The sequence below is a fragment of the Sciurus vulgaris genome (genome assembly GCF_902686455.1).
Source record: "Sciurus vulgaris genome assembly, chromosome: 6".
NCBI classification, from domain to species: domain Eukaryota; kingdom Metazoa; phylum Chordata; class Mammalia; order Rodentia; family Sciuridae; genus Sciurus; species Sciurus vulgaris.
In genome coordinates this window covers 8,560,599-8,699,522 of record NC_136466.1, presented here as the reverse complement: position 1 = coordinate 8,699,522, position 138,924 = coordinate 8,560,599, and the positions used below count along the sequence as shown (strand labels likewise).

Genomic DNA, 138,924 nt, shown 5'->3' with positions numbered 1-138,924 from the left:
ATAACTTGAATTTTTGTAAACTCAAATGTGTAATTTTGGTAGCCAAGAGGAAAAGGAAAAAAATATTAAAAGGTGACCAGCGCTGCCACCACCTGACCAGTGACGCTCACGGGCGTGGGCCGGTCTGCACCTGGCACCTGGGTAGATGGGGGACCAGGGAAGGGTCCGGGACAGGCTAACGCAGGACAGGGACATCTGGTGGCAATGCGTGTGAGCGGTGGGCCTCCGTCACCCCTCGCCTCCTTCCTGGGGGCCTCGGTTTCCTCCCCTGTGACCTGGGAGCAGGGACAGCCCTGAGGGCCCCGTGCTGAACCTGGAGACTCCCTGCGGGGAACAGGCCCTGCCCGCGTGCTTCTCCCTCCGACCTGGGAGCAGGGACGGGTTTTCTGCCTCCTGGTCCCCAGCAAGGACCTCAAAGCAAGGTTTGCTGGACAAACGCGGAGGCAGCACAGGAGCCGAAGAGCCGAGCCAGGACAGGGCCTGGTGACTCACAGGCTGCCCTCCTGAACCGAGGACGCCCCTGCCTGCCAGGCCTGGCCACACCCCTGCTGCCGCTGGGGGGCCGCTGGCTGGGGGCTGCTGCTGGGCGGGGAGTAACAGCCTCTGGGGCTCTTCTCTTTTTTTAAATGGAGTATGAATTGAGATATAATTTCCCTTTCATAATTAAATCACTTAGTAATTAATGCCGTCAGGAGCCAATGAGGTCATACTTCATTCCAGACTCCTCCCTGGGGAGAGAGGAAAAGGTCCCTGCAGTGTGTTCAGGATCAGGGGCGAGGACTCCGAAATTGTGAGCACCAACTTGGCCTTTTTGGGTAAGTTGTTTGGGGGCACTTCCTCTGAAGAGGGGTGCCGTGGACCGGGCTCCACCAGGTGTTCCTCCTGTGATCCAGGGAGCAGCCCTTCCCGCCCGCCCCGTTGTGAAGCGTGGGGGAAGCGAGGCCCAGGAGGTTAAGAAGCTTGTCTGAAGGCGCACAGTGAGTGCACTCTCCCTGCCCGCTAAGTCCTTGTCCTTATCTGGCCACAGCATGCAGCAGGCGTGGTGCGAGGGAGGAGCGTCGGGCCTTCTCGCTCTTTATTTCTTGGGGTGATAACTTGTAGGGGGCTGCTTCCAGGTTCCAAAGGAAAGGGGGAAGGAAATATCGCCCGAACTCGAGCTTTCTGCCTGGCCTCCCTGACTCACTGAGCCACAGTGGACAAGTGATTCATGCGCTGGCCTGGGCCTCAGTGGGTTTGGCCACCCATGAGTGAGGTCACACCTCCAGCGCCTCCTTCTTCCAACTGCAGAGCAGGCGAGGAACCAGCCTGGGGACCTGCTGGGGTCAGGGACAGGAAAGCACAAGTGTTGGGGTGTCCTCGAGCTGCGGCTGGGCTCACTCTGGCCTGAGGGGCCTGTGTCAGTCTGCCAGGGCAGCCACAGGAAGTGCTGCGGACGGGGCGCTCCAACTACGGAGGCTCAGAGTCCTGGAGGCCAGAAGTCTGAGATCAAGAGGATGGCGGGTTGTCTCCTTCCTAGGGCCGAGGGACACCCTGATGCCTGCTTGCGGCAGGCTTCTGGTAGCCTGCTGGTCATCTCTGGCATTCCTTGCAGCTTGCAGGCATGCCACCCCACCTCTGCCTTCAGGGATTGAACCCAGAAGTGCTCAGCCACTGAGCCACATTCTCAGTCCTTTTTATTTTTTTATTTTGAGACAGGGTCTTGCAAAGTTGCTGAGGCTGGGCTTAAACTTGCGATCCTCCTGCCTCAGCCTCCTGAGGGGCTGGGATTACAGGCGGGTGCCACCACCTCCAGCATCAGTCTTGGTCTTCACATGGGGTTCTTGCTAGGGGCATGTCTGTCTGTCTGTCTGAACTTCCCCTTCACCAAAGGACCCCAGTTATTTGGATTAGGACCACCTTAATGAGCTCCTTGTAACTTGACTACAGCTGTGAAAACAGATGTAGTTTCCCAATGAGGTCAGGTTCTGAGGTAGGACTCGAGAACAGCACCTGGGTTAGGACTTGAGTGTATCTTCTCGGAGGACACGATCCAACCCGTAATAGGACCCGTTCAGAGCCTCCACACGTGCTGCAGTGAGAGACAGCCTCGCGTTGCAGAGGGTGACTCCATATGGCAAGGACCCCCGCGTGGCCCAGGTGAGTCCATCTGTCCAGCACAATCCTTACGCAAAGGACACGGGCAGGATGCCTTGTTTCATCTTGTCCCTGGAATGAAAACAGTCTATTCTGGAGGTGATATCAAATAATAGACAATTAAAAATAACCAGGAGGGGCTGGGGACATAGCTCAGTGGGTAGAGCGCTTGAGCCCTGGGTTCAGTCCCCAGCACTGCCAAAAAAAAAAAAAAAAAAAATAGCCAGGAAAGTAAAAGCAGGACAGTGGTGTCCAGTGGGTCCCAGCGGACAGGAACATGCGCCTCAGAGCCTGTGTGGAAACGCTGCGGCTGGACAGGGTCCAGAGACTTCCAAGGACAGGAGGAAATCTTCACGCCTGGAACTGCTGGGGCAGGGTCCTCTTTAAGCCACAAGGGGACAATGACATAAACTGGAAAAGCAGTAAAAGTGGCTCCAAATGTCACACCAAAACCCCAAGAAGCACCACGTGCACCAGAGACCCGGATTTTTAAATGAACTCTTAGGACTTCTACAAGAAAGCATGAGGGGGTTCCTCCTTAAACCAGGAGTAAGGAGATTTCGAGCCTGTTTAGGACTCCAAGTCCAGAAACAATCGAATAAAAGCTTCCTAGATTCAGCTAGGGAACAATAAAGCCAGTTTTTTTAGCCAACTGTTCATGCTCAAAAGCTCCTTGAGCAAGACAAATGGGAGAAAATATTTGTAAGTTGTCATTTGTACAGAAAATATTTGCACAAAATATTTGTAAGTTGTAATTAACTCCTTAATTGCATCAGGAATTAAGGAGTTCTTAAAAGCAGAGGTGAAGAGGTCAAAAATATGATGTTTAAATGAACCAAAGTCAAGAGCAGATATTCATGGAAAAATGAGCACAATCCCTTTGAACATGTAAAAAGATGTTTAATCTCAGTGAAAATAAGAGAAAAGGAAATTATACAACCGTGCCAGAGATCCTGTTCCTCGCCATCAGATTGGCAAAAAACCCAAAAGCCAGACAGTGTCTTCTGTGGGACCTGGGGTCTGAGTGGGGACAGGTGGTCTTGCAGCGTCACGGACCCTGGTGGCTGCTCGGGAGAGGGCCTTTTGCTCAAGAGCTGTGCACTGGGGTCCCTAGCAGTGAAGGAGCGTGCTGCTGGCTGTGTGCTTTTGAGTGGTTTGGGGAAACAATAGAGCCACCAGGAAATGAATGAAATACAGCAAGACATCCACAGCACACGGCTGAGTGAGGAAAGCGGGACAGAGAGACCGGTGCTGCGGGGCCTCACTCACGTGTGGGACTGAAAAGTCCAACTGGTAAGACCAGGAAGTGGGATGGGGTGGCCGGGCTGGGAGGTGGGAGGACAGGGAGACCTGGGCAAAGGGCCCCAAGTTCCAGGTGTGCAGGATGAGGGGGTCTAATGACCCCGAGGTGACCACACATACCTCAGGTTTCCTAAGAAAGTCGTCTTCAGTGTTCTCACCACAGAACAGAGGACCGCGCGACGGAGGGACCTGCGGCTCGGCTGTGGGATCCGTTCTGGGTCAGAACCCCGCTGCACATCTTGGATAGGCCGTTCTGTTAAGCGCATCTCAGAGAAGCTGGAGGGAGACAGGGTGTGCGTGGGTGGGATACTTTCGGTCTTCCCGTGTGTCTGAAATGCTTCCTAATGAAATGTAGGGTCGAGTCACATGGTGCAGGACGGACTCAGGGTGACTTGGAGCTTGCTGGGGAGACAGTGGTCATTGTGGACCTGACCTGGTCCTTATTGTGGGTGCCAGCTCTCTTTCAACTGGCAAGTCTTGAGTCTTTGGACGGTCCTCATGAGGAGGTCCCCATTTACAGAAGAGGAAACTGAGGTCCAGCAATCCAGTCTAGCTGTGCCAAGCCCCATGCCAGTAAAGCTGCCCTGCTCTGCTGGGCTATTTCATTTTTTTTTATTTTTTTAAAGTGTTTTTTTTTTTTTATTGTAAACAAATGGGATGCATGTTGTTTCTGTTTGTACATGGAGTAACAGCATACCATTTGCGTGATCTTACATTCACATAGGGTAATAAGGTTTGATTCATTCTGTTTTTTTTTTCTCCCCCCCACCCCTCCCACCCCTCTTTTCCCTCTATACAGTCCCTCCTTCCTCCATTCTTGCCCTCCTCCCATCCCCCATTATGTGTCATCATCTGCTTATCAGTGAGCTCATTCGTCTTGGATTTTTGAGATTGGCTTATCTCACTTAGCATGATATTCTCCAATTTCATCCATTTGTCTGCAAATGCCATAATTTTATTATTCTTTATAGCTGAGTAATATTCCATTATATATATATATGTATATATATATATCACTGTCTCTTTATCCATTCATCAATTGAAGGACATCTAGGTTGGTTCCACAGTCTGGCTATTGTGAATTGAGCCTGCTGGGCTCATGTGTGTGAGAATCAGTTCCTGGGAGTCACTGTTACGGTTTGGATGTAAAGTGTCCCCCAAAAGCTCACATGTGAGACAACGCAGAGGAGAAATGATTGGGTTGCAAGCGTCTTAACCCAATCAGTGAATTAATCCTGATGGGATTAATGGAAGTGGTGGCCTGTGGCTGGAGGAGGTGGGAATTAGGGCATGGCTATGGGGTCTATATTTGTATCTGGAGAGTCTCTCTTTCTGCTTCCTGATGATGTGAACTGCTTCCCTTTGCCACCTCTTCCACCATGATGTTCAGCCTCACCTCGAGCCCCAAGGAATGGAACCAGCCTTCTATGAACTAAGACCTCTGAAATGATGAGCCCTCAAGTAAACCTTTCCTCCTCTATAATTGTGCTGGTCAAACAACATGTATCCCAGTTGTTTACAATAAAAAAAAAAAAAAAAAAATAAATTGTGCTGGTCAGGTCATTTTGTCACAGCAGCGAAAAAGCTGACTAAAACCGTCACTAACGGGGTCTAGGCCTCAGAAAGTAACAGACCAGGGCACTCCGTGTTGGAGCAGACCCACTTAGTCGCAAGGCCCAGAGTTCAATCCCCAGCAACCCACATCCACCCCTGGGAAAAAAGTACTGAATTAAACTAAGTTTTCATGATAAACCATCCAAAGGGTTGATGGATGTCTTTCCGGTGTGTCTTGCCAGCACCAACCATTTCCAGGGTGAATGTTCTGTTCCCTGACTTAGACTCTGTGACTTCAGACACCTCTGAGGACGAGGCTGATGAGGAGACTGTGGCAGAGCAAGCGCGCCTCCGTGGAAGGCTGCACCACCCGCTGCTGAGCCCAACCCGGCTGCTTCCCTCCTCCACCCTCCCAGCGCAGATGGCTTTGACGCCCGTGGGGCAGGTTCCCCCACACCAAGCAAGCCAGCCGTCTGTGTGGACATCGGTCTGAACACCCTGTCAGAGCCCACAAGGTCATCTCTTGAACTGCCGGCTCCAAGACTGAAAGGTGCAACAAGATTGGCTTCCGTGGTCACCTGCGGGCTGCCTGGAGGAGCAGGTTGAGCTGGAAACTGTGGACAAAACCTAAAATACACGTCTGGTCGGAATGTCACCCGTGGCTCCCTGTACGCTGAGGCGTTTTAATAAGAGAGAACGTAACAAGTGGAGGTGAAATTCAACCCCTCCCAAAGTGAATTCAACCGTGTAGAGTGTTAAGTTAGATTAAAAGGTTAAGATGTTCACAGCTAAAAATAATAAAAAATTAAAATGTTCACAGCTTAAAGGGAACTGATGTGGCCCTGCCCCTGAGTCCAGTTTAAATCCCACCTCTGTCAGTGACCTCGAAGGATGACCGTGGGAGCCGCACAGAGCCTGCCCAGCCCACAGGGAGATGGGGAGGCCCTGTCCTTCCAGGGCTCTCTGGAGGGTGAAGCAATGGCTGGAAGCCCACGGAACCAGGCAGGCACTGGGACTTGCCCCACCAGAGCCGGGGCAGTGGGGGCCTGTGGCCTGCTCACCTACGTGACTCACTCAGCTCTTTTTTGTAAAGCAGCACTGTGCCAGGCCCATGCGGGGCCCTGGGCATGAGGAAGTGAGCCACACGCTGTTCCCATCTTCCCCAGATTGGCCTGTGGAGTCAACACCCTCCCTAACAAAATCCCAGCTACAACAGCCAGAGCAAACTTGCAAAAGAACAGAGGTGAGACCTTCCCTTTCTGATTTCATATCTTACTCGAAGACTGCAGTTGCCAGGACAGTTGGTCAAAGAGTGGACACGTCCCCCAGTGGAACAGAGCAGAGTCCGGAAATGAGCCCCCACATTTACAGTTTCCCAAGGGAAAGGATAGACCGTCCAACAAACACCATGAGAACGAGTGGCCATCCATCCCATGTGAGAGGAAGGACTCGCACCCCTACCTCACACCACACAGGAAAATCAACTCAGAAAGGATCATCGACTTAAATGTAAGAGTCGAAACATAGAACTTTTAGAATACATGGGGGAGAAGCCTTGGGCCGGGCACAGATTTCTTAGTGGTTTGTGGCAGCATTGTGTATGGCAGCCAGGAGCTGGAAATGACCTAGCTGTCCGTCAGCGGTGATAGGCAAAGCGTGGCCTGTTGTTGGCCAGAGCCCCATCTGGCAGGAGAAGTGAGGGAGCCCACAGCGCAGGACACCATGCAGAGGAACCTCAAGACACCATGAGAAGAAGAAGCCAAACCCAAGAGATCACACGTCACGTGATCCCGCTTACAGGAAATGCCCAGGAAAGGCAGTCCGAGTGTGAGATCGGCGGCCTCCAGAGCTGGGCGGGAATGCCAGATTACATGCCTGGTTAGGGCAAATCTGACAATATCAAAAATAGACCACAACAAAGTCACTTTTTATATTTTGTTCTTTTTTTTGGGGTGCCAGGGACTAAACTCAGGGGCACTCAACCACTGAGCCCTGTCCCAGCCCTAGTTTGTACTTTATTTAGAGACAGGGTCTCACTGAGTTGCTTAGGACCTCACCATTGCAGAGGCTGGCTTTGAACTCGAGATCCTCCTGCCTCAGCCTCCTGAGCCTCTGGGATTACAGGTGTGCACTACTGCACCCAGTCTAAAGTTACTTTTTTTTTTTTTTTTTTTGCGGTGCTGGGGATTGAACCCAGGGCCTTGTGCTTGTGAGGCAAGCGCTCTACCAACTGAGCTACATTCCCAGCCCTAAAGTTACTTTTTAAAAAAATGATTTAGTTCAAGGTCCAGTTTTCATGGCATGAAACATCTATTCTTTCCCCGAATGACTAGTATTTGAAAACATTTATTAGAGAAAATCTAGGAGAAATTCAACTTTCATTTTTTTACATCATAATTATGGTTATTAATTTTAAAAGAGTCAAATAATTATGGTCAAAATTATCATCAAAAGCTTATAAATAGAGCTGGGGAGACAGCTCAGTTGGTAGAGTGCTTGCCTCACAAGCATAAGGCCCTGGGTTCCATCCCCAGCAAAAAAATCTTGGTGTTAGCATGTGCAAACACGATTCAGTGCAAAGTTCTAGGGCTGTAAGAAAGAAGCCTTGTTGGAATTCCCTCTTAGGAACGTCTCTTCATGCTGGAATGGCCTCTTTTTGGCATTTTTTCTGTTGTTGATTTTAGCATAGTTTTCTGTGACCGTATAAATGGAGCCGAATGAACAGGTGCTTATGTTAATTCTAAATAAGGGTCCATGACTCAGCCATGCGCCTATCCAGTATTTTTGAGGCTGATAAATCAATCCTAAGGAGTTCAGCCAGATCCAGGGGTGAAAGCCCCTAACTGGGGGATGACGTGGAAGAGCAAATCAGGACCCTCAGCAAAGAACAAAGCCGAATGTGGCTCTTTCCAGCCAAGGTTACTGCGACCTTTCTTCCCTTTTCCCAGGGAGCCACGGGGTGGGGCTGGATGCAAGGTTCTGTTTGGGATTCGGGTCACACCTGACCCAGGAGGCTGTGACCAGAGCTGTGGTCCTTCTGCATGGAGCGCTGATTGCATCCCGATACCCTGGCACACCCCGCCATGCAGGCCTGGCCTGGGTACATATAGGGGGCTCCCCACTTCCGTAGTCTTCATTTTCAGAATCCTGGAACAAAGTCCAGGCCACGTGAGGCTCGATAAAGCCTGGCTCAGTTAATGAGTAAACTGATTGGAAAGCCAGGGAGGGGCAGGGGACACACTCCTGTACTCTCTTGCCTCCGGAGGGTCTTTGAGACACGATTCCTGAGAACAGGACAGAAGCATCCCTGAGAACAGGACAGGAGCATCCCCGCAGAAGCTCGGCGTATCCCACATAATGGGAGGCGTCCTGCATGTGGGAATGGGGGCAAGGGGATAGAAGTCCCCTGGCGGGATGAGTGAGCCGGTGGTCTGTTCTGGGAAAAGACTGGCAGGGTAGGAAGTAGAAGGAGAACAGAGGGACTGGAACCCTTCACTGGAGAAGTGGCGAACCTGGCAATGATGAAAATGGAGGGGAGGAGGGAGGAGGGGAGCCATTACAGCTGGGCAGTTCAGAGTGGCCAAGGGAACAGACCGGCAGGCAGCCCGGGCAGCCCTGGAGGCTGTGGGCAGGGCAGTGGCCTGCGCATGACCTCATATGGGTGTGAGCAGATGACCTCCCAGAGCAAAGTCCTCCACGGTGACACAGAGTGAGCCCTGTGCCCACGACTCGTGCCGTGGTTGTTCTTTTATCCCTCAGTGCCTGTGCGCCCAGAGAGGCAAGGCTAGCCCAAGGTCACAGCCTGTGGGAGCCAGGCCAGCAAGCCCAGGCCCTGGGTGGGCTCCCAGCAGGCAGCGTGCTGTGTGCCAAGAGCAGAGTGTGGGTGAGGGCAGCCCTGCCGGCTTCGTGCCCTCTGAGTCCTTCCTCACCTGCAGGATGGGGAGAGGCAGGGCCACCTCCTCCTGGAGCCATGCAGGGGCAGAGCCTCACCACCCGGGCCAGCGCCTTGGAGGCTGCAGCTGCTTCAGGTCCTTTACTTGGCAGGTATTTGTTGACACTCATCACAGGCCGTGCCATTCTGACAATAGGGACACAAGGTGCAAGACCATGTTCCCCAGACCTTACACACACACAGAGCAGACACACACACACACACACAGAGCAGACACACACACACAATCAATACACACACAGGCCAGACACACACACCAACTCAGAACAGATACACACAGAGACACATACCAACTCAGAACACACACATTAACACAGGCCAGACACGCGCGCATGTGCACACACACAGAAGCACACAGGCGGGCAGCACACTCATAGCCATCACAGGGTCGCCATGACCCAGATCTGGGGAGTGCCCCTTGTGTGGAAGGGACACCAGGGTGCCCCTGGCCAGCTTGCTCCGGGACACCCAGGCAGCGCTTCCCGGGCAGGACATCGAGGGTCCCTGGCGTGCACCTCCATCCCTGACGGACAGCCGTCTTTGCCCAGGGGAGGGAAGCCTCAAGCTGTGCTGGCCGGGCACAGTGCCCATCCCCAGGAGGAAGAGACCGGCTGCGACACGGTGCTCCGACGGCCCCTGACCTGTCCCTGACTTTCCCTCGTGCTCACAGGGTGAGCTCCACCCCCCGTGCCGCCTGGGTGCGGGGTCTCAGCCCCAGCTCCACGCCTGGGACCCGCGGGGAGGGCTGGAGTCTGTCTCAAGGGTCTCTAATGCCCAGCATGTGCTTGGGGGACGAAGGCCGGCCGGGCGTCTGCAGAGGGCCTGGCCTGCAGTAGGCTTCGGTGTGCGTTCACGGAGACTGCAGCGCGGCACGGCGTCCTGGTCCTTGAAGGAGGAGGTGTGCATGTGCAGACCTGCGGTCACAGAGCTGGTGAGGTCCCCAGGCCCACGCACAGGGGCAGCTTCCGGGGGCGGCTGGGGCGGAGCTGGCCTCTCACTCCAGGAGCAGACCTTTTTAAAATTAATAATGAGAACGATTTGCCAGCTGCTCAAGAGCCCACGTCAAGCCCCAGACCCCTTCCTTCTCTCTGCCTGTCCAGGAAACACCATAAGTGACCTCGAAGAGGAAAGGCTGAAGCTGGGTCCAGGAGCTGGCTAAGGCCTCGGACCCCTTCAGACGTCCCTGGACCCTCTCTGGGCTTGGCAGCCTGGACCCCAAAGTGACCACAGTGACTGAGAAGCTGGAAGTTACTACAGCAGGCCCTGGGGCTGGGGTCAAGGGACCAGCAGAGGGGGTGGCCGGCTGGCCCTCCAGGTCACCCTCCCAGGTCATGCTCACAGGCCTTCCTGGTGACCTCACTGTGACACAGCCAAGGGCCGCCTCCGGGTGTTTGAGAGGGCCCCCCAGGACGGCCGCTCGGGGAGTGCAGACCCCACGCCGGCCCCGCAGCACAAGCAGCCCCACCCTGCTCCCCACACCGGAGCGGCTCCCGGCCAGGCCAGGCGCACAGGGAAGGTCAGCTGGGCCACCACGGGAGCAGCACTGGTGTTCCACCGTTCACAGTTGAGAACAGAGGGCTCAGGGCCACTAGGTCAGGTGACCATGGTCCCCAAAAAAGGAGCGGCACCCACCCTGAGCCTGACAGGCAGGCGCTGGTGTTCTGGAGTGCCCGGTGGTTCCCCCAGGAGGCCCCGGCTCTCCTCCCGGCACAGCGCACCCCCTGCAGGCCTCGGCCTCAGGCATTGCCCTGGGTGGGCCAGGAGCGCAGGCCAGAGAAGGACCTGGAAGGAGCGTCGCAGCAGGCCTCCAAGACTTCACGCGAGGCCTGAGCCAAGCTGGGCTGGAGGTTGAGGCCCCTTCAAGGCCAGCCTCCGGGCTTGGAGCCAGGCTGACCTCTGGCCCCACTGTCCCTGAAGCCAGGACAAATATGTCCCTTCCCGCCTCCCTCTTTCTTGGAAGGCTCTGGGCCCAGTACTTCCTGAGGCTTCTGCCACCGTGCCAGCACCTGTTAACCCCTGGCGTCCCGTTCCTGGTGGGCTGACTCCCACCCAGAGGGGCAGGGTCACAGAAGTGCAGGGGCCGAGGCCTGCCTCTGGGCAGCTAGGGCCCTGGGCAGACACGTACATAGGTCTCTGTTTCCGCTCTGCCTCTTCCCTTGCACCCTCAGGTAGCCCTCCGGCCCTCAGGTAGCCTCCGGCCCTCAGGTAGCCTCTGGTCCCTTGAGGCCTTCACTTCCCGGTTGCCGTCGAGTGGAGTTCACCATGGCAGCTGTTTGGAGGCCGCCCCCCAGTCCTGTGGCAGGGACAACCAAAGCCCAGGGAGGGGCAGCGCTGGCCAAGGCGCCCTGGGAGCACGGGGCAGGGACAAAACCCCTTGCCACAGAGTAGGGCTTGAAAATGGTGGTGAGCAACAACATCCTGGTGAGTGCTGTCCCCAGGGCAAGGCCCCTGGAGCGTCATGGGCTGGGCCCCAGACCAGGAGGTCCCAGGTGAGACGGCAGACCAGAGTGTGACCTGGGGAGGATTTGGGGCAGCCGGCCAGTGGAGGCCACAGTCCAGGTTCAAGGTCCTGCCCCACTAGGGATTTAGCTGGGGCCTAGCAGAAGTTCCTCCAGCCCCTCTGTGCCCGCGTGCGCCGAGGTCAGGGGGCACTGGCCACACAGGCAGGCGCCTCAGGCACAGGTACGTGGTAAGTCTTGCTCCGGAGCGCTGGTGGCTTCCCCGGCAGAGCTGCCACCTGGGCTCACAGGCAGAGCTTTCCGAAGGCACGGGCATGTGCCTGCTTCAGTTGTTCCCTCCGGATCTTTCCAGATGACTTGAACCGGTCTGAAGCCCCTCATTCCTGCCCTGGGTGGTCACACAGGGCTTTCCAGGGAGAGAGCGCATGCTGGCGGGAGGTGCCGAAAGCCGGCTGGAAGCAGGAGCTTCGGTCTTCGCGGTCTTGGCGCTGCCTTCTGCTGGCCACAGGCTCCCTGGGGCCCAGCCTCTCTTGCCTCTGGTCCCCTATGTCCCCCTTGGTAATATAAGGAAATGATCTAAAATAAGCTTCTGATCTCCCTGTCCCTCTGGCGGCTCGTGGCCTCTGTGGGTCTATTTTTGCATTAATGGCATCACGGTCCTCACACAGCGAGCTTACGCTTATTGAGCACCTGCTGCATGCCAGAGACCGACCTCAGGCACCTCCATCACAGTTCCTGTGGGTCCTTGACACCACAGCACCCAGCCACGAGCAGGGTGCAGGACTGTCCTCGCCATCTCCACAGCCACCCTCTGAGTTGGACTGCGAGTGCCTTGGCAGAGGGTGACCAGGTGCCATTGTGAGGTGACCACATTCTGCTGGACAGCAGCTGACAGGGACCAGGAGCCAGGCCCCTAACTGTTAAGCCTCGCCCAGCTCCTACAGCCCTGGGAGGTAGGGATGACAGTCTTCTCCATCTTACTGATAAAAAACTGTGTGGCCCCCGGGGGAAGTGACTCAGGTGCCAGTCACCCGGTAGGAGAAGATGGCCCCAGAGACATCCTGCCTCTGCTCTCCGCCTTTATCTCAGCAGAGGCCTCAGACATGTGCCCCAGCCCTGTGACTCTCAACCACCACTCAGAATTCCTGTTTGGTCACTCTGGGCTTCTGATTTCCTTTTTCATTTCTTTCTTTTTTTTTGTTTTTGTTTTTGTGTTTTGGTGGAGGCGGTACCGGGGATTGACCCCCAGCCCTATTTTGTGTTTTATTTAGAGACAGGGTCTCACTGAGTTGCTTAGCGTTTTGCTTTTGCTGAGGCTGGCTTTGAACTCGTGATCCTCCTGCCTCAGCCTCCCGAGCTGCTGGTATTCCAAGAGTGCACCGCCAGACCTCCGATTCCTGAGGTCTGACTTCCAGATATCAGAGGCTCCTGCAGGAACTAAATCCCCAAATGCCCCTTCTGGACGGGTCCCTCATGGAGACTGGAGGCAAGGATTTGTACTTAGGGTAGCTCACTTCCTGGGCTTACCCTCGTTATCTCCACTGCTGCCCAAAACAATTTTGCCAGCTCCAGAGGAAGATTTTCACTTTTGTTTAATTTTTTTTTTAGTTGTCAGTGGACCTTTATGTTATTTATTTACATGTGGTGCTGAGAATTGAACCCAGTGCCTCACATAGGCCAGGCAAGCGCTCCACCACTGAGCCCCAGCCCCAGTCCAAGATGTTCCTTGTGCGAGGAAGAAATGAGGTTGTATGGAGAGCGTGGATGGGGGCCCTGGGCAAATTATATCATCAAGGGTACTTTGTAAAATTCCAGTGGATTGTGGAGTTGTGGGCTGTTTTTCCACTTTTGGGTAAGGAATTTGAACTGCAAGCTGCAGGCCCCGCCCGCCCTCAGTCAGGCAGAGAAGAGCTGGCGTGGAGGCCACTGAAGGCTCCCTGGCGGGCCCGCTCCCTCCCGGTGGCCACCACGGATGCTCTGCACACCCTCCCTCTACACGCTCACCTGTTCCTCCAGGAGCAGAGAAAAGGAAGCTGCCAGGGCTTGACCAGGCCCAGGCGGAGAGGAGCAGCTTTTGGAAGGAGTTGACTCATTCCCCGACCCAGGGACGGGGCCAGCTGGAGCAGGGGCCGCCTTGGGAAGACCTGCGCTTTCGCTCCTTCGGGGATGAAAGTGAATCACCCATCTCATTTAGTCACACTGGCCAGCCCCAAACTTTCCCGGGTAGAACCAGGAGCCTCCATGAGGTGGGGACCCGTCACAGGCACGGAGAGGCAAAGGGGCCGAGCTACCCTTGCTCTGCGCCCTGGTCGAGACCCTGGAAGGGGCCAGAAAGGACTGTGTTCTCCTTGGAACGGAGTGGAGGCTGGAGATCGACCCCACCTGTGCAGGACAGAGCTGCCTGGGACACCAGAGACACGCCACTCGTCAGTCCTGGAGCAGCCGGCCTCTCCCCACGCCGGACGCTGGGTGCGGGCACCGGCCACGCTCTCCCTTCTCTAGGCCCTGCCGGGGGACCAGATCCTTGCTCCACGGACCAGAGCCCACTTGGGGCTGGGCCAACCCCGGCTGCCTGCGCTGCCGCCTGGTGTCCTGCTGCTTTGCTGCAGAGGCCTGGTGGGCATCGCAGGCCCAGGCCTGTTCAGAGTCGCCCCCGGCGGGTCCAGGCCGGCCAGCAGAGCTCCAGGCCTCCTGGACAAAAGCAGCCAGGCGGTGTCAGAGGAGGCGCCCGCTGCAAGGAGCAGCACCCCGGGCCCCTCCTCTGGGGCCTTGCACTCCAGAGGCCAGACGTGGATGCCGACGTCACCCCGCAGTCCACAGCCCGGTCCAGGCTGCTCCGCTGGCTGGAGACCCTCCTGCTTTCTCCTCCTCCCTTTCCTCGGCATGAAGAGACTCTAGTGCTGGCAGCCGCTCCTCCGCATCTGGCGGAACATTCTGCCCCTCTTGCTCCCCCGGGGTTAGCTGGTGACTCATATTTCCATTTTCAATGCAGGGTCAGGCACTAGATCTTTCCATGACCACCAGTACTGGCCATATGTCTTCAGGATTAAGGACACAAAGTGTGGTGGCAGACAGGCCCGAGTTCAAATCCTCCCTCTGCTGCTTGTTGGCTGTGCGATTTCAGGCAACTAACTTACCCTCTCTGAGCCCCCTTTGTAAATGGAGGCCCCTGGCTATGGACTCTGACGTCTTTATAGGAAAAGTCCCTTTTTGCTTGGAGGTCTGAAAAATGAACTGTTCCCTCCTGGTAGTTTTCTCTTTTATATACCCACCCGTCATGATCCAAGGAAAGAGGAAGTTGATACCAGGTTCTCTGAAATGCATTAGTCATATTTATAGGCTCTGCCCGGCCTACGATGGTCCTCCTTATGCCCACCAGCCTGCTCCTGTGCTCACTTGGAGTGTGGTGGTCTGTCGCTCTCGTGAGACGTGCAGCCTTTGTTGGGCAACAGGCTTAGTATTAAGTGATTGTGCCACCCGCAGCTGGGGCAGTGAGCCCGTGTGGGACAGGCTGGGCCAACTGTGATGGCCGGTAGGTCAGTTCTTAGACGCATTGCAGCGTAATGGTGTTGAGCTCACGATGGCTTTATTAAAACATAGACCCTCCGTAAGTTCAGGAGCATACACACACCATTTCTTATGTGCTGGAGATCAATTTTTATTTGCTATTAACAGAATTATTTGATAGGTGAGGAAACTGGGGCCCAGAGAGGTAAAGTACCTTGCCCAAGGCACACAGCCAGTAAATGGCAGAGCTGAGGGCTCACCTCGCTGTCCGGCTTTGGGGTCCATGCTCTGAATCCCTGTGCTGAGAAGTGAGGAAGACCAAGTGGGCACAGGGCGGGCCTGGGGCTGGGCCCTCGCAGACACCACCGCTTCTGCTGCACGGTGGCCACGACTGAGTTTCATCCTCACCCCTGAGAAGAGGCAGGACAGGACTCCCTGCCTTCGAGACAATCCGACAGTCAGGAAGCTCCCGAGCTAACGCCACCCGGCCCCGCTGTGTGCGAGTCCCTCCCACAGCGGTTGAACTCTCCTACCCTGCGGCCTTGAGCAACGGGACCTCCATTTCCCCGTCTGCCAAGCGGGGGTTCTCTTGCTCGCACTCAGGGAGGGAGCAGGAAAGGAGGTGTGGGGTGCGGACTGGGGCTCCCCGAACATCAGTCGGCACGGGGTTGGCCTTGCAGACCTGGCAGCCCGGTTCGGAGGCCGGGCCTGACCACTGAGCTTCCCTGCTCCCCTGTCCAGTGGTCTTGGTGAATGCGCAGCTTCACGTGTAGCTCCAAAGCCCAAAATCCAGTAAGATGCTGGTAACAAAGGATCCGTCTGAGACAACGCCCGTGTGAGCTTCCAGGGCAGGGTAGAGGTTCTCAAGGAAAGAAACCAAGGGAAGCAGGATTTGCGCTTCCAGAGCGGGGGACGGCTGCCCCAGAAGGAGGTCGGGACCCTGGGCACTGCCCGCAAGGCCTGCCCACCTCAGCTGCTCTTCTTGTGGCTCCAGATCCAGAGGCCTGTCCGCGTGGTATTCCCGAGGGACAGCCAGCCCCGTCCCGGCTCCCTAGCGACTCCCGTTCCGTCTCTGAGCCACTGCCAGGTGACCCTTTCCCTGCCTGTTCCTCTTGGGCCAGACGGGCCTTTGTCCCCCTCTTGCCTCATTTCCCTAGTCTCTGACCTTGCCAGCCTTCGGGGCCCTGGAGAGCTTGCTCCCCAGTAGGGCCAAGAGGGAGAGTGGACCCCAAAGGACTTCCCCTGGGAAGCCCTGGCCTGGCCTTCTGTGCCCAGTGAACTCTGAGCCCTTCCTGGGAGGCCGGGTCTGCTCAGCCCCGAGGAGAGCAATGAGGAGGCCGGTTACTGGCATGCATCCTGAGTGACAGAAGATGTCTGAAGTTTCCTACAGAAGATTTCAGCAAGAGAATATGCCCGCATGCGGGAACCTTCCAGGCCCCTACGCGGCCCTTGCTTCTCTCCAGCAGTGTTGGTGGCTGCCGATGGCTGGACGTCGCAGGAACACCCGACGGTGTGAAGATCCACACAGCTGAGATGGTGGAAGGCATGGGCAGCCTTGGCCATCAGTCAGTGTCCTCCCCCGGACACCACCTTGGTCTCCAGATGAGCGCATGGCAAAACAGGACAGGATGCTCCCTGGAGCCGCAGGCCGTAGGGAACGGCAGATATCAAACCTCAGTCACAGGGAGGGCCGAGGACACTTCCGGGACCCCACACTTCCCTCGGGAGTGGCTTTGGAGTCTGGCCAGTGGGCTCAGCACCTCAGCCTCCTCACTCGCTCACCCCCTGTGGCCCCAGGCAAGGGACTGAATTCTCCAGGGCTCAGTCTCGTTGCCTGTAAAGTGGAATAACAATGACATTCCTAAACAGTGACTGGCAGAGGGTATTATGGGTCTGGTGATGACGATGGAGATACCATGGACACTGGGTGGATGGGGGGAGTGGGAGGAGGTGGCAGCTGGCACTGTGTCCTCAGGAGGGCTGGATGTCTATACCAGGAAGTGGCAAAGAGTGAATCAGTTCAAAGTAGAAAAATGAATGATTCAGGTCATGAAAATAAAACAAATAAAGAATCTAAACCAAATGACTGGGTTCCTTAAAAATAGGACGCTGCCTTGCCAAGCTGGGCACGTTAGTCAGGCGGCGGAGGCGGCTGCTGGGAAATTTCCCCTCTGCAGCGTTACTGAGAATGTGGCTCCTGCAGCCGCCCCTGGCTGTTGCGAAACCCCGCGGGTCAGTCATTCGAAGCCTGGGCTGGAGGGAAGGGGAAGTGTTGGGACGGGATCCACGGCAGGAAAGCAAAGCTCCCTACGAAGCCGAGCCATCGGGAGGCGCCTGGGAGGGTCCACGGGCTGGCGGACATCTGTCCCAGAACCTGTGACAGAGGACGCCTGGACACGGGCCCCCAGGCTTGTCCCCTCCTCCGCCCAGGCGTGGAACCCTGGGGGAGCTGTGGCTCCTACCCAGCTCCGCAGTGCTAGCTCTGTGGTCTGGAACCGTCACCTCCCCGCCTTTCTCTTCCCTCTGTAAAAGGGGATCACAGCACCCCCCTCGTGTGCGAGAGGAGTGTGTGAAGCATGCCTGGCCCGGAGGGCTGGCAACCTGAGTTCCAGCACCTTCCCGCCCCATTCCTTACGGGGTGACCGTGATTCCGCAGGCCACGTCACCGGTGCCATCCCACCCACACCCACAATGCCAGTGTGACAAGCGTTGCTCTTAGAATAAAGACAGAGACTGAGACAGAGACAAAGGGCTGGGGGTCTCAGGGGACGCCACCCTGCCATGATGCACCAGGTGTGGAGGGAGCGGGTGCTCAGGGGGAGTGGCTGTGCAAAAGCCCAGTCCACCAAGGAGCAGAGGCCCCTGGGGAACCGCGGGTGCCTCCCGAGGGCGCGTGGAACGCATGGCTTCCTCCAGCATAGGCCCGGGTGCAGAGCGAGCGCTGGTCACGGAACAACCCTCGCACGACACCGTTACTGTTGTATTGTCCATGAGCTTGTCGCCAGCTGTTAGCTGGCCTTCTAGCCTCCCTGCAGAGCCCCGCAGCCTCCCAGGATGAGGGCAGCTGCAAGGTCAGAGGAAGGAGAGATGCACGCTTCTAACAAGAGGCTGCGTGGGGGACAGGCCAGGGCCGGCTTCCTGTTTCACAGGGGCTGAGCTGTGTCCCTCCTCCCTGGGTGGCACCTTCTGTTCCCTTCCCCAAAGGAACCTCAAGGGCCAGTCAGCCTGCTGACCAGGACTCGGCTAATGGGAAAGTAGACGCTGCACCCGGGTCGTCAGCTCACCCTGATGAGCCAGCCCTGGGGATTCCGCCGGCCCTGGGACTGTTGGAGAAGTAGGAACCCAGCATCATTTACGGGCTGTGTGGTCACTGCCTGTCAGGGCCACGCGGGGCTGCGGCTGGGGAAAGGGCAGATTGCGGCAATGAGCGGGGAACCAGCGCTTGGGCAGCAGAGCCTTCCCGGGTCTGTTACAGAGGCTGGTTATGTAATCGGCTCACTCATGACTTCAGCAAACAAGTATTGAGTGCCTACTGTGTACCGGACACTATGTGCAGGCCCTGGAGGCCCTGAGGACCTAGGGGACAGACACATCATTCCTGCCTCTGGGAGCAAACACTCTGGTGTGGGTGAGGACACCCACAGAGTCCTCGTGCATGAACTGAGTGCTTACTGTATGCCAAGTCCTGTGGCAGACGCAGAGCTGGCACTCACCTCGTTGTGTCCTCCCGGTCCCTGGTCACTGTGAGGGACGCGTCTTATACCCGCCCGCTTGCAGACCACACTGCCCGCCTTGGGAGCGGCTGGCTCACCACCCAGTCACCGTCAGGTCGGGGCCTGTCAGGAGGTGGTGCGTCTCAAGGTGGGCTGCAGTGGGACGCCCGGCCCACCCCTTGCCCCTCAGCAAGGAGACCAAAGGGGTCAGGAACCCAGACAGCAGCTCGGCCTTGGGGCGCACTCTCCCAGCCCTGGGGAGCCTGGGGCCGCGTCCCTTCCCGCCCTTCCTCGCGCATCATCACCCTGGACTCAGGCGTCTCCTGCTCACCAGTCTCTGTTCTCTCACCATGGAGAACCCCTCTCTGGGCAAGAGCAGCCATTGAAGGAATGGGATCGTAGGTGACGCTCCCTCGCCCCGGCCTCCCCCACAGGGCTTCCTGCATTCAGGGCTGCATCTTGTAAGCTCTGCTGTGAGCCAGGGACCTGGGTCTGGAGCCCCCAGGGAGGCAGAGGAAGAGGCAGCCAGCGGGAGAGGGGATGGCAGGAAGCCCAGGACCCCGTGATCTCTGGGGAGGCAGGTTGGGTGGGCATACTGCCCAAAGGAGACGGATTGAACTCAGGGGCACTCAGCCACTGAGCCGCCTCCCCAGCCCTATTTTGTGTTTTATTTAGTGACAGGGTCTCATTGAGTTGCTTAGTGCCTTGCTGTTGCTGAGGCTGGCTGTGAACTCCAGCCTCCCGCCTCAGCCTCCCGAGCAGTTGGGATTACAGGTGGGCACCACCGCACCCAGCTGTAGGAGTCGGAGCTTTTGGCCGAGACCTGGTAGCCAGAGGAAGTCATTGGGTCAGAGCTGTCCAGCAGAGACCTGAGCAGGGTATGACCTTTGGGGACCTGGACCTCACCTGGAGCTCACCACGGTTTGAGGGAGAAAGGGGACTGGGCAGGAAGAAGGCCAAGAAAGAGATGAGGGTCGTGGCAGGGCGACAGGAGAAGGTCTCCAAAGTTAGGCTCGCAAAGCCCTGAATGGCCATTCTGTCACCCTGGAAACTTTTTTGGACACATCACTTGGAAGAAGGGTGATCAAGCCCCTCTCTGGCGAGCATCCTCCTTCTGGTGGGGAGTGGGTGCTGGTGCAGGCCATCCCAGCTCCAGGGCCACGGGGACCAGTGGACACAGTGGCTGGACTGGAAGTTGCCGCCGGGAGTGTATCTGCACCAGAGAATCCAGGAGGGACAGAGGAGCGGACGGAGTGAGGAGGGAGAAGCAGCGGTGTGTCCTGGTAGAGGGGTGGCGAGGGAGGGCCTCGGGAGCCCCAGAAGGGAGGACCCCAAGCGGAGGCCTGAAGAGGGAAGGAGTCAGGCCCGGGGAGGGGGCAGTGTCCTGGCTGCACAGTGCCACCCTGGACTCCTCCCCAAGCCCAGCTCCCAGGTCCTCAGGGTGGTCTGCCGGAGGAACCAGGCCTTTAAGACGTTCATGGCGCCTGATCTGATGTGACTGGTGTCCTTACAAGAAGAGGGGGTTATGCACAAATTAATTAACAATAGATAATTAAAAACTAAGGAAAAGACTAGGACACAGAGGGAGACTCATGACGCACATGCCCAGGCAGGAGCCCAGGGACCCCATGGAGGGATGGTCAGGGGCATGCCCAGGAGAGAGGCCCTAGGGGACCAGACAGCTGCACCGTGACCCTGGGCCTCCAGCCTCCAGAACCAGGGCAGCACATTCCTGGGGTCTGGCCTCCCTGTCCGTGGTCCTCCACTACCAGGCCTCCGTAGTGAAGAGATGGGTGGCCCCCGAGGACCATGCAGCTCCAGCGGCTGGAGGAGCAGGGCCCCGGAGTGGGGGGCGGGCCCAGGCCCCCTGGGCCTGCAGATGGACGCAGAGGACCTGACAGCCACCCGTGTGGATTCTAAGCCAGGAGCTGGCCCGCTGCACAGGCTGAAGCAGGGTGGGCGACGTGCAGCTCAGCAGTCGGTTTGGGGGCTCTGAGGACGTGGCGAATATTCCACCGCTCATGTCCTCAAATGCAGGGGAAGCTCGGGAGTGGGGCTGGGAGGGAAGAAGTCCACTCGGAACAAGAGAAGCAAGGTAGAGTTTCCAAGTTGGAACCGCTCCTCCCTGCCCAACCAGCAAAGGATCGTCTTCCAGACTCAGCTCAGTTCAGTGGTAAGCCACCTGTGTGCAGGCCTGGATCTAGTTTCCAAGGTGAATGGAGATTTAAAAGCAGCAGACAAAAATCCCTGGAATGTTCTGGATTGCCACGGACTGATGTAGCTATCAAAGCAGAACAACCTGATCCTTCCTGGGTATGGAAGTGAGAAGGTGACAGGTAGACAGGTAGGCAGGGGAGAGGAGGGGAGAGGAGGAGAAGGGAAGAGGGAGGGAGGGGAAGGAGGGAGGTGGGAGTGGGGGAGGGAGGAATAGAGGAGAGAGGGAGAGGGGGAGGGGGAGAAGGGGGAGGGAGGGAAGAAGAGGGAGGGAGGAATAGAGGAAGGAAGGAGGGAGAAGGGAGAGGGGGAGGCAGGAAAAGAAGGATGAGGGAGGGAGGAGGGGCAGGCACCTGATCCAATAGGAACTGGCCACCTCTCTGCCTCCTCCTGGACTGTGGTCACTCTCACTCACCATGGCCTGATTATCTCCCCAAACCACAAATTCAACCCTAAACTCTTGCCCAAATAGGTGGGTTTTAATTTTAAGTGTCTTTATTATGAAATATAAAGAGTATGCATGTAGCCAGGCACCGTGGTGCACACCTGTCTTCCCAGCTACTCTGGAGGCTGAGGCAGGAGGATCACAAGTTCAAGGCCAGCCTGGATAACTTAGTGAGATATCTAGAAATAGAAACAGAAAGGGCTGGAGGTTAAGCTCAGTGGTAGAGTGTGCCTGAATTCAATCTCCAGTCCTGGGGGGAGAAAAAATAAGTATTCAAGATTAGACAAAGGGGTGTGCAGGGAAGGGAGGGGCCGTGGGAAAGCGTGGACCGAGTCCAACAGCACTTCCCTGAGTTCACACTTGAACGACCACCAGTGTGACTCACGCCAGGCACAAGCAGGAGAACGGCATCCTGATTAGAATCAGCCCTTCTCCACATATGTGCAAGACGTCAAAGTATACCCTGCTGTCACGTATATCTAAAAGGAACACATTTTTTTAAATGTGGAGAGAGAGAGAGAGAGAGAGAGAGCGCCTGTGGAATCTGGTCCCTATGTTGCCAGCCCCAGAGTCTCAGTGACAGATTCCACAGAGCTCCCTGGGCAGTCGGAGGCTGACACGTTGCCCAGGGCTCAAGTCTTCAGTGAACTTTATTTAAATACCCTGGTACTTTAAGAAGAGGGTCCTGGTGGGAGGCCTTCCAGTCACTGGGACATGAGCTTGGAGGGAACGTTGGGCCCCAGCCCCTTCTGCTTCCTCTTTTCTGCTTCCTGGTCACCACGAAGTGAGCACTTTGCCTCTTCATGTGTCACAGCCAGAACATGCTGCCTCGCCACTGGCCCCAAAGCCACAGGGTCAGCCAGTGATGGACTGACACCTCCCAACCTGTGAGCCTAAATAAACCTTTTCTCTCTATAAGCTGATGAGCTCACGCAGGGCTTACAATAACGGAGAGCCGACTAGCAGAAGTGGCTCCCTCCGGGGAAGAACAGGGGGACCTCAGCGTGCCACCTCCCACCCTTTTGAATGGTTTCTTCCGTAGATCTATGTACGTCAGTTTTAAATATATAGAAAAAAGTGTCCCCTGCCACAGGCCTGTCCCTGACATTGCAGGGTTCAGAGAAAGACAGCAAAAGGGGGCTCCTGACCACGGCCAGCCCTGACCCAGCGTCTGGGCTGCTGCATGGGGGACCCAGCGTGAGTCTGCCCTGTCTCCTTCCCTCGGTCAGCCGTCAGCCCCAGGTCTACCTTGCTAGGTCAGACCAGGAAGAGGCGGACCAAGGCCCGGAGGAGGATTGAGGAACCGCTGGGTTGGGGATTCAGGCCTGGGAGTGCGAACGCGGGCGGCTAATGCCGGTCCACCGGGGCAGCACTGCCAGGTCTTCCTCCCGAGGTTCTCCATCTTACCGGGATGTTTTATGTCACGCAGAACATTCGTGACATTTACATGGCCCCAAACCGGCCAGCCCATTCGAGGACTCACGGTGACCACAGAGTGGCACCTGAGGTGGAGCAGGCAGGGGGAGGGCCGGGCCGGCCGCCCCAGGGGTGTTTTGGATGCTGTCATTTTTGGTCAGGGGCTCTTGAGTAGATCCTCGCAGCTCTCTGAGCCTCAGCCTCCTGCTCTGCAAAACAGCAAGAGTGGGAACCACCTTTCAGGTGTTGGAATTCCGGTGGCCAGGAAGATGAGTGGCATGAAGGATTTTAAAATGTGATCATCACGATTGTTCAACTATGCCTTGATGCCCGGATTGTTCTGCCGTCCTCCCAGGGCGGTTTCGGCAGGCTTGCTTCCTGCTCACACTCTCTTCCTCCACCGGAGGCTGCGTCAGCCTCTCCCCTCCCTGCCCCTCCTCAGCGTCACCACCAGCTCAGCCCAGCCCCGCTTTCTCTTTCTTCCGCTGCTCTCTTGACCTTTCCCCTTTTCCTGCCCCTTCTCAGACCCTCTGCAGCAGCGTGAGAGCGAGGATCAGAGCCCTAACCTTTCCCGGGCCGTCTGTGTGTTACACTGGATCAAACTGAGGTTTTATCCCTGGATCCGAGAGCCAAGCTGCGGGGACTAATCAACCAGCCAAATCAAAACAGGGAGCCGGACGGCTGTGTCAAAACCTTGTGTCTGTGCTTCCAGGCTCGGGGGAGCTCCGATGAGCCCTTCAGCTCGCTGAGCCTCGGGGTTCTCCTCTATCAAGTGACAGGTGATTCCTGCTCAGCAACTTCATACTACAAACCACCAAGAACGTGTGTAAGACACGGAGCAGCGGGGGGTCAGAGGTGGCGACTAGGTGGAGGTCAGTTCTCGTAGGGACTTAGAAGAGCACATTAGCTGAACTTAGGCCTCATCCTGAGGGAACTAGGGAGCCAGGAAGGCTTCAAGCAGGGGGTGGTACTATCCAATGGTGGGACTGAGAGGGAGGAGTTTTGTTCAAGTGGCAAGGTGAGGAGAGTCAGGCAATAGGGAGCTCTGAGCTCAGAAAGGACTGGGGTCGGAGGAGGGAGGCAGCCTGGAGGTGGTGGCATCCTCGGGAATGGAGGGGTCCTTACTCTCTACCCTGGAGGGTCTGCAAACCCTCTGGCCAGCACCTGGATTTAAGCCTGCAAGAGGGCAGGAGGAGGAACAGTATGCAGGGGGAGAGAGAGTGGAACTGGAAGCAGAAATCCTCATGCCAATCTTTCAAACACTGATTTCACTTAGAACCACTGACACACAGCAAAACAGAAGGAAAGGGAACGTTAGTGTGGAGAAATACTAAGAGCTGGTTTTCCCTGAGTTCTTCCCAGACCAGGCTCCACACTGGGCAATTCACTCCACCGTCTCAGGGATCCCGCTCACTCCCAGGGGCGATATCAACCTCATGTCCACATCAGAGATTTCTGCACAGGCACAGAGAGCTTAAGGATGTGGTCCAAGACAGCGAGAGCAAGGATGGCAACTCACAGTTGTCAGATCTCAAAACTCAAGTCCTTAGGGGAAAACTAAAGCTCTAACGGGACTAGAGCAAAATCCAAATGTCCAGTAATAGGAGGACATTCACTCCTGCCTACAAACATCGAGGGACCCTTAGTAAAAGATGGTGTAGTGTGATTCGAGAAGGAGAAGCACATTATGTGCATTGTGACTACAAATAACATTTTAGCAGAGTTATACACAGACACAAGACACTGTTCACAAAAGCAACCACAAATATAAGATACCTGAGATAACATGTCACAACATTTTCCAAGAAAATTGGAAATTTTACTTGATGTCGATAAAGAAAACCCGAATGCCTGGAGATGCATACCATGTCCATGGACAAGAAGGCACACCTCCAAATCTCCTCACACTATTCCAGTCAAAAGTCCAATACAACCTTTCCATAATCAATACACTGAATCTTCAATTTCCATGGAAGGACAAAGAACCAAGAAAGCAGAATTCTGGGCACAGAACTGACTTATCAAATATCAATATTTATGATAAATGATCATGATTGAGACAGTAAGAAGCTGGTATGGGAACTGACAAGTAGGTATGTGTGATAAGCTGAGTTTCATTCTTACTCATGCAAATGCGAAATATCATTTCATACCCAATACACTAATGGAAAGTCCAAGTCTGATAACAGTAAGCACCTCCTGGAGACAGTATAAAGTACACTGCCACTCTGGGCAATAAACACGCATATCATAGCTCCCAGCAACCCCATTCCTAATCATGCTTCTGGAAACATCTTCCACACATGCATCAGGATACATGGACGAGAATGGTTATAGCTGTTGATTAAAAATCCTGGAACCATCTCACATATACCAGGATGGTTATTGTGTTTAAAAAAAACACCAGGAAATAAGAAGTGCAGGTGAGCCTATAGAGAAGTCAGATTACTGGTGAGAATGTGAGATGCACGTTGCTTTGGGAAACAGTGTGGTGGTTTTTCAAAAAATTAAAAATGGAATTATAGCGTGTCCCCAAATTCAACTTCCAGTGTGTATCTAGAAGAATTAAAAGAAGAGATTCAAACAGATGTTTGCTCCCCAGTGTCCCTAGCAACATTATCCACAGTTGGCAAAAGGTGCAAGTGACCCAGCAGACAGTGCCTGATATGTCATGGCTGGACCCAGGACTTAGCAATTTTCTGATGGCACAGGAGCAATGCACATTCAGTAGAACCTGCACTTTGAATTCTGAGAATTGACCTCTTCCTGGGCTAGTTATCTGCCACACGATGCTCTCTCTTGACACTGTGCAGTAGCAGGGAGTCCTGACACCTAGTCAGCCCTGCTCTCCAGTGTGCTGTCACTGAGCTGGGCATTTTCTAGCTCAGGCAGATTCAGCACATTTGACTTGTGATATTTCCAAATTATGATGGGTTTATCAGGATGCAACTTTACATACAATGGAACACATTCTATAAATATGTAAGTATATGTATTTAAAGTTTTTGGAAAAGAAGTAAAAAGAGCTTCATTCATGGTATTTCTACACAGAAAATCCTGAATTCCAAAACAAATCTAGTAGAAGTAATTTATGTCTCCAGCAAACTTTCAAGATGTGGCTAACATAAAAATGTCACTTGTAAAAAAAAATGTTACTTGTATGTCTCTCAATTAACAATGAACAATTTGAAGCACCTAAAAGTAAATTTAACAAAATACATACAATGGAATAGCACTCAACCCCAAAAGGAAGGAAATTTTGACACATTCCACATCATAGATGAACCTTGGGAAATTATGCTAACTGAAATAAGCCAGTCACAAAAGAACAAATACTGGATTTTTCCATTCACAAGAGGTCCCAAGAGTGGCCAAATCCATAGAGACAGAAAGTAGAATGGTAGTTAGTGGGATGGGGTGGGGTGGAGTCGTGGTTTAATTGGTCCAGAGGTTTAGTTTGGAAATACAGAAAATGTTCTGGAGGCAGATGGTGGTACCAGTCCCACAGCAATGTGATGCACTTGGTGTCACCAAACCATACACCCCAAAATGATGAAAATGGAAAAACCTATGCTACACATCTTTTCACAGTAAGAAATATGCATCATTGATCTCTTAGGCTACTAAAATATTTGGAAGATGAAAATTCCTGGAAATCGCCCATGTGTATATTGTCAGGAACATGAATAAGTTGGACTTTGGTACATACATACAGTGTACTACTCTGCAGTGGAGGAAAGGAAGAACCACAACTACATACCTCACACCTCAGCATGGGTGGGTTTCACAAACAGAGAGTAAAGGAGCAAGTTGAAAAACCACAGCCTCCAATTAGATCAGCGTGTTGGGGTATTTTACATACACACATATACAATACACACACACACACATACATGCACACATATACACAGATATTAACACACATATACACCTATACACACACATATATACACAAACACATGCACATATATACATATTAAAGAAAAGCAAAGGAATGAATGGTTTTCACAAAATTCAAGATGGCGGCTACCTCTTGGTGGGCTCGGAGACACATATGACCAGAGAGAATCACAGGGGCTAACTAAGCTGTGGATGATTTGTTTCTTAATCTGGATGATGTACCCAGGGTATCCATTCAATATTTAGTCTTTAAATTGTACATGTGTGTCATCTACACCTTTTGGTACGTATACAATATTACATAGAAGAATCATGTTAGTTTTGACCTCAGTACTATAGTTTAGGCTTGGGTATAGAAGTTTGTTGGTATTTACTGGCAATTATTATAAATAAGCATTTATTACACAGGTTGAGTATCCCTAATCAGAAAATCCCAAACCCCAGATGCTCCAAAGTCCAAAACATTTTGTGCACAAACATGATCCACAAGTGGAAAATTCCACACCTGACTTCTTGAAGGGTTTCAGTCAAAACACAAGTACACTAAAAATACCGTATAAAAAAATCATATAAAATTACCTTCGAGCTATACAAAACAGATGAATTTTTGTGTTTAGACTTAGGGTCTATCCTCAAGATATCTCATGTATATGCAAATATTCCAAAATCTGAAAAAAACAAACACTTCTAGTCCTAAGCATTTCAGATACGGGATACCCAACCTGCAAATTCTTAAAAACAGAAGTGACTTAAGTCATTTGTCAGTGTAGCTTTTGTACTGAAATGAAAACATCCTATGGAGAAAAATGAGTTTAGAATTATGAACTTTATTCAAATGGTGGCTTAAAATGGGATCCTGTTCTGGACAAAGGATGTCAAGAATATAAAAGAATCATCCTCTCTAGGTGAACAGTTTGCTTTGGTTTAAAGGAGATACTGTATCTTAATCACATCTTTTATCATCATTGCTTATTCCTTGGAATGTAATCGTTTTTGGATTTCTCAAAGTAAAGTAGTATTAATCAGTGAGTACATAGGTCTATTTTCTTCACTTTTTTCTGATTTTAGCCTTTGAGACAACTGGCAATTATCAAGACAGTCTCATTTTTAAAACCTAATTTTATAAAGAATTCTCTTGTGAATACTACCTTCTGGTTTTAACAGTTTTTGTACTTCTGAACACTGCCATTTTCTTAAGAGATGAGTTGTCGAGAAGAATAACACTGATTTAAAGCTTGCAGTAAAAATACCAAGTGCTGTAATATCTTGGAACCTGTTTATTTTTGTGTTAATTAGAACACTGAAGTAGATAAAAAGTTTTGTCAGATAATTCGCTGATTATATAGATGGTACTTTTGGTTTTATTCCATTCTTTAATAACTCAGGGAGTGATGTCCTGTACTTCTTGATCCAACAAGTTTGAGATGAAAACTGAAGTTTGGTATTTCTTTTACAAAGTTAGTTTATAACAGCTGTCATAAATTCTTAAATAGTAAAGAAAGGCTTAAAATTTGGGAAGATTTTGTTGGGCATGATAATAATTGCACAAATAGGATAAATCGTATTCAAAATGAGAGTGGTATAGTTGGAAGTACAGAGTTAAAGGATCTCTCAGTTAAGTAATATAACTGGAACTTGTGACTTTTAAACCTGGCTTTTCTAAATGCATGGTCCAGTAATCTTATTCACTGTATTTAATAGCTTATTAATGTCTCTGCACCTCTGAGAATGAATTTTAGGTTATATAATTGTCCAACAGCTCTCATTTAAAAAGGAAACCAGATATTGAAATAAATTTGATACTTTTATAAGAAAAAAAAAAAAAAATCCTGTATGTGGAAAGCAGATGGGAAGTACTCCGAACACCATGGCGAGTCCATAGAGGAACAGTTACTTTCTGTCTTTTGAAAATACTCTTGTACTTTTATAGGAAAGAAGCATCAAATTATGTTAAGGAAAAAGGAATGCGGAGAGCTTTGCCCTCAAGTTTGTTTGGAGAAAAGGGAAGTGAGAGGGACGGGTGAAAGCCTGGGCTTCCCCACCCTGCCAGGAACGCAGGAGACGGATTCTGACTGAGCGCTTCTTAGAGATGATGTGTCTGAACTGGTACCTGGAGGGGCGGCCGTTCCTCCCAAAAGCGAGCTCCCCAGTCCCCTTGTCAGGCGATCCCTGCTGGCTTCCCGAGTGGGCAGAGGGTCTTGATGCACTCTTCAAACCCGGCGGGGAGCAAGGAGATGAAGCCGCAGGGCTCAGCCGCCTCTCACCAGGACCGATTCTAGGTAAAAACCCTGACGCGAATCCCCTGTGCCTGGAGGACCAGATGAAGACGAAAAGGAGGAACGTGGAACATGAGTGAAATCGCTGGGCTAGGACACGATTCCAGAAAACACGGTGCCACGTCGTCACGCGCGGCTGGAGCACGGCTGTCCACGAGGTCTTGGGCATCTCTTCCTGTCCTCCCAGCAGCCTGGAAACCCCAGCACACGCTAACTCACTTGGCCGTTGGCGCTCCCAAGGGCCCGGTCTGGAGGCCCCGTAGCCAACTTCACACACGCACACCACCAGCTGGGCAGGCCTGCCGGGGTCCTGGAGATGAGGAGGTGACACAGTGGCCTTCCCCTCAAGGTGGCCATTACAGTGGAAATGCTTTGGTAAGAATAAGTCCCTGACGCGGCTGGAACATGGTGCAGGGGTCGAGTGCCACCCAAGCAGGCCCAAGGCCCTGTTTCATCCCCAGCACCCACGAAAGCACAGCAACACAAAAGAACATGCACTGTGGACCAGAGGAGGGACATCAAACCAGAGACCCACAGCAGAGGACACTGTGTCACCGTGACAGGTGCACCATAGTGACCCAAGGAAAGAGCCGGGCAAAGAGCAGGAGCAGGTGAACCCCATGGCGTGAAGGGAACTGAGCTGTTGTTGGGTGTTTGTTTTTACCCTCCAATTATGATCCTGAGGCAGAACCTGGCCAGGGAATGGTGGAGAAATCACCAGGAGCCATACCTTGAAGGCTCTTTCTTACCAGATAGAAGGACTTAGCCTATGTCCCCAGGGCACTGGGAGCCTTGGAGATATTTTAACAGGGAAGGGCGATGCCAATAAGCCCCTGCCACCATGATCCATCTGCTATTTAAATAGTCCACTTGATGATATCACAGGCCAGAGGAAACCTAGGGTAACCACCACTGGCAGATTAGGTTAAGGGCATTGTGTTAGTCAACTTTCTGTCACTGTGACAAAATACCTGAGGTCAAACAACGTGCAAGGAGGAGAGGTTTATTTTGGCTTGTGGTCCCAGTCCATGGTGGCTTGGCTCTGTTGTTCTGGGAGTGTGATGACAGGCATATTATGGCAGGAGCGAATGACAGACAAGGCTGCTCACCTTCAGCGACCAGGAAGCAAAAGGAAAGGCAGGCCAGGGCCAGGGTCTCACTACCAAGGGCACCCCCCGCCCCATGACCTAGCTCCCTCTCGCTAGGCTCCCCCTCCTAGAGGTTCTCTGGCTCCTAAGAGCAGCACACTGAGAACCAACCCTTTAACCTCTGAGCCTGTGGGGGAACATTCCAGATCCAGACCAGCGCAGACACAAGACCTGCCTGGCGCTGCTTCACGCTCATCTGTGAGGAGAGCGCCGCGCCCCCTCCGGCCTCCGAAGGTCCACTACACACTCCATGTAGGATTCCTTGGCAGAGGATGGCGGGTGCATTTGTACCCATTGGAAAAAAGGGCCAGGTCTATGCTAATCCAAAAGGCAGAGGCAGAATGAAACGTGCGATACCACTGACCTCGAAAACAAGTGAACACACACACACACACACAAGCGCACACACACGCGGACACACACACACACACACACACACACACACACACACGTGCATGTAAAATGCAGAGAGAAAAAGTTGGACGTGTTTGCACCAAAATTGAAACAGCAGAGGGACAGGGGAGGAAGGCCTGGAGCTGGAGACCTAGGGGACGTAGCCGTCTCTGGAGGGACGCCTCTCCAGAGGGAAGTGGGTAGAACATGACCTCCTGGAAGCCCTGACAGCGAGGGGGTCAACCTCATCTCCCTTCTGCTGGCTTACGCAGCAAGACGCGGTCTTCCCAGCTCCATTTCCTGATTCACCCTAATTCCAGCCCCAGTCTGAGGCCTGAGGTACTTCGGGTTCATTATAATGGCTCAATACATATTTGGAGACCTTCCCTGCCAAGACGCCTGGCTCTCTTGGAGTAGCTCAGAGGTCTCTTGTGCAGACCCCTGTGCCCAGGCTTTGGCACCCTGGAGACTCCCAGGGGTGTCAGCAGGGACCCTGAGGAACTGCCTCCCTCCTGCCTTCTGAAAGACCCCCAGCTCCTGGGGACACTCTCCCTCCCTTCTGGACACAGAGCTCAGTGGCTGGCAGAGCAGAGTGACGCCTTCCTCCGCTGCCTCCCCACCAAAAGCCCGCCAGAGGGCCCAGAGCGGAAGTCGCCTGGCCAAGGCAGGGCCGGTGCTGGACAGGCCTCACACTCCACGGCCGCCCGCGTTCCTGCTTGAGTATCTTTCCAAAGGCGATTTTGAAATTGAGTAATTACTACTCCTTTAATTAAGTAATTAGTTGGTACCAACAAAAAATAAATTTCCCGAGGGCAAACTCTGTCTTGATAACTCAGGCCAGATGCAAGTTCCTGGCGCCGTGAGCTTCCGGGGGAGCGGGCGATTCCCAGAGGAACAGGGCGGGCCTCCCTGGGGCCAGGGTGCCGTCCACCTGGACCTGACCCTTAACACACCTCCTGGGGGCTGGGGTTGGGGCTCGGGGTAGAGCGCCTGCCTCGCATGTGTGAGGCACTGGGTTCCATCCTCAGCACCACGTATAAATAAATAAATTAAATAAAGGTATTGAGTCCATCTACAACTAAAAAAAAAAAAAAAAAAGAATTAAAAAACAATACTCCCTGGACTCGCCTGAGGGTATTTTGAATTTAATCCATGTGATTCACATAGGAGGCCGAGTCCAGGCTGAGCTTCAGTGAGCCTGGACACCCAGATGGGACAGACCTGAGATCCAGTCAGAGCCAGATCCAAAGCAATGGGGGCGCAGTGGTGAGCCCGTGGCCATGAATCAACACCAGGCCTCCCAGGAAGAGGAGACTGGGGTCTGAGTGGGGATGGGACATCCCTGAGCGACCCAGGAGGGAATCAGCTGGCTGGGGTTAGGGTCCCGGACGCTGCCCTGAAGCTTTCTCCGTGCGTTGGCCCTCGTGCAGCTCTCAGGCTGGCCTCTGCTGGCTGGAGCTGACCTCAGGCACCTGGACTGCCCTGCAGCTTGCCTCTTCCTCACTTCCTGCTCTGAGCTTCCTCACTACTTCATGACACTGTAGCGGAACAGGGCCAGCTGGTCACGAGGGCGCCTCTGGGATTTTGAGGAAACCAAAGCCTTTCTCTTTATGAGTCTATTATCTCAGGTGTTTGTCACAGGGACAGAATGCTAGGACAACCTCCGGTTCCTATTCAGAATCCCACGGCCTCTTCTAGAGGTCCAGTCCCCACCAGTCGGAGTTCTGCTCCTACTGTCCCCAACTTCCATCAGTGACGGACCACCTGGATGACGGTGGTCCCACAAGAACCCAGATGCCTGGAGGTGACGCAGCCTCCTCACTCGGTCACCACACGTCCCTCCCACACCGTGGGATGCTGGCGTGAGCTAGACTCGTGCTGAGGATGTGTAAAGGTGAAACACAGAGTTAGGTGCGGGCATGATACTTGATAAAGACAACGAACCCCGTTACTGGCTTATGCATTTGTCACACTGTAAGTTTACCATTATTTTAGAGCATATCTCTACTTACTTAAAAATAAGTTCATAGAAGCCGTTGTGCTGGCAGCGGCTGCATGGGTCTTGTGTCCCCCGCAGCTCTGGGCTGGGTCTCTTACTCTTGTGCTGGATTTAATCTGGTGTTTGGGTCATCGTGGTCTTAAGATCACCAGTCTCAGAAAACTGAGCTGCATGAGGCGTTAAGAGTGCTCAGATCTGGATGATTCTGAAGACCTGAGAGATGCATCTCAGAGTCCAGGGTCTGACAGAGTTTGGTGACCCTGGTAAATCTCTCTGAGCCTTGGGCTGTGACCCTGAAGCGCTGTAGCCAGGAGCAGGAGAGGAACAGTAGCAGAGAGTCATCTGTGGCCCTAGCAAATCTCAAGTTCCCAACTCGAAATTTGTGATTCTGGAATGCTTGTTTGTCCCAGGTACCTTGCCAAAGCCATACAAAATCACCTCAGGTCTGAGATTAGTTTTATATATTTCTTTCAAACACAGTTTTCAGCACATCATGCAAGGCGACTAGATCCATGAGAAGACAGGACACTGTGAGAGAAAACAAGCAGAAATGGCGCTCAGGGACGCCAGACGTGGGATCATCAGACAACGACAACGATGCACTGACGCTTGTCACGCTCAACTGGAATCCATAATAAGTAACTGTCAGGGTCCTGTCTGAAATTGATGGTGTATTCCAGTGGTTAGAGGAGAATTTACAAAGCATGCTTCCAATAGAGGTGCAACCCTGGCACTAGCAGCAGAGGCATGCTGGAGGCCTGAGAGGGCTGAGAGGGAGTCATTGCTAGAACATGGAAGGAGGGAGCCAGTGAAGAGGGCCACCTAATAGGAACTGGGGTGTCCACTGAAGGACAGAGAACCAGAGGGGTGAAGCTAAGGAACACATACCAAAACTTGACTTTTTTCCTTCTTCCAATCTACCACAGGCTGACACCAACCAGAGAATAAGAGGGCCACATATGCAGCTCAATCTCCCAGCACACAGATAAGGTGGGAGAAGCAGAGTTGCTCTGGAGACATGCACAGAAGGCGTCTGAATAACCAAAAGAACCAGATTCAAGTTTCATAACTGAAAAGTATGGTAATAAAATAATTAATTCAATGAATAAGTTTAGCAATAGTCTAAACGCAGCTGAAGAGAGAGTTAGTGAACAGGAAAATAGATCCAAAGGAAGTATGCAAAATAAATAGATCAAAAGCAAGACAAAATAAGAGAAGTAAAGCAGAGGTAATGTTTAAAATTATGGTTGATGATAATTTTCCAGAGCACTGAAAAAAATCAACCCATAGATTCAGTTTGAGAAACTCATAGTTCGGAGCTTGAGGAGCCTCAACTCACATCCAAACTTATTCTTGTGGTGCTGCAGAGACAGAGAGGACTGTGGAATAATGGGCAGCTGGAAGTTGGTGGAGTTGCCAACAACTGAGACGGAAGAGTGGGACACATTTGAGATATTTGAGAAATCACCCGCCAGATCCCTGTAAGCTTGAACTCCCAACCCCTGACCCCTGGAACTCTTCTGGATAGCTTGAGAAGAGGCCACTTCAAGGCCTCCAGACCCTCTCCCAGCCCAAAGACTTGAGCCCACTACCTTTCTCTGGCTTGGAGATGGCAGCAGCTCAGTCTTCACAGTGGCCATCAATCAGGCTTCTAAAAATTGTGAATTATCATAGGAGGTGTGCTTCCCACACCTCTGGTGTCCATGAGGAAGGATTTCCCCTTAGTACTCCTGGGTCCCCCTGACCTCCAGCAGGGTGGCAGGCGACGTCTGACTTTGAGTTAGGACTGGGGCTGACACTGTGGGGTCGGCTCCTCTTTGCTGCTTCCTTGTGGGCCGAGGCTCTTGCAGGGAGCTGGGTGCTGCTCTGCCCTCCCACGTCACCCCAGGGAGCCTGTGCTTTCCCTGCTCCTCCTATGGCTGTTGGGGTCTGTCCGCCGCCGAGCTGTGGTTCACCCTTAGGAAGTGCCCCTCCCCCACAGAAGGTGTTTGTTCGGAACACAGGCGGGAAAAGGAGAGCTGCAAACAGGCTCCTCAGACCCCCAAAGTGAGATCTTCCCGTCCAGGCTGACTTCAGAGGCTTGGGCCTAACTGCTTAAGAGGAAGTTCGGGACTCAAGCGTGGCACTCAAGGTCTTTCCCAGCCAGCGCCCCAGTGGACCTCACCAGCGGGACGCTAGCCCACGCTGCTGCCGCAGTCCTACCTGCCACGGGCCTGCGCCTGCATCCTCACCCAGCGCGGACAGCCCCCTGGAGACTATTTGAGGAGTCTCTCTGTCCCTCCTCACACACTAGGGACGCCCGGTCAGGAGCAGTGACTTGGAGAAGTCCATGCGGGTAGAACTGAAGCCTCCGGCCAACAGCCACGGAAGGGAGCCCGGATCCTCCGTCACCAGGCCCTTCAGAACGCAGCTCTGACCTAGCCAGAGCCCCTGGCTAAGTTGCTCCCAGGTTCCCGACCCTCACGCACCATGACGCTTTTTAAGTTTTAAGTGCTGGGTAGTTTGTTACGTGCAATGGGTAGCTAACGCATCCAGCTTCTGCCTGTCCCTCACTGACTCCTGCTTGTTCTTCACATGGGCTCAGATCCTACCTCCTCCTGGACGCCTGCCCTGGCTCCCTAAGACACCTGTAGGCTCAGCCTCCAGGGGTCCTCTCCACCTTTCCAGCAGCGGTGCCTGCACTGCGCTGTAGGGAGCCCTCTTCCTCCACTAGGTCTGTCTGCGCAGGATGAGGCTGGCTCCTCCCCAGCTGCAGGGGCTGATGGTCAGCCTGGGCCTGGCCAGTCAGGATGCCCATTCCCCAGAGGCCCCCATTCAGGGCTGTGTGACCTAGGCCAGGCCCTCCACAGGCAGCTGGGGAGCCTTTGCAAGAAGGATTGGGAAAAATAAAATCTTTGTCTGTGGAGGTTTCAGGGTAGAAAAATGTCAGCCTGGGGCTACATTCTGCCAGCAGGGGTAAAAGCTCACCTCGGGAGGTAGCTGGAAGAAAAAACTGAGCCTGGGAGAGACAGATTCCTGGTTGACTGTTGAAGGACCTGGATTCAGCTGTGCCTGAACCCCACATCTACTCCATTCCTCTGCTTTCCCTGTCATGGACAGTGTGCATTGATTTGAGGTGATATCTGTCACTTTCATTCGAGAGAGTTCGGACCAATTTATCCCCAAGGCTGGAATTAAGGAGGCCCTCGTGGGGACCCCAGACCTTTGTGCTTCCCATGAGACTGTACTTCCCACAGGAAACTGCAACAGACGTTGGTAACCTGCTGCTGATTTTTGCTCACCTCCTCCCCATCTCTCCAGCTCAGAGCGAGGCCGGGTTCCTTTCTTCAGAGCACCTGACACCCAGGGGTACACTTACAGTTGTACTAATTATGGTGAATGAATGAGCGTCTCCTGCTTGATCAGAGTCACGTCTTCAGGGACCTGCTTGCTACCAGACCTAAGTTACCCTCTGAGACAACAAAGGATTATTATTTTTGAATCTCTCTTCCTAGTGACCATGGCTGAGCCGGCTCCACCCAGGAACCACAAACTGGTCTCCCATCACAGAAAACCCCAGCTGGTCCAGGTATTCCCCTGCTTAAAACAACTTTCAGTGACATTTTTGGCAGGAGTGGATGGAAGGGAGTGATCCTGTGGGTTCAGGAAACTTCTGCATAGGACATTCTTTTGTTTTTTGATTGATTTAATTGGCATTTAATTGGCACCTACTGCGTGCCAGACATCACACCTACACCCCATCTTCCTGACAAGTGTGTAGGACGGTGTTGCTGCACTGCCAAGCACCCTGAATTTAAGGGCTTGAAACAGCAAACAGGAATCCAGGTACAGTTCAGCTGGATGCCTCTTCTGGGTCAGAACGCCTCAAGAGGCCGCAGTTGGTCATGCTGGCCGCCGGCCGTCCCTAGCCTCCCTGGAGCTCAAGATTGTCTCCAGGCTCATTGGCGAGGTAGCCTCGGGCCTCGAAAGATCTCCTGTCAGCTCACTCAGGTGGCTCCTCCAGGGCAGCACCTCCACGCAGCACTGTCTGCTCCGGGGTCACTGATCCCAGAGACAGCGAGGGACAGTTGGGACGGAACTGGTCTTACAGCCTCCTCCCGGAAGCAGAATGCCGGTTGCTCCTGCCATATTCTGTTCCTGAGAAGCAAGTCAGTAAGTCCAGCCTCCACTCCAAGGGGCGGGGTGGTGCCAGGGTACGAATACCAGGAGGTGCAGTCACTGGGGCCACCTCGAGGTCACCTGCTGCGGGAGCACTATTATCCTTCATTTCATACCCAGACACCAGCTGTCAAGCAACCCATCTGGCTCACCAGCTCCAGTTTTCTAACTCTAAACGTGGCTTTCTAATCCCCAAGCCAGCTGAGGGCAAGATAAAGGAAGGCAGGGAGAAAATGTTGATAGAAAGAAATGTAATACATTGCCCATGATTTAGTGGCTTAAAATAAACATGTCGCTTATCATTTCCATGGGTCTGGAACTCAGGAGCAGCGAGCTGGGTGGTTCCGACTCAGGTCTCTCATGAGGCTGTGGCAGAGCTGACGGCCGCTGGCAGGGGCCTGGCAACCTCACCACGTGGACCCCGCGAGAGCCACGCTCCAGCATGCTCAGGACTTGGCGGCGGGGCCGCCCCAGAACAAAGAAGCAAGAGCCCCCACGGAAGGCTGAGTGTCTTCTGTGACTGGGAGTCAGGCCCGTCACTTCTGCAGCATCCTGTTGGTGGGTCACATAGCCAGCCCTCTTCATGTGGGAAGCGTTTACTCAAGGGCACGGGAATGACGGGAGGTGAGGACACTGGAGCCCCGAGGACCTCTGGCCACCACCGGGCCCCACAGGATCAATAACCCTGAGGCTCGGCTCTTATTAAGTCACTCCCCTCTCAGAGAGATCCAGGTGACCCCACTGGATGGCACCATCTGATCTCCTGGCTCCACCTCCAGCCATCTCCTGGGAGAATGGACCATCTGGGATGGAAGCTTGGTCTGTTCCTAGGCCTCAACGTCTCCTGTAGAGACCCGTATAGGTGTGTCCCCCGTTCTGGGGAAGGCCCACCCCCTTCAATATGCATTACTGTGTCCCTCCACACGCAGGCTCTGGTTGGATGCCTGGATAGGATGGTCAGCACACAGACCCCACTTCCTTCTGGAAGTTTCCAGTCAATGTGGGGAAGAAGGTACTAGCCAGTTAGTAAAAATCTAATTGCAAGGTGTGCCAAGTTTCCCCAAGGAAACCAACAGCACACCACAGCATCATGTGATAGGGGAGTGGCCTGTTTCACACGCAGTATTTGAGCCGTCAAGTAATTAACTGGGCTGGATAGGCAGGTAGGCATCAGGTTCAGGTGCGAGCGTCCAAAACCCCAAAGCTGCAGTGGCTTCGACAAGACAGAGTCTTGCTCTCCGTGCAAAAGCCTGGGTAGGTATCTGAGGACAGGGTGGCACCACTCGGATGGGGACCCAGGCACCTGTGCCCTGTGATGCCCAAGTGACTGGTCTGTGGACCACATCTGGAAAAGGGAGGACACACGGTCAAATGTCACCCCAGGACATCCCCCCGCCAGGGCCAGCAGTCACCTGTACCCAGCGACTGCTCAGGCATGGGTCCTGCATGCTGAAGAGCGAAGGCCTTCTCTTCCCTGCGAGGACAGTGACCCATTGGCTCCCTCCGGTTGCCTTAGGCACCTGATTGGTGTCCAGTTTCCCCATGGTTACTTTAGAGAACATGAGCCAAGTACTGCCCCTTTACCCCCGTTGGTTATTCCAGAATACCTAACCGTTGGTGGGAGGAACCACGGGCGGCAAGTCCTCAGTGGCCGGGGCTTATTGCAAACAGGGACATGGTGACACACTACTGGTCTTGTCCTCTGGCAGCGTTTTTCTAGTGCCCTGCCTTCACCGTCTTGGTGTCCCTGACTCCTACCCAGCAGTCCTGCTTTGGGGCACCAGCCCCCACCTTCCTCTTGGATTGTTTTTTCTGGTACCACCACCACCTGAAGAAGGGGCAGCGACAGGCCCTGGAAAGGTTGGAGGTCAGAATGAGGTTCCCCTGCAGGGACTTGTGTCTGTCCCACGGCCATGGCCCCAGCCCAGCAATCACCCAGCAAGCTGCTCTGCAGCAGAAACAAAGAGGGGGACAATGGGCTTTGCCACCTTGGGCCAAGCCACGGACAGACTGCCCATCTCTGGCAACCCTGCAAGTCCTGCATGGGCCCGGCCCTCTTGCAAACCCCGGTGAGAGGTGGAGGAAGGCCTGCAGTACAGGAGGGCTCACCAGGTACAGGCACCCTGCTAAGCCAGTCTCCCGAATGTCCTCCCTTGATTCCCAAGAAACCCAGAGAGCAGGTGTCATCATCTGCTTTGTGCAGATGTGGAAGGGGAGATCAGAGATGCCCAGTGATTTTCCCAGAGAGGCACAGCAGGGCAGGTGGCGGGTCCCTTCAGCCTCGGACCTCCTGCTCCCCCTGGCCTTGGCCCTTACTTGGAGCTAGGCACGGCGCACGGGCCAAACCGGCCTTCCCCTTTCATCTTCACAGCGCAAAGAAACTTTTACAAACGCAAAGATCGGGGACTCTGCGGGCAGAGCCATTTGCCCCCCGCCCGCAGAGGAACGAGAGGACCGAGCGGAGGCCCACGGGCAGGGCGCCGGGCCTTCGGGGCTGGCCTCCGCTGCGGGCCTGGACCCCGCCCGCGCCCAGGGCCCGCCCTCCCGCCGCCCTCCCGCCGCCCTCCCGCCGCCGCCGCGGGCCGCTCTCAGCGGGCGGAAGGGGCGGTGGCGGCGGCGGCGCCCAATGGGCTGCGCGGAGCGTCACTTCCCGCGGCGGCGGCAGCGGCGGGGGCGGGGCGCCGGCGGGGGCGGGGCGGCCGAGGAGGCGGCGGCACGGGCTGGACCCACGCGGCGCGCGGCCCGCCCGGCCTGCAGCGCTCCCACCCCGGCGGCGGCGGCACGATGCCCTTTGACTTCAGGAGGTGAGTGTGGCCAACCGGCCGCCCGGGGCCCCTCCGCGGCGCTCGGCGGCCGCGCACCCTCCCGCCCTGCGCGCTCTGGCGGCCCCCGCCCGGTGCACGCCTCGGCCGGCCCTCGGGACCCCCGCCTGGCAGCGAGCCGGCGCGGCCGCCCGCACACCGTGCATGCCCTCCCCCAGCCCCAGATGGCAGCCGGCGAGCATCCCCTCCTCCCTCTGCCCGGCCTCCCTTAGTGGACCCCACCCTGGGTGACAGGTGGGGCCAGGGCACCTCGCTCGAGCCCCGGGGATCCGCAGCCGCTTGCAGCCTCAGCCAGCCTGGCAGCAGCGGGAGAGGTTTAGATTTCCATAGCCCGAGGCACCCCCCAGGCAGGGCAGGTCTAGAGGCCTGTCCAGATGAAGGCCTGGCCCCACCCCCACCCTGCCTCCAGCCCTGGCCCTGTGCTCTGGGTCTGGGGGCACTAGGGAAGGAAGGAGGCTGGGCAGCCTTGGAAAGGGCTCTGCAGAGGGGCCAGCGGGGTCTGGCCTTGGCTTTCTGCAGTCACCACAATGGGTCCTTTGTGGGGTCCAGCTGCCTCACTGGCCCGTTGTGCTGGACCAGGCATTCTGGAAGCCTGCCCGGGAAGGGGTCTCCACTACATGTTCCCTTGAGGTGTGTGTGGAGCTCCAGGGGATGCCCTTGGCCAGGGCTGGGAAAGTAGCAGGGATTAGGAGGGACTGATTAGAATCCTGGCCGGCTGCCCACGCTGGGCAACTTGGTGTATTCCAGAAATGAGGGCAAAGGCTCTGGGTAGCGACCTCCCCTCCCTGCACAGCCAGCTGACCCCAGCAAGCGTCTGAACCCTCTTGGCCTCTCAGTTTCACCACTTGCAAATTGGGGCTAAAAATAAGGTCCCCACCTGTGAGGCCCAAGTTCAGGAGACAGGCGAAACTCTACATGGGTCACAGCTTCAAAGGAGAGCATTTTCGCGGGAGGGGCTTCCACAGGTGAGGTAGTGAAGTGACCATCCACCAGAAGGGAAGGTCCTAGCCTGCTCTGAGCCACAGCATGGGGTCATGCGGGGGTGTAGGTTTAGAGAGGACATCAGCCTTGAACCTCTTGATCGGCTGACGTGGTTTTCCTGCCCAACCTGGGCACTGAGGCCACCTGGCAAACATCTGCCAGCTTCCTGCTCCTTCCAGGCAGCCCTGAGACTGGCACCCAGGTCCCTGGCTTTGAACTTGCAGCCTGCTGGGATTACAGGCGTGCACCCTGCGCACCCTGCACACTGTTTAAGAGCTCTTAACCAACGATTCCAGGACCCAGGTGCTAAGGAAGGGCCCCTGTCCCCATGCGCCTTCCTCCTATTTGGTGTTTGCTCATCAGGTGTTTCCTGAGTGCCCACACCATGCCCAGCCTCTGCCGCATGTCCCACCATGGGGAAGCGGGTGGCAGCTGCCCCAGCCTCCTCAGCAGCCCTAGGGGAGAAGGATGAGGGCCTGATGGGGCCCCAGGACTGGAGTGCTAGCCAGCGTGTAAGGAGCAGCCGGCACCGGCATCGTACTTGACATCCATCCCCGCGTCACCTGTGAAAGGGCTTCATCTTTACTTTAAATCAAAGGAGAGGGAGACCCTCGGGTGGGAGGTCTTTGCCCTGGGCTGTACAGTGACAGGGTTGGTGACGCTGGGACGTGACATACGGCAGTTAGCTGCAGAGTCTTGGCTTTGGGAGAAGAGGAGAGCCCGAGGGTCCCATCGTCCCAGGGTCCCACTGCCCTACGGGATGGCTCAAGATCGGAGGAGCCTGTTCGGACTTCCCAGCCCTGCCCAGGTCAAGGCCAGGGGTCAACGGGCTTCCTGGTGCTCTTCCTGTAACAGGAGGAGGAAGACATCGCAACTTTGATCTTGGGCTCCTTGTCCCTCCTGCCCTCAGACCTCTTGCAACTTTCATGGCCTCAGGATGTTTTCCCGCCTATGTAGTGGGAATGCTGAGCTGGGCCGTGTGCAAAGCTTCAGAGGCAGGGTACTCAGGGTGCCCGCAGGAGTTGTCCTTTGTGCCCTTCATTTGAATGCGCTCACCTGGCACCTCGCTTACTTAATTAGGGGCTGATTCTTTCCCCTGCTGCTACTCCCTGGGCACCTGAGGGCAGGGATTTGTACCTGTCTTATTCAAGGCTGTATCTGCAGCACCTCGGCTGGTGCTGGGGCCAGACTTGCCGTTGGAAGTGCCCTCCTTGCCTGTCAAGGACGCTGGGGGAAGGTGTGCTGGGACTGCTGTGTGCTTCCTGCTGTGCACTGGGCAGATTCGCAGCTGGTCACGGACAGGTCTGCATCCATCTTTCTCCCCACTTCCTTCCTTGCCCAGGATGGAACCCAGGACCTGGTACACGCGGAGCGGAGCACAGCCCCGAGCTACCCCGCCCCTCCCCCACCATCCCTGGCTCCATCCCCTCTAAATTGTTTTTGGGGTGGGGGGGGTGGGCCCAGAGGAGGGATCCTGGGCCTGAGGCCGTTTCTTGTGTTGGCTGTGCCCCTGCTCAAGTGCCCACTGATAGCTGGGCACTGTACTTGTGGAACTGGCCTTGTGACCTAGATCCGTGGGTGTTGTCCGTAGTTCCGGCTGGCCCAGGGCCAGTAGCACCTGCCAGTTCTCGCTGCTGAGCCCCGGAGCTGAGGGGAGAGAGAACAGCCTGTGGTGTCCCTGTGGCCCAAGCCGGGGGACCCGAGCCCTTCTTTCAGGAAGGAGGCACAGGTGGCCGACTCCCCCACAGTGGCAGTGCCCAGTCCAGACCCCCAGGCCTGGGGACACTCTGCCCCACACGGACCTGTGCCCTGCCCTGAGAGACTGGGCCTACCGTTGGAGCAGCCTTTGTCCCCTTCCAGGAGGAGAGGGGTAGTTGTAGGGATGCCCCTGTGCTGTGGGGTAGCTACGTGACCTGTGCAGCCCCTACCGGAAGAGTATCAGGAATTCCGAGCTGGCGACAGCGGAGCATTAAGCCAAGAGCAGAGCGAGCGTCAGACCCTGAGCAAGGCGAGCAGAGGTCGTAGCCTGGGTGCTGGCCCTGTGCCGTGCCTTGGGTGGGCCTTGCCTCACTCTGGCCCTCATGTGGTCTCTGCCCCTCCAGGAGACCACGGCCTCTTCAGGACCCCGGTGTGGGCCTTCGGTGGCTCACGCTGTGAGACCGGTCTGTACCTGGTGCGCCCCGCAGCCTGGGGATGGGCCCTGCGCTGGCTAAGTCCAGCCTCATTGGGGACTCTGAGTGCCGTTCAGGCTCAGCAGAGCAGCCAGTGAAGGCCTGGGTTCCCCGCCTGCCTCCAGAGGCGCTCCCAGAGCCACAGCGGACCCTGTGCAGCCTGCGTGTGGAACTGTCAGCTCCCTTCCAAGTAGACCAGGCCTGGTGGGGGCCAGTGGCAGAGCACCGGCCCGTGTGTGAGGCCCTGCGGTCGAGTCTCAGCACCGCATATAAAAAAATAAAAATAAACGTCCATTGCCTGCTAAAAAGCAGATCAGACCAGCGGGCACACGGAAGCCCGGCTCCCGGCAGGCGCGCTGCAGGAAGAAGCTGCAGGGGTCTGCTCACTTGACCCCGGCAGCCTCCAAGGCAGCACCTACTGTCCCTGGTCACAGATGGGCCTGCTGAGGGGACAGTGAGGGAGTGGGGCGGTCAGCCAGGAGTGGCCCCAAGCTGCACCGCATCCAGTCCTGTCTCAAGGCTTCCTTTCTGTTCACTGATTCAGAGAGCCAAAGCCCCTTCCAGTTGGAATCCTTGGCTTCCTCTGCGCTGACCTTACCCAGTTGGGCTCATCACAAAGCTTAACGCCTTCAGCCTTTTTCTTTCTTTTCTTTCTATTTTAAAAACAAGTCTCATGCGGGCTGAGCCCTGGTTCTGGAATCAGCGTTTTCTAAAGTCCCCCGCACCAGCCGACGGCATCTCCCTCAGAAAGGCCAGGTCTGCAGCTGTCCACGCGCCTGCCCCGCGGGGCCCTGTTCACCTGCCCATCTGGACTGGGCGGCAGGGGCCACTCCCCAGGCCTCTGGGTCCCTGGCTCTGCTCTCCTGAGGGCTGTGACAGCTTAGCCAGCAGAGGCCTGGTGTCCCACGCGGAGCTGTCCTGGTTTTTTAACCCCTGAAGTTGTGGGCAGGCAGTTTCCACAGACCCAGGAGAGCCAGCCCGGGCGAAAGCGGGCACCGGGGTGAGGCTGAGCTGGAACCCCAACTGCCATGGGGAACAGCTGGGAAGATTTAAAAATCCCCAAACGAGCTGTGCCCCAGGCCCAGTGGTCACAGGTCCCTTTTAAGACCCGTCCTGTGGTTCTGCTGCTCTGTGTTGGGAGAACCGACAGCCAGCAGGCTGGCGGGTGGAGGGCTGGCCCACTTGCGGCTCCTGCAGGACCTTCAGCAAGTCCGTTTCCCACCAGTAGCTGGTGGTCCCGGGGTCTCTTCTGTTGACACCCTCCATCTTCAGAGGTGCTGGACCTACAGCTTCAGCCCCAGCCGGAGCTCCAGCAGGCAGACCCTCAGCGCCCCCGTTACCACGTTTCCGTGCTCCCTGGGCATCCTGCCTGCGCCCCCTCTGCCCCCTGCCCCCTCAGCCATGCTGCTGGCCCAGGGCCCAGGCGTCCTGCTCCAGGACCCAGAGTCTCTTGGTTCGGCCCAGTTCTGCGATGGTAGCCAGAGGCGCCGTGCTTTACTGGAGTGAGAACACGGTTGGGGAAACACAGCCCTAATTGTCCTTTAAGGAGCTGTAATTAGCCTAATTGTCTGTCGTCAGCTTTAACATTTAGGCCTATTAACCTAATTACCTTGGCTGTGGAGGGCAGGAGAGGGAAGAAACCTCCAAGCTCCACATCCGCGTTTTAAAGTCTTGGCCTGAAGGAGAAGCAGGAGGGTGGGTCCCTGGCACTGCCAGGCGCGGGCTCAGCGGAAGGCCCCACAAAGGCCTCTGACCCTCTGAGCAGGCGGTAAGTCCCGTTCCCGTCCAGGGACGCCGACCCTCAGAGACTCTGGGTCTCAGCCGGGTGTGGAGGCTCACGCTGACCCCACACTCGGGAGACTGAGGTAGGAGGATCGCCGGAGCCCTGGAGTTCGAGACCCGCGTGGGCCGCAGAGAAGGCGAGAAAAGGAAGAAGTGTTGGGTCTCAAAGCTGTGCAGCCCGGAGCGCCCATCTGGCAGGCCGTCTCCTTGTCACCAGCCTCCCTCCTGGAACCTGCCCTGCAGCACAGCTGTTCAGGAAGCGAGAGGCGTTTGGACTGGACTGTTTGTCCCTGCGGTGGGGCCCTCCTGGACCAGGGCCTGCTGCAGTCAGTCACAGCTCGTGCGCGTGCGCGAGGCTGCTGGCTCCCAGGGCCCCTGCGGCCCCTGCCACCCAGCCGGCCTTCCTTGCGCTGTGGTCTGGGTGGCAGTTGTCCTGGGGGTGGTGCTGACCTTGGTGGTCCTGCCTGTGGTTCTTGAGCTCAAGCGCCCTGTGTGGAGTGCCATGTGGGCACCTCGCTGGACTGACCATCGCGCTGGCCCTGTGCCAGCAATGAGGCTGTTGGGACTTAATTAATTTTTTAATCTGCATATAGTAGACTTGACTCTTTTTGGAGTATACTATGACATTGAAGACGTCTGTCACGCAGTCACCACCAGCAGCCAGACACAAACCAGCCCCAGGCCCCAAGCTCGCTAGTCACACCGTACCAATTCAGTTTTTAAAAGTGCAGTCAGAGCACTTGAGGTCTCCCAGCTTAACAGACTCAAGTCACCATGCAGTGCGGTCCACTACGGGCAGTGCTCCCGCAGGTCTCTAGAACATGCTCATCTTACCGGACCGAAACCTCGTGTCCCACGGACATCTTCCCATGTCCCTCTTCCCCGTTCCTGGCAACCGCCGTTCCACAAGTCTGCCTGTTTTGGAAAACCCATGTCAGCAGAATCTAATAGTATTTGGCCTTCTGTGCCTGACTTATTTCACTGAGCATGTCGTCCTCCAGGTTCATTCATCTTATTGCAAATGATAGGGCTGTGTTCCTTTTTTCAGGCTGAGTAGTACTCCGGTGTGTGTGTGCCTGTTGGGGGACATGTAGGTTGATTCCTCATCTCGTTCTGTGGTTGGTGCTGCAGGGAGATGGGGTGCGATATCTCTTTGAGCTCCTGACTTCAGTCCTTTGGATAACCCCAGTAGTGGGGTTACGGAATCCTGTGGTGGTCCACTGGGGTTTTCCGGCAGCCTCCCTGCTGCCCTGCAGAGGCTGCCGTGTTTTCCGTTCCCACCAGCCGTGTGTAAGGGAGCCCTTTCTCCACGTCTTCACCAGCACGGGTCTTGTTTCTGGGTACCAGCTGGCCTAGCCGGTGTGAGGTGACGTCTCAGGGTGGTTTGGACGGGCATTTATTTCCCTTTGATGCCCCTGGTCTTCCCTGCAGGATCGTCTGTCCCTGTCCTTTGTGCGTTTCTGACCAGCCCACCACACCCCTTCTCTATAACCTTCACACCTCCTGCCCGGTGTCCCCATCGGGAACCTCCCAGGGAGGCCCACGGTAATCAGCTGTTAGCAGGGGCCTGGCTTGGACTCCCTCGGCGCACCCTAGAGGTGGGATGCTGGGCCACAGAGGGGACAGGACTCTGCCGAGGTCACACGAACGGCAGGTGACGCAGCTTTGACTCGCGTGCTGTGACGTCAGAGCTGTCTTTCCTGACCACAGTGTCAGCCCCGGGGGGGGCATTAAGACCTGCCTTTTCTGGGGGAGCCCCATGGACACCCGACGTCACCTGCCGTCCACTTGGTTGTGTTAGTTCGTTGCCATGGAAGCCTTCGGGGCCTCTGGGTGATGAGCGGAGGCTGGGCCTGGGTGGCCATTTCCTGTTACCCTGCGTAGCTGTGGGCAGGAAGTCACCACGGAGCTGGTGGCAGCGCCTGCGGGGAGCGAGGCTGCCTCCTGGCACAGGGAGCCCTGGCCGTCCCCAGAGCCGCGTCTGCAGGCCAGGAGCGGCTGGGAGGGCCGTCTGCCCCATCGTACTTCCTGAAGACCATGGCTGAACTCTGTGCTGGACGCGGGCCCTGTTCTGGACATAGGGCCCTGTGCTGGACACGGGGCCCACACAGAGCCGGGCAGACGGTGCCTGCCCTACCCCGCCAACTTTTGCATCTCAGTTTTCAAAACTAAGGGGACTTTTAATTTAGAAGTGTTCCAAAAAAAAAAAAAAAAGAAGTGTTCCAAGTGTATGAAAAGTCGTGCAGAGTGCAGGGTCGCCATGTGCCCGTCCCGCGTCCCCAGGTCAGGCCTCACGTGACCGCGATGCGTGACGCACAGATGCGTAAGGACCTGACCTCCCTGCATGGTCATTAACTGGACACCAGGTTTTCTTTGCGTCTTGCCCATTTTCCGCTGATGTCCTGCAGTGCTTGGGATCCGAGGGCCCACCTGCCTTCGGTGTCCCTGCCTCCCGGCCTGCTCTGGTGGGTCAGTCCTCGAGCTTCGTCTCTCATGACCTGGAGTCCTGAGGACTGTCCAGGTGTCCTGTGGACCGTCTCCCGCCCTCTTCCTGCTCTTTTCTGGCGAGCAGACTGGGTCATGGTTGGGAGCAGCACCCCAGGGCAGCGCCCTCCACAGCACATCCCAGCAGGAGGTGGACCTGAGGGTCCCCGGTGACCCTGCCCAGGACGCACCTTCACCCCGAGAGGCTGCGCATGGCTCCTCCTGCTCCCTGCTCTCCCTGTACACCGACCCTCCTGGAGGAAGTAGGCCAGGACGGTCCCCAGGTGGCGTCCACGGCTCAGCAGTGCTCTGCGTGGGACCCGGGGCAGGGGCATCCCCGCTGCAGCCAGGCCTCACAGCTTATGGCCTGTGGGCAGCGGGCTTGCGAGGCCTCGGGCAGTTGTGGGCACTGACGTGTCTCACCGTCATTACAGACCTGCCGGGTAGGAGGTGGCGTGGCGGCAGAGCTGGGATCCACCAGGCTGCCCCAAACCTGCCGTTCTATCCTACCCGGCACCTTCCGTAGGAAGAGCCAGTGACAAGGGCCCTGGGGCCCACATCACAAGACGAAACTGGAAGGAAGCTTTCACCAGCACTGGGAGTGTTCGAAGGGGTGTGAGCTCTAGAGTCTTGGTCTTTAAAAAAAAAAAAAAAGTTGTATTACATGTATTTAAGATGTACAGCGTGATGTTTGAAGACACACACACAGGAAGATGGTCATTACAGTGAACCGGTCAATATATCCGTCCTCTCACCGTTACTGGATTAGTCTATTTTCCAGGGCTGTAACAAAGTGTCTGAGACTGGGTAACTTTTATGAATAGAAAAGGTTTACTTAGCTCCCAGTTTGGAGGCTGAGAGTGCAGACAGCCTTGCACTGGCCACGTGCAAGAGGCAGAGATCAAAATGGGGAAACAACAGAAATCAGTGGGTGGGAGGGGCTCTCACACCAGCCCTCCCACGGGAACTGAGAGACCCAGGGGACCACCTTGTCCTCTCCCAAGGGCAGCACCAGCCGTGCCCTCCTTCCTGGCCACACCTGCTTTAGCTTCATGCCGCCAGGCTGGGAGCCAGCTTCCCTGATGGGAACCAGCACATCCCAGTGAGGAGCGGCCCGTGCTCCACGTGGCGAGGGCAGCAGTGGTGGAGACCCTCAGCATAAGACCGCGTGCCCGCGTCACGTGTGGTCAAACATGTTGGTCCAGTTGGATACACTCAGGCTTTGACCTGCATCTGCCTGTTTCCTGTTTCCTCCTGCCCCTATATATTTGATTTTTTTTTTTTTTAAATTCTGTATCGGGTATTGAACTCAGGGCATCGACACGGAGCCACATTCCCAGCCCTATTTTGTATTTTATTTAGAGACAGGGTCTCGCTGAGCCGCTTAGCACCTCACTGTTGCTGAGGCTGGCTTTGAGCTCTATCCTGCCTCAGCTTCCCGAGCTGCTGGGTTACAGGTGTGTGCCACCACACCCGGCTCCAGCCTGTGCCGCCCTTGTGTCCTCCTGGAGGCTGGTCACGGGCTAGTTGGCCGTGTGTGTGGATGTTCCTGGGCTCTGCTCTGCTCCACAGTCTGTTTTTTCTGTTAATTGTAGTTTTGTAACATAATCTTAAATCAGAAAGCTTGTGTCTTCGACTTTCCTTTTTTCCAAATTGCCCTGGCTATCTGGGGTATTTGTGGTCCCATGTCCCGTACAGGTTTTAGGATTTTGGTTTTTAATTTCTGTGAAAGATGGCGTTGGACTTGGGTAGGGGTTGCGGTGGGCCTGCGATTGCCGTCCTCCCGCGCGTCTTAGCAGCGTCGATGCTGCCGCCTCGTGGGCGCGGACTCTGTGTGTTCTCTTAGTTGCGATCATTTATGCTTCGTAGCTGTTGGCTGAGGGTCGTTCACCTCCTTGGATGCGCTGGTTACTGTGTTCCTGAGCTATTCCGTTGAACTCACGTGGGTTGTTTCCTGGTGTCGGAGGCTCGGTCTGCATGCACAGGCGAGTTGCGTGTTGCTCGTAGACTCTGCAGCTTTAGGAAGTCATTCAGTAGATCTGGAACGTGTGCGGAGCGTCTGGGGCGCCCCCTTCTGAACCGGGTCATCTGCGAACGGTTGGCGTCTTCCCTCCTGTCTTTTTCTTGTCCGATTGCTCTTGCCAGCGTCTCCAGTGCTCCGTGGGTGGAGGTGGTCGGAGCCCGAGCGAGCGCCCTGGCCTTCCACCAGATCCTGGCAGAGGAGCCGCTGGCTCCCCAACTGCACTCGCCTGGGTCCTTCCTTCCTCCTGCGCCTGGTGTGACCCAGGACCTGACCGGTCTCCGTCTGCGCTCCTGCTTCTGGAAGGTGGGTGGGGAGACGCGGCGAGCAGGGATGCTGGAGGTGGCAGCGCCACTCATCGCGGGGTCTGGGAGGAGCGCTAACTGCCATCGCCTCTCAGGGCCTCAGTTCTCACCCCAGGTGGGCCCCATGGGGCTCCCGCTCCCTCCGCAGTGGGCACACCCAGGTGGAGGGCTGTCCTCGCCGTGGCGGGTCAGCATCAATACCTGTGGAAGCAGAGGGCACGGGGCGAGGCCAGCCTGTGGTGGGCTCGGGGAAGCCAAGACTGAAGGCCGGAGCACCCTGCCCAGGGCTGCCAGGGCTGCCCAGCGAGTCAGGTGGATCTGCTGCAAGGTGGGTGGTGTGTCAAGCTGACTAAGTGAGTCCAGGCCGTGAGAAGGCCCCCTGCCCACCTTCTCCCTGCCTGCCCCACCAGGCCCCTGGCCCTGGGGCCATGCGGGCCCATCCCCTTGGCCCTTGCTGGCCTCACCCACCGGAGCCCATCCAGTCAGCCACCTGGGATGCACCTCATTCGGTGGCTGCTGCTCTGTGCTGGGGCAGCCAGGCAGGAAGCTCTGGGAGGAGGGAGGAGGGCACAGAGGGACTCCGAGAGAGCCTGGGCTTCAAGGGCCTGGACCTGCATCCCCACCGTGCTCCTCCCACCCACTCCCTGTGTGTCCTTGGGTTGCTCACTTCACCTCTCTGAGCCTGTTTTCAGTTCTGCAAACAGGTTACTTCATAGAGATCAGCAGAGAGACCTATCTGGCCCCTGGTACACAGTTGGTCCTAGTTCAGTGTCAGACCCCTGCTGTTCTCCCCCACCCCCTTAAGAAACTTCTCACAGCCTTGCTCTTTGCAAGCAGAGGTTGTGAACTGGGGTGCTGGTGTTGAATCTGCACACAGACTGCTTGCTGGGCCCTCCTGTGAGTAAAGGAAGCTGAATTCAGTGCCTGTATTTTACTGTTTCACATATGACTTGGATTTCCAGTGCTTCTGGGGAATGGGTCACCCATGCTGAGGCCGAGGAGAGGCCACCTCTGGAGACAGGCCATGTGCCCCCCAGGTCCCCCGCTGCTTGCTGCCTCACACAGCCTGCACCTGTCATTTGTGAGACCTGCACCCTGCTTCCTAGTGGGCTGGTTCGTGAGGTGAGGGCATCTCCAGAGAAGAGGCCACAGGCGGAGGCTGAGTTGGACACAGCCTGGGACCCGAAGCTGCCTGGACGTGAGGGCTGTGGTCACCTCAGGCCTCCGTTGCCTCAAGGATCTCTCTGGAGTGTGAAGATGATCTGGCAGTGAAGCTGGATGGGTTGGACCTAACAGGTGGTCAGTGAAGCCCAGAGTCCCGAGACAGACCCCTGCCTGAAGGCGTTCCACTCACCTGCTCTGCAGCCTTAGGCAAATGACTGAACTTCGCTGGGCCTCATTTTCCTCATTTGCAAAATGAAACTCAGGTCACTGGTGCGTGTTCCCTGACGGAGTGAGCGAGCCGCACGTGTCTGATCCATCCCGAGTAGGTTTGTGGTGCTGGAGGTGGAGCCCGGGACTTGTGCGGGTCAGGCCACATCCCAGCCGGGATCTTTTGGACGAGCTGGTCCGTGAGTTCCTGGAGGGAGCCTGCGTCTGCAGACCCCACGTGGAGACTGGTGGGCGAGGTCTGTGTCCGCTGGGCCGGTAGCCGCCAGCAGGACTCCTCCAGATCGTTGGCATGTGGCCACCACTTGACGGGAGGGAAGGGTCAGGTTTGTGTGCCTCCACCTTGAGCCAAATGATTAAAGCCCCATGGAGGCCACCACCCACGGAGGGACGCACCAAGGAGAAGGGCCCAGCGGTGCTTCTAACCTCCCAGAGCAGGCGCAGTCTGCCCAGGTGCCTTTGGCCACTGACTAGCGCACAGGACTTGGTTTTGCTGGCCGATGTCAAGGAGGCCTCTGGGCCTCTATCCCAGGCCACCTCCTCCTCAGTCTTCTGCGGGGCTTCTTGCTGGCAGCGGACTTGGGGACCTGGGCAAGGACATCTCCCTTTGAAAGGAGTTGGTGGCCTTTGGGGAATAGTAGGGACCAGCCATCAAGAGCTGGGTCTCCAACGGCCCACCAGAGCAGAGGCTGGCTCTGCTGTGTTCACCACGGGTCCCCAGGGCCTAGGACAGTGCTGGGCACAGAGAAGGCTCTTTAGGGGGTGGCCAGAGCCCCTCCTGGTTAGGATCTGAGCTCTGTTCCTGCGGGCTGCTAGGTGTGGAGGCGCCTTAACAGTAACGGGGACAGCAGAGGTCACTGAGGTGACACAGGTGCCCAGCCCTGGTCAGTTCTCAGCTCGGGGCTGGGGTTGCTGGTGGGTTTCCCAGGTGTTCTGTGTTCAGGCCTTGGCACGCTCAGCCCTGGGGCTCTGCCCTGGGGGCTCGGGTCCCATCTGTACTTCAGAACCTTCACCCCACTTGGGCAGCCTGAGCCCAGAGGAGCAGGGCATGTGGTTTTGGTCCTCTGGGGAGGGCCACACACTGGTCACAGAGGCGTCTGTGCGCAGCGTGCGTGTGAGCCAGTGTGTGACTGCGGTATTTCTGTGGCAGGTCACAAGGTGGCCGTCAGCGCCCCAGCCGCTACCCTGAGCTCTCCAGCCCAGGATGTGGCGTGGACTTCGTGTCTGCCCTCCGGTCAGGGTGACCAGGTGTGCCTGCGCCCTGGCCCTGCTTCCCAGCAGCCTGGGAGCCTCCAGGGTCCCCTCCTGCCTGGGGTAGAAGCAGCTGGGCCACGGAGTGAGCCGGCTCTCAGACGTTGCTCGTACCTCCTGCAGGGCAGGTGCCTCTGTGCCCGTTCCAGACCCCGCCCCCCGCTGACCCCGTCCGCAGCCCGGTGGGCAAGGAACCTGGAGGTTCACAGATGGAACCTGGAGGTCTGCAGGGAGCCAGCGGCCTCCGGCAGGTTGCTGGGCAGCAGCCTCGCGGGCCCGCCTGGGGGTTGCAGTGCCGAGATCCAGGGCCCGACCTGTTTCTAGCAGCCTCCGGGGAGTCGGGCACCCTGGCTAGTGAGACTCGGGCAGAGCCCTGGGCCTCACGGGCTCGCGCAGCTTCCTGGCTGCTTGGTCAGGCGCAGCCACCACCTCCAGCATCCTTCGCTCTGTCCACTGGAGACGAGAGAGGAATGGTGGCCCTCTCTGGGGCAGCTGGAAGGGTCACCTGTGGAGCACAGCATTCGGTGGATGCTGACGCGTTGCTGCGGTCCACCAGGGTTTGCTGTAAAGGCAATTTAAGGAACAAACGTGATCCACGTGTCTTCTCACCTGTGAGGCGGGGCCTTGGCCGCTGCGGGGAGTCACCCTGCCCCCATTTTAGAGATAGAAATGCCACACCTGGGAACTCAACGTGAGCACTCGGCCACCAGGGCTCTGGCCCCCACAGGGGCCCTTCAGTGAGCTACCTGGGCTGTCTTGCAGGGGCGGGGCAGGGTAGTGGGCACTTAGTGGGGCAGGTGTGGGTTGGCACACCGTGGGTCATTGACCACTGCCCACGTGGCATTTCCCAGAACTCTAGGACCCACCACTGGATGGGCATGCTGACACCAGTTTCCAGGAGGGCAGTGGGGGCCATGCCCACCCCTCCATACCTGGTCTGCATGCAGAGAACTCTGCCCTTTGTACCTTGGTGGCCGCTCGGCTGGACCACCAATCCCATGCCCAGCACTGCTGCTGGGGGTCTCCCTCCTGGCGGGCACCTGTGGGCGCATCTGCTCACAGCACGTAACTGTTACCTGCTGGACCCTGTGCAGGGGCCAGAGTGACCACCACAGACATGGAGGCCACTCTGTGGGGCCCACACGCCAACGGGGAATGAGGACAGGCACTGACCCAGAGGTTTCTGAGCAAAAATGCCATAGGCTCTGGGGCCACTCGGCGAGGCTGTGCAGGGTTGGAGAGGGTCAGAGGGTCCCCACCACCCATCCCCAGCCTTCGTCCTGAGCAGCTGGTTCTGAGCCAGGTGAAGAGTCGGCTGGTGGGTGCAGAGCCAAAGCAGGAATGAACCGGCCTGGGTGAACCCGGGGAGGACAGGACGCCTCGGCGTGGGGGGGGGCCACCAGCCTCCCTGTGGGGCGGCTGTGGCTGCCGGCTGCCAGCTCCCAGCTCCTGCGGCCAGTCTTTGCCAGCGCGTCTCTTTGATTCACATTTTCCACATCAAGTGACGTTTTGAAAACGCTGACCTGGGATGCGTGAAGTGTCCTTACAGGTTTAAGTCGCGTCCCATCCATTCAAACAGACAGTGGCGGTGAGTCCGTCGGGGCCTCTTGGCCTGAGCCCCTTGAGGCCAGAGGAGACAGGTGCCCTGGAGTGGGCAGTGGGCCATTCCTGTGAGGGGCTGGGCCTGGACCTGAGCCATCAAGGCAGAGAGCCCTGTGGGAGGGGGGCTTGCTGACCAGGTGGAGGAGAGTCGGGCGGGGCCGGGCAGCAGGCTTCCTGGAGGAGGGTCCTCAGAGAGGGGTGGTGGGCTGGGCGCAGGGGAAGGGTCCCTTCTGGAGCAGGCTCTGCCCGGGGGTAGAAGAGCGCGGCCGCAGTGGGCAGGTGAGGTGGGCGGCCGTGTCCTGCACAGGCAGTGGGGAGTCGCAGCAGGTTCCTGAGCAGACGTGCTTCAGAAGAGGTCGAGTGAAGCGCCCCAGGGCATTGTGGAGGGGTCGGTTGGTCCTCAGACGTGGCGGGGGACACCTTCTCCTCTGGATGACTTCCTTATGCTGGCCCTTGCGAAGCAGAGTTGGGACCGCAGACCCGTGTCAGAGGGACTTGTAGCTCACCTCCGTAGGCCCCTGCCTCCGTGTCCCCTTCACACACTGGGAGGGTGACTCCCTCAGGGCCACGTGGAGCAAGTTAAATCACGCACGCGAGGTGCCTGAAGCACGTTCCAGGCACGCAGACAGCCCTGGGTGCAGGTAGACAGGGGCTGGGGAACCTGAAGACCCCACAACAGGAAAGTCACAGCTGGGACATTTGAAAGCTGTGTGGTAGAATCGTGTGGGAGCCCAGGGCGTCTCCGACCTTGGGAATGTGTTGACGGATGTGGAGGGTCATGCTAACGATGCCCTCGGGCCCCAGCATCATCCGGGAGCCACAAGATCCTGCGCGTGAATTGCCAGTAAGGGGTCCGCCTCACTGCCGACCAGGTACCCATCCTCCAGGGTCCACACCTCCAGGGCCTGGGGCACATGACTGTCCCCTCCCTGTGTGGTCTTCCTGCCTCTCATGTAGCTTCCAGAGTGGGGATGGTAAAATCGGGGTCTCCAGGCTTCTGCTTTGCACCCCTTTCGCTTTTGGCCCTTGGGCTGTGTGATTGCTCACTCAGGCACTTACGAATGCTCCCGCTGGCCACCGCACTGGGCACTGTCCGATGGTGAAGCTGACACACAGCCCCAGCACCGGGGGGTCTTATGTTTCAGCCACGAAATCGGCACCCAGTTACGCTTCCCACCCTGAGTGTGGAGGGGCTCTCGGGGAGTCCCCAGGCCTGAGCCTGCGTCTGGTCTGCAGGGCCTCCAGGGACCGACGCCTTGACACCTGAGAAACAGGCAGCATTCGCTGAGAGGTGCGGGAGGGAGGCCCAGGGGCAGGGACGGGTGCAGGTCCCCAGGTGGAGCTGGTCGGGGTGGGAGTGACAGAGGGACAGCGAGGGCGTGCCGGCGGGAGGTCTGTTCGGCCACCAGGACCTTTGAGGAATTCACCCTTTATCCCGAGCAGCCTCGGGCCCTGAGGCCTTCTCAGGGACACTTGTGAAGCCACCCTGGACAGAGGAGGAGTGGACTGAGCGCCTCCGCAGCCCTGGGGTGAGGCAGGGTAGTCCGCACCTCCCCTGCAGGTCCCTGGACCACGCCTGGAGCCGCGGCACGAGGCCGACCGGAATCCTAGTGATGGTGCAGAAGATAGCCAGGCGCGGGGACTGTGTCCCAGGTGCTGGGTGCCGATCTCCTTTGCTGATGCCGCGCCGTCACACGCCTGTGACAATTCTAACCCAGCCTGCTTCTGAGGACGCGGGTGAAGTCCGCACTGGGCCCCACCGACCGCCCACCCAGGTCCATCACCTCAGCTAACCTCCCAGCCCCCTTTGACATGGGCAGCAGGCCCCGAGCGCCTGTGCGTGTGCCAGGTTCCTGGCCGAGGCCTGGCTCCCTGAGCAGGAGGCGTGGGAACATGGGCAACGGGGCGCTGGATGCCAGGGCCGCGGGCTAGTGCAGCCACAGGCTGGGACCAGGCAGCCCCGAGAGTGCGATTTGGGGGGCTCCTGTTAGCGTCCTCGAGGCCACCGTCCAGACTCCCTTCGTGGTGTCCTGGGGTGCCCTGTTTGGGTGGTGGGGAGGGCTCCCGTGCCCTGTGCACCCCTGGTCCTGGGCTGTGCAGGGCTGTTCCCTGTAAATACCCGTCCACTGACGTGTGCGTTCTTCTTCCTTGACTCCTGTCCAGATGACACACTGCTCTGGGCTGTGCAGGTCCCCAGGAGGGGTCCAAGGCCTGTTTGCAACCCGTTGGTCACTCAGGAGCTCCGCTCCAGGCCGGCCACACTCCATGAAGCTAGCACCTCCCACCGGTCACCGCCTCCCGTCTCTCCCATCTCTCCCATCCCAGCCGTCTGGAAAGGCCGCATTCCAGTCTGGAACTGGCTTGTCCTCCCTTTCTGTTTTCTTCCAGACCAAGCATGCGAAGCTTATCAGGGTTCACTGTCAGCCTGCGTCCCAGGGCAGGACTCCGTGGGCTGCCTGTAGGGAAGGTGGACGGGGTGATGCCTGGTCACACGTTGGTATATTGGTTTGTTTGACAAATGCCCTGAGGGCCTACTATGTGCCCTGTGTGGTTCTAGGCACTGGGCCCACAGAGTGGGTGGAAAGAAGCCACAGAGGTATGCACCTGCAACCCCGGCAACTGGGGAGGCTGAGGCAGGAGGGTCCCAAGTTCAAGACCAGCCTGTGCAATTTAGGAAGACCCTTTCTCAAAATTTCGCCGAGTTCTGGGGGTCTGGCTCAGTGGGAGAGTGCTTGCCCAGCATGCACAAGGCCCTGGGTTCCATGCCCAGCACCACAGAAAACCCTCTTGGAGGTAACAGTGCTGTCCACTGCTACCTCCGGGGGCGTGGCCTCTCTCACCGGCTCCACATGCAGGTTAAAGCTCAAGTTCAGAGGCCGCCCGGCCACCTGGGGCATCGCTGTAATAGCCTGCCTTCTCTGGGCTCCTGAGGCCCCTGCAGCCTCATGCCTCCTGGAATGAGCCTTCAGTCCTTGCTCCGGCCTTGGTCAGGTGCCCATGGGCAGGACAGAGCCTGCCTGCTGTGCACGGTGGCCTGGCCAAGCCGACAGCCAAGAGAGGTCAAGAGGTGGTGGCTTCAGGACTGGAAGCCAGGTTTCTCTAACTCCAGCACCGAGGTCAGCTCTGGGGCCTGGGGCTGCAGGCAGTGGGGGCTGCTGCTGTCCCCTGCTGCCGTCTTTGCGGTGTCCAACCGGGCTGCGGGCCGTTCCTCAACACCTCAGCTCAGCCGGAGGCGCCGTCTGAGAGCATTTGTCCCAAGTCGTTACAAGCCTTCGACCTCACCTTCGATGCACATTTATCCCCTGCACACCTACGTGTTTGTCGTTACTTATTCCTTCTTACAACAAATAGCGTCGGTTCCATGCCAGGGCTGGGCCAGGGACAGAGGTGATCAGGATGAGTCCCCGTCCTCAGGCAGCTCAGGCCTATGAGGCGTGGGCTCAGGACCCTTCTGGGGTGCAGTGGCGGGTGGGAGAGGCCTGGCAACCCTTGAAGGACTGATGGTGGTCATGTTGATGGTACTGGTGGTGATGGTGGTGATGGTGATGGTCATGGTCATGTTGATGGTCATGTTGATGGTAGTGGTGGTGGTGGTGATGGTGGTGGTGATGGTGGTGATGGTGGCGATGGCGGTGGCGGTGGTGGTGGTGGTGGTGATGATGGTGATGGTCGTGGTGGTGATGGTGGTGATGGTCGTGGTGGTGATGGTGGTGGTGGTGATGGTGATGGTGGTGGTGATGGTGATGATGGTGGTGGTGGTGATGGTGATGGTGGTAATGATGGTGGTGGTGGTGATGGTGGTGATGGTGGTGGTGATGGTGGTGGTGGTGGTGGTGATGGTGGTGGTGATGGTGGTGATGATGGTGGTGGTGGTGGTGATGGTGGTGGTGATGGTGGTGATGATGATGGTGGTGGTGGTGGTGGTGGTGATGGTGGTGATGATGGTGGTGGTGGTGGTGATGGTGGTGATGATGATGGTGATGATGATGGTGGTGGTGATGGTGATGGTGATGGTGGTGATGGTGGTGGTGATGGTGGTGGTGATGATGGTGGTGATGATGGTGGTGGTGGTGGTGATGGTGGTGGTGATGGTGGTGATGGTGGTGGTGGTGGTGGTGGTGGGGGTGGTGATGGTGGTGGTGATGATGGTGGTGATGGTGGTGGTGGTGATGGTGGTGGTGATGGTGGTGGTGATGGTGGTCGTGATGGTGGTGGTGGTGGTAATGATGGTGGTGGTGGTGATGGTGGTGATGATGGTGGTGGTGGTGATGGTGGTGGTGATGGTGGTGATGGTGGTGGTGGTGGTGGTGGTGGTGATGGTGGTGGTGGTGATGGTGGTGGTTGTGATGATGGTGGTGATGGTGATGGTGGTGGTGGTGGTGATGATGGTGGTGATGGTGGTGGTGGTGGTGGTGGTGATGGTGGTGGTGGTAGCCAGCAGTGGGGCCAGGGTGGCTCAGTGATACAGCACAGCTTAACGCATGTGAGGCCCTGGCTTCTGGCCCCAGCACAGAAAACAAAAAAAACAGAGGCAAAACCCCACAGTGGGATGGTCCTCAGTCTGCCTGCATGTTCCAGGCTGAACCTGAGCCATAGCAGAGCTGGGATTTGAACCCAGACCCCATGCTCCCAAGTCGGTGCTCTGCCCACTGCACTGCACTGCATGAGTGTGAGGGTGCTGGAGAGAGGACCGGGAGCCGCATTTGCAGATCTCAGAACTGTGAAAGAAACAGACTGCTCCGAGGCTCGCGGCTCAGAGTCCAGGCCAGTGGGCACCAGAGAAGAAGCTGTCTTTGGAGTGGTGCCAAGCAAGGGTCCTGGGGTCAGGAGAACTGACCTCTCCAGGGCCAGAGATCCACAGTGAGACTTCCAGATGACCTTGGGTGGGGAAGGAGTCCCGGGCAGGAGCCATGCCATGTTTCCTTGTGACCTGAGTTCCTGAGCATTTGGATCCAGCTCTGTCTGAGGCCTGAGCAGGTGCTCGGGAGGAGCACAGGCCTGGCCAGGGCGAGTGTAGGCCAGGTCAGGCCTCAGCTGGGGCTCAGCGGCCACTACCCACTGGGGTCCCTGTGGGTGAGACTCACCTGCCCTCCTGGACACTGAGTGCTCCACACGGGTCCACCACCGGAGCACAAGGCAGAGTCCTCGCCCCAGCTTCCAGGCCTGGGCGCTCCTGCTGTGCCCACCTTGTGACCTCAGCCTGTCCGCCCCCCTACACGTTGGCCAAGGTGGCCACGCTCTCTCACAGGTCCTTACTCGCCACCGCAGGGCCTCTGCTGAGCACCAGCATGCCCTCCACTTTCATGCTTGCCCACACGTTCTCTGTGGCCACCTCGTCCCTCCCTCCAGGTCTGTTCAGAGGCCCACCCGACCTCGCAGCCTCCAGCAGCCCCTGCATGCTCTGCCTGCCAGCCTGCGTCCCTTAGCACGCTGTTCAACAGGGTCCCGTCCTCAGAGACCTGGGCTTTGCCGTCTTGTCCCCTCCTGCTGCCTGGTGCCACCCATGGCCCTGGACCTTGGACTCCACGCTTTCTGTGGCGTGGAGGACCTGTTCCTCAGCCACAGATGGGAACCACCAGTGGGTTCATCGAGCTGGTGTGGTGTCCCCAACGTGGTCTGTCCGCTCCCGGCGCACACTGAGGCCCCCTCCTCACTGTGGTGGTGCTGGAGGGCCATCAGGAGCCACTGGGGTGGTGAGGGGGCTCGTGCCCACCTCGGGCAGTTCTTGCTGTCCCAGGAGTAGACATGTCCTTTGTCCCTTCCACCATGCCCACCCACCCCCCTGCTTCCTGCCACAAGTTGAAGGGGCAGCACTCAGCCTTAGCCAGAAGCTGAGTAGGCTCTGGCACCCTGCCCTGTGACCTCCAGCCCCCAGAGTCTTGCGCCAAAATAAACCTCTTTTCTTCCTAAGTTACCCAGACTCGGGTAATCTGTTAGGACCACAGAAAACAGGCCGAGACAAACACCTGGTGAACATCTGACAAACCCTTTTCAGGGGACATACTGGAAAATGATGGGCAAGTGTTCTTTGGAAGTGTCACCATCTTGAAAGACAAGGAACGATCCAGGGACCGTCGTGGATGGAGCAGACACAACTAAATGCAGCCTGGGGTCCCAGACCCGACAAATGGCATGAGGGGAAAACTGGTGAAATCCTACGCAAGTGTGCGCCTTGGCTGATAGGATCATGCCCAGGTGCAGTTCTGAGTCCCCAGGATGTTTCTGTGGTCATGTTAACAGGACGGGAAGCTGGGTGAAGGGCGCAGGGAGCCTTCTGTGCTATTGGTGCAAACTCTGGTGAGACCAGCTTTACAGAGAGGCCCAGGCCGAGGAGAAAGAGTACGACAGAAACCCGTAGCGGAGCCTCATCATCGGATCAGGACCGTCAGACCAGTGCCGTCAGCCCTGCGCCTGGGCCCCACCCGCACCCTCGGCCAGCGCAGACCGGAATTCGGGGAAGAAGTGCATCTGCACTGGAAGCTACAGCCTTTGTTTCTTGGCTTATCTGTTAAATAGTAAGCGTAGGGACTGTGCGTGTTTACAGAAAGGGCAGGGCGGGGGGCAGCAGTGACCCAGGGACGCCTTTCGACCATAAAATCCCATTTCGGCAGTTATCTCCCCAGCAGGCTATGGAAACCTTCCCGGGCCTCAGATCTGGGAAGCCTTAGCCAGTGCTACCCAAATGGCAGCCACTCCCGGCCACCACGGTCATGGCCTTATCTACATCTATCCACCTGCCATGCACAGCAGACCCAAGTAAATGGCTTCACTTTAAAGCTCTGATGGACGTGCTTTGAAAGGCGGACGCCGTCATCGTCCTTGGAAGCGGAAAGCCAGCCTCACCCGCCCTGAGTGCACACGACCCACGAAACGTGGCGTGGTGAGACGTCTGTGGCGAGTTCTGCCGCTGCTGGAGGCTCTGTGCCTGCAGCCTGCTCTGGATCCCTGGGACCAGGGTGGCTAGTGGTGGAGCGCTTACCGCCCGCTAGGCCCTGGGGCGGACTGATCCCAGCACAGAAAGCAGGAGCCCGTTAGGTGCAGAAAGGCTGCTGTCTCCGAATGAGAGTCTCGTCTGGACTTGATCAGGAGAGGAGAGCGGGAAGGCGGCCCCTGCTTCTCCCTGAGGGTCAGGACACACAGGGCCACCATCAGGCTGGGGCCGTGCCTGCTCCGCACCTGGCCGGCCACTTCCTCCAGGAGCTGGTGTGGCCGTTTCCGCAGGACCAGGTCTGAAGCCCCTGCTGAAGCCTCTGTCCTCCCCGAGACTCTGCAGCATTTCCGTCCTTACGGAAGTGAAGCATATGACCTTGGGGCTCTTCTGGTGGCGTGTTACTGTTCCTAGGTGCTCCCGGGCCTTGGCGCGCACAGCCCTGAACAAGGCTGTGCCTTGCTTTTGACGGATGCCCGTCCTGCCCTAGACCAACCTTTCGCTTGGTGGTTGGGGTCAGGGTGTAGACTGGGCACCATGGGGCTTCCTGCGTGGCAGCACCTCCCAGAATTCTGTTCTGCTCTCGTCCTTGTAAATTTTTAATGCTGGTTGCGGCCACCAAAACAGATCTCTTGACCCACCGGTGACTATGACCTGCTATTGGCTAACGTTCTTGAGGGTTTGAGAGGGAGTCCCATGAACAGGTGGCACTTGTTCAGCACCTGCTGTCTGCTCAGCCCAGGGCTGAACACTCTCCCATTTGATCCTGAGCACACTTTGTGGATCAGGCCACCAGGCTCAGAGAGGGATGTCACTTAGCGCAGCTCACACAGCAGAGGAGGGCAGATTGCAGGATTCCTCGTGCCTGGTGCCTGCCACAGTGCCTTGCTCGGGGTCGCTCCCAGAGGAGGTGGGCGTCAGGAATCCAACAGCAGGCTGGCGTGGGAAGATATCCTGAATCATCTGCCCTGTGACCTGAGGAGGTGCAGAGGAGCCCCAAACCCTGCTGGTGATTTGATTTTCTTGAGTTTTTAAATTTTAAAGTGATTTTTAAATTGAGGTGCGGCTCACCACAAAGTGCTCCTGAAAGGTGTGGCTCCGTGGCCACGCGTGGATGGGGTGCAGCCTGTTCCGCACACTGGAGGCCCAAGGCCAGCAGGCTCCTGGCTCCTGCGGGGGTTGGTTCTGCGTGTCCTTCTCACCCGCGATGGCCTGCGCGAGGGACTTCCTTCCATACCACACTGTGGCTGTCACTCAAAGGCTGCCTGCTCCCAGGAAAGGCCCAGGACTTCCCTCTGGACCTTGTGGCCAGGACCTGGCCAGATGCCAGAGGCTCCTGCATGCCAGCCGGTCATCCCACCTGCCTCAGTGGCCCCAGAGAAAGATGTAGCCCCCGTCAAACGTGAACAGACTGAGGCCCCAGAGGGCTCCGCAGAGTCAGCTGTCTCCTCCCCTCCGCTTGCTGCTCTGTGGCGGAGGGCTGGCACGGCAGCCCCTCAGTGCTGGCGACGGCCGCGGCCAGCGTGGTTCACAGTCGCCACTGGCCGCTGCTTGCCTTGTGGGGTGACCGTCCTCACAGGCGAGTCTGCAGCTGTCTCCCACACCCCCGCGGTGGGCAGGACCTTCACCCCCTCTCAGATGTCCAGCACCCTTCAGAGAAGCACGTGCGTGTTGGGCAGCCACAGCCACTGCACCCCAGGAGCGACGGCCCCCAGGGCCCAAGGCCAGGCGCGCAGCCACCTGCAGACGTGGTGTGTTGGCAGGTGCTGGACAGAGGTGCTCCCAGGCCCTGAGCGAGGGGCACCCGACGCACACACTGCTGACCAAGACCCCGCTGCGGCGGCAGAGCTGTGTTCCCACTGTGGACTGCAGAAAAGGCCGCCTGGGGACAGGGAGAGATCAGTCGTCCCAGGGCCGGACTTCAGGGGTAGGGTTTTAGGGGAGGCCACTCGGTGGGGCCCTGTAACAGTGAACAGATGCCATCGCACATTCATCCAAGGCCCCAGGACCCATGGCACCTGAGTCTGCCCTGTGGCCACCGTGGCCTTGGAGTGATGGATGGTGTGGATGCTGCTGGCTGATGCCGGGTGTGCTTCTGCTGGCAGATGTGGGCAGCGGGGCATGCGTGGCACGGGGGCATGGACTCCACTGCCAGTCAGTCAGTCCTCCTGAAGATCAGTGCCGTTTAGAAATAGGAGTGCGGTCCACAGGGCGCTGGGTACCCAGCCACCAGGACCGCAGATGGATGGGAGGGTGTCCCTGGCCAGCTGGATGGGGGCCTCCTTTCCATTTCTGCCCGCACTGGCCGCAGGGGCTCCAGGGGGGCCTCTGTTGGTCTGGCTGGTGTGTGTGGGTCCCCGGGAGGGAGACTGCTCCTGCCATTTGGGCAGGAGGAGGGAGGCAAGGGAGGCTAGCTGCCTTCTCTGGTCCCCTCTCCCTGGGACAGCGCCTGCTCAGGGGAGGCTGGCCTCACCACTGCCTGGGTGTTGCAAAATTCAGCTCAGCTGAATCAGCGTCCTTCGGAAAAGTACATTCTGCTCAGGAGCCAAGTAAAGCTGGAGGCTCTGCAGCCAGCATGCTGAAGTCGCCAGGCATGACTCACCCAGAGGAGGGTGGGGTGGCCGGGAGGCGGGCGCTCCACTCAGCTGGCGCCAGGGCCCGGGAGCCCCCTGTGCCAGGCCCCTCAGCCGACGCAGGGCCCTCGCTGAACAGCATGTGCCACAGGCTGCATCATCAGAAGGCTTGGTCGGGGCCAAGTGCCCGCACCATTCAAAAGAGACGTCACCTCTCAGTCACCGCTGAGGTGAATCACTGTAAAATCAGGTTTTCTTACTGACTTGCGTGAGTGGTTTAGAAGGTGGTGTCTGCCCAGGACGAGTCCCTGGAGACTGTAGCTCCAAAGCCCACAGACCTGGGGGCATCTGGACGTCCTGGGAAGGACCCCAGAAGCGACTCAGGTCCTTGCTTGTGACATGGGCAATTAGTGCAGCGTGCGGCATCAGGGTCTCGTCTTGCCATGGGTCTGGACTGAACACCCCTCGGGCCCTAGAGGGTGCGTCTCCCACGCCCGTGGCCTTGCAGACAGTGCTCGCCCATCTGGCCCTTGCACGCAGAGTCTGGTCTCAGCGCAGCAGCAGGTGCCCCCCACGGGTCCCTGGGATGGACCTGCTTGGCCACGGGTCTGGTCCCAGCACCCCGCTCCGCAGCTGTCTTTGCCCTTTCGTACTTTTCAATTTGACTCTGTTCAGATACAAATTCTACATGTTCAAGATTTAAGGCCAAGTGCACAATCTGATTGTCTCTAGGCCAAATCTGACTCCCCCCGAATGTTTGCTTTGCATATCATTTTATTTTTTTAAGTAGTCAGTACTATTTTTAATGGGTGGTTTCACATAAGACCTCACGCCTCTGCACTCGCTGTCCCTCCTGCCTCTACTGTCTGCCCCAGGGCCTCTGCACCTACTTTCCCTTCTGGCTCTGCTTCCTGCCCTGGGGCCTCTGAACCCATTGTCCCTCCTCCCTGTGCCCCCTGCCCCAGGCCTCTGCACCTGCTGGTTTGCCGCCTCTGCTCCCTGCCTCGGGGCCTCAATGGACGCTAGCTCCCTTGTTTCAGATCTTCATTTACATGTCTCCTTGCCAGATTAGACTCCTAACACCCACACAGCCCACCTCAAACAGCCCCCCTGAAACTGACAGCACTGAGATGTGTCCACAGGACAGTGACCACCCAGTCCCCTCGCCATGCCAGCCAGAGGACACTCGAGTCCCGTCCTCTTGCCCTCTGCAGGGGGTTGTGAGAAGAGCCTCACCCTGAGTCTGGCCTGGTGCACGCAGCCCTTCCCACCCGCCGCCCCGCCTGGCTCCGAGCGGTCCAGTGCCGTGGGCTCCCAGGTTGGGAGCCGGCTCTGTGGGCCCCTCTGCCCTCCTCCCCTGGCCTGCTTGCCTTTGCGGGTCTCGGTCGCATCTGGGGCACTATCACACGGTCTTCCTGAACCGGTTTTCTTTTCTCTGAAGATGGGGTGGACTAGTTTTGCCTCTGAATGGCGCTGCCCTTCTGAGACGGCAGTGACCTTCTCCCACCCTTCCCTTTTCCCCAGATGTAGGCTGTCACTGCCTCCCAAGGTCACTGGGATCGTTGTTGAAGGTGCCCTCAGAGCAGGGACAGATGGGATCCAAAGGGCAGAGGGGGCGAAGGTCAGGGAAGCGGGGCTCCCCAAGGGGGCACCTCCCGCCAGGACCTGGCCTGTTTCTCCCTGATTTGCTCCTAAACTTGAAAACACTGACGCCCACCAGTCCATCCCCTTTAAGCCTGTTGCAGGGCCAGCCTGGCCAGGAGCCACCGGCCTGAGAGCCCAGGCCCGGGAATAGCTCCTGCTGTGGGGCATGTGGAGGCTGGCAGTGTTTTTGCTGGATGGTGGGTCACTTTGACAAACCGCTCCGCACTGCCCTCTGAGAATGCGTTTCCGTTTATAGTCTCACTTGGGATGCTGTCATGGCCTGGGGGTGTTGCCCGCGGCCACGTCCAGTTTCCATGAGTTCACACGGGAAGGCTGACTCGGGCCAAGCCCGGCCGCCTCTCTTCCTCCTGTGCAGAGCGCGTCCGGCTGGTGCAGGGTGGGGCGACCTGGGCCTCTCCAGCGGCGCTTGCAGGACCCGGGGCACATCTTCCAGTTCTGCTCGCTCAGCGAGGGCCCATGCCGGCTGTTGGCACTAGGAGGCAGCTCCGAGCCTGGACAGCTAGGCCTCTGGGGCCATGCGGAGTCTTCAGGAGGCCAGGGAGGATCACGGTGTAACTCCCTTGGTCCGACGGCCTCCTGCTGGCTGGGTGCACCTGGCCTCCTTACTTTCCTTCTCTGAGCCTCCATTTCCCCAGTTACTGGTGCAGAGTGGAGGGATTCAGTGGGATGGATGGGCCAGCTCAGTGGGGCTTGGTCAGTGGGGCAGGAGCCTGGGGGACGCTGGTGCCTTTCCTCGTCCCTCTGTTGACTTGTGTTGGCTCAGGTGGACACAGGCTGAAAGTGAGGAAGCGCATTTGGGGTTGGAATTGAGTTCAGCGTGTAGATCTGTCGGGGAGATGCCATCTTGCCAGCGGAGCCGTCTGACCAGGAGCGGGGTCTCCCTCTCCACTGGGGCCGTCTGACCAGGAGCGGGGTCTCCCTCTCCACTGGAGCCGTCTGACCAGGAGCGGGGTCTCCCTCTCCACTGGAGCCGTCTGACCAGGAGCGGGGTCTCCCTCTCCACTGGGGCCGTCTGACCAGGAGCGGGGTCTCCCTCTCCACTGGGGCCGTCTGACCAGGAGCGGGGTCTCCCTCTCCATTTATTTGTGGAGCCTCCTCGGCAGCGTTTTCTGGCTTTCAGTGTGTGGGTCTCCCACTTCTGTCGCACTCGCCCCTGAAGAGCTAATGTTTTGGGGCGTCTCCTAGGAGTCAGAGTGGAGCCATTCATGTAGACTTTGGGTTTCACCTTGTATATTTTTTTCCCTAAGATTTAAATAAGGTGTGAATTCACTTTTATGACCGCCCCTCCCCCCACAAGCGCACGTTAAGGTCAACGGTTTGGGTCGCCCTCCGCCTCCTCCCTGGTGCTGTCCCTGGAGGGTCCCGGTCGGGTGGTGCCCTCTTGGCTGCAGGCGGTCCCTCCGCTATGGCTTGTGTCCAGCCGCAGTGCCTGCACCTGTACAGTGCCTGCACCTGTACTGCGCCTGCGCCATGGGCCACTCTCCAGCCTGTGCTCTTAACGGCTGGTGCCATGGGCACAGCCTTGTGTGGCCGTCACTTTGTATTTTCACCTGGCACTTCCTGGGTGTCGTGGATGGGCTGGCCCCGCACAACCCACAGGAGACGCAGGGACAAATCTACTGCAGCCGGGGCCTGCCCAGTGCAGAAGACCCGGTTGCCCTCCCCAGCTTGGCCAGGCACCTGTGCACGGAACCAGCTGGGGAGGCTGCCCGGGGAGGCTGTCGGGGCTGCGGAGCATGCTGGCCCTGCCTTCGGGAAGGGCAGCAGGCACTCTGCCCTCTAGCTCTTTGGCCAGAGCCTCTTTATTGTGGCCAGAACCCTGCGGTCTGAGGTCTCGTGTGGGGTGATGGCAGAAGCACAGGCTGCCAGGCTGCGGGGCAGGCGAAGCTGGAGACCCCTGCACAGGCGTGGGGCTGGGGGAGCGCTGTGTGTGCACTGGCCACGTCGGCTGTGCGCCAAGGCGTCCCCAGACCTCCTGCAAGCCCAGGCCCAGGCTCCTCCACCCCAGCCCCACGCCCCTGGCGGAGGCGCGAGGCCCCCTCAGAAGCAGGTGACTGGCGACCAGGCTTCACCGGGTCAAGCCTGGCCCTGCACCAGTCAAGGAAATGGGAAGGCGTCACTGCCCGCCCGGCGGGGTTCTGCAGGCTGTGGGATGAAGGACCTGAAGGCCGAGTTCAAGGCCAGGTGCCCGGGGAGCCCTCCCCGTGGGGTCACGTCCTGGCCGGGCTCTTGGCATCCGCCCTTCCGCCTCTCCGAAAGCTCTTGCACTTGGCAGGAAAGACAGGCGGTTCCGGCTGACCAGTGCAGAGTGGCACCAACACACGGCTAGCAGCTCCAGGGTCAGGGTCGAGAGCCCGCGAGGGAACGATCCCAGGGCTCGCCCTTGCCCCGCCCCCTGGACGGGGGCATTTGCCTCCTCTGTGCCCAGCACACAGGCATGGGCACACACACGTTGGCACCATCCCCTGTGGGGGTCAGCAAGGCTGAGCGGAGGAGGTAGGACACGTGAGCCTTTCACCAGCACCCTGGGCTGGGCACTGGGCTGCACAGGGCTGGTGGGCAGGGCTGACCAGGCCCAGCACTGCCCAGAGCCTCAATGGCTATTTTAGGAGGAGTGACCCCCCATGTCCAATGCTTGCTGCCAAATGGCCTCCAGTTCCATGAAGCCTTGGAAACAGTGACGTCACAGCCTCCTGCCGGCAGCCACCCACACGGGGCCACAGAGCGAGCCAGGACTCTCTGCAGGAGCCAGAGAGCCATCCCCGCGTCCTCGTCCTCGGGGAAGCAGCAGAGCCCAGGAGCTGGCACTCAGAGACGGGTCCAGTGAGGCGTCCTCGGAGTGCCCAGCTCGGCCTCTCCCCGGGGAGACCCATGTTTGCTTCGGGCTGCTGGGCGCTGTCTTCACCCTGTTGGCCCCAGGCGGCTGCTGACGCGCTCAGTGAGCCTGTCCTCTCTGCCGTGTGCACCACGGCCTGCGTGTGCACCACGGCCTGCGTTGCGCCGAGGTGCGAAGCCAGGGTGTGGCCCTGCCCCCGGCATGACAGTGAGGTCACAGTGAGGCACAGAGCACACCCGGGTGCATGTTGTCATTCTCCGTGTGCTCCGGGCCCAGTTTTCTGTCTGGGACACAGAGCAGAAGGGACAGGGCGGCGCATGGCCCCACCTTCCTGTCTGTGGGCCAGGCAGGCTGCAGCCTTGACTTCCTGCAGGAGCAGAGCAGCGGGCCTCTGGGGAGAGCTCGGGGATGGGGACGCGCTCCCTGCTGGCTTCTTGGCCCGTGGCAGGCTGCCTCAGCTCCAGCACGTGGACACGGGCTGGTGTCCTGTGGTGTCCAGTGCACTGGGGGCATGGCCTCCACCCTCTGGTGCCCATGGCCCCCAGCCCCGGCTCGATGGCCGTGTGTCTCTAGATATCGCCTCGCCCCGAGAGGCATAGGGGCTCCCGATTGAGACTCCAGCATACAACTTTTCAAGGACATGGGAGACGCCAAGGGTTTCTAAGCTTTTTATTTACTTGTTTTTGTTTAAGATACTTTTTTTTTTTAAAAAACGAGATGGGTCTCGTTGCGTTGCCCAGGCTGCCTAACTCCCACCTCCTGAGGAGCTGGACTGGGCCCCTTCCCCGGCTATCAGATCCTGCAGTTTCATTACACCTCGAACGGTCAAGTCGCTCTTCCTGAGGCTTCTGTTGGTCCTATAAAGTGAATGACAGGGAACCTTCTGGAGCTGATGGCAGAGAGCGCCAAGGCCAGGAGGCCTCTCAGCCTCATCTGTAAAATGGGAGAACGCTCTCTAACTGGAAATTCACTCCAGAGAACTGTATGAGAACGTGCCACTCAAGCTCCTAGCACAACGCTAGCACACAGTAGGTCCATACCAAGTGTCCCTCTTCCCTTCCCCCTTCTCTTGACAGTGGGGTGGCCACAGGTGATCACATTACCACAGCAAGGGGCTGACTAATGTGAGCCAGAAGGATGGACGGCTCACTTCCTGATCCGTCACATGCCTAGGTTCTTACCAGCCTCCTGGTGGCCCAATTTCAGGATATTCACCGCTGACTCACTTGGCTTGTGGTCAGCTCTGAAATCAGGGTCCTTTTTAGCTCTTCCTTCTCCTCCCCGCCAGCCTCCAGCTCGGGTTAGGCGTGGGAATGGAGTTCTTGTTCACGGACCTTGTGTTCAGGTGGTCCTTCCGAGAGCTTTGGAGGGCAGGGCTATGTCTGCGCGTCGATGCCATGTCCCTGCCAGCGGCAGCAGGGCCCGATAGAGGAGGCTCTGTCAATGAGTGAAGAAATGTCCGTCCTCCGGAGGGGCCCGCAGCGCGGGGCAGCTGCCCGGAAGAGCAAACCCTGCACCCTGAGACGGGGAGCTCTGGCCCGGTTCCCGCAGGGTGGAGCCGTGGAAGGACCCCGCCCGGGACCTCGGGTTGGGTGTGGATCCCAACCCCGCTCTTCCCTGGATCAGCTTCCCCTGAGCCTCGGTTTTCCCTTTGGAAAGATGGGGTGCCAGGGCCTAGCGGGTCATGGGGGGATTAGATGCGAAGGTGTCTGTGCAGGTGCTGGGGCCGGAAGGACCTCTGCCTGCGCCCTGTGCCCGGCTCGCCACCCCCGTGCCAGCCTGTCAGCCCTGGGTGGGGACCAGGGGCCAGGCCGGAAGGCTTCACAGGTGTCGTTCCCTTTCACTTCTGAAAGCATGTCCGCTGGGTCACGAAAACTGCCCAGCTTTTCATTTTGAGATGACCTCGGACTCGCCCGCACGTGACGAGGCTCCAGCAGGCTCCCCAGCTCCCTCTGCACGATGGCCCCACGTCCAAGCCGGGAGGGCCGCCACGCCCGCTGTGGGCCGGGCCGCAGAGCTGGGCCGCGGGCGTGGGCAGGCTCTCCACCTCCCGTCCATCCACGCCAAGTGCGCTCGCGGCCCTCCCGCCGTCCCCCGCGCCCCGTGCTGCGGGCTTACTAGGCTCCCGTGGAGGCTGCAGCTGCCCTGCCCCGGCCCCAGTGGACTTCCCAGTTCTGCGCTGGCCGTGTCCTCCCCCCACTCTGCAGCTTCCAGGGCCCGGCCTCCTCTGACCACAGACCTTTCTCGACGGCCCCCCGAGAACCGGGAACTTCATGCAGCTTGTGAATGTGGGCCTTCCTTAGAACACGGAGACCTGGCCCCTAATGGGCCACCATCCGGCTCCCCAGGTGCTGCCCCACTGGGTGCTTCGTCCCACAAAACCCGTCCTAAGTGGGGATGGCGGGGCAGCCCTGCCGTGGCACGGCGCCACCCACCGTGGGCCACCCTCACTGCGCCCGCTGTGACACACGTTGAGGGTCTCACGGAATTTAGTGTTCGGTGCCCGCAGTCGTGGCCGTGGGTTCCTCTGGAGATGGTGGCTGAGTGGGCGGGCAGGGCGCACGGCCAGCCCAGGGGAAGGTCAGTTCAAGGGCAGCAGTTCTAGAAAAGCGTCCCTTTCACGCCTCCTGGGGACCATCTGGTGGCATCCTGGGTTGGAACAGCCCGGGGTGCCTCCCCCAGGGTGGGCCATCCTCTGGTGGCCCCAGGGCAGGGGCACCAGCTCGCTGGCCCTGCCCTCCCACCCCCGCCCAGGGTCTGCCCTGCCCTTGGTCTTGACCTCTGCCCTCCCTGCCTGGGCCACTGTTCCCTGCACTCCTCCTGCCCTGCAGACAGCCTTCACGAGGGAGCCGCCCCCCTCCCCTCCCTCTCCTTGTCTCTGCTGAGCTTCAGGTTCACAAGCTCAGGGCTGAGTCTTGTCTCCATGCCCCTAATGCCCAGAAGAGGGATCGGTGCAAAGTCGGTGTCCGATACCACCAGCAGATTCTCACGCAGCGCTTCCTGGGTGTCACGCACAGTCCAGGTGCTACTTAAGCACTGTCATTTGACCCTCACTGCTACACTGTGGTGTAGTTGCTATTGTCCCACTTCACAAAGTAAACAAAGCACAGAGAGGTTAAGCAGTGTGCCCAAGGTCACACAGGATTGCAGTTACAGTGAGTCCAGGCAGTCTGACTCCACAGTCGGCGCCGACCTCTAATGTGCCTCCCGCCTTTTCAGAAAGAAGGGTGATAGTAGGTCACGTGGACTGCCCCCTCCTCAGCCTCCTTTCTGTTGCACAGCAGACAGCAGAGAAAGCTGTGCCCTTTGAACCTGGGCCCACAGGCATTCTCCCCGAGGTCATAGCAAAGGAGCAGAGTGCACTTCACCTGTATTCGGCACAGAGTCAAACGTCAGCCCTCAGGCAAGATGTCCCGTCCTTGTTGGGTTTAGTAGAATGCGTTTTCTCAGTCACCAGAGAGGAGCCACCCGCCCACTAGTCACCAGCCTCCGCCCAGTCAGGCCGGGAGAGAGCCTGGTGCCTGTGGGCTTAGGACATTACCTGTGCTGGGGAGACTGCCTGCCGCGCACCTTCGGGGAAGGGAAGGAGGCCGGGAGCCTCCTCTGCTCTCGGGTCTAGTAGGAGAAGGCCCATCTCAAAAGAGGAGGAAAGCCAAGGTCAGAGAGGGAGAGTGTTTTACCTGCAGTCACACAGCAGGAAGAGCACCAGCCAAGATTGGAACCATCTGATTCCCAGGCCTGGGGGTAAAACAGCCAGTGCTAAATCCACGTCATCTGTGCCAAGCCCTGGGTTTTCTGCTGTCCCTGTGACTTCCCTGTGCTCCGTTGGGATGGCAGCTTGGAAAGACAGCAGTGCTTCGGGAGAGGAAGCCGTGGGCTGCAGGTGGATTTTACAGTAACCTGGGAGCAGGGGCTGCAGGGGAGAGTGGAGACGGGAGGAGGGGGCAGAGAGGTGACCAGAGCAGCCCCCGTTTCCCAAGTCACCCACCTGGCTCCGCAGTTACTCACGCAGGGCCTGCTCTGTGCCAGGGCCGTGCAGGGGACGTGGCCGGGGAGAACCAGGGGCAGAGCACACAAACCCAGTGAGCCTGCAGGGAACAGGGAGTGACCCTGGGGACCAGGTGTCATGAAGGGGGTGCCCCGGGGGCACCTCGAAGGCTGCAGGGGCGAGGCCGCTTGGGGGAGGGGCCTGGGCGTGGGAGCCGCGGCTGGCTGACCCCGGGGCTGTGGCCTCAGTCCCACTCTCTCCTCCCACAGGTTTGACATCTACAGGAAGGTGCCCAAGGACCTTACGCAGCCCACCTACACCGGGGCCATCAGTGAGTAGCCACCCTGGGCCCCTGTCCCCCGCCCCCGCACATGCCCCGGTGCAGGGCTTCCGGATCAGGGAGGAAAGGAGTGTGGGGAGGTGCCCCTGCCCTGGGCCCCGAGGGTCTGCACCAGTCTGCGAGGGGTGCGCACGGAACCCTCCGACCCTGCAGGAGCCTCCATCTGAAATCCGCAATGTTCCGGATGTTTTCTGTGGTGCTGAGGATGGAACTGCTGAGCTGCACCCAGCCTCACTGAGCTGCACCCCGGCCTCACCGAGCTGCACTGGCCTCACTGAGCTGCATCTGGCCTCACGGAGCTGCACCCCAGCCTCACGGAGCTGTACTGGCCTCACTGAGCTGCACTGGCCTCACCGAGCTGCACTGGCCTCACTGAGCTGCATCTGGCCTCACCGAGCTGCACCCCAGCCTCACGGAGCTGCACTGGCCTCACTGAGCTGCACTGGCCTCACCGAGCTGCACCCCAGCCTCACGGAGTTGCACCCCAGCCTCACCGAGCTGCACAGGCCTCACCGAGCTGCACCCCAGCCTCACGGAGTTGCACCCCAGCCTCACCGCGCTGCACTGGCCTCACCGAGATGCACCCCATCCTCACAGAGTTGCACCCCAGCCTCACGGCGCTGCACTGGCCTCACGGAGCTGCACCCCAGCCTCACCGACCTGCACCCTGTCTCGCCGAGCTGTACCCCGCCTCACCCTCCAGACCCTTCAGAGCATCGCCCTGGCGCCCCTGGGAGGGGGCAGCCCAACAGCCTGGAAAAGGTCTTGTGCTCAGTCACCCTCAGCTCTGCGTGGGCGGCGCCGTGACACCCAGGTGGATTCCCTGTTCAGTCTGGGTCCCGTCCCCAGGGCGCCCTCCGTGCAGGCAGGTCTTCGGAGACCTGAGAGCGGTTCAGATGAGGGCGCCCCCTGCAGGCGCTGCCTGGGAGAGGACGCTGGTGCGGCGGGAGGGAGGTTCGTCTCCAGAGCTCCAAACAGGTCCCGCGTCACACGCGCTCTTAGCCGAGTAATAAAAGCCTTAGACTCGTCTGGATGTTGGTGTCTAAGGCCACTCTTCAGTAAAAGGGCCCAGGACTCCTTAGAGAAACCGCGATTTCAGGGAGAGGCGGGCAGGTACACAGATGGCCACAGCGTGGGCCCTGGAGGACCAGGACCAGGACCACTGGGACCAAGCTGGGAGAGGAGAGCAAACCACACGGTCGGGCTAGGACCCGAGAAAGTAGAGAGCCGCTTCCAGTCCATGCTGATGACAGTAGGCGGAGGAGACAGTCCTCTCACCAGGAACTCCCGGGCAGGCAGACCTCGCCCCTGGGCAGAGCGCAGACTCAGAACAGTAGCTTCACTGCAGGGAACCCGGAGGCCACCTCAGCCCCGCCAGGAGGGTGGGCGTCGCCAGCGACAAGTCACGGGATGTCACGTACCCCACGTGCCGCGGAAGCACCTTATCTCCGTGGGAGCCTCCTCTGAGGACTGCAGCTAGGCCGATCGTGAGGAAACACCAGATCCCAGGCCGGGCCTTCTGGGGCTTCCATAGGACCAGGCCTTAGAAGATGGAGGAGAGACGAGGACCTGCCACCCGGTACAGCAGGAGGACCGGGATGAGCACATGTGAAGTGGGGTCCTGGATCGTTCCTGGAATGGAAGCAAAGCGCGTGTGGGACGGAGGACTCTGAGCACCCGCCATGGCCAGCTTTGCGACATACCATGTCAAGCTCCTCGCTCAGACGGGTCACGCTGGCTGTACGAGCTGTCCCTACAGCCAGCGGGACGGGGCTGTCAGGATCCCACAGGGAAACTGCTTAACGTGATCCTGGAAAGCCGCCCTGGAGCGGGCGGGGGTGGCTTCTGCTTCGTTTTTACTTGGGGAAAGGCGCTCTGAGGCCAAGGGACCCCTCGGAAGTCAGCTCACGGGAGGCAGGGTCGGGTCGAGGACTCTGGCCTCCTGGACCCTGGCCTCTTGGAGGTTGGCCACCGAGGCAGTCAGCCTGGGCCCCACTGCCTCCCAGCTCAGCCCAGCCTTGGTCGGGAGGACGGCCCTGGGGACCAGAATCGGGGGAGAAGGGCAGATAAAGATGGAGGTGTTCCTCAGCTCAAGTCCCTGTGAACCCTCCTCAGTGGAAAGCGTCTTCAGTGAAGAAGGCATGGCCCGCCCAGCCCGATGGACTGTCAGCACAGCTTCTAAGGACGTCGAACTCCTCTGGGGACTGGGGCTGGCGGAGACCTGCGGCCCCGACGCAGGGTGTGGCACCGCGCTTGTCCCGTTGTAAAGCTGAAAGTCCCACGTCCAGTCCTTGCAAGTCGGGGACTGTCTGTAGTGAGACCACGGCAGCAGACACTGTGCCTCAGCCTTAGAACTGGGGAGGCAGGAGGGAATGTGGGGATCTAGAGCACACTCCTCTCAGACCCGTGTGGGAACAGGGTGGGTGCACTGCAGAAGCCGGAAGTTTCTGTTTCAACGCGACATCGCCCCGATGTGGACTCCAGATTTTCTGATGTGTACTCCAGATTTTCTGATGTGTCCCTCCAGCCCACAGAACCCCTGGTGTGCCACTAGGGTGCACCCATACTTAAAGCTGACCTTGACGTTAGAGACACCTGGGGGTGGAGGGCGGGGAGGGCCACCCTGACCCCAGGGTCAGGTCAGTTCTGATCACAGACTGCCTTTCTTGGGGGTGGGGCTGCTTCACATGGAGGCCAAGAGGCGGAAGGGCTCTTGGAGGGATGTGGGACCTCCCCACCATGTCCTGGGGCCTCCAAGCAGCTTTTCCCCAGGTGGCCATTGGCTGAGAGGGCTGGCCTCCCCTGCAGGGCCTCCACCCTAACCGTTTGGCTGTTTCTTGCAGTCTCCATCTGCTGCTGCCTCTTCATCCTCTTCCTCTTCCTCTCGGAACTCACCGGCTTCATCACGACAGAAATGTAAGTCATTCTTCCCCGACAGGGGGCAGGTGTTCTGAGCTTCCTGGGACCCCGATGCGAGGAGGAGGGGCTGTTAACAAGGACAGAAACCTCCCCACTGTCTCGCATTTCATAAAGGTGCTTCATGAAAGTGCCTTTGAACTTACAGCAGATGGCTTTGCCCAAGAGGAAGGGAACGCTTTCGATCCATCCCCCGGGGGCCTCCTGGGTCCACTGGTGAACAGAGGCTGCTCACTCATCTCCGCAGCCCTTTGTTTGGCCGTGGGCCTCTGTCCCTCTGAATCAGCTCAGGGTCATTTTTTGCTGTAGCTGGACTTGTTTAGAGGATCGGATGGGGTAGCTTCCTGGTGGGGGGCTGATGCTGACATCAGGCCCCCACCCCTCCGGGCTTCCCAGGCCCACACAGGGCGGGGTCGCCGGGGCTTCCTGGTAGCCGGTGACCGTGACGCAGTGGCCAGCCGGCCCGATTCCTAGAATCATCTGCCATCGTAGCCTCGCTCGGGCTGCGGGGTGGGTGGGATGTGGATACCGCTGGAGTTGGTCAGCCCCTCCACCGCGCCCGCAGTCCTGCCTCTGGCCCTGCCTTCAGACTTCAAAGCTGTTCACTCCTGTGTTTACAACCCAGAAAGCCATGGGAGCGGGCCGCTGACCCCTCTCCTCTCCGGTCAGCGGTCAGCACTGGGATCTGCTTGTTCACTCCTGGAATTTCTTGTTTCCTCGGCCTTCCTGGCCTTCCGCTCCAGAACAATGGAAGCTAGGAACACAGCTGCCCAGCCCTAGGGGGCCCTTGGTGGCAGACAGCGTTACTCCTGGGACCCTCAGCCCCAGAGGCAGCTTGCTCTCCTTACCGAGGAAACTGGGTTCAGAGAGCTGGAGGGCCCTGCCACAGCCACGCGGTTGGGAGGTGTCGCCCAGGCCTACGGGGCCCCGTGGCCTCCCCTGGCATGGTTCCAGGTGGAGCGTCCCACCTGTCCCTGGGGTGGAGAGGTTGCTGCCTGTCACTCTGACTCTGTTCTTCAGCCTGAAGGCACCAAAGCCCGGGCCTCACAGCCGGGTGGGGAGACTCAGGCCTGGGAGTCTGGAGTTGCGGCCTTGCTGAGGGACCCTGAGCCAGCTGCTGACCCTCTCTGAGTCTCAGCACCACTGACTGAATGAGGGAAAGGAGACCAGAGTGAAAAGCTCCCCCGGTTCTGGGAGAGACGTCGCTCCCTAAGACGCGACCCTCCAGGAGCCAGGGAAGGACTTGCCCCACCGCTGCCGCCCCCACCCCCCCGGGCATGGACCTTTCCAAGGCTAGTGTCTCCCCCTTGCACACGTGGCCGCGGGGTGTCTCGGGGGCTGCCCCATCATGAATCGGAGGTGGTGGCCGGCTGCATTGTGAAGTCCCTGCTGTATACCAGCTGCCGCTACCAGCCCTGAGCTCACCCTGCTCCCTGGAGCGGGGCTTCTCTGCAGACCTGCGGTGATCCGAGGAGGCGAGAGCAGTAGTGCAGGACCCAGCCCAGGCCCTCGGCCAGGCGCTTCCCGTGCTGGGGGCAGAGTGTCGGCAAGTCCTGAGGCGGGAACCCTGGTTCTGTGAGGAGCAGGAGCAGGTGGGTCGAGGCAGGGGCAGGAGGTGGACTAGGCGAGACAGGCCCTGCCCCCGCCGGGTGTTCCGGGCTCACTGCTGGACCATGAGCCCCTGCCACGCTGGGCCAGCCTCTTGCCTGTGTGTCCATTCTCAGAGGAGCTGGAAGTGCTGGCCTTGGACTCAGGTGGTCAGCAGACAGACCGCACGGGGCGGCAGCCGTCTCACCCGGTGTTCCTGGGGGTTGACCCCCAACGTAACAGCATCTCCGATGCTGACGTTCCTACCATGCGTGGCGTCACCTGTGTCATCCTGTCTAGGTTAAGGCACTCTAGGTTGCTGATGGGATGTCAGCTGGGAGTGGCCGGTACCCTGTATCAGGTAGGGAACCTGGAACCAAGTGCACCTTTGCATAAATGTAGCTCTTCCTCGTGGTTTTTCTGGAGCTGGAGTGACAGCCGGGGCCTCTTGGCTCAGCAGGTGTCCTACCCCAGCCTCACCCCAGCCTCACCCCAGCCTTCTGTACGTTACCAGTCCAGGGCCGGTGGAATCTGTGGACGTGCAAGTCGCACTTGGAGGGTTGGCTGTGTGTCAGTGATAAATGAGCGGAAGAGGCACACGGGGCAGGGTCCATGGTAGAGAATGAGGGGCTGCAGGAGGGGACACGCCATGAGAGTTACCCAGGCGCAGCCTGGCACCTGGCAGCTGGCCAGCCCACGTCAGGTCGGCAGGTACTCAATGCCTGCGCACTCCTGGCTAGCGCACAGCGGGCGTCAGGGCTGCTGTGCACCTGCACGTGGTGTGTGCCCACAAGTGGGTAGTTTCTCCGCCTCTCTTCCCCTCCCTGGCCCCTGACGGTCAGCTCGATGGTGGCATTAGTCAGCCCAGCCGTGGGGAGGCCCAGCAGCACGATGTCAGAGGCTGAGCTGGAGCGGGCGGGGCCCACCTGTGCGTGCCTGCCCGAGCCGCCTGCTGCCCGGGTCGGGCCTGCCAGCGAGCCCAGACAGCTCGTGCTGCTTACCCGGGCAGGGCGGCTGCTCCTGCCGGGCACAGTGTGCACCGCCGCCTCTCCTGCTGCCCCAGGACTCCTCTGTGGGCTCCTGGAGCCTTCTGCACGCTCTGGTCCTGCCACGTCCTGGAGAGGAGGAGGGGGCGAGGGCAGGCGTCAGAACATCGAAGGCCTCGCGTCCCACCCTGGGCTGGACGCGTCCGTCTCGGGGTCGCAGCTGGGTGAGGGGCGGGCTGTGTGCAGGTGCCACTGTGAAGCTGCCCCTGCCTTCCTGCTGCCTCTGTCACGTGGCAGGACTTGCCTCGGTTGACTGAGGACTTGCGGAATAGTCAGGGGTTAGGACCAGCCCTTTGGGGTCTTAGGTTTGTGGAGGCTTCTCTGAGCCCCAGGGAGGCCTGCAGGTTTGGGCAGAGCTGGGGGGTGACCACTTTCCCCCTTTTCTGGGTGGCTGGCCCTCTATGGAGTTTTGACGGCCACAGCTGGTCAGCACCCCGCTCTCACTGTGAGGCCGTAGCTCAAGGAAATGAGGTCACCACTGGTCAGATCAGCGCAGCGCCAGACCCAGCCTGTGGCTGTCGGTGACATAAGGCGCTTATTCTGGCCCAGCCCTGCGGGGAGGAGGCATGTTTGTTTGGGTGGTTGGGTTCCAACCTGGGCTTTGGACAGGCCAGTGATTATCCTTGGGAAAGTGGCCCCACAGGATGTCCTGGGATTCTGTTTCCAGGAGGCAGCGCCCTCCCTGGAGAAGGCGGCCGGGACTGTTCCAGGCTTTGACTGACCTGGCTCTACCAACTTGAATGACCATCAACCCATTGAGGATTCATGATGTTAAAACGCAGCAACTGGAACTCTCTGCCAATAGCTTAGAGCACCAGAGACCTTCGGTGCGTCCCAGTTCTGATTTACCTCAGTGATGGCCCATCTGGTTAGCATGCCCAGGTTAGGCTGGGCTGGCACAGGTGGAGGACATGCCTCACGCCCAGGAAATACGAGCCCAGCATCCTGTAGCAACCATCTCATCTAACTGTCACAAAACCCTGCAGCTGGACGTCCTCAGCTCCTCTTTAAAGCTGGGGAAACTGAGGCACCAGGATGCTGAGACCCCACAAGGCTGACGAGTGGCAGAGCCAGAGTCCAACCCAAGTCTGTGGGACAGCGAGGCCCCAACGGGCACCACTGCCATGCTCCCTGCCCCTGCCCAGAGCACGATGGCCAGGCACAAAGGAGCTGCTGCTTTTTAGCAGAATGACTGACTGGAGGACTCAGGCGCTGGGGTGAGGTGGGCCTCACAGGCGGGTGGAGCCCCAGGGAGCAGGAGCTTGGAGGCCACCTTCACTCACAACCCTACACCCTCCCAAGCTAGGGTCAGGCTGGGGGGGACAGGTGCCGGCCACGGGAGGGGCAAGAAGTCCCTCCGAGTCTGGAGTGGAGTCAGGGCTGGGCAGCCAGCCAGGCGCTGGAACCCTGCTCTTAGCAGCGGGAGACCCGAGGCCTCTGAGGGCCGGGCGGCCGGACTGTGTATGGGGAAGGTCACTCTTGTGAGGATGGTCTGGGACTGTGTGACCCAGGAGCCCCAGCCCTGGTGAGGAGCCGGGTGGTGACCCAGGCTCCCTGGCTCTGTAGCAGGGCTGGGGCAGGACCTGGAGGCTGGCTTGACACAGGGACATTTTTTGGACATCCATCTAGTAGGTGATAGATGTCTCGCTCGCTGGAAGAGTCAGGACTTAAAAGTCAAGGTCTGGAGCGCCTGCCAACATAACCTGCCCCCCCGCCCTCAGCCTCGCTGCTGCCCCAGAAGTTTCCATTCTATCAAACTATTAAGCACGGAGGTCAGCGACTTTGGGCAGGAATTCGAACTATTCAAGTGCTCTTCTAAAAGCAAATAAAATTGTTTTCCATAGATGTCATTGGGCTCACGCCTAAGCCTAGAATTTCAAGGCCCTTAGCTACATTCCGCCTGCGTCCCCCGCCCGCACCTCCCCGGCCCCTTCTTCCTCTCTCCCTACAAGGTCAGCTCCACGGCCTCCTCCCACGCACTCCCCTCCTCCCGCGCGCTCCGGCCATGCTGGCGCTGGTGCGTCTGGCGCCCCACCTGGAATGTGCTCCCACCCACCGGAGCTTCCTGGGCCAAGGCCTCCCTCCTGCTTCTCGGTCACTGCACAGAAGTCTGTGAGCGCGCCTGCTGAGGCTCCAGGGCCTCCACCCACAAGGCTGGCTGTGAGCAGGAAAGGAGCTGCCCCACAGGAGGCCCTGGTGTCATCCTGGCCGGAGCAGGGGGCTCAGAACCGGGGCGACCCCAGCTCCAGAGGGACTTGTGAATCCCGCCCCCACCTGCACCCACACGCTGGAGCCTCATGGTGCCGTGCAGGGTCCTGGGGTATCCCCATTATTCACAACTCATCAAACACTGATATCAATGGTGAGAAAATAGTGGCTCCAGATTGAGCACCTACTGTTTACTAAGACCATGTTTAAAGTTCTCTTATTCTCCTTTAACCCTCCGTGCAGCTCAAAGATACTGTGGTATCTTTGGTGTCCTCGAGGGGTCGAGACTGTGACCCCAGCCCTGGGGACGCTGTCGACCCCAGCCCTGGGGACACTGTCATCCCCGGTGTGGAGTGGCATAGTATCTGCAGGGACCTGCCCCGCCCTCCTCCAGACCTCCGCCATCTCTAGGTGTCTCGCGTACATAGCGTCACCCCTCCTGCAGCGCGCCGTCCAGGTGTCACTGCGTTGTTGGGGGGCAGCGGCTAGGAAGAGTGTGTGTCTCATGAGTACCGCGGCTTCTCTTCCTGAGTGTTTGTTGGTCGAACCCAAGTTTGTCCCATTTTATATCTGGAGAAACTGGGGCCCCTGGAGGCAAAGCCCCTTGTCCAAGGTCAACCAGGAGGGGGTGCAGCCAGGGTGAATCCCTGACTCTGGATCCCTCTCTTTACCAAGAGAGCTGTGCTGGACAGACAGATGGACACAGACGCTCATGTGGGGCGGCCTCGGGCTTAGTGCGGGGTTCTCGCCCCCTTTCCCTCCGTCTTCCTTCTCCCCTCCTCGCCCGCTTCCCTTCCCTCCTGATTTTCTTCCCTTCTTTGTCACCGAGGTCTGTGGAACTTGTGTGCGGTGAAGTGGGCAGAGTCCCGAGAAGGGACTCACCTACGGGTGCACCACGTGCCACCGTCCAGAAGCTTCCCTCACCCCCCGACAGTGTCCCCTGACAGGGCTGCTCTGACCCCACCGCCATAGCTTCGTTGTGCGTTTTCGCACTTCCTCAGATGCCTCCCCAGTTGTTGGGGTGAGGAAACCGAGGCTAGAGAGGCGAGCAGCAGGCCCGTGTGCCCCGCTGCCGAGTGGCGCAGCCGGAGGTGAGCCGCCCTCACCTGCCACGGCCTTCTCCTTGCCAGTCCTGCAGGAGCCCCGCCTGTCCTCACTCTACAGGGCTTTCGTTTTTCTTCCAGGTGGGCTGGTGTCTGGCAGCCTGTGGGCCTTTTAAAATCAGTTCAGCACCAACCCACCAAGCCAGTTTGCCTTGCGGCCCTGCCAGGGGGTGGCGAGGGTGGGCCTGTGGCCTCGGGGTGGCAGGAAGCCAGCAGCTTAGATGCAGAAGGTGGCTGAGCTGAGCTCACTGGTGGCGAGGTGACTGGACGGCAGCCATCCCGCAGCCCAGGGCCCTCCGGCCCTCCAGGAAGGAGCCCCTGAGCAGCCAGGTCTGGCCGGCGGTAACCAAACTGGCCGAGTGCCGTCCCTGCCCAGCATGGTGGCCCCTTTCTTCTGGGTGGCCCTTCAGCCCTAGGCAGCTGGCCACTCTGGTTGTCCTGGCTAGGAGGCGGGAGGCCATGCCTGGGAGAGGTCCCCTGGGGCCTGGCAGATGAACTCACCTGGGCCACACCCGGGATGCGCCCTGCTCTTGGCTGAGGTCACCTCCCCAGGATTGCCAGGGATGACATCATCCCATAATCCCTCAGCAGAGTCAGGAGGACCAGCCTCACCAGGTGGGAAAGGTGAGAAGCTTCAAGGAAAAGTATCAGGGCCAGGCAGGGAGGGAGGCCGAGGCTTTGCCTCTGTGCTTACCTGGCGGGCGAGCTTGTGACTCAGCAGTCCTGGGGGGCATGAATCAGGGCGGCAGAAAGTGGGTGCCCAGGGCGAAGGAGGGGTGTCTGTCGGCTGGGGAGCTCTGTCCTCCTCTGGTTGACCTGCCACCCTGTGCACCTGTGTTCCTCATGCTCTTGTGACATGGCCCAACACTGCCACCACAGCCCAGCCCACAACCCTGCCTCCCTGGGGCCTTCAGCGACTGAGGCCTCCCTCATTTTTGCCCTTGACCCTGGATACTGAGGAGTGGGAAGGGAGGCAGTGTGAGCTCGGGTGGAGGGCTGAGCTTGAAGAGTCTAGCAGGGCCCGGTGCGGTGGCACACCTGTAGCCAACCAGCAACCCAGGAGGCTGAGGCAGGAGGATTGAGAGTTCAAAGCCAGCCTTAGCAACTTACCAAGGCTCTAAGCGACTCAACGAGACCCTGTCTCTAAATGTTTTAAAAGGGCTGGGGATGTGGCTCAGTGGTTGAGAGCCCCTGAGTCCCATGTCCAATCCCCAGCACCAAGAAACAAGTCTAGCCAGGCCATTTCCCAGCAGGTGACACAGGGGATGGGACATGCCCTGTCTGAACCTTGGTTTCCGGGTGTTGAAATGGGGATCAGGACCTTTCACAGGAGTAGGTAGGATCATGTGAGGGCACATAGTAGGTCTCCCACCCTCCCTTTAGCCCATGAAGTAGGGGATCCAGTAGACTGAGCTGCCTCTGTGGCTGGCATGTCCCCAGGAATATCCCTGTGGCCCCCACAAAGAAGCAGACTGCTTACCTCTCTGTGCCCTCAGTTCTGTGTTAATTGAGCACCAGCTATGCCCACCAGGTAGAAGGCACACGGACAGAGTTTTGGTAGAAAGGAGATCCCTCACCTCTGCCCGACGCATCCTTCCCAGACAGGATGTCTGCAGGCTCTGGGGTCTGAGGGTTGAGCCCAGGAATCCTGTTTTACAGCCTGTGAACAGGACCCAAGAGACCTCACAGGAGTGTGGGGAAATTTTTTTTCTTTATTTTTAGTTGACAAATAATAGTTATATATAGTTATGGGATACAAGGTAGTGTTTTTTTTTTTTTTTGTTTCTTTGTTTTTTGGGGGGGGCACAGGGATTGAACTCAGGAGCACGCAACCTCTGAGCCACACCCCCAGACCTATATTATATTTTATTTAGAGACAGGGTCTCGCTGAGTTGCTTAGCGCCTTATAAGTTGCTGAGGCTGGCTTTGAACTCTCGATCCTCCTGCCTCAGCCGCCTGAGCCACTGGGATTACAGGCGTGCCCCACAGCGCCTGGCTCAAGGTAGTGTTTTGACACATCTGATAGGCCAGAGTGGTCGGTCTAATGAGTACCTTCACCTCAAGTGTTGTCACTTCTTTGTGGCAAGGACATTTAAAGTGCTCTCGTTAGCTAATTTGAAAGCTGCAGGGCCTCTTTATTAACTCGGGCGCTGTGCGATACAGCCCCGGGAACTCCATCTGTGCCCACTGAGCAGCTCCCGCGTCCGTCCTGCTAACATTTGAAGTACTGCAGCCCAGCCACGTCCAGTGCTGGGCACACCCATGAGTGGGGAGTTGTCTGGGTTCACACGGGCCCTCTGACTCCTCTTCGCAGCTCCTCAGACTTCCCGAACTCAGAACGACCTCTGAAGCTTGGTGCCTGTCCCTCCCCACCAGCGCCCCAGGGGCTGCGGCCCAGAGCGTGGGTTCAGGAAGAAACGTGGCCTCTGCCCACGTGCCTGCCTCAGCCCTCCCCACCGCCAATCCCTCTGCCAGTCCCGCCTGCTCCGCACTGTGTCCTGCCCGCTCTCCATCCCATCCCACCCGTCCTGGCTGCCTCCCGCCTGTGCCCTGTCACAGGAGGGTCCCCCCCGAGGGAACCCACTGGAGCGCAGGCCTGACCACGTGGCTGTGCTCTGCACCAGGCCTTCAGACCGCGGCCTCTGGCCGGCCCTGCCACCCTCCAGCTGCGTTACGCACGACACTTCCCTGTGCTCCTCCCTGCAGCCTCGGTGACCTCTGTCCAGGTCCCACACAAGCTGTGTCCTCCCCTCCCTGCCAGGGCTGTGCCTAGTCTCCTGCAGACCTTGACCCCTGCCTCCACCCTGCCTGGGCCTGTCGCCCTGCGTCCCTCTGGGGCTCCCCAGCCCCGCCACAGCACTGATCTTGGCTGGTGGCAGCGTGTTCGTCTAGGAGGCGTGAGGCTGCTTCTCGCATCCGTAAGCTCCTTGACAGCAGAGTCCACGTCCGTGGGCTTGGTCTGTGTCTGGTGCCTGACAGGTAGCAGCCCAAAAATATTCGTGATAAACGTGTTACTACTGGATCCTGACCTGGTGCCACAATCCCTGTCAACAAGGTGACATGGCTATCTGGAGCCACGTGTCCCCTAACCCTGACCATTAAAAGCAGCAGAGCAGCCGGCTGCAGTGGCGCACGCCTGTAATCCCAGCCGCTCAGGAGTTTGAGGCAGGAGGATGGCTAGTTCAAAGCCAGCCTCAGCAACATATGAGGTCCCGAGAAATGTGGCAAGACCCTGTCTCAAAATAAAATACAAAAGGGGCTGAGGATGTGGCTCCGTGGCTAAGCGCCCCTGGGCTCAACCCCAGTACCAAGCAATAAAATACAAGCAGCCGAATAATGATCCCCCGCCCCCGTGATGTCTGCATCCTTGTCCCTGCAACCTAAGGGGCACGAGGAGTTTCACAGACGCCATTGCTGTCCCACTAGACCCGTGAGGTCACAGGAGTCCGGGGGGAGCAGAGTCGGAGCCTAGGAGCAAGCCCTGCAGGTGCCAGGTGCTGTGTTTGTGGGTCTGATGCTGCTCTCTGCTGGCTGTTCCAGCAGCCACATCTCCTGTGTGCACAAGCTGGGGTCCACCCCAGGGCTTGGTAGGCACCTGCCCCCTGGGATTCCTGACTTCCCAGTGGGGTGGGAAGGGGTCCCAAGAGAGGAGGCAGATGCTACGGGGTGCTGGCTGACACCCGCCCTGCCCCAGGAAGACCCCGTTCCCCGCCTCAGGGTACAGACCACCCTGTAGAAACAAGCAGCGTCGTCTGCACTTGACAGATGAGCTCACGGAGGTGCACGTGGGGAGTGCCAGCACCAGGACTCGAACTCGAATCTTCTGATCCAGGAGATGTGCACCTGCACCCCGGCCCTCCCTCCACGTGGTAGGGCAGCACTGGGAGAGGGTCTTGGAGCCAGAGCCCTGCTGCCTGGGCCTCAGCACGGACAGGCTCTACCCAAGTGGGGTGGGGTCATCTGCACACTGGGCACTGATGAGGCACTGGCCGTCCTCTGGGCCAGGATCGGTGCCTCCCTCTGTTAAGGCTTCTCTACTTGCCTCTCCCTCAGTGTGAACGAGCTGTACGTCGATGACCCGGACAAGGACAGCGGGGGCAAAATTGACGTCAGTCTGAACATCAGCTTGCCCAATCTGCACTGCGAACGTGAGTATTGCGGGCAGGTCGTGTGTGCCCATGGCGCGGTGTCTGGGAGAGCCACGTGGACAGGGCCAGCTGCAGTGCCCTGCAGCCGCTGAGGCCCCACTCTGTTTTAGAACATGCCTTGGAGGCCCTCCTCGCCGGGTGCTGGGCGGGCGGAGTCTGGGGTCGCGGTCTTTAGAAGCAGGGCCTGAGATTTTTATGCCCGTGGTTTATTGAGAGGAGGAAGGAGGGTGCGGGGTGGGGCAGGACGGAGGTGAGCCAGACGTGAGCCTCAGCCCGGCCTCACAGCAGCTGTGCAGTGGACGACACTGTAGAGTTTGTGCCACAGTCGACACAGGACTGGGCTGTTACGTGTCTCTCTGACGCGTGGCCGCATGGTGGTATGGGCAGAGCCCAAGGTGCCCAGAGACTTCCAGGTGGCCCAGAGCAGCTGACCCCTGCAGAGGAGGGTGCGCACCATCAGCAAAAGGTCTCCAGAGATGTCCCTTATTGGGAAAGGTCAGGAACCTGCCTTTTTACTTCAAACCTTCTTCGTTTAGGTATTCTAACCAAGACGATAAATTACACCTATAAAACAAAACTCAGTCAAGGTCATTGAGAGTCAGATCCTGGCTCTTCATCACGAAAACCGTGGCTGTAGTTAAAATGGCCTCAGTTTCCTCAGCAGCTGGCCTCCACCGCCTGGCCTGTCACCTGGGGCGCCTTCCCCTCCTCTTCCCCACCCCGCTCCCTGCTGAAGGGCACAGCCGAGGGCAGAGCACCCGGGGGGCCTCCCGCCTGAAACAGGGAGATGTTCAGCCCTGTTCCTGCTTTTGGTGAGACTGACGTCACACCTGAGTCCACAGCGGGCCTCCAGCCAGAGAACTCACTGAAATAGGTCAGTCTTATTTATTCTCATTAGAAGTTTTTCTTTCTTCCTCTTAGAAAAATAATTCCTTTGGCGGCTTCTCCTTCAGGAGCTGATCATGAAGGAAATTCTTAGTCAGGCCAGGGGACAGGGGCCAGTGGAGAAGGGAAGGGACATGGTTCCAGGCTCTGTCCCAGCTTCAAACAGTAGCCTAGGACAGACCTTTGGGCTGCTGGCTGTGTTGGCCCCTCGCTCCTGAACGGGAGCTGTGAGCCCTGGAGCCCAGCACCAAGGCCGCCTGTTAGAAGCACCTCAGGACTGCAGAATAAAGAGGGAGGGGTGGGGAGGGAGAGTGGAAGGAAGGGAGGAAGGGAGGAAGGGAGGAAGGGAGGATGGACGGACTTCACATTTTTATCACAGACAAAAAAGCCTACTCATCACTGTACCTTGGAAAAACCAGAGGAGCAGAGATGATAAATTGGCTGTCACTCCACTGCAGACGACGGTGTCTGTTGACAGGTTGACATCATTCTGTCCACTTGGCCATCCCTCCTGTGCCTTTCTAAATACTGCTGAGATCATGCTGCATGTATGACCTCATACCCTGCTTCTAAAAATAATATTCTTTATTGCAGTTGATTCAGGATTTTTTTTTTAAAGACACACATTCAAAATACAAAGATACATAAAGAAAAAAGTGGAAATGTCCAGATGCCCCTCTTCCCTACCCGTTCATTATTCCCCATTGTGCCATCGTCCCCTAAGGAAACCTGCTGGCTGTGGGGCCCCTTCCCTCCACCACTCAGTGTGTGCGTGTGGAAACACGGTCAGCCCTCCACATCTGTGGGTCCACGTTCAGGGATTTGACCAACTACAGATCGAAAAACTTGGAAGAAAGGATGCACCTGTCCTGGACATGGACAGACTTCTCCCTTGTCATCATTCCCTAAACAACACAGCACAAACACTGTATCTGTCCGGTGTCTGTTACTGTGACAGATCCCCTGAGATAATCCACTTACGAGAGGAAAGGTTTATTTGGGTAGATGTGGGAGGCTCCGTCCTTCACTGGTTGGCCTGTTGTTTGGGGGCCTGTGGCGGCACAGCCTGGTGGGCTGTGCTCAGCGGGAAGTAATTTTAAAGAGACAACCATGGAAGAGAAGAGCAGGCCAGCCCTGGTCCCCCTGCCCCCCCATCTCATGGCAGGAAGTGAAAGAGAAAAAGAGGAAGGGGCTGGAGTCCCTTCCCCTTCAAGGACACGCCCTGGGGACAGTGACCTCCCACTAGGCCCCACCCCTTAGGGGCTCCACCACCTCCCAACTGTGCCAAGCCAGGGCCCAGCCTCTCTTGCATGGGCCTTAGGGACACTAAGTCCGAGCAGCAGCAGCTGTTAGAGCGTGGAAGTCATCCCGAGGTGATCTGAACAGACAGGAGACGGTGGACGTGTGTAGACGCGCCCATTTAAGAGATGGGGCTTGAGCAGCCTCACATTTGGTATCCACAGGGGTCTTGGAACCAGACCTCCGTGAATACCTAGGACAACTGCGTCAGGGTTTTCCTTTTACTAATTGGGACCCTACACTGTGACAGTATGGGACTTCTGGAGGCTTTTTTTCCTCAGCTAGCATCTTGGAGCTGCTCTCACATTACTCAGGATACTAGTAAAAATAGTAACGGCTGCCATTCAGCCCTTCCTCCGGGCCAGGCCCAGCCCGAATCCATAGCTGTGTTAACACATTTGGATGGAATTGTCCCTTCAGGGCAGCTGAAGGTTGGATCTGGAGCAGGACTTCCTGACTCCAGTCCAAGCTTGGCTGTTTCTCAGCAGGAGATTCCCATTCCTCAGTTTCCCCAGGGTGGGCAGCAGATCCCCACAAGCCATTCCCGTGGCGGGTTCTTACGTAACAGCACCGAGAAGAGCGTCTAGCACATAGTAGGTGCTCTTTCAAGTTTCTTTATCCTCACAACCAGCTTCTGATCGAGGAAGAAACAGGCAGACACTAGGGAACTTTCTTGAGATCTCAGGGCTGACCACCTCCCCCTCGGAGTGCGGAGGGAGCTGGCACGTGGGCCACTGCCCGTGGGGCCAGCCGTCAGGCTGCTTCCGGTTTCAGGATTTGGAATATGACTCCTGGGAGGCCTCGCACCCGGGTGTGGCCGTGAGTGCCCATGGGCCGGCCAGGGATGGTCCTGCTTGGGCTGCTGTTACCCTCACGGTTACGGCATCGCATCCCCCGCGTTCTGCAGACCTGAGTGTTGTCCTTGATGGGCACGTCACTGGGCACCCTTCCCACGCCCACTGGGGACCAGGGCTGGCCTGCTCTTCTCTTCCATGGTTGCCTCTTTAAAATCACTTCCCGCTGAGCTGCCTCTGTTTTGCGTTGCCTTTAGCCTCCTGCCAGGGGGATTTCCATGTTGCCATGGTTTCCGGCCATCCTCTCCCTGCCTGCCCCCTGGACCATCTCAGGAAATGCAGGGGGCATTGGCCTGTCCCTTGCACAGAGGGGGAAGCCAAGTCACAATGAGGTGATAGCTCGATTGGAGCCAGGACCAGGACTCCCAGCCACAGGTGTCTTGGGCGCTCTGAGGAGCCTGGGAGAAGCAGCCACGCCCGGGAGGCCCGCCCCTCTCTTCCTTTTGTGCAGCCCTGGTGCAGAGGCAGGTGCACAGGCCAGGAGGACAGGCCTTGGGGAAGGACGGTGAGACTGAGGGGCCAGAGGGACGGACCTCTCACACAGTGAGCCCCAAGTCAGAGCTCCTGTGAGGGCGGACTCCCTGCTGACCCAGCTCTAAGCACCCTCAATCCTCAGGGAATGTTCCATCTTCATCACCCCCGTTTTCCAGGGTGGTGAAGAGGCATCTAGAGGTTCGTGAGTGCCTGACCAAGGCCGCCCAGCCGGGAAAGGCAGGGCCAGGATTCAGGCCCGGAGTGGCAGCCCCGGGTCCCTGCATGCCCACCACCACTGCCCGCCGTGGGCCTGGACTGGCCGCCTGCCGGCCCCTGCTTCCCGGCTCCTCCCCTGCAGGAGGTAGCAGGGCCCTGAGGGTTCCAGGCCCCAGAAGGTACAGGCGTCCTTGCTGCGGGCTCTGTGGCCACGCTCCCTGCTGGCTGCCCTCCACTCGGCCGCACCCGCCCCGCTCCCGGAGGCAGCGGCCTGTGCGAGGAATGGAGGCTCCTGTGAGGGGCCGCTGCCCACCTGCCGCCTGTGGTGGGTGACTCTGCTCTCCTCGGCCCAGCAGTGGTCGGGCTGGACATCCAGGACGAGATGGGCAGACACGAGGTGGGCCACATCGACAATTCCATGAAGATCCCGCTCAGCCACGGGGCCGGCTGCCGCTTCGAGGGGCAGTTCAGCATCAACAAGGTAGGAGACGCGGCCCCGCTGCTCCCTGCCCCCGGCCCTCCCGGCAGCCACGGGGAGCTGCGTGCTCCTGAGCCCACCCGCCGGGCCCCTGGCAGCCGAGCCGGAGCAGCACCTGACGGTTCCTGCTGAGAATCTGGCTGCAGTCCAGGCTGCCAGCAGGTCTGAGCCCCGCTGGCTGGGTCAGGAGGGCTGCTCCTCCCCAGTGGGGGACAAGGGCGGCGAGGAGACCAGAGCGCTAGGTCCGGCTCCTCCTCCTGACCCACCATGCCCCACAGGCCACTGGCCTGTTCCTTCAGGCTGAGGATGCAGGTAATGATGATAGTGCTGCCCTCGTTCACAAAGCTTCACGGCGATTAAAATGAGCTGACACGCGTTCCCTCATTGCGAACGTGTATCCGGCACCTTCTGTGTTCGGGTTGGTCATGGGCCAGGCAGTAAATAGCTGCCGTGTCCCTGGGCTGGCCCGGGGGAGGGAACGTGTCAGCTGGTGCCAAGCGCTGTGCTGAGGACCGAGGCCCAGCAACGGGTGCATGGGGTGAGTTTGAAAGTCCCTGTTGTCTTGACCCTAGAATCAGGGCCCTGATCCCAAGTCAGGTGCACCTAGGAGGGTGAGGAGCCAGCAGGGGGCCATAGACACAGGCCTGTACTCAGCTCAGGATCATCGCTGTGAGCCTTGTGTTTACAGGGTGCCTAGACCCAGGTCACACAGCACGCCCCTGTCCCACAGCCGCCTTCCTGGTACCACCCAGGCAGCCTCTGGCAGCTCCTGGCTTCTGCTGGCCTCTGGCAGCCTCTGCTTAGAATGCCCTTCCTATGACCTCTGACCCCCACACCGGAGGTTGCTGACTCCCTGGCCACATCTAGCACAGAGACAGGCTGTGTGTTTCCTGGTCGCATTTAAACACATCAGAGTTGATCCTAAAAGATCTGAAGTGTCCACGTTTCTGAATTAAAGGTTAGACACTTGCCAGCACGGCAGCCACACCTATAATCCCAGTGACTCAGGAGGCTGAGGCAGGAGGATCACCAGTTTGAGGCCAACCCAGGCAACTTATAAGACCCTATCTCAAAATAAGAAACAGAAGGCCTGGGGTGTAGCCTGGTGGTCGAGCCCCCTTCTGCCTTCTGCCTTCTGCAGGGCTTCTTGAAGCTGGGGTTGGGGACTTTGCCACTTCTGATGCATTTTACAGATTAAAGTGAACCGTGCTGCAGCCCGGGAGCAGGGGAGAGGTTGACCCAGGGCAAGCCCCTGGGAGGCCTGGTCACCGGGCTGCTGTGCAGATCGGCTGCCACACAGGTCCCCGCGGTGCCGTGATCTGAACTGTAGGGTGGTCGCCATGGGTTTTAGGCAGAGAAGCCGAGTAATCAGAGAAGTGCGTCACAACGGCACCACCCAACGGGTCACCCCGAAGCCACTGGAAGGTTAATTAGCTAAAAGTAAATAAAATTCAGTCTCTCGGTCTCACCAGGCACAGGGGGCTGGTGGCCGCCACGTCAGCACAGGTACAGGACATTTCCACCACTGCTGGGCATTCTGCTTGGTGGCCCAGCCTAGGAAGATGGGCCTGGTGGCGGTGTGGGGGCTGACGGAGGGGCCTGGAGCAGAGCTCAGGGACAGTGCTGTGGCAGTGGAACTGGGCGAGGGGCCTGGTTAGGGGTGTGGCGTGAGCGAGAGGTGCTCATGGATCAGCCCTCAGGTCGGGTGACACGGAAAGCCTCTTGCCTGTCTCCTTGACAGCCGGGCAGCTCCATCTCCCTGGTGTGGAACCTGGGGACAGGGCCTGTGGAAGCGTCAGCGTGGGGTCTGTGGTTCAGCCCTGGTGTCCCCTGGGGTTACCATTCCGTGTCCCGGATGTTACATTGAGGTTGGAGTTGGAGGAAGTCCTGGCTGCTGGTGTCAGTGTGGGGCCATCAGTGGGCAGACGGTGCTGGTCGGTGGCGCCTGGAGCAGCACGTGCATCTACCGGGCTGGTTAGGGGACAGCCTCAGGCTCACCTAGAGCAGCTGGACATGGGAGGCTCCCAGAGGTTGCGCTGCCACTAGACCAAGCAAGCTCACCTGGGGTGACATGGGCCCTCCTCCCCACCTGGGTCCACGGACCCCTGAGGTGGGCGGACTCACCTGTAGGCTCCCGAGGACAGCAGGCCGTGATCTGGGGCAGGATAGAGTCCGGGATTACCTTGCCCGGCATGGACGGTCGGCTTCAGCCCCTCCCACGGCAGGGACGCCGGCCGCACACCGCAGCTGTCAGCCGGCCGTGGTGGTCCCTGATGTAAAGTGACGGCCATGTCATAGCCATCTCTGCTTTGAAATGACAGCTGTCATGTGACCCACCCCAGGTCTGCATTCGTTACAAAAGAAGCTTGTTCCAGTGTTTTTTAATATTTTAATTATTGTCTGAATATGTTGTTTTTCCTTTGTGATCCTGGCATTTTGTGCATTAAAAGCATTTTAACTTCTAAAAACAAAAGGGTAGTCATACTAGCAAAGGGTCACCCAAACCGTGGAGAGCATGAAGGCCAGATTTCTGCTGTACTCCATCACTGAGAAGTCAGGGGTCAGGTGGCGTAACTCAGGATCTGAGCGAGCGGTCAGACAGGAGGCAGCCAGGCCTGGGAAGTTGCTGGAATCTAAAAAACACAGTGGGTGATCGGTTTTACTAAAATGAAATAGCTGAGGCTGGGTACTTTAAAAAGATAAGAGGTCACCAAGGGGTGAACAGACTCTTTAATGTGGCACGTATGCACAATGGAGTATTATGCAGCCATAAAGAACGAAATTATGTCATCTGCAGGAAAATAAATGGAACTGGAGAGCATCAAGTTAAGCAAAATAAGCCAGACGTACACAGTGGTATGTGTTTTCTCTCATGTGGAATCTAAAGGGGACAAAAAAGGGACATCAGGAAAGTCCAAGGGGAGCCACGAGGGGAAAGGAGGGGGAGGGAAACTGACCAAAAGATGCTCCGTGCACTTGACCCTGCGTGCGTGATCAACATGCACCGGTGATAGGAAAACTTCCAAAAAAAGAAAAGAAAGAGATGGCTAGGCATGCCGGCTGCCCACGGTCTCCGCCACTCTGGGGCTGAGGCAGGGGCCTTGCTGGAGCCCAGGAGTTCAAGGCCAGCGGGGGCAGCACAGGGAGACCCGCCACCAAAAAGGGGAAGAGAAGAGGCTCCTGCGGTCCCAGCTCTGGACGTGGGGCTGGCACTGGCTCCGCCCCGGGACGGCCTGGGACGGCTGGGTCACCAGGGGCCTGAGGGGAGGGCACATCGTGGGGTGGAAGCTGGGAGCAGCGAGGCGGGCAGAGCGCCTGGTCCCCTCCCAGGGCTGCTGTGCGCCTCCCGGACGCACTCAGCAGACGGTGGCTACACATTTCAGGGAGGAGGTGCCGCAGGGCACAGGAGGACCAGCAGGCCACTCCCCTGCGCTGCAGATGCCCCGGGAGGACAGAGAACGGCCACTGCGCCGGCCTCCTCCTTGGGAGGCGGGGGAGGTGGGGTCCAGCCGGGTTGGCCTTGGAGGGGTGGCCAGGGGCGGCCAGGCAGGCTGCAGGGCTGGAGCGGGCCCAGGCTTCTGCTCACAGCCTGCTGGCATCTCTGCAGGCCCGTCCTGGTGCGGAGGGTCCCTGAGGAAGCCGCGGAGCCCCTTCCCTGCCCGTCCAGGTGCTCTCCTGGCCACCCTGGGGACTAGCTCTGACCGCACCCAGGCTGCTGGGCGCTGGGGGCTGGGCGCTGGGCGCTGGGCAGGAGCCTCAGGTGAGCCGAGGCAGACTCTGAGCTGCCGTGAAGACAGTGAGGGGATACTGAGTGGGGCCCGAGGGGCTGCCAGGGCTGGTGCCCGTCCTGGAGGCTGAGATGCTCACAGCCCCTGTGCCCTGGGGAGCTGTGACCCCCAGGCCAGAGCCTACGCACGCCCTGGACAGGCCCGGGAAGGGCCACGAGGATTCAGGCCTACACGCCCAGTGCCCAGGGACCACCAGGCCACCATACCCTTCCAGCTCCTGCAGTGGGCCCGGCTGCTGTCTGCTCCCTTGGACTGGCTCACCCGGGATCCCAGCTGCTCTGGGTGAACCAGAACTTACCCTTTTGGGGTCAGACAGACTCATGTTCAAAAATCCTGGCTGTGGTGCCTGCTGGTTAAGGACTTGGGCATCTTGGGTTCTCTGAGCCTCTGCCTCCTCAACTGTAAGATGGGGTGTTAACACCCACGTCACAGGCATGAGAAAGAACCAGACCAAGATACGTAAAGCCCTGGTCCCACAGGGCTGGACAGTGAGCCACCTCCACGCTTGTGGGCTTCCAGGACCTTGTCAGCCTGTGGTCACCACCCTGGCACAAGGACATTGCTGTGAGTGCAGATGAACACAGGGCGTCCAGGAGGCTGAGTCTGGAGGCCCACCAGCCCTCACGTTACGACTGTCCTTGCTGGGTTCTTACGGGCCCTTTCACAAAAGTCCAGAGACGGAGAGCCAGAGAGGTTTGGTAGCCGGCTCCAGGACAGGTGGCCAGGACCTGGACGCAGTCAGCCTGGCACCAGGGCCCCGAGTGCACTGCCCACACGCAGCTTTCCGCGTCTCTGGTGTGTTCTGTGCGTCTGTGCGCCCCAGGCCGCCCTCTGCCCAGGCCGTTGGAGAGCGTGGAGGCCCACAGCCTTGTGGGGGAGTCCACACTCCTGGCTGCCCGGCCCAGTGACGCAGGTGGCCGCTCTTCATCACCAGCCCCGGGAGGAGGCGGGCGGGAGGGGCGCTGGCTCGCGCTGTGCACTTTCAAAATCCATCAGAGATGCTGACGCAGGAGCCTAAGTCACAGGCTCTGAGCGCGTGGCTGGCTCCGCAGCCCAGCGGGCGCCAGCATGAGTCAGCCACCTGTGCTGGATGTGTGCAGCCGGAGCGGGTCACTGAGTCACCGCCTCGGAGGGTGGCAGCGGGCGGCAGGTGCCGGCAGCCAGTCTTCCACCCACGTAACCCCCGGGGCGAGCCAGGCCCCTGTCGGTCAGGACTGTGCCTGTGGCCCCATCCCCGGGAGGCCCCGAGCCCCTGCTGGATGAACTCAGAGGTGGACCCGGAGGGCTTTGCTACCCCAGGAGTGGCCGGCCACGCGGGCTGCAGCTCTGGTCTGGTGTGGAGGTGGCCTGGCTGGTTGGGGTTTGGGGGTGCCGTGGGGAGCCCAGCCCTTGATGCTTGCTGGCCGTGCTGCACCACTGGGCTGCACCCCGCCCGGCCGGCTCCGCCCGCTGGTGTGTGCGAGTTTGACTGCGTCAGTGAACAAACTCCAGCAGAACTTTCTGGGTACGGTGTGCCCTTTCTCAGGCCTGGCCTCTTCACATGCCCCCTTCCAGAAGGGCCTTCTCCACTGGCTCCTGTGACAGGTGTGTTCATCCTGAACCCAAGTCGGTCACTGCCACCTCCTTTGCGCCCTGCTTTCTGGTGGGGATGCTGCCACACGTGGCTCCCACCCTTGCCCAGGGGCCCCCGGGCAGCGGGGCTGGTTTCACACCCAGCTGTGGAGTTCAGCCTCTGCTCTCCGTGGTCACACTGCCCTCCCTGAGCAGGGTCACGCTGTCCCTCCTGCCCCAGGCCAGCCCCAGGGTATGGCCCTCCCCACTGCAGTCTGCAGCACTGTGGCCTTGAGCTCGCGGAGGCCGGCCGGGCGCTGCAGGGCTGCTGGAGACCACCGCTGTGCCCAGAGCAGACGGGCTCTCGGGTCAGGCCTGAGACGAACCCGGCCTCCGCAGCATGGCACTCCAGCTCCTCGAGAAGTACTGGCCTTCGACTTGTGCCCGGAGTCTCCTGCTGCTGCCCCCCACAGACCCCGCGTTGGGGCTCAGCTATGCCAACTGCCCTGGGTCCCCCAGGCTTTTCCTGCTCCTCCCTCTGCCCGGGGCTTCCCTCTTCTTGAGAAGCACGACGCGTCTTCGGGGCTTGGACAAGGGTGTCCTTTCCCCAGGGACACCATCCCTGGACACCCGCACAGCGCTGCAGCTGGGCCTTCCCTAGCCCCTGCGTTCTGTGCACCGCACCCCCCGCAGCCATTCTGGGTCCTGCGGGGTCTCTTGGCTGCTCTGAGTCTGGGTCACAGCGGGCCAAGGGCTCATCCAGGCCAGGTGCACGTCTGGGTCCCCAGGCAGGCTCCTCCTGAGTACAGGCTCCCTGTGTCCTCAGCCGAGGGCCGCCGAGAGGCTTGGCATTGGAGGCATGAGCAGGAGGAAGGGGTGCGTCCAGGGACACGAGTTCAGACCGTGGCCTCACCATGCAGACGTAGCGGTTGTCTTCCCTGCTCTGAGCCTCAGTTTCCTTTGCTGTGTGGTGAGCGTGACCAGGTGGCAGGGTCAGAGGATTAGAGGTCGTTCGCTCACTCAGTAAGTGGGAAGCACCAGCTCCCGGTTGGGTTCGAGAGAGCAGCAGGGGACGAAGCAGACACAGGTCCCTGCCAGCATGGACTTATGGTCCAGCGGGGGGGACAAGATATGATACGAGACCAGCTCCAGCAGGTAAGGGTTGTGGAGCTCCTGTGGACAGGGAAGGCCTAAGAGGTGACACCTGAGCATAGACCCAAGGGAGGTGGGACAGCCGTGTGGGAGAGGATTCTGGGAAGAATGGCAGGCACAGGGGCCTGAGGTGGGCCATGCTGGGCAATGTCCCAGGCGCAGCAGGGGGGCAGTGTGGCAGACAGGTTGGAGCAGAAGTGACAGTGGTAGGGGTCAGAGCAGAGAAAACAAGGCAGGGCGCTTGCCAGTGGCCATAGCCCAACGCATGAGGAGGCGGACTTTATTAGTTTTCCATTGCTATGGGGAAACACCTGAGGCTAGGATGAATACAAAGAAAAGAAGTCTATTTAGCTCAGTTCTGGAAGCTGAAAGCCCAGGATTGGGAAGCCCCATCCATTTGGTCTCTGATGAGAACTTCATGGCCAGTGGCATGCAAGAGGGACCATGTGGCAAGACAGGAAGCCTGAGTGAGGGGAGGGGCTGGCCTTGCTCTTTTTATAGCCCTTTTCCAGTAACTGACCAGGGTCCCAGGAGAACTAACTCATCCCTTTGGAGGGTAGTGTCCCCCTCTGACCTGCGGACCTCCACTTAGCCCCTCCTCTTAAAGGTCCCCCCACTTCCCACATCTAGTGAGGACCAAGCCTCCAACATGCACCCTGGGAGGTAAACCACAGGCGGAGAGCAGACGCCACGGAGGGCTCAGGAGGAGTGTGACAAGATCAAGTCAGGATTCAGTCGCTGCCCAGGACCGCAGCTGCCCTTGCTGTCCATCCCCGTATTGACCAGGCTTCTGTGGCAGCTGCAGGAGGGCAAGTGCTGGTGTGATGGGAAGCTGGCAGCCGGGTTCCTGGTGGACGGCATGCTGGGTGTGAGCCAGGCTGACTGGGACCTCGCTGAGCAGCTGGAGGGGAAGGAGAGCGTCGTGCAGGGGCAGGGAGGCCTGGGAGCGTCACCATGAGCCTGACGGTTGCCCTCAGATTGTGGGCTCACAGGTCCTCGTCCAGTGTCTGGGCTCTGCCAGGCCTCAAGACCCCGGGAAACAAGGCTACCAGTCTGTCTTTGGGGGTGCCATCCAGGGACCAGGGCACCCTTGAGTGGGGAAGGTCTTGGTTGGAGTTGGAGGAAGCCCCTGGGCTGCAGCTTGGAGTTCCTGGAGGTGCTGGGAGCAGCTGCCATCTGGAGTCCTGCTTTGGGCCAGTGCCCAGGTGGGCACTTCACACATCCTCACTCGGGGTACCCCAGCACCCTCCTCAAGTAGGTGGTGTGAGTGCCCCCATTCTACAAGTGAGGAATCTGAGGCTCAGAGACATGAAGTGGCTCCTTCAAAGTCACACAGTTGGAAATGACAGAAGCCAGGATCTAAACCTAGTTCTGTCTGACTCCAGTGCCCACCTGCACCTGGATCACACTGCCCCTGAATCCCACCCCTGAGCAGTCCCACTCCTGAAACTTGCATTTCTTCCCCAGGTACCTGGCAACTTCCATGTGTCCACACACAGTGCCACAGCCCAGCCACAGAATCCGGACATGACGCACATCATCCACAAGCTGTCCTTTGGGGACACACTACAGGTGAGCAGGGGGCACTCAGGGTGGCGTGGCAGGAGTGAGGGTACAGGAGCTGTGTCCCCTGGCCCCCTCTGTCCTCTGGGCATGGACAGATGCCTTCCGGGAGCACCCATCTGAGGCCGCCCCCACCTAGCAGCTCGCCCGGCTTCCCCGGCGTGCCTGCAGCGTGAGCAGGTGCCGGCACTGGAGGCCCAGCAGCCTGCGCTGTCACTGAGGAGCTCCGGGTTTTGTGTGCACACTCGCGTAGGGCCGCCCACCCATCAGCTGTCCACCTGTCTAGTCAGGCTACTTCCTGAGCACCTACTCAGTGCTGGCGTCCCTCACACCGGAGGCCAGCGAGGTCCCTGCCCGTGCAGAGCCTCTGGGGTGAGGGCGAGACTCGTCCATGAGCCCCTGTGAACGGGCAGACTCCCCTTCCTGCTCCCTGGGAGGCTCGGCCCGCCGCCCGCTGCTGCAGGGGGCGCTGCAGGGGCCCTGCTCCCGGGGCCACCGGGCTCTGCTCCTCAGGCTCTGCTCAGGCCACTGGCCCGCCGGCCCCAGCTCGCCAGGGCAGCGGGGCCCCTGGGGCACCCCCAGTGCCGGGTGCCCGGGCAGCGGGGCTCAGCTGTTGGCCATCCAGCCCGAGCGAGAGGCGGGAGGTGGCCGTAGGCCACTCTGCAGCTGCGCCTGCCGGGTGGCAGCCTGCCAGGTGCCCAGGGCGTCTCCCCACAGTGGGAGGCCCCAGCCCTGGGCACCCCACCCAGGCCCCTCTCGGGCCTTCCAGAGGGCCGCAGGGGCCTCGGGAGGGGTGCGGGGCAGAGTCCACCCGGCCCCGACCGCTCTCTGGTAAAACGGCTGCTGCTGCCCTGCGGAGCGTGGAAGGAGGCGGCACAGAGCGGCCAGGACAGCGCCCGCCTCGTGCCCCAGGAGAGGCTGTGCTGCCAGCACCCGCCCACGCTGCCCGCACTGCCCACAACCCTGCCGGACCCCCATGTACAAGTGAGCTCCCAGGCCAGGTGCACCTGGCCAGCACCCTGAGGCCAGGCCCCGTCGCTCACAGGGCTTCTCCACAGGTGCAGAATGTCCACGGAGCTTTCAATGCCCTCGGGGGAGCGGACAGACTGAGCTCCAACCGTGAGTGTCCCACAGCCCTCTGTCCCCGGGAGAGGTGGAAGGGGACGGAGGAGGGCAGGGGGACAGAAGGCAGAGGAGATGGGGAGACGGGGAAGGCCCACCCATTGCTGAGGACGAGCCAGGGTGCTGTCCGCACTCCGTCCCCACAGCCAGCCTGTGAGGAAGGTGGAATTACCTGCCTCTCATCAGCCTGTGGGGGGAGGCAGCAGCCTCAGGCGTGCATGTGAGCTCATGGACGCCATCGTCACCGCACCGCACACTACTCTGGGTGGAGACCGTGCCTGAGGGTGACACCAGGCCCACACCCACTCTACCTCCAGGGTGCCACCCTGACTGCCGGCCCTGCCCCAGTGGCTCCTCCTGTCCCCTCCCTAGAGAGGGGCCGTCACAGCTGCACACTGGAGCACGCGCGGGGGCCTGCACACCTCACACACACGCTCACTCACATGCAGGGATCTCAGTGTGCACACAGGCCTGGCAGCTGTCTGCTCGAGCAGAGCCACCTGCTGGACAGGTCACCTACCTTGTCCCCTCCCCTGAGCTTGCCAATTCTGCCCATGTGACTTTTCTTCCTCCCATAGCCAGGGACCCAAGCAAAGGAGACATCCCCGCACGATCGGCCCATCTCTAAGTCAGCTTCGCCCCCCTGTGTCCCTGGGGTGTCCCCTCTGTGAGCAGAAGTCGTGTGTAATTTGGGGGTGCGTAGGCAGCAGTTATCACGGAGGGAGGCGAGGGCCGCTGGCTGCTCTGCTGGGCTTCGTCCAGCACACTTGGCCCATCAGCGTGCCAGCTGTCTGGTTCCTGACCACAGCAGTTCTGCCGCTGATGGTCTCGCGTCCCCTGGGGAGCGCACAGGTGCTGTCCATCTGGGGTGACCGTTCTTGCTGCGTGCACTCCCTCGCTGGTGGATGCAGCCTCCTCGTGGGAGTGCAGGTCTGGTTATGTAGAGGCCCAGCCTGTGTGAGGGGCCACTGTCGTCCTGCACAAGGACAGGGGGCTGTGCATGCATGGCAGCGAGGATATCCCTGACTGCCTGACGCTGGGAGGGCCCAGAGCACCAGGGCAGCTAGAGCTGTGGCCGGAGGGCTCCCTGCTCTGGGCTGCTGACCGGTCGTCTCAGGCTCTGCCGGGCAGAGGGCTGCCTGTCGCTCCTCTGCACTGCAGGTCAGTCCACCTGCCGGGCCTGTCTTCGTAGGTCCTGGCGCCCAGGCCTCTGCACAGCTCTTCTCAGGGCAGCGTGGAGCCAGTGGAATCTGGGCCCTGCTGGTCAGTCAGGTCTCAGCACAGACACCCCAGAGGCCCTGTGGCCAGCAGACCCCAACTGGGGGAACAAGCCCACTTATCCCCCTACATGTGCCACCTGGGAAGTGGTCTTGTTCCTTCCGTCATCTGTTCTTGGCTGTGACTCCAGCAAGAACATAGCTGCGTGGACCCGGGAACTCTGCCCTGCCCATGGCCCTGTCCCCAGGACGCAGCCTGTGCCCGTGACCACCAGGTGCATGAGCCGTGCTAAGGAGCAACGCACCGTCCCTGCTGGACCTCGCTGTGCGGGAGTGGATGCCTGGTGGTAGTGTGGTGTGACGGGGACCTTAAACTCAGGTCCAGCTCCACCGTCTCCCAGCACTGGGAACGTGGCCTCAGTTACTTTGTCTGTGAGACGGGAGAGTCCCCTCCACCTCACCCAGGGCCTTGCCTGAGGATCTGGAGGGCGTGTGGAAGGCGTAGTGCGTGAACCATCGTGGGCGCCCAGCTGCCAGCCCTGCTCTTCCCCCTCAAGGTGGTCAGTGACCCACCCTGGGAACAGTTCCCTAGGGCCACTCCCAAGCTGTTCTTAGGCAGAACCGCGTCCTGTATCGCCATCCCCACACGCACAAGGCTGGCCTAAGCACGGGGCTGGAGGTGCAGCGTGAGGTGGGACACCTGCCTCTCTGCCAGGCTTGGGCTCCACCCCAGCAAAAGAAAGTGTGGCTTCGAGCCCGTGCCGCTGGTGAGCTGCAGGGGAAACGGCGGTCGGGAGGAGGGCGCGGGCGGAAGAGGAGTCTGCAGGCTCCATGAAGGGCCGCTCAGTCAGGTGCCTGGGACCACCCTGCGCCTGCCTCCAGTGGGCTCTGGAAAGCTGCAGCCAAGCCTTGAACATGGCCCCTGCCTTGAGTTCTGCTCAGAGAGCCAGCCAAGGAAATAGCCAGGACAGCGGCTGGAGCTCTCAGGAGACAGGCTGCTAGGTCACTGTTCTTAGTGGGGGGAGAGGACGTCTGCGGGCTCACGTCCTGGGAGGCCCCGTCAGCGCCTGGGCAGTGAAGCATGCTGAGTACCCACTGTGTGCCAGACCCCAGGAGGGGTGCTAGGGCCACGGGGGTGGGTGGCAGATGCCGTGGACTTGGGTTTAGCGCCTTGGCCTCAGAAGACGGCCCTGACGCTCACTCCTGGACAGGCTGCGGATGTTCCTGTTGGGGGACACAGGCATACCATGCAGACCCAGGCTGCAGCGATCCCCGAGAGCGTGCCAGTCTCCTGGGGCAGGGGACGTGGGGCGACTGTGGTGTCTCCCTGTGATGCATGTTCCCTACAAACTCTAGCAAAAGCATCACAGGTCTGCTTTGGGTAAGGCGTCTGCTCCTTCAGATTTTAATGCTGTGAGCATTTGGGACGCCATATGTCCAAGGTGGTCTTGGGCCCCTGGTTTAAATGCAGAGGCTGAGACCCCTTGATCCACTGACTGGGCTCTTCGGGGGTGAGGTCCAGGGTTTGCCTTTCAATCCCAGGGCGTCCTGGTGCGCTGGGCCGAGAGCCATGGAACCCAGGTGGAACCGGGCTGTGCTCCCTGGACCCGGCTCCAAGGCCGCAGGGTGTTCGCCAGGTTTCTGTGGGATGAGCCGGATTCCGTTCCTTCCGGAGACTCAGTGGAGGCTGGGAGGAAGTGTGTCAGGCCAGGCCGCCTCCCCACCTCTCCCCATGAGTCCAGGAGCAGGACTGTGCCGAGCTGATGAGGCCAGGCTGGAACCCCAGGCCTGGACTTTCGTTGTCCTAGCTCTGTGGTTCAGACCTGGGGTGCTCGAAGCCAGCAGTAGCCTCTCCCAGCGTCCCAGAAAGCCCGGACTTTTCTCTCTCCCTGGTGAGATGAGCAGCTCAGGGCTGCCGTCTGCGGCCGGGTACTGGGTCTGGTTACCTCACGCTTCTCAGTAGCTGATTCATCTGCTCTCCATTCACGCTGGGCCAGGCAGGCTTCCGTGCTCTTCATTCATACAGTAAGCATCTGCCGCCATCCAGCCGCACCAGGCCTGCACAGGGCTCTGGGGACCGGCAGGAGCAAGGCAAGGTCCAGGTCCAGCCTGGTGGGGGAGGGGCCGGTTGTGTCAGAGCATTGCAAGGCTGAGGTGGCAGGATCCACAGCCAGTCGCTGACAAAGGGGAGAGAAATCAGCAGGTCTGATTGCCGTGGTTTCTGATTGGCAAGCTTTTTAAAAAACACTGAAACTCGGTTTGTTTTCAGAGTAAGACTGTTTAAGCCATGCCCAGAGTGAAATCGGGTCTTTCTCAAACCTGCCTTCCTCCCCAGAACCAGGCTGCTCAGAGTTTCCTGGGGATCCTTCTAGATGATTCTTACATGTGCCCACACATGTGAGAATGTCTCCTCCTGCCCCCGGTTCCAGAACATGCTGTACGCCCTGTTCTGCCCTTCGGTTCTTACTTAATTACACCTCTTGGAGAGGCTACCCTCCCAGCCCCCACCCCAGGGGCTGCCCTGCTGATAGACATTGGGCTGTTTCCAGAATTTTAATATCATGTACAACTCGAGAATATAGATCCTGAAGGGTGGAGTCTCCGGTCCCTGGTATCCAGGGGGAGACGGACAGGGGTCCTTGGTGGTGACCCTGGGGAGAGAGCCCCCTGCAGTGCCCGTGCCCTGCTTCATCTGGCCTGTGCTTCCCGCAGCCCTGGCCTCCCACGACTACATCCTGAAGATCGTGCCCACGGTTTACGAGGACAAGAGCGGCAAGCAGCGCTACTCCTACCAGTACACGGTGGCCAACAAGGTGCGTGGGTGGCGGCCGGCCGGCCGCGGTCGAGTGCGCCCTCTGCCGGCGGAGGGCGGAGGTGGCAGGTGACTGTGGCCCTGCAATTCTGCTGATCCTTTCAATCTTCTGGCGCTAGGGGACTGGGGTAAAGATGAAAGACCAGCCCTTGCCATTGGGTCGGTCTGAGGTCTGAGCCGGGGAGAAAATCTAACCAGGAGAGAGGGTGTGACCGTCTGAGGTTCCAGGTTTGCAGCTGCCTCCGGGGTCCTACCTCTACGCCTGCTCCTGCAGGCCCAGTACCTGACACATCAGCACTTTATCCAAACCTCCGGGGCTGGTAAATCACGCCGGGCTGGCTGTCGATTGATTGACTGTGGGATACTGGGGATGGCCCAGGACCCCAGAGCTCCCAGTCCTGGAGAGGTGGCAGATCCTGGCAGGAAGCAGAGATGGTGAGCTGGAGTGGGACGGGCTGACCTGACAGCGGGTGGCTTCCGTCCCAGACACCTTGGGGCCCCCAGAAATGACCTGCCAATGGGATACACATGCCCGAAGCCTGTTGGTTGAAATGCCAGCTGGGTGGGTGGGGCTTCCCCATTACCACCAGCACTCGCCTTTTCCTTCTGACCCAGGCCTGCCAAGCCCTTCGTGGGCCACGCATGGTTTAGCTCAGCCAGTAACAGTGAGCGTGGGCGCACGTGCCCTGTGTGCCCTGGGTGCTCAGCATGCGAAGCTCGGCCTCTCCCATCTTTCTCAAGCATCATGGCAGCTCTGATACTGGGACTGTGAATACCCCCTGTTTTCATACCTGCCCCCCCAGGCACCAAGAGGCGGTCAGGGAGCTCTGTAGTGGCCAAGGAGGGACTAGAACCTGGTTCTCCTTGGGCCCCAGAGCCTGGCCTCTTGATTCCATCACCCTCCTGGTCTGAAAAGGGGCTGGGATCTGTCCACCTGAGAGCTGCTGTTTGTTGGGGACTGAGGGTCCCTCTGCTCTGACCCACTGGAGAGGGACATTCTGAAGCAAGGCGTGGCCTGCTTCTTTTATTCACGGTTTCATGGCAGCGTCTGTCTTATTCTCGTTTCTGTTGCTATAACAAAATACCTGAGGCTGGACTGATGAAGAATAGAAGTTGATTTGGCTCATGGTTGCAGGCTGGGAGGTTCAGGAGCGTGGTGCTGGCATCTGCTCAGCATTTAGTGAGAATCTTCTTTCTGCATCAAAACGTGGCGGAGGGCATCACGTGGCGAGACAGAGCAAGCAAGCTCGCTGGGGTTTCTCTTCTTATAAAGCCACTGATGGCATTTGGGGCCCCGCCCTCCTGACCTCATCTAACCAGTTTACCTCCCAATGGTCTCAGTGATCTGAGGGACACGCTCAGTAGCAGCATCTCCTCTCCTTGTAACCCTCAAGTTCTGACAGCAGCTTACTGACGGAGAACATGGTAGTGGTCTGAGAAGGAAGAGCGTGAGCACTGGACCCCGCCCAGTCACTGCCAGCTGTGTGGCCGGGGACCTGCCATGTGAGCTCTGTGCCTTGGTTTACCTGTTTGTAAGATGGCAGCTGCACAGGACTGCCGTCTAGCGAGGCAGTGTGCAGAAGTGCTGAGTCACAGGGAAGGCTCTGGGTCAATGACACCTACTGTGGCTATATTTTGCTCCTTTTCTCTGTCCCTCAGCTCTGGCTGTGACCCAGACAGACACACGACCCCATCAGCTCTCCCCAGAGAAAGCTGCTTTTTTCTTGCTCCAGGCTCCTTCCCTGAAGGCTCTGGCAAGTGCCCAGGGCCAGAACAGCCTGCTCAGCGTGCTGTGCGCCTTTGGCCCCGGCCCGCCCTTGGCAGGGAGTCCAGGCCTCTCTCCCTTTGAGCAGTGTGAGATGCACAGCCCCCGTATCGGGGGCTGGGGGCACCCCGGCGTCAGTCTCCATTTGCTGTAGACCGTGGGAATCACCCAGAGATGCTCAGCACCCCAAGTGCCCAAACTGGAGAGAATCTGTGGGTTGTCATCCCAGGTCCCTGAGAGGTGAGATGGGGAAACCAAGGTCCCAAAGGACTGGCCCAAAGCCACGCGAGGTTCTGCCCCTGAGCACCCCTCTGGTCCTGGCTGTGCACATCTCAGGAGACCTGTGTCAGGGCAGGTGTCTGGCTCTCCAGGTCTGCAGTGTCCGGGACACCCGGGGTCTGCCTTCTCCCCAGGCTGCAGACTGAGACCCACTCTGGGAAAGGGGCTGCCTCCCGCCAGGGGCCCAGCAGCCTACACAGCTGAGGCGCCGGGCCCACCATTGCTGAATTAGCGAATGGCCTTTACGTGGCTCAGAAGTTCAAGGAGGCTGGGCTGGTGGCACACACTGCAGTCCCAGCGGCTTGGGGAGCTGAGGTAGGAGGATCAAGTTCAAAGCCAACCTGAGCACTTTAGCGAGGCTCTAAGCAACTCAGCGAGAACCTGTCTCTAAACAAAATATAAAAAGGGCTGGGGTGTGGCCCAGTGGTGGAGTGCCCCTGGATTCAATCCCCAATACGAAAAAAAAAGTTCAAGGAGGAAATAGGCCCTTCTCGCCACACGTCCTGCGTGGGCAAGGGGAAGGGTTTCCGTCAGAGGGATGAGCCAGGTGTAAATTAATCACAAGAAATCTATTTAATAGAAAAAAAATACCACAGGAGACAATAATGTTTTGAATCGGGGTGTGGTGGACTGAGCCATGTGAAGGATCTGGCTCTAGCAAAGATGGAAGAGCCCACCTTTCCTTTACTTACAGCCACACAGGTGAAAGGGGAACCGGGAGGCGCTTCTCCCTTGAGCAATGGGATGGGGCGGAGTTAAGGATGCCCTTTTGCGCCTCGGGTCTCACGGCACGTCTGGGATGTGCAGGTTCCTGGGTGGGCCACTGCGCAGAAGCCACGTACCCAGACCATCTGAGCCATCTCATGGCCCTCGGTTCCCGGGGCCAGGTTTCCGGGTCCGCTGGCTTGGCCAGGCCTGGTTGCATCTGCTAGTCATGGTGGCGCCCCTTGCTCCGACTGAGCCCCTGAAATCACTTTTCCTTTTAGGTCTCTGCTTTCAAAGTCATATTTCAATTCCAGTGCTGCTTCCAGGTCACAGGGTCGTTTCCCACAGCTTAAGGGTCAGAAATGCCCCTTGGGGCGCAGCTCACTTGGATGTGCTGAGCCCGGGGTCTAGAGAGGAGGCCTGGAGTCTGCTCCCCGGGGATGGGGAGTGCGCTCCCCAGGGCTCAGGGACCCTCTGCCGCCCACCTGCGGGCAGGTTCTCGCAGCTGATCCTCGCCTCCCCCGCGTCCCCTGCAGGAGTATGTTGCCTACAGCCACACGGGCCGCATCATCCCCGCCATCTGGTTCCGCTATGACCTCAGCCCCATCACAGTCAAGTACACGGAGAGACGGCAGCCGCTGTACAGGTTCATCACCACGGTGAGTGCCCGCCCTGCCCGGGCCGCCTTCCTGGGCAGCCGCCTCTGCTCCTGCGCCCCAGGACGTGGGGGATGGCCCGGGGCCACACAGGCTCCAAGAAGGGTGGCCCGGCAGATCTCCGTCCAGCTCCCAGGGTGCTGGCTCTCCAGGGGTTTTGTTTGTTTATTTTTTTATTTCTATATTTATCTTTGTGGAAATTATTCTTAGCAGAGTTTATCCTTTCCTGTGTAATTTTCTTTTCTTTTTTCTTTTTTTTTTTCCCTGGGGATTGAACCCAGGAGCACTTAACCTCTGAGCCACATCTGCAGCCCTTTTTGTATTTTATTTAGAGACAGGTTCTCACTGAGTTGCTTAGCCTCCTGCCTCAGCCTCCTGAGCTGCACCACCGCACCTGAGTTCTGTGCAGAATTCTCGGTGAAAACTCACACTCATTTTTTCATGTCATATTTCCAATCATAACTGCTCGTGGGGTCAGGTCTCCCTCCCCCTCCCTCCCTCCCTCATTTCCCTGCCATTGTCTCTGCCCTGTCCAGTCCCCACTGGGACAGCTCCAAGCTGTTGTCAGTTTTCTTATGTGCTGATTATTTCTAGTAAGTGTACAGTTTCTGGCCTCCCATCCAAAAGGTCCTTTTGGACAGAACATGAGGTCACAGTGACCTGCTTCAGACAAGAGGCTCAGGTGTTTGGGGAAGCTAGAGTCAGATGAGGAGGAAGAGATGGGTTGATTATTCCTGCCTCACAGATTTGGAAACTGAGTCCTAAAGGCAAGCACAGCATTGGAAGACCCTATCCTGTACCTCTTCAGATATACATAGGAAATATATATTTTTATTTTTTTTAAAGAGACAGCATCTCACTGTGTTCCCTGGGCTGATCCTAAACTCTGGGCTCAAGTGACCCTCTTATCTCAGCCTCCTGAGTAGCTAGGACTATAGGACGATATATGCCTGGCTTCATACTTTTAATAATGGTTCAAGGTCAGAGTCTAATCCTTGTGCTTTGGTTTTCTGCTGTGTCTGGGTCTGTATTAGTCAGAACTCTGACAGAACCTGTGGAGCTAGCTTGAGGGCTACTAGGCTTCAGGCATGGCTGGATCCAGGTACAAACATTGTCAGGAAGAGATCTCTATCTTGTGATCTGCTTTCCTCTGTACTGGTTTCATTCTCAAATAGAATTTGCTGACCAAAAAAGAAAAGAAAAAAAACAAAAAAAACCAAAACGCTTCCTCAGTAATTCCACCCACATCTCAGAAGGATAGAACTTTCATTGGCTCAGCTCAGACCCTGATGTCCTTGGAGCTTGGAAAATAGTCCTCTGCTTGGCCAACCAGAGTTCTTATCCCACCCTCGAGGCAGCGCCATTGAGACCACAAGGACAAATATTGTGACGGATGGAGCTCTTCAGGAGAAAACTCAGGGAGTGCAGATGGGTACCGGGAGGCAACGTGGTCAGAGGTCTGTGACAAGGTGTCGTCTTCTAACCTGTGAATGGAATCCATCCTTGCTCTTGCTGCTTCCCAGGAGACCTGGAGGCGAAGCTCTGTGCAGATGTAGGAAGCCGGTAGACACCAGGTGCCTGAGTCTGGCTTACGTAAACTTCAGAACAGCTCTCTGCCCTTCTTTGACTACATAGCAATGACAGACTTCATTCAACAAAGGGTACCCGTCGTAAAGATGAAACAGCACGTGAGCGGGGCAGATCCTTGCCACATGCCCGGAAGGGATCCACTTCAGGATCCGTATATGGGGAACTATGAATTAGTAGAAAAAGTCACACCACCAGAGAGAAGCATGGCGAGGAACCAGGATGTGGCGTTCTCTGGAAGTTGAAGAAACGAGATTCCAACCCCCAAGACCCAGGCCGACCCCTGCACACAGGTGACATGAGAAACCTGCCTCTCACTAGAGATGGGAGTGTGAAGCAGGGGCCCTGCATGCCAGTACTGCCCGGGTGAACTGTTACAGCCACCCTGGAGGGACATGCACGAGCCCTTCGACCCCCGTCAGGGGACTTGAGGGCGAATGATTTCACTAAGGTCCCACAGGCTAGCATACCCCAAGCGGTCTGGGTGCTGATAGGTGCTGATAGTTCTGCTCCAACTCCTAATACCCGGATTAGGCCAGGTGCCAGGGTACACGTGGGTGTCCCGGTGCATCCATGCAGGTGTGGCCTGCTGCACAGGGACCCTGGGCCTGCAGCACTGACGGTGGCAGAGAAGTCTCCCCTGCCTGCCGCTCTGCGTAGGTCTAAGGCTCCGCCACGTCCCCCGCCCATTTCTCACACACCGGGAGCAGCTGAGACGCTGGGCCTTTGGGTCACTCAGCAAATGGCTGAAGAGTGAAGCCACATCAGTTATACCTTCCGTGCAACTGGACTTTGCCACCTGGGCCTGTGCTGGGCAGGGACGGCTGAATGGTCATCACCCCTGCCCCGAGCCCCAGGACAGGTGTGTGAGCCCATGATCGCGGTTGCCTGCAGCGACGAGGGGTGGCACCAATCCTGCTGGAAACCCCAGCACGGGCCTCACGGGCAGGAGAGGGGGCACAGGGAAGGGGAATGTGCGCGGAGGCGCCCGGCCCCGCATCTTAGGAGACCTTTCCGTCTCTCACGTTGAAACTCCCCACAGGGTCAAGGTGAGCCACTGACCTTCCAAGAGCTGGTCTTTCCCCATAGCCACCTGGGAAGGTGCTCCTCCCTCATCCAGAAACGGACCTCTCCATGACTCCTGTCCCCCTCCTTGCCCAGCCACCAGCCTGTCCCCCACTCCTGCACCCTCCACCTCCACTGGACTGTGGGCCCGTGAAGCCTGGGCCTGGGGCCATGCTGCCCCGGGCACCTCCTGACAGTGCTCGTTGGCCTAGTGGTTTCGGGAGGCCCCAGGCTGTCATCTTGGTTGCCAGAGCAACCATGGGGTCAGCCTGATGAGCCAGCCAGTGTCCCTGGCAGATGGTGTCATTGTGGAGTGTCTGCTGTCCCGGGCAGCAGATGCTGGGGACGTGTGCACGCGTGCTCCCAGGAGCCTGGGGGCGGGAGGGGCAGGGATGGAGGAGACACCTGCTTTCCCCCTTCCTCCCTGTTCAAAGCAAACACTTGCATGTGGAGCCACTGGGTCCAAGTGGGGCCTCTGCAAATAGCCCCCGGACGGGCTGCTGATGGAGAGGGCTTAGGCCAGGGTGTCCTCCTGTGGTGGCTGCGGGGGCAGGAACAGCTGTGGGTGCTGGAAGAGGGGCAGGGCCCTGGGACACGAGCTCCCTGGTACCGAGTGCCTGGCTGGCCTGGGCGTCCCGGGCTGATCGTGGAGGCCTTGCTGGTCCCGCCGGGCCTTCCTCCACGGCTGCTCTCTCTGCACCCCCGGGGCGCTGCGCGCACCTTCACTCCGTGTCCTACAGAAAATCCCGCCACCAAAGGAAGAAAGAGATCGGATTTGAGACACGCGAGTGTCTCCCTCCCACACACACACTTGTCCCCTGCACCTGCTGGGCCCCTTCTCGAGATGGCTACAGTGGGCTGTGCTGACAGATCGGAGGGCTCTGGAGGGGTCGGATCCCTTGGCTCCCGTGGTTTGTTTTATTTTGGGGGAACACCCAGAAGTCAAAAAGTACCATGTGGGGCTGGTGTGGCTGACAGTTGTGGCCCACCGAAAAGCACCAGATGCCACTCACGTGCTTGTCGAACGGCACTCGGCACCTGGCGTTCCTGCAGAGCCGCGCGAGGGCCCGGGATGGCGGGCTCTGCTGGAGTAAGCCCCGCCAGGCTTTAGATGGCACTCGGTGGTGGCCAGGTCCCACGATGGCCTCAGGCCTGATTTTCTGTGTCCCCCGCATCCAGCATTGGGTTGGCCTAGACACAGGTGCCCGCAAATATACAAGAGACAGCTGCTTAAAGAAGTAGCTACGGAGTGCCCTTATTAGATACCTACTATATGCAGGTGGTTTACAAGATTCCCTTTAGGCTCCCAGTCACCCTCCAGGAAGATGGCGCTGTCCGCCTTTCACGTGATTTCAGCGGAAGCTCGGAGGGTGCCGAGGTGCATCCAGGGCCACCGTGAAGAAGCTGCTGTCCGCTGGAGGCTGGCTGGCTTCCCAACTGGTTCTCTTTGCTGCTTCTCTTTGGGTTTCTATGTGCATTTGCCAGAAACAAACGGTAGCAGGAGAGGGAGGCAGCAGGAGCAGTGGCCCGAGAACTGAGCAGACTGACTCAGACCGAGGAGGAGGCCGGGGAGCAGCTAGTGGTAGAGCAGTGCCCCGGCCACCGCCAGGCCCCGGTTCCATTCCAAGCACGTAGGAGACAAACGAGGTGTCAGCCACCACGGCGTGCGAGTTGAGAGAAGACCACAGTGACCCTGAAATGGGCACAGCCTCCATTCTGTCCTCTGCCTGTCACTCTCCCAGGACCCTGAGCACCAGGAAGCTGGTCTCAACCCTCTGCTCTCCAGACCTGGCACGGTGCAGGCAGATCAGACACAGGTTATAAAAGATCCGCCAGATGGAGGATGTGCTGGCTCTTCCTCTCCAAGGTGGTCGCTGTCGTCTGAGGAATAGAACGAAACCCGAGTCGGAGCTCATGGATTCGCACCTGCAGCTGCGCGCAGTCTTTGGTTTAGATCCTGCTGGGGTACCTGAGCTAAGCCAGATCTCACCGCAGGTGTGAATTGGGGACAGGCTGATCCAACTGGGCCTGGACAGGGTCGGAGCCCCTGGTGTGGCTTTTCTAGGCTGGGTTCTGAGGTGTAAGGGGAACGTAGGAGAGTGGGCTCCACCTTACAAACGGCTTGTTTTTAAATTCGTGCAGCTGCTTATTTCATAAGCTGCAGTTGGGGTCCCTCACTTCAGGGTATTCAAAATGCAACCATCTTTCTCACAGAAAGCGAGCCTCGTGTAGAAGCCCTCCACGTGGGGAGAGGACTGAGGGGTCTGCGTGGGAGTGAGCCCGGGGAGTGGAACAGGGACAGCAGCACCCCCGGCACCCCTGATGACCTGGTCTGCTTTGGTAGTTCTGTGACCTTGGGCCAGCTGGTCCTCTCTGGCCTCCAGCCTCATCTGTGAGATGGAGGCACCTAGCAGTTACAAGGACTGAATAAGGAGGCCAGGAGGCAGGGCCACCGTGGTCCTGTACACAGTGGTGCTCAACCAAGGAGTTTGGAGGAGGGGTGGGTATTTTGCAGCTGAAGACATTATAAAAGTGGCAGAGAGGGGACCCCACTGTCCCCACTGGGCAAGGGCTGAAGGCAAGGGGTCTGGCAGGGTGACCGAGTGGGCAGAGTCCCCCCACCAGCCCATCGCCAGCCTCCTTCCTTGACGGTCCCCTGCTGCCCACGACCGGGTGTTCTCATCCGAGGCTCCAGCCAGTCTGCCGCCGGCAGCATCCAAGGGGACGCGGGCTTGTTATTTATCTCCTCAGACGCTGCCTCTGCCCCAGGCTTTGAAAGCTACACTGACTGGTGGGACCCGGAATGAGCAGTTCCTGGCACTTACGTCACACCCCAGCTGGAGGCAGACCCCTCGGTGCCGATGGGGGAAACTGAGGCTCAGGGGCACCAGCCTGGCCCTCCAGCGGGGTCTCGCGGGCTACAGGAAGGGTAGGCCCACGCCGCTCCTCCAGAGCCGGCGAGGCACGGGGCGCGAGGGGAGGCAACTGGGCAGGGGTCTGCAGTGTGGCAGCCCGGCCGCGGTTGACACGCCCTCCGTGGGCAAGGAGCCGACCAAAGCTCCGCCTTCCAAGCCAGGCCAGCGCCGCTCCCGCCTGGGGCGCCTGCACCCCAGCCCTCGCCAAAGTCACACCCGAGTTACTGAGCCCACCTCCTCCTCGCCACCTTGCAAGGCCGAGGGAGGCCCCAGGGCAGGTCCAGGGCGCACCACGGATGACCTCCGATGGGTGGCCGCACGTGGCGCCTCCACGTTCACAGGGCCTGGACGTCCACCTGGCAGAGGTGGCCCTTCTGGCTCAACAGCCCCTCACCTGTCCCCAGCCCGCTAGCCCCCACATGAGGGGCTGAGAGAACGGGCCACCCCAGCCCCACCGCCCCGAGAGGTGCTGGGAGCCACGGAGGCACAGAGCTCCGGGTGAGAGGGTCCAAGCCCGGCCGTCTCCATGACAGCAGGGCCCGGGCTGGCCTTCCCGGGCTCAGGGTCTGGCAGCACCCAGATAGGTGGGCAGAGGGTGCCCCCTGCCTGCCGGTCCCGAGTCCCCATTACCTGCCTTGGCCTCAGCATAGCCCCCCAGCTCCAGCCGGCACCTCAGCCAGAGAGAGGGTCACTGCTGTCCCGCCCTGTCCTCCCCAGAGCCACCGTCCCTTCATTCGCTCCCTCTCTTCAACTCCCAAGGTGTTTTTTGCAGAGTGACAGCGGTCAAGGCAGGTGTGGCTTTCTAGCTTTAAGGATGACAATGCTAGCTGGGGGTGGTGGCACACGCCTGTGAGCCCAGCGATTTTGGAGGCTGAGGCAGGAGGATCACAAGTTTGAGGCCAGTATCAGCAACTTCATGAGGCCCTAAGGAACTTCGTGAGACCTGTCTCAAAACAAAAAAAATAAAATAAAAAGGACTGGGGATGTGGCTCCCTGGTTAAATAGCCCTGGGTTCAATCCCCAGTACCAAAATTTAAACTTTAACTCAGAGGCCCAGAGTTAGCAAGCAGCATCCATGACTCATTCCCCAGAGGCTGGGTCCTCTCTGCTGCACAGCAAGGAGGCCCCCAGTGGGCTCCCCAGTCCTTGTCTCTCCCCACCCTCTGCACCCTTAGCAAGGCCCGTTCCCTGGCTCTTCTGTGTGCAGAAGGCTGAGGGTCGTGGGGGTGATCTGCGTTTCTGCTCATGGGGGTCCCGCCCCCTCTCAGGCCAGGGAGATGCCAAGTCGCCACCTCCCTCTGCCGCAGCCCCCCTCAAGTCTAGCATCAGGCCCGGGGGTTCGTTCCTCCCACACCAGCTGAGGCAGCATGCACAGGGCCTGCTGCCTGGCCGCCCGGCATGGTGCTCCCACCCGTGGCAGGCACTGCCCCAAGGGAAGAGCGGTGGCCACGACTGACCAGGTGCGCTTACACCTGGTGCCGGGGCTTCTGGGTCCTCCCATGTGTCAGAATCGGGGAGCTGCAGGGCCCGGAGGCTTCACCCGCGCCGGCCGCTCGCTGCCTACAGGGTGAGCGTGGCCGGGCAGGGAAGCGCAGGCTGCCTGTGCTTCGCAATGGTGCCAGCCCCCAGACAGCCACAGTCCAGACACTTAAAGGAATATTCAGACACGAACACGGTCACGAGTCGTTAAATGACTTTCGTCACAGTATATTGTTAGCCTTGTTCTGTTATTATTTATTGTTAATCTCTTGCCGTGCCTAGTTTATAAATCTGACTCATAGATATGAATGTATAGGGAAAAAACCAGTATGTTTAGGGTTTGGGACCATCCGTGGCTTCAGGCATCCCCGTGGTCTTGGCAGCAGGGCGTGGCAGCCTGGGGCAGGCCTGCAACCTCAGCTGTGAGGAAGCCCCTAGGATGTGCCAGGATCCCCCACCCCCCTTGGCTGCCCAGGGACCAGCCCTGCCACAGAAGCAGGGTGCCAGGGACATTGCTCAGTTGTGACATCAGTGGCTACACAGGGAGCTCACCGCAGGGTCCCCCTTAGCCTTGAGACTGGCGGGGCCAGGTGCTTAGCAGCCCCCGTGGCCCCAGGGCCTCAGTTTCCGCAGGCTGGATTCCAGCACGTGTGCTGCGGCCCTCCACTCGGCCAGCCCCATGGAAGAAGGCATCCGAGCCGGTGCCAGGTGTGTGTGAGTCATGGGCACTTGGGCTCAAACTGTGGCAATGAATGCAGATGGGGGGGCGTGTGGTTATTTTTTGCTTTTTTTCTCTTTGCACTTAAGTCACATTTTCCTATCCTCTGATCCAAGCTCTAAAAGCATTTTGTGGTATAAAATCTCCCATCATCTGATCCACTCCACCGAAATAAAACCAGCTCCCCTGCCGTCACTTTCCCTTAAGAGAGCTCCTGCGTCATGCTCCCAGGCTGGCGGAGCGGCTGGCCCACTCAGAGACACTTCAGCACAATCCCCGCGGCCTCTTCACTCCCTGGGGGGCTGCTCCAGTTCCTGGGCTGTTATTCCTGGAATGTCAGCTGCCCCACCTACCAGCCATCCACACAGACCTCCTGTCTGTCTTGGGCCTTGTGAGCCTCTACTGAGCTCATCTCACGGAAATAGCACTTAAAAACAAACACGGCTCCATGTGCCCTTCCCTCTGCCTGCCACTCCGGCCTCCACCACGCGGCACGGTGGATCTGTTAAGTGCTGCCGTCTTTCGGAGCCCTGCAGGGTTGCCCGTCAGTCACTGGATGTCCACCCTCCGTGCCCCCAGAGAGACTCAAAGGTTGCCTTCTTCGGAGACCTATAGTCATTTAAACGTCCTTACACGTGACATGGGGAAACAGGTGGGACTTGGGAGGCAGGCAGACATGCAGTGTGACCTTGAACAAGCTGTTTCCCTCCCTGAGCCCCAGGAGTACAGCAGTGCAGAGCCCCGCGGGAGGGGGGCTGAAGTGTCCCTGCCGACCTCAGGTGCATGGGTGGCACTGGTCCTTCTGAGTGGCATGAAGTAGGTGCTGAAGAGACATTTGAATTTTTTTGCAGGCCAGATGTGGTGCACAACTGTGATCCCAGCTACTGGGGAGGCTGAGGCAGGAGGATCTCAAGTTCCAGGCTAGTCTGAGGATGTTGGGGAGACAGTGTCCTGAAGTAGAAAGGACTGGGGTGTGGCTCAGTGGTGGTGAGCCCCTGGTCCAACCCTGCAGCCTGCCTGCAGACCTTCTGTGACCTCCTTCCACCTTCTGTCCTCTGTGTCTCAGTTCCATGTCATGAGAAAGCAATTTTTAGATCATGAAATCTTCAGCTGGGCTGTAGATGGTGGAACGTGTGTACAGCATGTGCAGACGCTCCTCAGTTCATGGTGGGGTCATGTTCCAATAACCCTGCTGCAAGTTGAAAATATCGGATCAAAAGTGCATTTAATAATCAGGCGTGGTGGTGCACCCCTGTAATCCTAGTGACTTGGGAGGCTGAGGCAGGAGGATGGCAAGTTCAAGGCCAGCCTGGGCAACTTAGCAAGACCCTGCCTCAAAATACAAAAATAGAAAGGTAGCTCAGTGGTAAAGAGCGTCTGGGTTCAATCCACAGTGCCGAAAAGAAAAAGTTACATTCATACTCATGACCCGCCCAGCACTGGAACAGCCCAGCTGCCTCCACCGTGCCCGAACGCCTCTAATAGCCTGCACAGGAAGCCGCATCTCAGGCCATTTTCTGCTGAAGCCCTGGACTGACTGTCTCGTGGAATCGCCAAAGCCGTTTGCGTGGACACGCTTTCGCACCGTGATGAGGTCCAACCACCCCAAGTTGAACCCTTGCTGGGGACAGTGTTGTATTTTAGCCAGCTGGGGCATTTCTTGTCTGAGATGCAAGAGGGTGTCACACTAGGAGCGCAGGCCTCTGCACCTGGAACCCCAGCCCAGGCACTTGGAGTGGCATCGCACTGGTGCACCAGGGTCTCTGCCTGTTCCCTGGCTGTACAGTAGGCGTAAGGACAGCACCAGCACCCAGGGTGACCTGGGATTCACTGAGGTCGTGGGCCTGCCTGGCACAGGGAAGGCGCTGTCAGCACCGCCTGCTCTGCTGTGGGCTCACGATGTGCCGGCAGGTTAGGAAGTACAGACTGCGGGCTGCGTTCTCATCTGCCCCTTCTACCTCTGCTCTCTATCCGGGGACATTTGACCTCCAGGGGACATTTGGCAATATTTGGAGACACTTTGCTTGTCACAACAAGGAGGAGCATAGCGGCAGGGGTGCTGCTGGGCACCTTCTGGTGCACAGACAGCCCCCCAGTGATGAGTGCCCGTGGGCAAAGGCAGGAGGCGGGAGCCACATGTCCTGGGTCAGCACTCCGAGGCCCTCAGAGGCTCTCTCCCCTGCAGGGCCTGCCTGGGGCCGACTTGCTGCCCCGCTGAGACGGCACAGGCTTCCACGAGTGTGAGGTTTGTTCCCAGGTCTCGCTGCCACCCAGCCCTGTGGCAGACCCAGGCTTGGTCACAGGATTGCCACTTCCTGGCTGTGGCCCTTCATCTGAAACTGAGATCATAAATAGCCAGTCAACACTGAGTGGCCGTGAGGCGCTCGGGCTCCTGGGCGCAGACGTGCCTGTGTTCAGGTCACTGCTCTGCTACTTAGTGATCTTGGAAGTGACCTGGCTGATCCGTGGCTTCCTCACCTGTGAATTGGCCTAATGATTCCTCAGGAGGGGGACCTGTGGGAATCAAGGAAGCGGATGTGGCACTCAGTGCTTTCGTGATTAGTATTAAATTCACCGTCTGACAAGTGGTTCTCTGGGAGCCCAGGGTGCTCGGCCTGGACCCTGTGGGTGAGTGTCCCGGGCCACGCGTTGCAGAGCTTGGGACGCGGGAGGGGCCTGGCCCGGCGCTGCCTGCAGCGCTGGCCTCTGACACACAACCCCCTCTTTCAGATCTGTGCCATTATCGGCGGGACCTTCACTGTGGCCGGCATTCTGGACTCCTGCATCTTCACAGCCTCGGAGGCCTGGAAGAAGATCCAGCTGGGCAAGATGCATTGACACCACCCAGCCGACGGCCGAGGAGCCCGGGGACTGCCAGCCCTGCCTCCGTCGCCCTGGCTCCTGCAGCTGTCCCTGACCCCGGGTCTGGCTGCACCCCGCGTGCATGCGCACGCGGGGTCTGGGGGGAGGCGGGCGAGGCTCGGGTCCCGCAGCTACCTCTCTTCCCCGTGTTCAACTTCAGATAAATCACACTGCCTACCGTTGTGGCGTTCCTTTCCCGGGGAGCTCCAAGACCAGAGCCAGGCCAGGGGGATGCTCCCAAGATGCTGGGGTACCCTCCTGGGAGGGCTGCAGTCCCTTGCCTCTTAGGGAACAGTCCAGCATCCCCACTGGCCAGCTGCCATCCAGGCTTTGACAATCCCGCAGCCCCTGCCATCTGGACACACTGATTACCTGGTGTCTCCTAGGCAGCCATCCTGGGCTCTCAGCTTTGGGACCAGCCTGCCCAGAAGTCCTCCCGGCTGCACCATCAACCCAGAATGACCCTTCCCAGGCAAGCCGCTGAGATGGCGCTGTAGCCAAAACTCCCACTTCTGCCCTCCCTGCCTGCCCGCCCCCAGCCCAGGCCTCGGGTCTTCACCCCACCCGTCCTGTTCTTCCAAGAAGCAGTGGTGGGTCTCAGCTCTGCCCACTGGTCACCAGGCAGTTCGCAGACTCCCTTCCCCTCTGTCCTAGTCCCTCTGAACCTCCCACCGCTGTGCCTCGGCCTCTGTGCTGTGTGGCAAGGGCATTTGTTGGTGGAGGGGCTGGTTCCCCCTGCCAGGCGTCCCCACGGCTCAGTGGTAGGGGGTCTTGTGACTGGAAGTTGCCCTTGGAAAGCTGATAACATGGTTCATGCACTTACGTCCAGATGGAAGCATCCCTCCCTGTCATCCTCAAACAAGGACACCTTGGCCTCTGCCAGACAGCCGCCTCTGCTCCAGAGGCCTTAGCTGCGGGGAACAGAGCAAAGCAGCCCTTCTCCGCCCTTTAGGCCTCCACTTCTGGGGCTCCCCAGAGTTCGGGTACTTGGACCTCTTCGGCCCTGTCCTGGCCATCGGCTGCCCACATCCCACCATGTTCCTAGCCCTGAGGTTGCCCAGTTCCCTCACTTGCTCCTGGGGTGGTTCCTACCCTGTGCTCCCCTATCCTTCCCTTTGGGTCCTGAAAGGGAAGGCCAGTGGTCCAGCATGAGTTCCACCCAGGGAATTCCAGCTCTGCCCTCGTGTCGAGAGCCCTGCCTGCTTTCTGTGTATGGAGATTGTTCACATACTTTTGTAATGAAGGGGGAGTTTCCAGTAGAAGGATTTTTAAAATTATCTATATGGATAGCTCAAGTCTCTGCCATTTGTAATTTTTGGCTCCGAATTCCAATGAGCAAAGTTTCCCCTTTTGCATATGAGTTGACTGATGTGCGTGCAAGCTGCCCTTGGTTATTTCTGTTGTCCGCGGCCACTTGGGTGGATTTTTTTTTTTAACATTCCATTCCCAGTTACAGAAAGGAAAGGAATCCCTTTGGTGTGTGGATCCATGTGCCCCACAGAGGACTAGGGCGGGCGGGTGGGAGAGGCGGGGCATGCGCCTGAGTTGAAATCCCACTTTTATGCATTTTAAAAAAAAAGGCTGAGGACCTAGGGGATGTCAGTTTCCTATGGAAGGTCAGTTTCCTCTGACCTTTTATTCTTATAAACAAAATCTCAAGGGAAAAAAAAAATGTTTTCTTTCCCCATTCATAGGGTTCAAATAGATTATTAAAAGGCTGATTTTCAGAAGTACTGCTGTGGGATTCTTCTTTAAAAAACAAAACAAAACATACTTTTAGTTGTAGGTGGACACAATACCTTTGTTTTTTACTTCCTTTCCTGTGGTGCTGGGCTGGAACCAGCCGCTGAGCCCCGCCAGCCCTGCGGTGGGAGGCGTGCTGCCTTGGTTGGGGCCCGGCGCCCGGAGGAGCCGGAAGCAGTCAGAGGGAATTCCACCCGGGAGGGCAGAGCCGGAAAGGCTGAAAAGAAGGTCTTTCCGGGAAGCAAGAGGGACCACTTGCCTTGAAGCACTTCCTGTCACCTCTGCCCTGGCCTTATCATGCCTGTAGAGGGGGCTTGAAGAGCCCTAGAAAAGAGGCTCATGTGACCGTGGGACCACTGGCGCCCCAGTTCTGTTTATTGACTACCGAGGAGAGCGTGGTGTCCGGGGGCCTGCAGGCCGGGCAGCTGTTGTTCAACGCCTACAGACCTGACACTTGCACACTTGTAGGACCCAGGTTATGTGTATTTATCCAAAAGAAAAAATTCATGTCCCCCACGAGGATGTAAGCACTAGGTCCTCTTTCTTTTTTTTGGCAGTGCTGGGGTTGGCCTTGGGCTTCCGGCATGCAGGCAACTGCTCTACCCCGAGGTGCCACGGCCCCCAGCTCCTCTTAGGCACAGCTCAACATTGTAGTTACATTCCGTGTTGGGCATTCTGCAGCAAGACAATAAAACAAGCTGCGTGCAATGGTGCACGCCTGAAATCCCCGCGGCTCAGGAGGCTGAGGCAGGAGGATCGGGAGTTCAAAGCCAACCTCAGCAACTTAGCAAGGCCCTAAGCAACTCAGGGAGACCCTGTCTCTAGATAAAATATAAAAAAGTGCTGGGGATGTGAGTCAGCACCCCTAGGCTCAATCCCTGGTACCAAAAGAAAAAGACGCTATAACAGGACAGAGGGGGAGAAGATCTGTAAGGTAAAGATCCCTGGGAGCAAGCCACTCCTGTATTCCTGCAGAATGCTCCTGGGTCTGCTGCTATGTACTAGCAGGTCCTGCTTCCAGGCCTCCGAAGCCTCGTAAGAACAGCACTGACCTATAGAAACACTGTAGGGACAACTTGGGCTTCAAGAAATGCACCAGGAGACAGTCGGTCTGCAGAAACTGCCTTACAAACCCTCCCTTGCTTGCTCTTCTAGCCCTTCTGATACTTGAGTTATTGGGACACCCAAAGCTGGCGGGCTAGCCTAGCGCGCCCACCCAGCCGTCAGCTGTGTGTTCCCAGACCCCCACCTGTCACGATGTGATTCGTGAAATCTCAGTTAAGTCAATGAAATGCAATTGAAAAGGGACCTCATGAAACCGAGCTGAGTGCTCTGCAGAGACTTTGGTGTGTTTGTCACCTCTGGTCCAAACGCCCCCAAGCTACATGCAAACAGGACTGTGGTAAAGACCTGAGGTCGATATCTGCTAAGTGCCCAAGGTCTCACTCCACCTTAGAGAAACCAGACCCTGGAATTCTGGCTTATGCTGAGACCCGGTTTTTCCCGGGAAAATGAAGAGCTATCGGGATTTCTCGAAGAGTGGAAAGATCGGTGATCGTGTTTTAAGTCAACAGCCAGCACTGAAGGGATCGAAGTCATTTTTAGGATTTCTCCTTTCAATAAACTTTTCCGATTATCTAACCACATGTGGATCACAGTGGCCCCTGTAGGATTCTGAGTGCAGATTACCGAGCAAACCCATAGAAGGGTGGGTCAGGGCGGGAGCTGGGAGTCTGAGCAGGAAAGGCTTCTGGGAGATGTCAGTGGAGAGGGGCGTCCCAGGAAGAAAGCCCCGCAGCCGGGCTGGGGGGGTCTCAGGGGGTGCTGGGAAGCAGTAGGTGCAGCGATGGGGCTCTTAAGTGGGAACTGCGCTTGGTTTTTATTCCTACATGTCGCATGTGATTTTTTTTTCCTGCCTGCAACAATGTGACAGCCCCTGGGGGTCCTCATCCCTTCTTAAGAAACTGGTTTTAGGGCTGGAGCGTAGTTCAGGGGTACAGCATGTGCTTCATGCTGGGTTCCAACCCCAGCACCAAAAACAAAACAAAAGTAACTGCTTCCTAATTCCAGAAGGTTCCTTTGCTGCCACAGCAGATAGACACAGCAGTTCAAGAACAGGAAAGGGGAAAAGCAGGTAAGAGAGCATTCGAGGATGTCACTCTCCCACCCCAGCAGCTGCCTCCTGCCAGCTCTGAGGTGGCCAGGTGCTGTTTCTCCCTCCCTCAGGCCTGGTGTGCTGCAGATCTCGGGACCCAGTGACTCCTTGGGCCTGCTGTCTTACAGATGGGAGTTACTGCCTTTTTAGGAAGGAAGAAACAGAGAGGCTTACCAGCTTGCCCTGGTCACACAGCCAGCAGGTGATAAAGATGGAATCCCAGCCCGGGTCTGCCTGACTCCAGGGTGAAGGATTATGTGGTCCTGCCTCAGATGCAAGATCTGACTTCTATCAAAAAGGAGAACTGGAATGGGGAGGGGCTCAGAGAGGAGGAGCTTCTGTTTCTTCCTTGAAAACAACCTGTGAAGAGAATCTAAATTGCATGGGCAGGCGGGCCTTCTAAAAAATTTGAAACCCTTAAATTGTGATTTTGTGTATGTGTATTCTGGGGATGGCACCCAGTACCTCATGCATGCTAGGCAAGTGCTCTGTCTCTGAGCCACGTTTCCCAGCCCTTAAAATGTGATGCAAATTATACAAATAACACGTTCTTAAGCCCCCTCTAGGAAAGAGAGAAAATAGTGTGAAGTTTAAAAAGGAGAAATTAAAATCATCCATAATCCCACTAAGGAGAGGCGATCATTTTAGAGATGCCTTTCTGTAAACAGTGGGGTCATCCTGTTCATATCATTTTGTAGTTTCCTTTGGTCTTCATTTAATAGACATCCAATATACCCAAAGGACTTAAAAACAGCATACGACAGTGACAGCCACATCCACATCTACAGCAACTCAACTCGCAAAGGCCAAGGTATGGAAACAGGGCTTAAGTGCCCTTCCACAGATGCATGGATAAAGAAAATGTGCTACATATACACAATGGAATATTACTCAGCCATAAAGAAAAATGAAATTATGGCATTTGCTGGTAAATGAATGGAATTGGAGACTATCATGCTAAATGAAGTCAGCCAATCCCAAAAACCAAAGGCCAAATGTTCTCTTTGATTTGTGAATGCTAACCCAAAAAAGGGAGGTTGGGAGGAGAATAATAGAAATTCATTGGATTAGACAAAGGGAAGGGGGAGAATAGGAAAGACAGTAAAATTAATCGATCATAACTTTCCTAGCCTTCTATTTGTATACATGACCAGGGTGACTCCATATCTCCATATCATATACAACCACAAGAGTGGGATCCTAAATAGAGTAAGTTATACTTTATGTATGTATAATCTGCCAAAATAGCCATCTACCCAGGTCAATAGATATGGTCTCCTCCCTCCCTCCCTCTCCCTCCCTCCCTCCCTCCCTCCCTTTCTCTCTCTCTCTCTCTCTCTCTCTCTCTCTCTCTCTCTCTCTCTCTCTCTCTTTCTCTCTCTCTCTCTCCTTTTATGTGTCTGTGGTGATGGGGATTGAACGCAGGGCCTAGTACATGCTAGGCAACTGCTCTACCCCAACCTTATATCTTATTATTTTCTTTATTGTCTACAAGATATCAGTAACCAGCCAGGTGCAGTGGCACATGTCTGCAGGCTGAGGCCGGAGAATTGCAAGTTCAACATCAGTCTCAGCAACTTAGCGAGGCCCTAAGCAATTTAGTGAAAACTTCTCTCAAAATGAAAAATAAGAAGGGTTGGGGATATGGCTCAGTGAATAAGCACCCCTGGGTTCAATCCCCGGTACAAAAAACCCCAAAGTATCAATAATCAATAACTGTATAATGAAGTTATCAATAACCATGACGAGCATCTAATGGCAGATCATGTTCATTCTTTGCTCCCATCTCACTCAGAGCCTCAGTTTTCTCACCTGTAGAGGGATAATTCGGAGGACTTTTTAACAGATGAAATAAGGTCATGTTTGTAACCCTGTTGGCACTATGCCTTACAGTGAATCTGCAGCCTCTTAAGGTCAGCCATCTCCATGCATCCATTCAACAAATATGTTCCACCATTTGTTACATTCTGTATGCCAAGGGATTATGCTAACTGTCATTTAATCCTGACCCCAAACCAAAGAGATAAGTAGTATTGTTATTCCTGTTTTTCATACCAGGCAAGTGAGTGACCGAGAGGCCGATATCTAAAGCCACAGAGTCAGCAAGCAGAAATTCAGATGCCAAGGCTCATGTTCTCCCCACCTGTGCCTCTGAGAGATGAAACTCTTCACTGGGCATTTGCTCTGTGTTGCTGCTGGGGCTTCTCTATACCAAGCCCTCTGCATGTTTGCACAGTGGGTGGGAAGTGAGGCAGTAGCTGGTCCCACTGCACCATTACTGGCCCAGCCTCAGGCTCTTATCATCGAGTGATGGCACTGCACCTGTTTTAATTTTACTGAGCTACACAGCTGCTACAGAAATGCCGCTCCTGCCCTGGTTGATCATGGATCCTCCCTGACTATCTCAGGTTGTCAGGATCTGTCCTCGCATGTCTCCCTTCTTCAGTGAGTCTCTGTGCTTCTTGGAAGCAGGAATCAGATCTCAGTCCTCCCCGGATCTCTTTGATCAAGCTGTATACTTGGCTCCATGTAGGAATCAAATAAACAAATAAGCAAATGAGCGAACATGCGAGCAAATGAGTAGGTGAATGACAATACATGAATGGGCCTTTTGGAGTCAGGGAGTGATTGCCTGGACTGGTGGGAAGTGGGGGTCCTAAGGGCTGTTCTGAGAAGAGACCCAGCCCCTGCTGCAGAGTTGCCTATGCAGAGTCTCCCTTTCTTCGGACTGCCTGGCCCCAACCTCCTAATCCTTGCAACCTGGTCACATAGCCAATGGCATTTCAGTTAACTATTGTCTCAACAATTTTAACACTGCTTATTCTGCTGCCCCCGCTTCTGAAGACACTCAGGTGTGGTCTTCCTCCAAAGATCTCCAACATTGACTGCAAAGGTCTGAGATCAAACCCAAATAGGACCCAGAAAGTCCAAGGACCCACCCCAGATGCCCTAGTGGACCAAGAGTACTGGTACATACTGGTGTCTAACAATTACATTACCATGGCTTAGGAACACTGGCAAACTGGAAACGTGCCCAGCACCAGCCTCAGCGTGGCTATTCAACTCTGGGCAAGACTTCTTCCGTTGTGAATTTTAGGATCCCCATCTGTCAACTGAGCACTACGAACTCATATTGGGCCTCTGGTAAAGCAGTTCAGTGGTTATCGAGTGAATGGATACGTGGGAAGGCTATCGGTAAGGGGTGAACACCTTGCACAGAGTGAGCCCCTTGGTCCCTAGCTTGGAAGCCAGAAGCTCTAACCCCTCTCCTGCCTTCCCGCCCAGAGAGGAGGCCTCCCACAGAGTGGGTGTCTCCTACACAGTCTGAAGAGCCCTTGGCCTGCAGGCCAAGAGGTGCAGAGCCCAGGAAGGACCGGGCGGGGCCGAGGACGGGGCGGGGCCGAGGACGGAGGTGGGCGGGGCGGAACGAGGAAGGGGCGAGGCCAGGCGGAGCCGAGCACCGGGGTGGGGGAGGAGCCAGGAGGGGGCGGGGCAAAGGCCGCGGAGTCCCACCAGCTGAAGCAGGTCCTTTCCGAGGCTCTCACCGTGAAGAAAGGTGTAAGTCGCGCACCTCACGCTCCAGCCTCGTGGCACGTTGCACGGGTTTACAACAAATACAGAAAGCTAACAGTTGGCGTCATCGGGATGAATGATGGAAGTCTGAGTGAGAACTCTCCAAGTGTGAGGCCCACACACAGGCCTCTGCTTTTGTTGGGAATCACGTCTGATTGTAGTGGAGTGCTCTGTACCAGGCACCGTTCTACACACTCCAAATGGGTTAACTCGTCTAAGCCTCATAACAACCCTGTGAGGTGCCTACCAAGATCATCCTCACTACAGATGAGAAAACTGAAATTCTGGAATGTGCAGAGGCAGTCTCCGAAGGTCCAGCAAGAGGAAGAGGCACTTGGATCCATGTCTGGTTCTATAACCCCAACTCTTCTGAACAGGGATAAACAATGGGATAAGTTTTGCAAAGCCAGGGGCTTGGTTCACAGTGATCCTCAAACATTGGTGCGCCTTGACAGTCTTTGGGAGGGAGTGCCGGGCGCCGCAGCTGCGCACGCCTGTAATCCCAGCCGCTCAGGAGGCTGAAGCAAGAAGATGGCAGCTTCAAAGCCAACCTCAGCAATTTAGCGACGCCCTAAGCAACTTAGGTCTCAAAACAAAAAATAAAAAGGGCTGAGAATGTGGCTCAGTGGTTAAGTACCCCTGGGCTCAATCCCTGGTACAAAAACGAAAAAGATCTTTGGGGAGGGGAGAGAGTGTGCTTGCTTTAAATTCATATTTCAGGGGCTGAGTAGAGTGCACGCATGCTTAATATGTGTGACACCCTGAGTTCAATTCCCAGCACCAATAAATAAATTCAGATTTGACCCCAACTTAACACTGTAGTTTTGTAGGATTGTGGTAAGGCCTGAAATTTTGTATTTTGAAGAGGCTTCTTGGGGATTTTGAAGAAGCTTGTCTGCAGATGACATTTGGAGGGAGCATCATGATGTTTAAAGCACCTGAATAATATATAGTCAGTTCTCTGTACAGGAAGTTTCCACATCCTCTGACCCAAAGAACCACAGATAGAAAATATTTAGAAAAAAAAAATTGCATCTGTACTGAACATGTGTGAATTTACTTTTATTGTCATTATTCCCTAAATGATTCAGCATAACAAGTATTTACATGACATTAACATTGTATTAAGTGTTATAAGACATCTAGAGATGATTTTAAGTATATGGCAGGATGCATGTAGGTAATATACTTTGTGTGTGCGCGTGTGTGCGTGTGTGTTTGTATGTAGTACTGGGGATTGAACCCAGGGTCCCTTTACCATTGAGCTACATCCCCAGCCCTTCTTATTCTGAGACAGGGTCTTGCTAAATTGCCCAGACTAGCCTCCAACCTAGCGATCCTCCTGCCTCAGCTTCCAGAATAGCTGGATTACAAGTGTGCAGTGCTGCACCTGGCAACTATCAGAACATTTTTTAAATAAGGGACTTGAACGTCCATGGCTTTTGGTGTGTGTGTGGGGGGGGGGTGGTCTAGAACCAATCCCCCAGGACAGCGAGGACAGCTGTGCAATATAAACCCAGGCGACCTCCTCGGAGACGGGCAACAGGGGTAAAGAGTTTGGGATGGGTGAGAGATTACTGACAAAGTGCCCACTAGAAGAGAATCAATAAGAGGCTGGGATGTAGCTCGGTGGTACAGTAGGTCTTTAACATGCACGAGGCCTTGGGTTCAATCCCCAGTACCCCCAAAAAAAGTGTCAATAAGCCCCTATTGCCGACCCTACAAAAGCAGGTCTTTCTGTCCAGAAATCCAAATTCTTGGGGGCTCCCCAGGTGGGTGGAACGAGGCGCTGCGATCCCACCCCAGGCCGCAGGGGGCGCCGTTCTGCTCCTCTACGGCGGAATGGCGCATCGGTATCTTTCTGCGCCTGCGCCGCGAAGAAACCTCACTTCCGGCTCTGCGCACTCACACCCGGGCTCGCCGTGCCGCTAGGTGAGTAGGGGCTGGTGTTTTGCGGCGTCTGGAGCCCACCGCCCAGTTCGACCTGCCGCCCGGCGTCGTGGGGCTGTGCGAGGGCTCTGCGCGGCCCTCCACCCCGCGCTCCCCGAGCCAGCCTCCCTCCCTGGGCGGCTCGAGGCCAGCGCGGCTCCCCGCTCCCGACCGCTGCGCTGAGGCCTGCGGCGCCTGGGTACCGAGTGACACCCGGACCGCTGGCGTCCCCTCTGCTCCCTGGTCACCGTCCCCGCAGAGCCCTGGGGGGAGGGGAGGCGTGCCTAGCCTGGGAAGGGGCCCCTCCACCGCACTGAGCCCTCCCGCTCTTTGCAGACGGCCACCATGAAGTTCAACCCCTTCGTGACCTCGGACCGAAGCAAAAACCGCAAACGCCACTTCAATGCCCCCTCGCACGTTCGCAGGAAGATCATGTCTTCCCCGCTCTCCAAGGAGCTGCGGCAGAAGTACAATGTCCGCTCCATGCCCATCCGCAAGGACGACGAGGTCCAGGTACGTGCTTGTCCCCCTCGGGGTCCTGACCAAGTGCAGGGCTCTGGGCCACCGCCTTTGCCCGCGGACATCGTCTGTGTTTGGTCCTGGAGGAGTGGCAGGTTCTCATGCCCTCAAGAAGTAAGTAGTGTGTCTGCAGATGCGCAGACCAGAGAGGGGGTGCGCTGCCGCTAGGGTGCCTGCCCTGCTTAAGATATTCCACCGAGGAAAAGTCCAGTGGCTTTTAGTTAATGAGTCATTGTTCAGGGTGGTTCTTTGAGCCAGTCTTTGAAGGGGGAAGTGCTCCTGTAAAAGTGATGTTTTCATGCCTTTGAGTTTAGTGGAACTCATAGACAGGGATTTGTGGGAGCCAGGCATGTAATGTACTAGACTTGGCAGGGAAAATGGAGAAGCCACAGCGAATCAGAGGTGAAAAATTATGAACGACTGTAGTCCATGTTGAAAGTGTAAGCCCGCTGGTCTCCGTGAATGGAGCTCAGTGTGTGAAGGCGAATGAAATAAGTTGGGCTGGATTCAGCCCTGGAAGGACTGGTTATTGAGCACTTCCCAGATATTGTTGCAGACACTGGTAGTGAGCAAGACTGAGGACGCCTTTGTTCTCACGGAGCTCACGTTTTAGAGCAGGGCTTCTCAGTCTCAGTATGTGGACATCTGGGACCCAGTAATTGTGGGGAAACTGCCCTGGGAATTTAGAATGCCTAGCAGCATCCCTGCCTTCCCACTAGATGCTAGCAGCATTCCCTGTCTTTGTCACCGTGACAGCAAAAATATTTCGGATATTGCCGGTTATCCCCTGGCAGACCCCAGTTGTCTCCCCCAGCTGAGAACCGTTGTTCAGAAATGATGAAGTGAAGGGGTTTGAGGTATTGTCTGCGATATTGGGACTCTGAAGGTTGAGGGCTGTGCTGAGGCTGAGAGTGCGCCAGGGCTGAAATGGCACGAGGAGTTCAGAGGGAGAATCTCGGGCTGGGATGTGGCTCCGTGGTGGCACACTTGCTTAGCACGTGTGAGGCCCTGAGTTCGACCCCCAGTGCTGCAAAACAGAGCAGAACTGGGAGGCAGATCAGTAGTTTTAATCTCTCCTCTTCTGGATCCCTCCCATCGGTCATGTTCTAGAACAGGGAACTGCAAATGCCTGCAGGGGCCTGGTTGACAAATTAAGTAAGAAAAGTGGATGATCAGGACATGTCAGTGAAACGTCGATGCCTCGCTTGAAAGAGATGGTGGTGTCTTCATCCCATTGCAGCCTCAAGGAAGTGCAGCCTCGGTGTTGTCAGAGTCTTTGGTTTTACAAGAGAACTGGAAATCTGGATTTTCTTTGCCAGCCCGTTTCCTTCCAGCTTCTACTGTCTGTTGCCCATTTCATAAAGAAGCTCCTCAAAATAACTATATTTCATCTCACATTCACTCTTGGATACTCTCCAGTCTCTTTCCTGTCCCTGCTACCTTCTAAAAACTGCTTTTGACTGCAGTCACCTCTTTGTGACTAAATCCAGTGGACACATCTTGCTCCCATCATACTTGTCTTCTCCAGCGACATTTGGTGGAGGTGTGCCCCCTTAGCTGAAGTCTCTGGTTTCTTTGGCACTTCAGCTCAAGGTTTGCTTCGGGTTTCCTCTCAGACTCCTCTGCTGGCTATTTCCTCTCCTGTGCCTGATTCTTGAGGTCATCAGGGCCACGTCTGGTCTGTCTCTTCCAGCTCTGTGCTCTCTGCCTGAGTGTGACAGTAACAGGTAGGATTCTGTTCTCAGAATCATCAGGGTCTGGTCTATAACAACTCTCTCTTTTACAGACCAGCCTGAATCACTATATATCTCATTGCCAAACACCTCTAGATAGACATCTCACATTTTTAGCCAAACACACCTTTTCTTAAGGTGGTACTGGGATTGAACCCAGGGCTGCTCTACACTGAGCTACATTCTCAGCATCCACCCTTTCTTTTTTCTTTCTTTCTTATTTATTTATGTATTTATTTTGAGATATCATCTCACTCAGTTGCCCAGGCTGGCCTGGAACTTGGAATTCTTCTACCAGCCTCCTGAGTCACTGAGGTTATAGGCATGGCCACCATACCCAGCTGCCATAAACCTTTACGTTATCCTTAGCAACTGTATTTAACCCTGGTGTTTTATGGTACCACCAAATCCTGTTGATTCTACCTACAAAATACCTTTGGAATCTATTTCCAGTTTACTATTAAAAAGGGCTGAGGATGCTCCTGAATTCAATCCCCAGTCCCTAGTCCCTTAAAAAATCTAAAGTTGTTGACTGCAAGGCCCTGTGTACTCCATGGCTGTCCTCTGCAGTTCATCTAACCCCACCATGTCCTGCACTTCAACCATGATGGCCTTTTCAGATCCTTAAATACCCCTTGATTTTTTTTTTTTCCCCCTTTGCCGGGCTAACTCCTTGTTTCCCTTCTTAAATGTTGGTTCTGTGATACATATACACAATGGAATATTACTCAGCCATAAAGAAGAGCAAAATCATAGCATTTGCCCATAAATAGATGGAACTCGAGACTACCATGCTAAGTGAAATAAACCAATGTTCTCTGATATGCAGATGCCCACTTATAATAGGCTGAGGAGGGTTGTTTCCCCCTATTGGATAGGGGTTAGTGGCGGGGAAGGAAGGAAGGATGGGAATGGGAAAGACAGTAGAATGAATCAGACATAACTTTTATACATTCACGTACGAATACATGACCCTTGAAACTCCACATCATGTACAACCACAAAAATGGGAAGTTATGCGCCATATATGTATGATATGTCAAAATACATTCTACTGTCATGTGTAACTAAAAAGGACAAATTTTTTTTTTAAATGTCAGTTCCTCAGAGAAGCCTTCCCAGATCCTTGAATCATTGCTTCCTTTACTTTTCCTTTATAAAAATGCACTTAAAATTGCATCTCTGTGGATGACTCCCATGTCCCTATTGCTGGCTCATGTGACCTTCAGCGTGTATCAGATTCATCACTAGAATATCCCCAGATGCTTCAAATTCAGCATGTTCCAAACTGAGCAGTTTTCCCTAAAATCTGTTTCTGCATCTGTGCTCCTTGCCTCTGAGAAAGGCAGAGCCTCCAAGTGTGTCCCAAGAACCTCTGATCACATAGACTCAGCCTCTGATCACACAGACTCAGGATGATTTTTTCAGGGAGGCACGGCTGTCCTCTTTCCAACCTGAAAGTCACCCTGGAATGTAAGCTGGACAGTCTAGGTGGACAATTTAGGAGTACCAAGACTCGTTCTCCGATGACTATCCTAGTCCAACAAGTCAGATAAGTGAAGAAAAGAAATGAAGTGAAGAATTCCCAGCCAAACTAGCATGACACAAGCAGATTTATGCCATGACATAGCTGGCGTTTCACTGCCAGGAATGTTTTTCATAAAAGGTCGTGTATCTGACCTGCAAGGCTCCTGGAAATCACCTTCCTCCTTTGTGATGTCATGCATTACAGGGGGGTGCTCTTTTATGCTTTCTCTTAGGTGGTTCGAGGACATTACAAAGGTCAGCAAATCGGCAAGGTAGTCCAGGTATACAGAAAGAAATACGTCATCTACATTGAGCGGGTGCAGCGCGAGAAGGCTAATGGCACAACCGTCCACGTGGGCATCCACCCAAGCAAGGTGTGTCCCTGCCTGTGGGGTGGGAGCCCTTTAGTGCAGAGTTGCCTTTAGTTACTGTCATGTTGGTGCTGTCTGCACAGTGGGTGGGTAAGGGCTGAGAGGCAGGCTGCTGGGCAGCTCCACCGGTTCAGTGGCTTAGTGCTGTCAGAATCCAGACTAGCCAGGCACGGTGGCACACGCCGGAGTCCCAGTGATTTGGGAGACTGAGGCAGGAGGATCCAGGGTTGAAGGTCAGCCTGGGCAACTTACTGAGACCCTGTCTCAGAATAAAATAAGGTGGGTAAGTCTGGGGACTACTCAGTGGTAGAGCGTCCCTGGGTTCAGTCCTTAGTAACCCCCAAAGAGTCCAGACGTTCCTCCTGTCTGTCGTGCTGTCCGTGGTGATGACTCCTCCTTCAGGCTGGGGGCAGGATGGCAGCAGTGCTCGGAGTGGAATGTCTCCCCCAGCCTTCGTGCCTGCTCAGCCGGACATGTTCTGCCTTTGCACTCTTGTCCTGTTGTGTTTCAGGTCCTTGAGGGCAGGATGGTTGGGGTCCTGCTTATCCTTAGGACTTCTGTATTGCCCAGTAGCTGGGGGGATACAGATTTTTTTTAAGCAATGCATCTTGCCAGCTAATGGATAATGAACAAATTTTCCCAGCCAAATGACATGTCACTCAACTATGTAAGTGGCCTCCTGAGGTCCTCGGGAATTAGGGGGTAGGAGACTGATGAGCAGAAGGAACCTGCTGCTGTTTATTGTCAAGGGAACCCCTGCTGTTCAGATTGATGTTGGTTAGAGGTGGCGCATGCCTATAATCCTAGCCACTCAGGAGGCTGAGGCAAGAGGATCACAATTTAGCGAGACTTTGTCTCCAAATCCTATGTTAAAAGGGTCGGGTGTGTAGCTCAGCAGTAGGCCTCAGAGCTGCCTTGTGCAGTGCGCTGGGGTCAGCCCCAGTACTACAAAGTAAATAAAACTAAAATAAAGATGTCGGTTTTCTCATTCCTAACAGGTAGTTATCACCAGGCTAAAATTGGATAAAGATAGGAAAAAAATTCTTGAACGCAAAGCCAAGTCTCGGCAAGTTGGAAAAGAGAAAGGCAAATACAAGGAAGAGCTCGTTGAGAAGAGGCAGGAGTGAGGGCAGCCCTCTTGCAACCACGGTTCAACTGGAAATGTCTGCTGTGTGCTTCTCTGGGACTTTTCAAGGTCTCTGGAATGTTCCATTGCCTTCTGGTTTTGTTATCCATCTGTGGCTCTGTAAATCTTTTGTAATTTTGATTAATAATTTTTTGAATAAAAATTGGAACTGTTTCCTACCTCAGGGATATTTGCATCATGTGACAAGGTAGATCCGTCTTTCCGGTTCCCCTTTGCCAGTCTTGCCTGTGTTTAATCTGCAGTGGTGGGTCAGAACAGCCGGCCTCTGCCTGGTTGCTCATGCGGTGGAGTGGGCAGGGCAGGATAGGGCCCTGGCCGCGGGGGCAGGGTTTGAGGCCTGACAGGTGGCTCTGGCCTACTGACTTGTGTTTCCTGGCTCCTTCCATCACAACCAGCCAAACCAGACTCTCTTTCCCAAGTACCTTTTCCATGTAGCTGAAAGGCCTCTCCATTCAGAAATCTAGCCACCTGTGGGCAAGACTTGACTCATTTCGTTTGTCCTTATATTTTTATAGTTTTTGCATTTTTCCAACTTGTAGGATGCAAGAGACCACAGAACCACCTGACTAACCTGTTCCTGCCTTGCCTGAAGCAGTGGAGCTGAGGGGCTGACCCCCCGCTTAGTTGTGGTCTTAACTCGCTTGACTCCTGTGGCATCTGAGATTGGCCCTAAGATCCATCTAAAATTCTCGCCTGTGCCAGTGAAGAATAAGTGTTGTTTCAAGTGCATCAAATAGTGTGTGTGTGTGTAGATAAACCCAGGCCTCGTGCCTGCGCAGCAAGCACTACTGCTGAGCTCCACCGCTAGCCATTTCACCATCCTCTGACCCCTGTTTATATGAGAAGTTAAACATGCTTTTCCTTAAAGCCGTGGAACTGGAAGCAGGAGCCCACAGATTGGCCTGATGTTGAGTCACGAGTACTTGCTGACATTTGTCCAACCTCTTGCCCAGAGATTCCACACTGCTGTGGGTCTCACCCCATTGGTGCACGCGTGCCTCCTACGACTTTGTGTGGTTCTTACAGCCGTGTACATTTGCAAAACAAGATTGGGATGCATGGAAATCGTACACAGCTCATAAAACAGTGACTGCCCACCACACTCAGTGGTACTGATGGTTACACCATAGCTGTGTGGTCATCTGCATGCGGAACTCTGCATCAGGGGGTCTAAGGAATAGGTCAATCAATAAATTCTGAGGTTTTGAGTTTTTTCTTTATTCTCAGTCCACAGAGTTGCATAAAACAGCTGGAAATACACCTCAGCAGTTTCATGCCTGCCTAGCATACATGAGGCTTTGAATTCAATCCCCAGGGCTGCCAAAAGAAAAGTTGCAGAAAAGTCAGATTTCATACTAGATCAAACTCAACAGATCTTCACTGTATATTCTAACACCTGATCCAAGCCCTAGGCTCCAGCCATTACAGAAATTTATTACAGAAGTTTAAATTATGACATCTAGGATTCAGATCTGGCTTGTTTTCAGCAACTTATTCCAATACAAATGATATAAACATCAGGTTTGGGGCTGTGACCCCCCCCCCCCCCCCCCCCCGGGAGGCATCCAGATCACACCAGACTGTGAAAGCAGAGCCAAGAGCCCAGCAGAGCACGATCGATGAGAGCAGGGGCTCAGGCTGGTAGCCCTGTGGAGTGCCTGCCTGGCAATCATTAGCACATGGGCTTGATCCCTGTACTACCAAAAACAGGGGAACTCAACCTCAACCACTCCCAATCCTTATTCTGCCAGTGCCTAGGTATATGACCTTGAGCAAATTGCTTGACCTCTCTTGGCCTCAGTTTTGTCGCTTGCAAATCGGATATAAACCTGGTACCTACGGCATGGTATTGCCTGGTGTATGGAGACAGAATGGAGTTTGGGAGGTGGGTGGTGGGTTTGTTCACAGGAACACAGGAGAGGTTTCTCAAGGGCCCTCAGACAAATGCTGGTTCCAGAAAGAAGAGGAGGATCTGAGGGCAGCACGAGGTGATCTGGAGAATGCCCCGTGGGGGGCCTGCCTACGGAGCCGTTGCCCTGGAGTACCTGCTTGTTAGCTGGGTGACTGAAGCAAGCGCTCCCTACTGGCCTTTCCCTCAGTTCTGCAGATGTCCAGTCCCGTGAGCGGGTGAGTCCTGTGCTTCCTTGAGAAGCCTCTGAATGTTGCTTTCACATCCCACTCAGGCCCGAGATGCTCGGCCACAGAGCTTCTGCTGTGAGTTGGGTCGGCAAGTAACTGAATTTTCCAGGAACCAGACTGAACACTAACCAGGCTCCACCACCCCCACCCGACCCTGCGACTGAGCAGATTCCCATCTGGGATAGACTTGGATCTTTGTCCATTATTATTTTATTTTACTTATTTAATTAGTAAATTAATCACTGGGGAATTGAATCCAGAAATGCTGTACCACTGAGCTACATCCCCAGCATGTGTGTGTGTAATAAACTCTCCCTAAGTTGCCCAGGCTGACCTCGAACTTACTAAAAGAAAAGAACTTATGACTTTATAATCCTCCTACCTCAGTCTCCTGAGTAACTGTGACTGTCACCTTGTCATGGTAAGGGGATCCAAGGAGATCTTAGAGGCAGAAGAGACCTCTCGTGGGATTTTTCAGGCTCTTGAACACATTACAGGAAATAACAAGGATGTGTCACGTTCTAGCACAGAAAGGACAAGTTTAATCAGAAATGGAAAGACGAGGCTATGCACTCAGGCAGAGTGAGGCTATCCAGCCTGGTGTGGGCAGGGCTTAGGGTCAGGTTTTTATTAGGGTACATAATTAGGTAGAATGCGTATGACCCAAAGGGGCTGGACTCCCAGGGATTGGGAACTGTCCAGCAAGATCCTATTTCCCCCTTACAGGGTCTGGTCCAGCACGTGGGTTTCGGCTCACTCTGGTAAGTGTGTCACCCCAGGTCTGAGAAGTTCCCAAAGAGAGGGACCCCAACTCAGGACAGATGGGGTCCCTGGCACACAGTCAGCACTCACCAGTTAGAGACACAGATTAATTTAGGAAAGCTCGTATACATTCAAAGGAGAATGTGAGCCATCTCAGGGAAGAGACACAGGGACTCCTGTCCCAATGGCTCTGATTCTGCCCATCAGCAGGAACAGGGGGCTTTTAAAGAGGTGACTCAAAGGCTATATTCCATGTGTTCTCTGCTGGAGTTGCAATTCTCTTGTTAATTTGGGAGATAGTCATTTCTGAGATCTTCTGATGCCATCCCCAAAGAAGAGAGAGGAAGAGAAACATGTCCACTTTTTTAAAAGAGTTTAACCTTTATTTTATTTATCTATTTATTTTTTAAGGTAGTGTTGAGCATTGAACTCAGGGCCTCGTGCGTGCTAGGCAATGCCGAGTGCTCCACCACTGAGTCACAACCCCAGGCCCGAAACATGTCCATTTCAAAAACCACTTGCAGCAGCAGAGCAGCAAGGGTCATATTCAAAGCACAAAGTGGACATTGCTACAAAACCTGGGAGCCAACACTGTGGCATGCACGATAGGCATTGTGGACAAGGCACCGGTTCTGGCCATCACCCCCGTTTCGCATAAGCCACTCGAGCAAAAATCCCGCCAAAGGTGAACAAAGAACTCAGAAACACACAAGACCCCCTCTGAGTTCTTGGACAGGTATCTTTGTCATGTGCCCTCCGTCCCCGCCCAGCACATTGTCCTACACTAACGTCTCTGAACTACTTTGTCTTGGTGAGTTCTTCTCACCGCCCAGGCACGAGCCGTTACCCAAGTCCCACCACGCGCAACACCCAGACCACATTACTGTGCTTTACACAAATGTGTGTAAGACAGCCGCAGGGTGACAGAGGCTGAGCCAAGAGCACAGGCAGAAAGGTGAACGCAGTCAGTCACTGCCGGGGTCAGACAAGGATTTCGGTGAACCGGTTCTATCAAAGTAGAGGGGCAGACAGCTCGCAGCAGCTTCGGTTTCTTCAGGGTCAGCTTGGAGTGGGTCATGAGTGGCCACCACGGGCAGGGAATAACCACACTGTGCTGATGCTGCGTGGGACAGGAGATCACCAGCTTGTTGCTGTGGTGATTCTCCTGGGCAAGCCTCATGATGAGTGACTAGTGACAGGGTCAGTTGCCATGTCCAGCTGTTACCGTTGGGATGTCCAGTTGAAGTCTAGGTACTTGGCGTCCCCAACAAAGAAATGAGCGAGACACACAGAAGTAACTGAGAGTACAGATTTACCGAAGGTGAAGACAGAACCCAGTTGGCAGAGCGTGTGAGAGGCTAAGGGCCCCAAGACCCTGAAATTAGGGTCTCATATCCTGAACTGTGGGGAGGTCTCTTCCTGATACGGACCTGTTTGAAGACCTTACCCATTTTCTCCCACTGGCTACTTTATGACACCTGATAGAATAGTTTCCAATCCACACTCCACTGCTAACTTTAGAACAGCTAATTAGCATACTGCCCACTTCACCCCCATTGGTCATTTTAAAATTTCACCCCGTGGCAAGCGTTGTCGTGGTGGTAAGTCCTCAGGGGCGGGAGTTGTCATGGTGATGTAAAGCAGTCATGGTGACGTAAGACACTGTAAACAGGGACAGGACTGGTCTCCTTGTCTTGTCCTCCAGCGGCTTCTTTCTAACACCCTGTGCGGGCCATCGTGGTGTCCCTGAACTCCTACTGACTCAGGGGACTCTGGGGGCTCTCCTGTCATGGTCGTAGGCAAGGGGCTGCATCTGGTGCAGCTGATGTCGCCCGTGCCTGGTGCTCTGGTATGATTTGGGATGTCCGCGTACTCCGACTTAGTTTGACAAGTTGACACAGGTTTTTATCAATTCGTGCCTTCTGGTCGTGCTGGGTGGAGGGTGACTGTTCACTGGTACCAGCGGGACTGGAGTCATTCTGTGAGAAGCACAGGATGCAGTATTGAGTTGTAAAACTGGGATGTGAGACAAGCAGCAGGAGGGAGAGAGAATGGGAAGTCACCAGCAGTTAGGGCCTGAGTGACAGGTCACACCTTGACCAACAGGAGGCGAGGGGAGGGGCCAGCCTGAGCAGCAGAGAGGCACTGCCTGCTGCCAACACGCACTCAGTCCCGAGGGGCCTTCCTGCCACCAGAGAACACGGAGGTGGGACCGCCAAAGGTCCAGGTCTCTCAACAGCCCCTAGGAGACAGTCAGGCCTAGGTGCCATTCTGGGAGACTGTGCACCCTGAGGACTCAGCCAACGAGCAACCGGCCAGGGGCTCTGGTGGGCCTGCTCGCCCAGACGCCAGATCCTGCAAGACCAGCGGCAGGAGCCGCGCTTCTCTGCACCTGTGGTCGCTCAGCCCATTCTTCAGCTTGGGACAGGGGAGCTGTGTCTCATGATTCTACCTTGGCGCCTGTACCCGCAACGCTGCAGGGTGGCAGACCACTGCTTTACCCAGGGGAGTAACTCAGCAGCCTGATCTGCGCCTGGCCCGCGGAGTAACGCAGCAGGGCACAGCCGGCTCGGCAGCACCGCACCGGGCTTGCTCCTTGTTCGTATTTATAAGAGTTTTAAAAGTAGTAAAGGACTACTTTACTAAGTGTAGCTTAGTGGCAGTGTAATAGTTGGACTCTCCAGGGGAGAGAAAAGAGGCACAGAGATGGAGACCCAAATCTGGGAGCCTAACCAGCCAGGCTGTCCCTGTAGTGAGGTCAACAAACCTCCACCATAGCTTCCTCAGACCCCCTAGAACAAAACCCACCACTCGCTAATTAAATGGTCCTGGGGATTGAACCCAGGGACACTGAACTACGTCCCCAGCCCCTTCTATCTCGAGCCAGGGTCTTGCCTCCGCCTCCCAGGTCACTGAGATCACATGCCAGTACTGAAACATAATTGATTTAAATTAATTTAAACATCTCCAAAGACTTACATGATGTGCCCACAAAAGATTTAGGGTTAGATTGCTTAACCAAAGAAAGACATTCTGAACCCCAAATATCACATTGTCTTGACTTTTAAAGCGCTTACCTGAGAACTTGCACATTTCTTTCCAAGAAAGTCACGTATGTGATCAGAAATATTTAGCCCAGGGGCCTATGGCTTGTATTCTGAGAGGCAAGGGTAGCCCACCCTCTGCTTCTTCGGTCTGTACAAACTTGCTGTCCTAAAATAATAAGGGTCCCTCAGTCACTGTGTTCCCTTCAGCTGGAATCACTAGGCCATTTCTTTTGTACTCTTTCAGAAATGTTCAAAGCATGTACAATTGAAGGTTTATTGAAAGTCTATCCAAGAAATCTCCATGAGAAAATCAGGTTATCCAGTCTAATTAAACAGCTCTGTAAGGCTGATCTATTGTCTGAACACCATAATTACAGTATAAACCTGCGCAAGCCAGAAATGAAATTTTCTTGTCCATCAGAAACAACTAAATGAGCCACATCCCAGCTTATTCCCAGCAGAGGTGCAACAGAGCACCTGTAAAGTTAAAAGCCCCAGCTGGGAGCTGTGGTGCTTGCCTGTAATCCCAGGGACTCAGGAGACTCAGGCAGGCAGGTCACAAGTTCAAGGACAGCCTCAGCAACATATTATGGTCCTGTCTCAAAATGAAATATAAAAAGGGCTGGGGACCTTGTTCAGTGATTAAGTCCCCCTGGGTTCAATGCCTGGTACAAAAAAAAAAAAAAAAAAAAAAAAAAATTAAAAGCCCCAGTCTACCCAATGTCCTGATAAAGTTTTTCTGCAGCTAAGCTTCCTCTTGCTTAGAATGGGAAATGAGGCACTGGCTCCAAAGCCTGGGCGGGTGCCTGCCGAGGTGGAAGAGCTGAAGTGTCACATGTTCCAGTCTGGCTCTACCTCGCCACGTCTACAAGTTGTGTTTCCTGCCTTTGGTCCCACAGGACCCTCCTTTCTTCTTATAAAAGCGGTTTGTGCCCCTGAGCTGCTGTGGGATGGAGATTTGAGGCAGGAAAGGTCCCCTCTACCTTCCTCAGAACTGCTTATTTGGGGAGGTTACCTGGAATTGAAACTAGGGGCGCTTAGCCACATCTCCGGCCCTTTTTAAAAATGTTTTATTTACAGACAGGTTCTCCCTAATATACTGTGTCTGACCTTGAACGCGAGATCCTCCTGCCTCAGCCTCTGGAGAGGCTGGGGTTACAGACATGCTCCGCTGGGTCTGGCCAGGGCTGGCTATGCATAAACCTATTTCCTTGCACCGACCTGTCTCCAGAATTTTGTAGTTCAGCCTAAGAGGTAAAAGCTGTGATTCTGGTAACAGGAGTAGCTCATTCTCTCTCTTTTTTTATTTCTTTATTGCAATCCTGGGGATTGAACCAGGACTAGGTGTCCCGGGCTAACACTCTACTGCTGAGCTACCTGCTCAGTCTCATGGGTGACTAGACATTTTTTCAAGGTGTCCATAAACACAGTTTTATTGGAAAGTGGCCACAGTCATTTGTGCATTTTGTCTTATGTGTTGTCTTAGGGCTTCAAGATGCTACACATCGGCTGGTTCCTCCAGGCAAACCCCACCTCCCACCTGCCTGGACATAGATTTCAGTTTGGTTTTCCCTCGTGCTTTAACAAGTTTCTTCTGTCGCTCAGCAAAGCTGGCTTGGGACAAAAGCCAATTTCTACTAAATTCACTGAGTACGTCAGGAGCAGCGAACATTCCGGCCTAGCCTCTTTTTCCGGGGGGGGGGGGGGGGTGGTCAGCGGGGGTACCCATGCCCTCTGGCCGCACGATGTCTGGCACACTGCAGTCACTCAAGGCAGGGTGACTGCCCAGGCACTGTCCGCAGGGCGTGTCCTGCGTAGGGAGGGGACAATGTCTACTGAGTTATTCTCCAGCTTTCAGCTCCTCTAGAATCGGCCAGATGTCAGAGGGGCTTGGAGAGGAGCTTTGCGACCCCATCCCTTGGTGACTGCCTGCCTGCCTGGGTTTGTTTGACTATTGATTGATTGATGCATGCCTGATTTACTTACTTAGGACAGGGGGCTCCTCAGCAGTCCCCAGGGAGTGGTCAGCTCTCCCGCACCCAACTGCTGGGCTTGCTTCTGAGGCTTTTCCCTTGTAGCACTTCTCAAACTTTTTGGTTCCAAACCTGTTTGCACATCTTAAA

General features: G+C 57.1%; 2 protein-coding genes and 1 long non-coding RNA gene across 5 annotated transcripts; 2 read left to right on the top strand and 1 right to left on the bottom strand.

Annotated features, from left to right (window-relative positions):
- Window positions 1-39,251: 39,251 nt before the first annotated feature.
- Window positions 39,252-117,889, top strand: ERGIC1 (endoplasmic reticulum-golgi intermediate compartment 1). 2 transcript variants are annotated; one of them, XM_079145420.1, is made up of 10 exons: window positions 39,252-39,373; window positions 71,636-71,697; window positions 74,550-74,622; window positions 84,620-84,714; window positions 88,799-88,923; window positions 96,879-96,983; window positions 98,033-98,093; window positions 102,026-102,126; window positions 105,411-105,533; window positions 116,025-117,889. In XM_079145420.1, the coding sequence occupies exons 1-10, from the start codon at window positions 39,354-39,356 to the stop codon at window positions 116,130-116,132; spliced, it is 873 nt and encodes a 290-aa protein (XP_079001546.1). In that variant the 5' UTR covers window positions 39,252-39,353; the 3' UTR covers window positions 116,133-117,889. The 2 variants fall into 2 exon arrangements, with proteins under 2 accessions (XP_079001546.1, XP_079001545.1); XM_079145419.1 differs by lacking the exons at window positions 39,252-39,373; window positions 71,636-71,697 and adding an exon at window positions 73,242-73,324 and having other exon boundaries at window positions 74,515-74,622.
- LOC306664499 lies at window positions 91,139-98,351 on the bottom strand. Its single transcript, XR_013764727.1, has 3 exons — window positions 98,269-98,351; window positions 91,771-91,801; window positions 91,139-91,553 (listed from the first exon to the last, which is right to left on the bottom strand). It is a non-coding gene; the product is annotated as an uncharacterized lncRNA (long non-coding RNA).
- Window positions 117,890-125,420: 7,531 nt separating the features above from the next.
- RPL26L1 (ribosomal protein L26 like 1) lies at window positions 125,421-131,006 on the top strand. 2 transcript variants are annotated; one of them, XM_079145646.1, is made up of 4 exons: window positions 125,421-125,559; window positions 125,893-126,069; window positions 129,569-129,709; window positions 130,705-131,006. In XM_079145646.1, the coding sequence occupies exons 2-4, from the start codon at window positions 125,902-125,904 to the stop codon at window positions 130,831-130,833; spliced, it is 438 nt and encodes a 145-aa protein (XP_079001772.1). In that variant the 5' UTR covers window positions 125,421-125,559; window positions 125,893-125,901; the 3' UTR covers window positions 130,834-131,006. The 2 variants fall into 2 exon arrangements, with proteins under 2 accessions (XP_079001772.1, XP_079001773.1); XM_079145647.1 differs by lacking the exon at window positions 125,421-125,559 and adding an exon at window positions 125,582-125,755.
- The last annotated feature ends 7,918 nt before the right edge of the window (window positions 131,007-138,924 follow it).

Bases quoted from the DNA above. Each gene is read 5' to 3' on its own strand.
- ERGIC1 (XM_079145419.1), top strand. From the start codon at position 73,257: ATGGAGGAGAGACGAGGACCTGCCACCCGGTACAGCAGGAGGACCGGG. The intron at 84,715-88,798 runs GTGAGTATTGCG...TCGGCCCAGCAG, and splicing joins GCCCAATCTGCACTGCGAAC to TGGTCGGGCTGGACATCCAG. The intron at 88,924-96,878 runs GTAGGAGACGCG...TTTCTTCCCCAG, and splicing joins GGCAGTTCAGCATCAACAAG to GTACCTGGCAACTTCCATGT.
- RPL26L1 (XM_079145646.1), top strand. From the start codon at position 125,902: ATGAAGTTCAACCCCTTCGTGACCTCGGACCGAAGCAAAAACCGCAAA. The intron at 126,070-129,568 runs GTACGTGCTTGT...GCTTTCTCTTAG, and splicing joins GCAAGGACGACGAGGTCCAG to GTGGTTCGAGGACATTACAA. The intron at 129,710-130,704 runs GTGTGTCCCTGC...CATTCCTAACAG, and splicing joins TGGGCATCCACCCAAGCAAG to GTAGTTATCACCAGGCTAAA.